Source organism: Thalassophryne amazonica, chromosome 12 (genome assembly GCF_902500255.1).
Source record: "Thalassophryne amazonica chromosome 12, fThaAma1.1, whole genome shotgun sequence".
Taxonomy (NCBI): Eukaryota; Metazoa; Chordata; class Actinopteri; order Batrachoidiformes; family Batrachoididae; genus Thalassophryne; species Thalassophryne amazonica.
In genome coordinates, this window is record NC_047114.1 from 59,712,311 (window position 1) to 59,814,264 (window position 101,954).

The window sequence follows — 101,954 nt, forward strand, 5'->3', positions numbered from 1 at the left end:
CATGACCAATTAGGTGTCAGAATTCATGTGTGACAATGCACAAGGTGCATATTGCAAATGACTGTACTCCTGATCGCCCATTATTAGACAACATAAGGGGACACAGTGAGAAATTATTTTAAAGTAGGTTACATCTGGACTTGAAGAAATTCTCATTTAGAGTGAGTGATGGGTACATGAAACAGCTTTCCAGAGGATGAAATAACAGCACAGAGTGTAATTAGTTTTAAAAACAGATCAGACAAACACTGGAGAAGTGATAGTAAATTAATACAGATTAGATGAATGAATAAATTATAGTTTTTCAAGTATTGAGTTGTCATCCATGTATATTAGATCTGTTTAAAAGGGTGCCTTGCTCCTGTGTCCACTAACTTAATTGGCTAATTTATTTTCATTACACACTTACAACCAGTAACACATAAAATCCTCATTTACACACTACAGTCAATTTAGCACTAGTTATCTCGGACCTTACAAAATCAGGACTTTAACATTCATGGTGCGCTTTTGGTGGGAGGAAGGAAATACAACCACTGCAAAGAAATCACTCAACCAAGTTGAATGGTTTGGCCAACATGTTTAATAGATTTTTTCCCCACCCCCTTCTCATTTAACAGCCCTAACATTCCGGGTTTAACAAAAACATTTACATTTATCCATTTACCACCTGAAGCTCCAAGAATGTAGACTACCTCGCCGAGACATTCACACACTGACTAAAGGAACAGAATGCACAAGGATCAAGGCGATGTGTCGCGAAAGACACTTAGCACCCAAATCTAGTCTCAGCAGTTTGTATGACGTTGTACTTTCTCAATACCAGATTTGACGTTTAAAACAGAGTTATTTCCCACATTTGGAGTTACATCACCTTTTTCCTCCCACAAGAACAGGGTAATCACACTGCAGGATACTTTTTGTGAAACCATGCTGAGAATAGAACAAGCAACTGTCCGTGTTAACATTTGAGTAAAATCAGTGCAGTTTATGCAGCGCTCAGCTGTGACATGTGGAACGTAGCACATGGGGCAGACATCAGGGCCAAAAAGAGTCACATTGTTTCAGAGCTGAACAGTGGCTTGAGATGATAAATGATAAAATAATGCTCCTCTTAGAAGCAATCCGTTTAGGCAAAGAGGAGGCACCTAGAAAAATACAACCCCTGGCAAAAATTATGGAATCACCGGCCTCGGAGGATGTTCATTCAGTTGTTTAATTTTGTAGAAAAAAAGCAGATCACACACATGACACAAAACTAAAGTCATTTCAAATGGCAACTTTCTGGCTTTAAGAAACACTATAAGAAATCAAGAAAAAAAAAATCGTGGCAGTCAGTAACGGTTACTTTTTAGACCAAGCAGAGGGAAAAAAAAAATATGGACTCACTCAATTCTGAGGAATAAATGATGGAATCACCCTGTAAATTTTCATCCCCAAAACTAACACCTGCATCAAAGCAGATCTGCTCGTTAGTCTGCATCTAAAAAGGAGTGATCACACCTTGGAGAGCTGTTGCACCAAGTGGACTGACATGAATCATGACTCCAACACGAGAGATGTTAAATGAAACAAAGGAGAGGATTATCAAACTCTTAAAAGAGGGTAAATCATCATGCAATGTTGCAAAAGATGTTGGTTGTTCACATTCAGCTGTGTCTAAACTCTGGACCAAATACAAACAACATGGGAAGGTTGTTAAAGGCAAACATACTGGTAGACCAAGGAAGACATCAAAGCGTCAAGACAAAAAACCTAAAGCAATATGTCTCAAAAATCGAAAATGTACAACAAAACAAATGAGGAACGAATGGGAGGAAACTGGAGTCAACGTCTGTGACCGAACTGTAAGAAACCGCCTAAAGGAAATGGGATTTACATACAGAAAAGCTAAACGAAAGCCATCATTAACACCTAAACAGTAAAAAACAAGGTTACAATGGGCTAAGGAAAAGCAATCGTGGACTGTGGATGAGTGGATGAAAGTCATATTCAGTGATGAATCTCGAATCTGCATTGGGCAAGGTGATGATGCTGGAATTTTTGTTTGGTGCCGTTCCAATGAGATTTATAAAGATGACTGCCTGAAGAGAACATGTAAATTTCCACAGTCATTGATGATATGGGGCTGCATGTCAGGTAAAGGCACTGGGGAGATGGCTGTCATTACATCATCAATAAATGCACAAGTTTACGTTGATATTTTGGACACTTTTCTTATCCCATCAATTGAAAGGATGTTTGGGGATGATGAAATCTTTTTCAAGATGATAATGCATCTTGCCATAGAGCAAAAACTGTGAAAACATTCCTTGCAAAAAGACACATATGGTCAATGTCATGGCCTGCAAATAGTCCGGATCTTAATCCAATTGAAAATCTTTGGTGGAAGTTGAAGAAAATGGTCCATGACAAGGCTCCAACCTGCAAAGCTGATCTGGCAACAGCAATCAGAGAAAGTTGGAGCCAGATTGATGAAGAGTACTGTTTGTCAATCATTAAGCCCATGCCTCAGAGACTGCAAGAAAAGCCAGAGGTGGTGCAACAAAATACTAGTGATGTGTTGGAGCGTTCTTTTGTTTTTCATGATTCCATAATTTTTTCCTCAGAATTGAGTGATTCCATATTTTTTCCCTCTGCTTGGTCTACATAAGTAACCGTTACTGAGTGCCACAATTTTTTTTTTCCTGATTTCTTATAGTGTTTCTTAAAGCCAGAAAGTTGCCATTTGAAATGACTTTAGTTTTGTGTCATGTCTGTGATCTGCTTTTTTTCTACAAAATTAAACAACTGAATGAACATCCTCCGAGGCCGGTGATTCCATAATTTTTGCCAGGGGTTGTATTATTCACTCAAAAAAAAAAAATCAGTCCATTATTTGTAAAAGGTGCCTCTTTTGTTCTCATAATCTGACAGTTAATGGGGAAAATAAACACTTTATCAGCTTGATGGTTGGACTTTAAGAAGCATGACACAAATTTTAAATGTAGCGTAGGTTCAGATGTGGACCACAAAAACAATGTGCTGACATGGAGTCACTGCAAAAGCTCTTCTGAACATGAAGGATTTACGAAATGACAGATGAAATGTACAGTTTAGAAAAATAAGGACATCAACTATAACATTTAAATGTATGACACCGCAGAAAGATGCCAGGATGAAATTCTTATTAACAGACGAGATTAAAATCGTTTATTATAACGTGGAAGAGATTATGCTAAACCCAAACCAGTCAGCAGGTGGCGGCTGCTGACTTTTCAAACATGCCGATGCAAGAGCTTGTAAACAAATGTTACATGCATTCACACTCCCAATGCAGGGGGAGGCAAAACAGTTCAAACATTTAATACTCAGTAACTCTCAGAGCCACGCTGGAGTTATCCTGTTCGTTAAAAAGGAAATCATTACTGGAATCCATCTGATGATTAAAAAGGTCAGTGTGAGAATAATGCCTCTGTCCCAGCATGCGAGCAGATTTCCACATTTCTGACCTGTTCTGAAAAACTTTGCCATTTCTTTCACGAGGTCCTAGAACAAAGCACATCCAAATCCCTGTGAGCCCTCCCACCAAAGCAAAACAAGAACACAAACTCATACCGTGCAACAGTTGGCAATGAAAGCGTGCACCTGGTGAAACGGGCGTGAATTATTCCACAGAGTGATGAATAAAGACTCAAAAGTGACGCACAGAAATGAGACAAACGTCAAAAAAACCCCAACTCATGCTAAGTGGTATCTTGCACACACATGCAAAAGAACAAACACAAAACAAAAATGACGATTCGGAAAAAGAAAACTGTGACTGATGGGTAACAGCTATAATGACACAAAGGTCAATGTGAAAGAAAGAAAAGCTGGTGGAAGCAGGAGCTTGTTGGAAACCATGCTACTAGTCAATGCTGACACGCTCTAATTGTCATCGTCCTCCTCTTCGTCTTCATCGTCGTCGTCTTCACTGATGAGGTAGCCCCGGGCTGCGCTGTGGTGGGATGGAGGTGATGGAGGCGGGGAGGTCTTGTTGAAGAAGGGGAGGCGGAAGGTGGGAGAAGGGGAGCGCTCCTCGTGGGTGGGGCTGCTGTTGGGGCTTTGCCTGGGGCTGATAGCCTGCAGCATGCGGCCCTTACCTTCCTTCAGCATGTGCTTCTGTGGAAGCAGCACAACAAGATGGAGTTTTAGTAACCGACCACCAAGTGCTTCATATCATTCAAAATATTTAGCTCGTGGCCACCTTTATATAACTTTAACAATTCTTGGACTTCTGTTCTTAACTTATTCCACTTAATTAGGCTTTATGCTTGCATTTATCGAAAGGTTTTGCTTCCACTGGATTGTCAAACTTTGCCTTTACTGAGAATCATCAACGTTGCAATGATGATGCATGTAGATGTTGTTACAAATCAATATCCATATGTAATGTGTCTGTATTTCCACACATCTGCTGAGAGAGACAGAGAGAAAAGGAAGGATTATCCACTTCAACCACACTAAAAAGCTGCCATGGGTCCTGGATGGTAACCACACAGGCAGACAACCAGTCCATCAATACCTCTCCAAACAAACACCCTATGTGGTTAAAATGTTGCACCTGACGTTGCCTCACAATTACGTGATACGTCTCATCAGTCTCCCCAAGAAACAGCTCAGAAATTCTACCCCCGCAGGGCACAGCTCTCAAATCCATTCACCTGCCAAGTCAGGGGTGAAGGTAACAGTTTATCACCGGCCCCCTTAGAAGAAATTTGATTAAAGATACTTTAAGCACTCAGAATCCAGCTTCTGGTGTGGTGCCAGGTTCAGGTGAGCAAAGTGTGACACTCCAGGCCAGGAGCCCACAGAGTGTCCAACCAAACCAGCAGTGACCTCGAGAATTAAGCTGATTGGCAGATACAAATTAATTGATTCACAAATTATCTGAGTTCAAAGCTGTGCAGGTTTTGAGATTTTAACATCACATGGTTTCATACTGACCACTGTCTAGATTACATCTTAATGTAGCACAAACACCGTCTGTGTCAATTTCTATAAAAGACCCTCCTGCATTCCATTTTCTCTTTTAAAGTAGTATTTTTGTCTGCTGTATAAACTCATACGTGCCTTTCACATTGCCACCCTTCTCAGATGCAGTCAGATATGATGCTCAGTGAGTAAATTCTATCTCAAATGAGTTTAAAGCTTCTGTAAGTTATCATAAACTCATCAGTGGTAATGCTCACCCATAAACTTAATCTGCAATCACCAAGATGATTTTTAACAGTTTTTTCTTCTGATTATCTAAGTATATACAGTAAAACACTTTATCCACGTGAAATTTATCTCTGACAAAATGTTATCTTTGTGGCTCAGCTCATTTATCTATTGGGGGGACTACACAAACAATTTTATATATATATATAATATTGGTTATTGTAAAAAAAAAAAAAGTAAAATTAATTAAAACATTATTTTAATGGAGTTTCTTGTAAAACCTTAAAAAACTAATCTACTTATCCAGGTTTCAACATTAATGATTTTAAGCCATTAGTCTATAACACATCTGACTCCACATTAATACATTTAATTAAATTTAAATTAAAATAAGCAAATTATCAGTTAATATTAAAAAACTCAGCACTGCTTATTGTTATACTGCCACAATAACCGTGCTATGTACTATGCATTATTTGACCAGTAGATGTCAGTAGTATTTATTGAGTTATTAAATGAGCTTGCAAGTAATTACATTTTTGGTCAAGCAATTGGATTTATGTCACCATCACCACTCAGTCTTCATCACTGCCTATGATATTGACCGTAGTCAATATGAAAAATTGCTGCCAAAAGATGCAACAGAGAAACTCTCAATGCTCTCACTCCTTTGTCTGCTGCAGTAGCATCCTGAAGACTCCTGAAGAAACACAAAGTTGTGTTGTCCTAAGATGAAGTACAACAGTATTGTCGAGTTGCACATTAATGATGTGGATAAATTATTATTTTTGACTACATTAAAATTAGAAAGTTGCATTTGTCTGAGTCAGAATATGTAATCAAGTAGCCCTGTGTTCATAACAGCTTTGTTCTTATCCAGGACAATATTGTGTAAATACTAAAGTCCTGCTCATGTTGATATGATTTATGGGAGACTGCAGCTTTAGATTTTCATTAATAATTAAGACATTTTTCACAGTAATGTGTTGAAGTATCCCATCAGTAACGAGGCACCACGAACAATGCAAACAATGACACATTTATAGTCGTCCTCTCTGATTAACATCCTCACCAGAGCTCCCTCTGGGCCAAACATTTGCAGGAAGTTGCCAATAAACTCCCTTGATTTCTCCTCCCATTTCTGAATGAGGTCGATGCTCTTCTCCTCCACCTTCTGGACAAACTCTTTGCTCTTCTCCTCCACGTCACGTACTTTCCTCTTCACCTTGTCCACACGCTCCTGCAGATTGTACTTCTTCTCCTGATAGACAGGGCGCACCAGCAGTAAGAACAGGAGTCATTTCACAAAAAGGAGCTGAGAGGTCTGCAGAAACCTTCAGGCTGAAAAAGCTTTGTCTTACAGTGCTGAAACATGGAGCACAAATACAGTCAATGTCAACATAATGGCAGTGCGATGGTTAGATAGTTAACCTTGAACAGACGTGGGTCATTTTTAAGTCTAAGTTACACTGTGAAGGACTGCAAAAACGTTTGAGTAACAGATACAAAATTTGATATTTGTTTGTGTCTGTTTTTGTCCTGTACAAATTCTTTTTTTTAAAAAAAGGATTTATTTATATTTCCTTTTCCCAAAACCAAAAAACATACTTTTTTCCAAAAAGATATAAAATCATAGCCCCTACAAAATAATCACAATTAAAAAAACAACAGCAACAACAACAACAACACAACACAAAACAACTATGACAAGCAGTTTAATCAGGCCCAATGGTATTCAAGGATTTAAGATAAGAAATAAATGGCTGCCACACGTTTAGAAACCCATCAGCCCTCCCTTTAACAATAAACTTGATTTTTTCAAGTTTTAAGGAAAACATAAAACCTTTCAACCACAAAGAAATAGATGGGGGACATGGAAGTTTCCAGGATAAGAATATTCTGCGACATGCTAGCAAAGGCGTAAAGGCAATTACATCCACTTGTGACTTAGTAAGGGACACAGTGGGGACTCCAGAAACTCCAAAAACATCATTCAGTGGACAAGGCTCCTGCCTGACACCAAGAATGTGAGAGGTAACATCAAAATACAAAATTCAATATACGAGTAGCTGACATTTGGGGCAAAGAAAAGCATATGACTTAAATTACAGGGAGAGGAGTTGCATCTATCACACAGATCAGAAATACTGGGATCAATGTACTACTTTAAACTGAATTAGAGAAAGTCTTGCACAAGATGATGACGTACAAATTCTGTCAACTGCATTATCCCAGAAACCATCCCCGAATTCCAGACCCAACTCTTTTTCCCAGTTACACATAGTTTTATGAACTGGATGATTGTCCATTGAAAGAAGAAGATCATATATCTGTGATACGAGAGCTTTCTTATGGGGCACAAGTTCAACAGATCCTCCCAAGGATGTTTAGGGGACTGAGAGGGGAAGACCATAAAAATAGTAGATGCACAATGTCTAATTTGAAAACAACAAACAAAATAAATGAGATGAGGGCAAGCCATATTGGTAAAATTAAGAAAGGTATCATCCTTAAAAAGATCATGGAAACTTTTAATGCCCTTTTTACTCCATAGATGAAATGCAGTGTCTAAGAAGGAGGGAGGAAAGATGTAACTATTACATAATGGGCCAATAGCAGAAGCAAAGATACATTTCAAGTGAAGTCAAAATTGATATCATAGTTTAAGAGAGGCAAGTACAACAGGGTTATCTGTGTATCGAGACAGGGACACAGGGAGGGATGAAAACAATAAAGCAGGGACAGATAGAGGTAGATAAACACGACTGAGCTTCTAATTGCCCCCAAGTTGTATGAGGATCTTTAAGACAGTAAAAGTGATTCTGAATGTTAGCTGCCCAGTAATAAAACATCAAATTATGTAAAGACAAACCTCCAGTGAGCCGACATTTTTGTAATAATGATTCACGTACTCTTGGAGTCTTACTTCCCCATGTAAACGAGGAAATCATTTGATCGATAGATTTAAGAACATTTTTTGGGTAAGAATAAAGGAATACACTGAAATAAGTATAAAAACTTGAGTTAAACATTCATTTTCACTATATTAATCCTACCTAAAAGAGATACATCAAGAGAATTAATGCGTGAACCATGGTCACTCATTGCAGACGGTCCAGCTTGGACGACGAACTTTCAAAAGAAGGCTTAAAGTCCGCGGACAGCGCAGCTCTGTGGTTTTCTGTGTGCTAATCTCCACCATAGTTACAGGTGCAGCAAGTGGTGAAGTTTCTCTGTCTCGTTCAGACTTACTTTTTAGACTTAGACATTTTGCAGGTGATCAGAATGCGGTAAATACGAAAAATTTAAACTGGGATTCCAAACAAAGTGTGAGGTTTGTAAGTCCAAAAATTGAAAAGTGCAGCAGAGCGAGCCGAATACACGTCTACTCACTAAATGCCATACTGAAAGTCACAATCATTTCCTGTATAAATCTTTTTGTCATTTATTAAATGCGTTCCTTGTTAGCTAATGTCACAAGAGCTTCCTCGGTGATTGCACGTTTGTTTACCATTTTGTCTTGTACTTGCTCATTAGCTTGCCAGTGGACATCTGGTAGATGTTAGTTTCATCCAGGCATTATCTGTTCGTAGCTAGAAGTGCTGTGCACCTGCATTTGCTGGTTGTCCACTCATAGTATTAAAGCCCAAATCCACTGAACGACGGATTACACAATTTTTGACACCGGCCAAATTATTTCAATCTGTTACTCATCAAGTTACTCAATCTGTCACAGTGTGGCTACAGTAGTGTTCAGAATAATAGTAGTGCTATGTGACTAAAAAGATTAATCCAGGTTTTGAGTATATTTCTTATTGTTACATGGGAAACAAGGTACCAGTAGATTCAGTAGATTCTCGCAAATCCAACAAGACCAAGCATTCATGATATGCACATTCTTAAGGCTATGAAATTGGGGTATTAGTAAAAAAAAAAAAGTAGAAAAGGGGGTGTTCACAATAATAGTAGTGTGGCATTCAGTCAGTGAGTTCATCAATTTTGTGGAAAAAACAGGTGTGAATCAGGTGTCCCCTATTTAAGGATGAAGCCAGCACCTGTTGAACATGCTTTTCTCTTTGAAAGCCTGAGGAAAATGGGACGTTCAAGACATTGTTCAGAAGAACAGCGTAGTTTGATTAAAAAGTTGATTGGAGATGGGAAAACTTAAACACAGGTGCAAAAAATTATAGGCTGTTCATCTACAATGATGTCCAATGCTTTAAAGTGGACAAAAAAAAAAAAAAAAAAACACAGACGCATGGAAGAAAACAGAAAACTACCATCAAAATAGAAGAATAACCAGAATGGCAAAGGCTCACCCATTGATCAGCTCCAGGATGATCAAAGATAGTTTGGAGTTACCTGTAAGTGCTGTGACAGTTAGAAGATGCCTGTGTGAAGCTAATTTATTTGCAAGAATCCCCCGCAAAGTCCCTCTGTTAAATAAAAGACGTGCAGAAGAGGTTACAATTTGCCAAAGAACACATCAACTGGCCTAAAGAGAAATGGAGGAATATTTTGTGGACTGATGAGAGTAAAACTGTTCTTTTTGGGTCCAAGGACCGCAAACAGTTTGTGAGACGACCCCCAAACTCTGAATTCAAGCCACAGTTCACAGTGAAGACAGTGAAGCATGGTGGTGCAAGCATCATGATATGGACATGTTTCTCCTACTATGGTGTTAGGCCTATATATCGCATACCAGGTATCATGGATCAGTTTGGATATGTCAGAATACTTGAAGACGTCATGTTGCCTTATGTTGAAGAGGACATGCCCTTGAAATGGGTGTTTCAACAATACAATGACCCCAAGCACACTAGTAAACGAGCAAAATCTTGGTTCCAAACCAACAAAATTAATGCCTCACAGATGTGAAGAAATCATGAAAAACTGTGGTTATACAACTAAATACTAATTTAGTGATTCACAGGATTGCTAAAAAAGCAGTTTGAACATAATAGTTTTGAGTTTGTAGCATCAACAGCAGATGCTACTATTATTGTGAACACCCCCTTTTCTACTTTTTTTTTTTTACAAATAGCCCAATTTCATAGCCTTAAGAGTGTGCATATCATGAATGCTTGGTCTTGTTGGATTTGTGAGAATCTACTGAATCTACTGGTACGTTGTTTCCCATGTAACAATAAGAAATATACTCAAAACCTGGATTAATCTTTTTAGTCACATAGCACTACTATTATTCTGAACACTACTGTACATCTTTACACATTTATAATTTTTGGTGCCATGGCCACAACCTCAAAAATAACAGTTCTCGACCATCACGTAAAAGCTGCGAGTTAGACACCCTCACTTTTGTTAAAATTGACAAAAGAAATATGTGTTTCTTACATTAATGAAGCTGACGTTAAGTTCTTTGGCCGTGTATCCTCTCTGCAGGTTGCGTCTGACGTACACGTCATAGTCTCGAACAATGCGTGTGATGATGTCAGAGGTTGAGATGCCCTCTGTCCTCTGTGTGGGAGCAAACATACCTGTAGAACACAGGAGATGATCATTGTGATCAACAGTGATCATTAGATACCGTTTTGTTATGTTCATCACAAATTATTAAACGTTATACCAACCATTTAAACTGCAGCCAAAAAAGGATATCACCAAAAATGTACATCTAAAAATTTACAGCTGGACCTTGACATTCCCATCAATCCCACACAGAACCAAGACAAACATAAAGTAACAATGGCAAAAAAGTAAACTTGAACAACTGTGTCAGTTATTTAGTTCAGTTTTTTTTAACTCTTAAAACCTCCATAGTTGTTTTCCTCATGCCTTTATGGGAATCTCTGAGGACCTTTTGAAGATTTACCCAACTGAAAATTCCTGGATGTGCAGAAAACGTGTAGAAAATTTGACCCACAACTGACTGACATGAGTATCTGAGGAGCAAAGGTTGCCCAGTTTATTGTACTACTGCTTTATGCAATCTACTCTCTCTCTGATTAATAGCATTATTTTCAAGTATTTGCACTTTCAAAAACCAGATTTGGTCTTCAGAAAGTATTTTTCCAAAAAATGTGTCTTGAAAAATGGAGCAGGTTCATCTTATAATCAGGGCTGTCTTATATTCAGGTCAATACAGTATATAGTAATTGCTACAATTTGTTCTTTGATAGTGCACTGTCATCATTAGTGTGCTAGAATGATCCATTTCAAACACATGCAGATAGACAGGCGACGGGGACAAGAAGAAGAGGAGTGTCTCTCCCTTATTTAGCAGGAGTAGGGGAAAAACTACAGAGGATCTTCAGACAGCACAAAATCCCAGTTTACTTTAAACCGGTTAACACCTTGAGACAGAAATTAGTTCACCCTAAGGACATGATCCCTAGTTACAAACAGAGCAATGTAGTGTATTCTATCAGATGTCAGGAAAACTGTAACGAACACTACATAGGTGAAACAAAGCAACCTTTACACAAAAGGCTATACCAGCACCGCAGAGAGGGCGCCAGTGGACCTCAGTCTGCGGTTCATCTCCACCTTAAAGACACTAACCACACGTTTGAGGACAAGGAAGTTCAAATATTAGCCAGAGAGAAGAAATGGTTTGAGAGAGGGGTCAAGGAGGCATTCTTTGTGAAACGTTTGAAACCCAGCCTTAAGCGGGGAGGGGGTCTGAGACACACTTTATCCCCTGTTTACAATGGGGTACTCAGGTCAAAGGAGTTTCAGTCTTTTGTTCATGGTAATGAGTCATTCACGTCATCAAGGGAGCCATCAGAAAGGCATCCATCCCATCATTAGAGGGACAGCTGTCCTGTCATTAGGTGTGCTAACTACAGCACAATAGTTGCTAATTAGAGCTATTGTTTAGTCATTAGCCTATAGCAGTCTGCCTCTCAGTAGGAGGGGTCTGGTTAGGTTTAAAACTCCAGCTTTTGTTGGCTTGTTTTATTCTTCTCTACAAGAGACTTCCAGAGCAAGAATTTTAGCTGAGGAAGCTTCTGCGATTTGAAGCGAAACGTCCTCGCGTCAAGCAACCCAGTCCAGTCGAAGAGTCAAGCTTCTCTACTATGGAAACCACCTGGACAACTGAGAGCCTACACAGAAACACATGCAAAACCTCAAAGTTTGATACAGTTCATAACTGTGCATCAAACAGAGTTGGATATAGCGAAGCTAGAGGGTGGAGTCACATCTGGCCATGTGCCGTCAAGCAGCATGTGCCGCCGTTACTAAGGAGGGCAAAAAGTGATGTTTGAATTGACTGTTTACTGCAGTTCAATGCTACAAGTGACACGGTATGATCGTGCTGTTGTGTTTGACAGATTTTACTTGGATTTGGACTTTACTTAAATGCATATATGCATTCACTCTCTTTAATCCCACGGTCAACTCCAGAGTGTCCAGTGAGCATTATTTTGTGGCAAGCTGAAAATTTTATGTCATTAGGATCTTTAAATTAAAATTATAAAGTAAAAGAACATAAGGGGCTTATTGTATATTATTTACTTATAATAAAATAAAATAAAATATAGGGCAACCGAACATTTACAGATAAAATTTGTCTATATAAGAAACTAGTTTTGAAGCATTATTGGATTCAATCAATGATAAACACTTGTAATAAAATTTTAACTCATTACTCCAATGAGTAATGTTTGGTTTTGTCTTGAAAAATGGCATTTATGTATGTAGTTGGATAAATCTTGTACACACATGCATGCATGCTGTATTGCACATCCAGGTACTTTGTGGCCTTTTTGCCCTCTTTGGTAGTGGCGGCCATTCCCCCCCACACACCCGCAGCATTATGTTAGCGGTATAGGGAGTGCGCACTCTAGCTTCACTATATCCAACTCTATGGCTTCAAAGCATTCAGTTGAGCTCATCAATAATCGCTGCTGCCACCAAAGGGCTGGGTTAAGATATTTTTTAACAAGTGTTTTAAAAGTATTTAATCTGCCAAAAGTTTTGCAACTAGAGTGCTCACCAGCCTCCTTAATGTGCTTATACACATCATCACTGCCCGCCGATGAATATGGGATGTCATCATGGGCCACAAAGTCAATCTGGAGAGATCATTCCAACAAACATAAATATAGTTTACTCATCTTCACATTGTATAAACAAATATCAAGGAAAGCGTTATAAAGAATCATGGATTGTGGCTCAGCACCTCAACTCCTCAACTTTTCAGACCGCTTCATCACTGTCTCAAACATCTGTTGGTCTTTTATTAATTCAGATGTCTCAGTCACTCACGCGATGTTTTGCAAGAAATTCTGGTGTGAGTGTCCAGGGAGCGTTCCGCACAATCTCATCCACGTAGCGGCAATGACTGACGGCATCATAACGTTCGTCCTCATTCATCACCGTGAAGCCTTTGAACTTGTGGGTCAGGTCATCACTGCACACTTTCAATGGTAAGAAATCACATAAAACACCAAGAAAGAAAAATCAAGCGTGAGCAGGTTTTATAGCTGTACGATTTGCCTCAACATAACTGGCAAACCTACAACATACTGCACTTCCTCAGGAAGCCTGTGTTTCTGTTGTTTAGCAATAGAATCACATCAATAATTGCCCAATTACATGTGGCCTCTGAATATAGAGTTGCTGTATATAAAAATGGCTACAATTCCTTAATAGTCAATGTAATGTTTTGTTAAATTCTATGAATTAAAGCTGGAACACAACACAACTTGACTGTATTTCATTTCTCTCCATTATAGTGGTGTACAGAGGCAAAATTACAAAAAATTGTGTGAATGCCAAATTACTTTTTTCAGGGAACTTTATTAGAACAATCATTTACTATTCACATTTCTAGAATGTAAACAGAAAAAGCACAAATGTAGAAAACACATAAAGGTTTTTAGTCTGATCAAAGAACAGCTAGCACCTGAACATTACTGAAAAGTGACTGGTTGTTTTTATAATCTTGCATGTGTAGAAATTCTAGCTAGAGTTCCTTTTCCACACTAAAGTAAAGAGCACTGACATGATTTTTTTTAAATTGGTGATTCACATTATTTTATGGCAGTATGTGTTTTATTCTGTTGAAAACTGAAATTTTATACACACACACAGACACACACAGACACAGACACAGACACACACACACACACTCTAGCGTGTTGCCCGTGGGGATCCATGGGCTCTAGATTGGGTAGTGTTTATAAAATAGGTAGCTGACATTTTTCAAGGTAATAAATTAAGCAAAGCTTGTATAATGAGTTGGAATGGCGTGTGAGTTCAAATTTTTTTTAGAACCTTAGATTTCAATAATTTTTAGAAGAACTCAACCCTTTTATTTCCTGTGTTAATTATGTAATTTTTATGTTAGTTTATTCTCTTAATGTATTTGGAAATTGGTTAGATTCTTGTTATCATATACACACTATATTACTATTATTATCATCAGTATTATTATTATTATTATCATTTTATTATTACTTCTATTTTGTCATTTGATTTTTAAATGGACCACAACAGAAATAAGTGTTTTCACTTTCTTGTGTCAGCCATGTATTTTTAACATATTTACAATTATATTGTGTACTTACATTGAACTTACAAAAGAAAATTACAAAAGGGAGATGGTGGCATAATGGCTTGCACATTGGACTGGGACACCAGAAATTTGGGTTTGCTTCCCAATTGCAGCCACGCTCCCAACTGGCACTCTTAACAACAGTGCTGGGGAAGAGTGAGAGACATGTGCTATCTGCCCTTCTAGAAATAAGTCCTTCGTTGGTTACCCACGTTAAATAAGAGAACCTCAACCTCAAAATCATGCACACTCATGCTTTTAATATAAAAATGATTTAGCGCCCTCTGCTGGAAGTCCAAGAATGTAGTTAGCAATGTCCATTTTTCAGTGTAGTTAGACAATATCCATAGCTTCTCCAAAAATATTAATCCTTTCAATGTTCCATTTTAGTGGCGTTCATCCTTGACCCAAAATACATAATCATACCAAACGGCAAATGTCATCTCTCCCCAGTTTCTCTGTGAATGAAGTTACATACACAGGCACACATGGAGAGATATTTTTATACATGAGGAAACGTTTGATGGAGGAAGACTTCAAACACATTACACTTTTCAGTCATGGTACCGGCACCATGAAACTTAGCTAAACTGGCCAAACCAATTACTACAAAAACACAATAAATCAATAACACTAACAACACTGCTAAACTAACATGAACTACAACAACAACATTTAAACCCCCAAAACCCCGAACTCCCATGGTGCATTGCAACACAATACATAAGCATTCCAAATGGAACCTCTCCCGGGTGCCACTTGCCTATAATAATATATAGCCAAGCCAACCATATGTACCGTGTGTGTGTATATTATACGTATATATATATACACACACACACACACACACACACACACACACACACACACACACACACACACACACACACACACACACACACACACACACACACACACACACACACACACACACACACACACACACACACACACACACGTGTGTATGTACATATTCACACACACGGAATAATTGAACTGTGATTTTGGCAAAAATATTACCCCTGCAGCAGCACTGTTTGGTCTTGCAAGGCCAGAAGCAGCTAAAATGTGGTGATCAGCATGAGGTCAAAGAAGTACACCAGTAGGCTTTCTGCATTGAAAACAAAAGCAATCAGAGATTTTTGACATCTGCCAATCCAGATCCAGATCACCTCCAAAATTCAGTGGAGTCTTCCATGTCCTAATATCTATCTGTGGTGAAAATTTAGTCAAAATCCGTGCAGCAGTTTTGGCATAATCCTGCTACCAGGCAGACAAATAAAAAAATATAGATGGTCAAAAATAGAAGGTCATGGGATCAATATGCACCTGTGGCCTTTCTGTGTGGACTTTGCATGTTCTTTACGTGTTTGCGTGGGTTTCCTCCAGATGCTCCGGTTTCCTCCCACATTTAAAGACATGCAGGTTAGGTGAACTGGAAACTTTATAATTGTCCAGGTCTCCCTTGCAAAAGAAATCTTGATTTTTTTCAACAATGTTAATCCCCACAAGCAGCTCTGAGGGAACGTGTAATATTGTCAGTATCTTAAAGCTCATATGAGACAGACACTTTAAAGGCTAACAGAGAAGATAAAGCAAGTGGTTATATTTTGTGATCAGACCAAACAGGATTGAGCCAAATAATGAATATGAAGCAGACAACAAATAACAGACTGACGAAGATACAGATGACATGAATCTAAGTCCCCATGATTTACAATGGCCTTCTAATATTAAATGGTCATTTATATTTATTAAATATTAATTATATATTATGTATAAAATCCCAGGATTTTGCCAACATAAATGTTACACCAGATTAGTCCACAGGTACACAGGATTTTTATTTCATGTTTTAAACAGGGATTTTTCACATTATTTTTTTTTTTTTATTATAAATCCAGTCTACATAAGTAGCCTTTAAAAAAAAAAAAAAAAAAATCAAATCTAGTCAGATGAAAAACCACAGGTGGCTGAGACGACCGGACAGGGGTGAGCTATCGTGTTCCATGCCAGCCCAACACTTTGGTGCTCTCTGGCTCACCATGTAGAAGGCATGAACCCATTACACTTGTTCAGTGCGGGTGCTCTGAAGGGCAGAGTCTGCATTTTATCCATAACAGCATGGTCCGGGCAGTCTGATCTTTAACAATATGCAATTCTGAAAGAATTATTTCCACTGTTTACTATTTCATTATTTCTTCTGCCTTTGTTGAACGGTCACTGTCCAGCACCTCTGTAAGAGGTGTGTGTTATGTGTGTCCTATCTGACTTTAACCTGTCTCTGTCGGAGATATAAATACAAGTGGGCCAGAAATATAAATCACTTACCACATTTTATGTTTACTATTGATGATTATTAAGAAAGCATGGGTCCTTCCTTGAAGTGATCCTCAAAAAAAATGCACGCTCCAAATATAATCCATTTTATAGTTTTTCCACATTCAGTGTAATGCTCACATTCTGCCTGCCATCTCACTCATTTGAGCACTTCGCCACAATGCACCTATGAGGCATATTTCCACACTGAACAACATATTTTCTATTCAATCTCAAATTGTCCATACATTATGTACAATCTTGTTATGTAAAGCTTAAAAAAACATGTCAGTTGCACTTAAGAAGAAAACAAAATACAGACCCTACATGGACATTCTCATACAGACTCATACATACCTCCGACAATAAGATGTGTATTTGGGAAAAGGCATTTTGCCTGCATGAGGGCTCTGGCATGACCTGAATGGAAAAGGTCAAAGATACCATCTGCATACACTCGTACTGGCCTGTTAGCTGATGAAAGAGAGGGAATGTGAAGATATCAAGTTTGATTCTGCAGTGCATACTTTCATAACATATGACCAAATGTTCATGGGTACAAGAGGAAAACAAAGTAGAATGAGTGGAGTAGAGAAAAGGACTGTAGCCACAAAAGACAAGTAGAAAAAAGGACATCAGTCAGACTTGAGAAGGTGTGAAAGAGGGTGGTTCCTGTTCCTGGACATCATCTGCCCTGTATGTTTTCCAACTCATCCTGCTCCAGTCACTAAGTCAGGCTTTTTCTGCCCATGAAGAGCAAAGAAACACCTGATGAGTAATCAGATGTGGTTGCAGCAGGTACACATGGCAAACATGCAAGGTGGGTGAGCTCCAGGAGCAGGACTGGTGACCGCTGGTCTGAAAGATGTATGAGAGAGGCAGAAACTGTAGGGAGGCAGACTCACAAGGCGTTCCTCGCTTGGCCTCCTCCATGTTGACTCTCACATAGGGCTTGTCGTCAGCTGGTTCCAGTTCATCTGCGAAATGGGCGGGATGCTTCAGTCCCTAATAGACCCACATCAACCCAAAAACAATATATCAGTGATAAATTGAAAAATGTTTCAACAAAATGGCAAAAATTTTGTTTGTGCCACATTTCTACTAAAATATACTTCTATCTCTGTTCAAAACCAAGATGCCAGTTCTCATTCTCCATTAATTCTACAAAACTGTAGCACAACAACACAAGTGGCATTTGAATTGACTATCATTAGCAAAGTTTCCTCATTTCAAGACCTGCTATTTCTGTGAGAAGTTATTTCTATACTTGTTTTATTCATGACATATAACATACTGAATGGTTGTGCACAGTCTTATCTAGTAGAACTTGTTATCCTTATGTACCTTCACATGCTCTGTAGTCTCACTCACTCTGTGTTCCTAAAGTTATGCAGTCAGCAGAATGCAAGCATTTTGCTTATCATACTCATACATATCATACTTTTTGGAATTATCTGTCTGTTGATAGTTGAAAGTCAAAATCTGTTAAATGTAGACTCAAAACATGTTTTGTGTGTTATCTATAATTTGTACGTGTAGTTATAATTATAATAGTGATATTGAAATTACCATCATCATCATCATCACACCAAGGCAAGGAATATGCCATGATTGAATAATAATATTACTATAACAATAAATAAATAAATCACGATTTATTCACTTATCATGGCAGTGATGTTCATGTCTCTAGGTCTTTGGCCTTTGAGATAGAGAGCTACAGATGGTTCTGGTGCTGCCCATCTTACGATATATTTGTGATGTTTCAAAGCTAAATGACTTAAAGCAACAACTGGATATCTTTGGTACTAGGTCTCTTCAAAAGATCCTTGGGTATACAGTGGGGCAAAAAAGTATTTAGTCAGTCCCTGATTGTGCAAGTTCTCCTACTTAGAAAGGTGAGCGATGTTTGTAATTTTCATCATAGGTACACTTCAACTATGAGAAACAAAATGAGAAAAAAAAAATTCCAGGAAATCACATTGTAGGATTTTTAAAGAATTTATTTGTAATTATGATGGAAAATAAGTATTTTGTCAATAACAAAAGTTCAACTCAGTACTTTGTAACATAATCTTTGTTGGCAATGACAGAGGTCAAACGATTACTGTAAGTCTTCACCAGGTTTACACACACTGTAGCTGGTATTTTGGCCCATTCCTCCATGCAGATCTCCTCTACAGCAGTGATGTTTTGGGGCTGTCGCTGGGCAACACGGACTTTCAACTCCCTCAACAAATTTTCTATGGGGTTGAGGTCTGGAGACTGGCTAGGCCACTCCAGGACCTTGAAATGCTTTTTACGGAGCCACTCCTTTGTTGCCTGAGTGGTGTGTTTGGGATCATTGTCATGCTGGAAGACCCAGCCACGTTGCATCTTCAATGCTCTCACTGATGAAAGGAGGTTTTGGCTTCAAATCTCACGATACATGGCCACGTTCATTCTTCCCTTAACACGGATCAGTCGTCCTGTCCCCTTTGCAGAAAAACAGCCCCAAAGCATGATGTTTCCACCCCCATGCTTCACAGTAGATATGGTGTTCTTGGGATGCAACTCAGCATTCTTCTTCCTCCAAACACGAAGAGTTGAGTTTTTACCAAAATGTTCTATTTTGGTTTCATCTGATCACATGATATTCTCCCAATCCTCTTCTGGATCATCCATATGCTCTCTGGTAAACTTCAGACGGGCCTGGACATGTATTGACTTAAGCTTGGGGACACACCTGACACTGCAGGATTCGAGTCCCTCTCTGCGTAGTGTGTAGCCTTTGTTACTTTGGTCCCAGCTCTCTGCAGGTCATTCATCAGGTCCCTCCGTGTAGTTCTGGGATTTTTGTTCACCATTCTCATGATCATTTTGACCCCACGGGACGAGATCTTGCGTGGATCCCCAGATCATGGGAGATTATCAATGGTCTTGTATGTCTTCCATTTTCTTACAATTGCTCCCACAGTTGACTTATTCACACCAACCTGCTTGACTATTGTAGATTCACTCTTCCCAGCCTGGTGCAGGTCTACAATTTTCTTCCTGGTGTCCTTTGACAGCTCTTTGGTCTTCGCCATGGTTGACTTTGGAGTCTGACTGTTTGAGGCTGTGGACAGGTGTCTTTTATACAGATAACGAGTTCCAACAGATGCCATTAATACAGGTAACAGGTGGAGGACAGAAGAGCTTCTTAAAGAAGAGGTTACAGGTCTGTGAGAGCCACAAATCTTGCTTGTTTGTGGGTGACCAAATACTTATTTTCCACCATAATTTACAAATAAATTCTTTAAAAATCCTACAATGTGATTTCCTGGAATTTTTTTTTCATTTTGTCTCTCATAGTTGAAGTGTACCTATGATGAAAATTACAGACCTCTCTCATCTTTCTAAGTAGGAGAACTTGCACAATCAGGGACTGACGAAATACTTTCTTACTCCACTGTAGTAAGAAAGACTTTGTATCAAAATAAGTTAGCTGAGGAGCATCTCTTGCATTGTGAGGAAGCACCAGCTATGACATGTTGGCCATGTGGCACATTTTTCTACACTGATCTAGCATGCATATCTCTCAGTGTTAAAGACCCCAGCAACTGGAAAAGGGTCAAGGGGACACCGTGTTTCACCGGTCTGTGGTAGATGGATAGTAACTTTTGAGAATGGACTGGCTGTTTGACTCTTGTTGTCATCCAGGACCTCAAGGGGTTCTACGGTGTGAGGGATGTGGTAACATGCAGCATTAGCCCTGACCATACTTTGTGCAGGTAACAGTGTAGGGCTTTTACAGCACTTGTACAGTACTAAAGTAATTGAAAAACCGTAAAAGTTGCATTATTAATGAGTTCCTTGATTTCTCTCTTCTGAACCTCCACATTATTCCTTACAGACTCTGACTTATGCCATTAAAAGTGCACATGATGACAATGATCACATTTAGTGGTGGTTAAGATGGATGCACCAAATCAACTGAAAAAGCAACTTTGTTTTGCTCATGTAAAATACTTTATACTTGTGTGCCACCTGCTGAACAGGGTCTATGTGTGCACTTGCATGCATGCTGCTTATAAACTGATCATTATTTTTTTTTTCTTTATTGTAATGTATATTGAATTGCAACTGTGAATTCGTACAGCATTCGAGGCACCTTCCAACCAGACTTCGGTTGGTATTCGGGCAGCAATCGAACTGAACTTGTACGGCATTCGGAGTGCATTCTTAATATTCTTACTGCATTCCAGCAGTGTTCTGGGTATTTCTGTTGTGTTCCAAATACATTTGAACTGCATTAGAAGGCTGATACACACATTCAAAGTGGGTTTTGGGCACATTCTAAAGGCACCTTGACACTTGCACGCATTTAACCCTCGTACTGCTGCGCAATTCGTCATGCCAATGCCACCAGCTGTGTTCTGCTGGATGGTGCGCTTTGTGATGCTGGACATTGCGTTATATAAAATAATTATTTTGTAGCGGAGTAATCATTTTCTTTCAGAGTTTGACTGATGAAAACACCTCTAATCGCTTCCGGAATCACAGAGGAATTTTCTACAGCTGCAGTCTCTCTCTCTCTCACTTTCTCACTCCATGAGGTGGAGAAGGCATTTGGAATTGTCTAAAATGTAATTATTTGTAATATTTTATTTTAATGGCCTGGTAAAACATTTTGATTTTCTTTCCTTCTTATTAGCTGTAAAATTATGTTTATGGTAGATTTAACATATCGTCATAATCGCTCTGATGAGTTGTGCTGTGGTGCGGTGCGCTGACACAATGACTCGCACTGACACTGTGTTTTTGAATTGCTTGTCCAATTTTCATGTGACGTTCACATAATTAATGCATGCCAGAGATTTTGAACATTTCAAAATTTTCTTTGCGCAGTTGCACAAAGCCCTGCACATTTTACAACGGTTTACAACAAGTTTACTCTCCTGCACGGCCGACTGCGTACCAGTGCGTGGATCAAATTCATGCAAGTGTCAGGGTATCATTCAAACGGCATTCTTACAAAGTTGCAAGAATTTCTGTCTGTTTGAAATTCCCACCCAACTGTGGCACGTGTTTGATTTTTTTTTTTTCATTCCGGTCGATTCTGCTCGATTCCTTCTAATTCCGACTAAGTGTGACGGGGGTATAATTGTCAATCATTTTCACTTCTTTGATAGTCCAAAATAATATTATGTCTGTAATTTTCAAAAAAGTGTCATTTTTCAAATAAATAAAAAAATGTTATCTCTAATTCTTTGCCATTATAGAAAATCTCTTGTTCCAGCACTTTGCAGAGTGCACACAATCAAGAAATAAAGCTGACATGGTCTAAAGAAGGATTCTGTTTGGCACCAAGGACCGACAATAATTCTTCTTTATATGCACAATACAGCCCCCAAGGTCAATTTGTGCTGGTGCTTATCTAGGACATCATAACGTGAATCAGATGAGAGCCTATGACTAACCCCTGGATGGGATGCCAATCCATCATAGGTCACTTCCCCAGCCAAGTCTGGTACACAGTTATAGCTTGGTGGAATGGGATGATGCAAATGAAGTGGGTTGTCTAAGGACATAAACAGGTAACATAGCCAAAAATTGAACCCAGGTCTACATGCTACAGTTGAACTCCTATCCCAATGAGCTACCCACTGTGCTCCCAAAATACACACAGTGATTAAAAACAAACAAACAAACAAACAAAAAACTAGACCATAGAGTGCAAACCGCCACCAACACGTTTCCAGTTCCAGAAATTTTTACCTTGTAAAAAATTTCAATGTCAAAGTCCTGTTAGAAATGGGTTTTTATAAGATAAAATATAATACAAAATATAGATCAGAAGGGCTTTTCAATGTTAAAAATAATTAAATAAAATATTATTTCCTCCACGCACAGCTTGGGCTCTGGTACCCAACTCCTGGAGAGGGGCTGGACGCTTCATTTTTCTGGCGTTGCCCACGGGGAGAGGCGGAGAGCTGGGGTCGCATTACTTATTGCTCCCCAGCTCAGTCGCCATGTGCTGGAGTTCACTCCGGTGAACGAGAGGGTCACGTCCCTACGCCTTCGGGTCGGGGACAGGTCTCTCACCGTTGTCTCGGCCTACGGGCCGAGCAGCAGTGCAGAGTACCCGACCTTCCTGGAGTCCCTGGGAGGGGTACTAGATAGCGCTCCGACTGGGGACTCCATTGTTCTCCTGGGGGATTTCAACGCCCACGTGGGCGGCGATAGTGAGACCTGGAGGGGGGTGATTGGGAAGCATGGCCTCCCCGATGTTGTTGGACTTCTGTGCTAGTCACAGTCTGTCCATCACGAACACCATGTTCGAGCACAAGGGTGTCCATAAGTGCACGTGGCACCAGGACACCCTGAGCCGGAGGTTGATGATCGACTTTGTAGTCGTATCATCTGACCTTCGGCCACGTGTCTTGGACACTCGAGTGAAGAGAGGGGCAGAGCTGTCGACGGATCACCACCTGGTGGTGAGTTGGATCTGCTAGGAGGGGAGGAAGCCGGTCAGACCTGGCAGGCCCAAACGTATCGTGAGGGTCTGCTGGGTCTGAGGGTCAGCTTCTCCCAGATCCCGGGAGAGGATGGAGACATGGAGTCCGAGTGGACCATGTTCTCCACCACCATTATCGATGCGGCCGCTCGTAGCTATGGTCGCAAGGTCTCTGGTGCCTGTCGCGGTGGCAATCCCCGAACCCAGTGGTGGACACCGGAAGTAAGGGATGCCGTCAAGCTGAAGAAGAAGTCCTACTTATCTTTGTTGGTAGGTGGGACCCCAGAGGCAACTGACAGGTACTGGCAGGCCAAGCGTGCTGCAGCCCGTGCGGTCGCAGAGGTAAAAACTCGGGTCTGGGAGGAGTTCGGGGAGGCTATGGAGGAGGACTATCGGTCGGCCTCGAAGAGATTCTGGCAAACCGTCCGACGCCTCAGGAGGTGGAAGCAGCTCTCCACCAGCACTGTTTACAGTGTGGGTGGGGAGCTGTTGACCCTGACTGGGGATGTTGTTGGGCGGTGGAAGGAGTACTTCGAGGATCTCCTCAATCCCATCGTCACGTTTTCCGAAGAGGAAGCAGAGACTGGGGACTCAGAGGCGGACTCATCCATTACCCAGGCCGAAGTCACCGAGGTGGTTAGAAAGCTCCTCGGTGGCAAGGCTCCTGGGGTGGATGAAATCCGACCTGAGTACCTTAAGTCTCTGGATGTTGTGGGACTGTCTTGGCTGACACGCCTCTGCAACATCGCGTGGCGATTGGGTGGTCCCTCTGTTTAAGAAGGGGGGCCGGAGGGTGAGTTCCAACTATAGGGGGATCACACTCCTCAGCCTCCCCGGTAAGGTCTATTCCAGAGTACTGGAGAGGAGAATTCGACCGATGGTTGAACCTCGGATTCAGGAGGAGCAGTGTGGTTTTTGTCCTGGTCGTGGCACACTGGACCAGCTCTACACGCTCCATCGGGTGCTCAAGGGTTCATGGGAGTTCGCCCAACCAGTCCACATGTGTTTTGTGGATCTGGAGAAGACGCTCGACCGTGTCCCTCAGGGCACCCTGTGGGGAGTGCTCCGAGTACCGGGTCCGGGGTCCTTTGCTAAGGGCTATCCGGTCCCTGTACGACCGCAACAGGAGCTTGGTTCGCATTACCGGTAGTAAGTCAAACCTGTTTCCATTGCACATTGGCCTCCACCAGGGCTGCCCTTTGTCACCGGTTCTGTTCATTATTTTTATGGACAGAATTTCTAGGCGCAGCCAGGGTGTAGAGGGGGTCTGGTTTGGGAACCACAGAATCTCTTCTCTGCTGTTTGCGGACGATGTGGTTCTGTTGGCTTCATCAAATCAGGACCTTCAGCGTGCACTGGGGTTTGCAGCCGAGTGTGAAGCATCCGGGATGAAAATCAGCACCTCCAAATCCGAGGCCATGGTTCTCGACCAGAAAAAGGTGCTTTGCCCTCTTCAGGTCGGTGGACTGGCCTTGCCTCAAGTGGAGGAGTTTAAGTATCTCGGGGTCTTGTTCACAAGTGAGGAACGGATGGAGCATGAGCTCGATAGACAGATCGGTGCAGCATCTGCAGTGATGCGGTCGCTGTATCGGACCATCGTGGTGAAGAGAGAGCTGAGTAGGGGGGCAAAGCTCTCGATTTACCGATCGATCTACGTTCCGATCCTCACCTATGGTCATGAGATTTGGCTCATGACCGAAAGAACGAGATCGTGAGTACAAGCGGCCGAGATGAGTTTCCTCCGCAGGGTGGCTGGGTGCTCCCTTAGAGATAGGGTGAGGAGCTCGGTCACTCGGGAGGAGCTCGGAGTCAAGCCGCTGCTCCTCCACGTCGAAAGGAGTCAGTTGAGGTGGCTCGGGCATCTTTTCCGGATGCCCCCTGGACACCTCGCTGGAGAGGTGTTCCGGGCACGTCCCATTGGGAGGAGGCCCCGGGGAAGACCCAGGACATGCCGGAGGGACTACATCTCTCGGCTGGCTTGGGAACGCCTTGGGGTTCCCCCGGAGGAGCTGGGGGAGGTGTGTGTGGATCGGGAGGTCTGGACGGCTTTGCTTGAGCTGCTGCCCCCGCAACCCAACTCCGGATAAAGTGGAAGAAAATGGATGGATGGATGGATGGATTAAAAAATATGGATCAGATGTGGATCAACCTTATTCATTCAGAGTGACCGTTTGCACCTCATTGTCACAAATGAAAGTGACTAGGCACTTCTAGTTGAGATATAATGCGACATGTACATCAAATGGCCATTTCAGTATCAAATTTGAATGTCCACAAAATCCACAATCCAGATCAGATCCGGATCAAACATTGTCGGGCGATAGTGAGTGCCAGTCTGCACCTCATTTTCAAATATGAGAGTGATTGGAGCACATTTGATTAAGATATAATGTAAAATATACATTAAATGGGGTTTTCAATGTAAATTTAAATGGCCACAAAATCTGTAATCTGGATCAGATCAGATCTGGATCAAACTCTGTACACAAAACTCTCAAATATTAAATAAATTTGATCTTTTTTGACAGTTATGAATTTTTGAAAACTTGTTCAGTATTAACAACAGGGATTTGGATAAAACCCCAACCCTTGACCGTTGGGGTTTTACATAATTATTGTATGGCCTTGCCTTACAATATAAAGCGCCTTGGGGCAACTGTTTGTTGTGATTTGGCGCTATATAAAAAAAATTGATTGATTGATTGATTTTTCCTGACTTTGACATGTGACCTTGAAATCTGAAAAAGTTCTTGCCCATCAGGATATGACTCTTCAGTAAAAAATTCATAACAATATGTATGAAAAATTGTGGGCTTCAGGCTATTCACAAACAGACAAACAAACAAACAGGGGTAAAAAACAACCTCCACCAACTTCATAGGCAGAGGTAAAAATCCAACTCCTTGTCACGAACACAAGTGTTTCTATAGCCGATTAATGTTCTTTGGATATAGCCAGGCATGTAGGAAATTGGTTTGACAGTTTTGCATGCATATCTTTGCTAAAAAATAAAATAAAAAGATACTGGAATACACAGGCACACATGCATACGTACAGAAACTCTTCATCAAACTCACCACAGTACATCTGTGGATCTTCCCAATCCTGTCTACCCCCTCAGCTTCTCCATTGGAGTCTTCTCTCCTCCTCTTTCTGGACAAAAGACGTTTGCTTGATGTTTGCGCCTCCATCTGAGTAAAAGGCCACAACAAACACAAAAAAAAGATACAAAACTGCTCTCTATCACATTTTATTGTGACTTAAAAAAAGGCCACAACTCCTCGAAGTTGAAGTATTTTTACTCTGAACCACATGCCCATGTTCAGGGCAACAACTGTGTCAAATGATTGTAGTGTGTCATGATTTTAGAACATAATGTAACAGCAACAGAAAAGTACACAGGATGTGCCTCATATCACTTAGGCACTATCATGTCTTCGATAAACAGAGATGCCCTCACATATACAGATAGAAAGTTCAGCTCTCTGTCTGTCTTTGGAGGGACAGAGCGAGAGAGAGCACTGTCGTTTCTCTTTTGAGTCTATAAATTACAGTACTTAATTATTTCACCAAAACATCAAATCTAGGCTTGCATCTTAGATGTACCTTCTGGCAAATTGTAACTTTCACACATTGTGGAAACCAGCAGCCAGCTACCAGCAGGCCAGAGCTACCTGTGCTGGGTGCGACTAACTGCTACTAATGCAGCAGTAGCCATCCAGCTACAATCAGGGATGCAATGCCACCGAAGAAGACTCTTTCGGTCGAGGAGTTAGATGAGATCAAAAAGTCCCTAGACTTTCTGGCAGAGGAAGTTTCTGCGGTTCGGCTACAGCAAAAAAAATATCCTGGAGTTGGTGGAGGAGGTCAAACCCTGAGACTGCAGAATACGGAAAAGGAGAAAAGGATCACTTTCCTGGAAAACAGAGTCACTGATCTAGAACAGTACACTGGTATAAACAACATTATGGTAACTGGTCTGGAGTCCAAACCTCAGTCATATGCTCAAGCAGTGGTAAGGAGAAATGGAGAGGAGCAAAGTGTGGAGGACAATGAATCGGTGGAGCAACAGGTGACGAATTTCCTTCAGTCCAAAGGGATTGAGGTAGACAAGAACAGCACCGAAGGCTGTCACCCTCCACCCCGAAGAAGCAACTGACAAACCTGCCATTATCATCCGATTTGCAAACAGAAAGTATAAAAATGAACTATTAAAACAAGAAAGAAAGCTCAGGTGTATATTTGAATGAGCATCTGACAAAAAAATGCTGATATTGCAAGAAAGGCTCGATTGCTTAAGAAACAAGGGAAGATTCAAAACACTTGGACACAAAATTGCAAAGTCTTCATTCAACTCAACGGGACACCAGAAGAGGCCAGGGTGAACTGGACAAATACAACTGAAGAAAAAGTAAAGCAATGTAATAAACAAAACCTGTGAACAGAACACACAAATATGACAAAAACTAATAGGATTCAAACATCTCCGTTTGGAGATAAAGAACAACAACAAACATCATGGATAGTTGACTTTGGGCTGGATACTTTGTGTACACAGAGTATAAAGAACAGGACATAGAAAATAATTTTGATCCAGAAAACAATTTACTTAGTAATGTGATCAACAGCAATCAGTTTAATAGCATGGTTAAATCGGAGCATAAAATATTAATAATACACTTCAATAGCAGACGTTTGTATGCCAATTTTCATAACATAAAAGAATACCTGTGACATTTCAATAATCCATTTGATATCATAGCTGTGTCAGAAACCTGGATCAGTGAGGAGAAGGGAGCAAATTTTGACACGGAGGGATATGAATTCAATTATGTGAACAGAAAGAACAAAAATAGAGGAGGGGTGGCAATATATGTAGATACAAGTCTAAGGTACAAAATCGTTGAATGTATGACAGTAACTGTTGATGAACTATTGGAGTGTATTAAAGTAGAAATTTATTTTTACAATACAAAAAAATGTTATTGTAAGTTGTGTATACAGAGTACCAGGATCAGATATGGAAAGCTTTAAAAATTGGATGGAAAGTATGTTCACCAAATATACACAAAAGGTTATGTTCATATGTGGTGATTTTAATATTAATCTCCTAAACACCAAAAAAACATAACATGACAGAGGAATTCATCAATTCAGTGTATAGTATGGGTTTATATCCAACCATTACTCAGCCAAACAGAATAACTTCACATTGTGCCACCTTGACAATATATTCACAAATATTATGGAAAACAACATAAAGTGTGGGATTTTCGTAACTGATATTGGTGACCATTTACCTATCTTTGTGGTATATTATTGTTCCAGGCAGAGGAAAGATGTAAGAAATTATAAATATAAAAGAGTGAAAAATGAGTAGCAATGCAATCCCTAAACAAAGATTTAATTGCACAGAACTGGAAGATGGTACATGAGGCAAAAGATATCAATATAGCCTATGATGAATTTCTCAATGTATTTAATCTTTTATGTGATAAAATCTACCCTGTAAAACAATACAATAACGACCACAAATACAAAAACAGTCCGTGGGTCACTAAAGGGTTACAAAAGGCCTGCAAAAAGAAAAATATGTTATATAGGAAGTTCATAAAGCTCCAAACGGCAGAAGCAGAGGTAAAGTATAAAAACTATAAAAATAAGTTAACTAATATTATTAGGATATGTAAAAAGGAACATTATAATAAAATACTGGAGAAAAATAAAAATAATTAAAGGTATATGGGGCGTATTAAATGGTATCATAAGAAATGGATATAAAAATGCAAATTTCCTGGAATACTTCATTGAGAATGACAAGACCATAGACAACATGGAGAATGTGGTTGGTGGTTTTAACAAATTCTTTGTAAATGTAGGTCCAGAATTGGCAGCTAAAATCAAGGAGCCAGCGATAGCAGAGGGTGGGGCTAATAGTAGTATGGGGAATAGAAATCCAAGTACAATCTTCCTAAAAGCAGCTGATGAAAAAGAAATCACAGACTAATTTTAAAGATAAAACATCTACTGATTGGAATGGCATAGACATGAATACAGTAAAAACAGTTACTGAAGGAATTGTAAAGCCACTAACCCATATTTGCAACCTGTCTTTTCAGTCTGGTGAATTCCCCAACAAAATGAAAATAACAAAAGTAATACCATTGTTTAAATCTGGAAATAGACACCATTTCACAGGCCTGTTTCTTTGCTCTCCCAATTCTCCAAGATACTCAAAAACGTTTTAATGACAAACTGGATACATTTATTGAAAAACATCATTTGCTGACTGAGAATCAATATGGATTGCAAGCAGGCAGATCAACATCACTGGCAGTCATACAACTAATAGAGGAAATCACAAATAATGTTGATGACAGGAAACTTGCTCTGGGTGTATTCCTTGATTTAAGCAAAGCTTTTGACACTAATGATCACAAAATATTATTAGACAAAATGGAAAGGTATGGTATTAGAGGGCTGGCTGAACACCCATCTAGGAAACAGGAAACAATATGTACAAATGAGTGAGCACAAATCACACTACATGGATATCACTTCTGAGGTACCACAAGGGTCAGTATTAGGACCTAAGCTGTTTATTTTATACATTAATGATATATGTAGTGTTTCAAAGTTATTGAGATTTGTATTGTTTGCAGATGATACAAATATTTTTTGTTCTGTGGAGAGCTTGCAGCAGATTTTGGAGCTGATCACGACAGAAATGAATAAAGTAAAATTATGGTTCAACAAAAATAAATTATCAATGACTTTAGAGAAAACAAAGATGATGCTGTTTGGAAGAAATTCCATGAATATTCAAGTACACCTGATTATAAACAATACATACATAGAAAGAGTATACCAAAATAAATTTCTTGGAGTGATCATAGACAGCAAAATCAGCTGGAAACCTCATGTAAGCCATGTTAGATCAAAACTTGCAAAACGCACTGCAATTCTGGGGAGGACAAAATACATACTGGACTATAAAGCCTTACACATACTCTACTGTTCATTATTTTTTACCATATCTGTCTTACTGTGTGGAAGTATGGGAAAACAACTACAAAAGCACCCTGCAGCCACTATGCATACTACAGAAAAGAGCAATAAGGATAATAAGTAAAGTGGGATACAGAGAACATACCAGCCCACTATTTGTAAAATCAAACGCCTTGAAGTTTATGGAATTGGTCAAATGTTAAACATCACAAATCATGTACAAAGCCAGAAACAATTTACTGACGAAAAATATACAAAATCTATTTATGGAAGGAGAAAGTGGCTATAATTTGAGAGGAGAATTGAACTTCAGAAAGAACAGAAGTCGAACTAGTAAGAGAAGGATGTGCATATCAATCTGTGGGGTGGATTTGTGGAACAGTTTGGAGCTGGAGCTCAAACAGAGCACCAATATAAACCATTTTAAAAGAATGTACAAAAAACCTATCTTAAGTGGTTACAGTGTTCACTAAAGTATTCAAAATGGTAAAAGAAACTGACGTGTACCAGTACCAGTGATTAATTGGTATTGTTTCGTATTACTGTTCGTAGTCTGACAGAAATTTTAAATTTTTATTATTGACAGTATAAATAGGTTAAGGAATCTAAAAGCTAGATAGCTTCAGCCTTGACTTTTTTCACTCAGCTACATGTTTTGTTTTTTCAGTGTATTCATTATGTATTTTCCTTTTTTTGTTTGATTTTATCTATTCATTCTTTTATTTTCTGTTATTGCATGAGTTTGCTGATTAAAATAAATAAATCAAATCAAATAGAGCACCGTGCTTGTAGTGCGCAAACCTCTGCCAATAGTAGTTGCCTGTATGCATTATACATTTATCAGTGACAGTACATCATTTGTGATTAAACACCTGAATTAAACTAGTCAATTCCTGTATATGGAATTGACAAATACAATGTATTTTACCTGAGGCCAAAATATGGCCATCGGGTATTGTGAAGGCCTTGCGTCCGCCCGTGCTCAGCACAAGTCCAGTCCTATTACTGCCAGGGTCTTCAAATTCACAGGGAGGATTCTTAGGACACAGACCTTGGACAAGTTCAAATATAGCTAACCTTAAACTATTTTAAGAGGTCAAAGGGTCACATTCTGTTTCCTATTGTTATGCTCATACGGCCAATAGCATAAGTCCAACTCATATTACTGCCAGGGCCTTCAAATTCACAGGGAACATTCCTGGGATACATACCTTGGACAAGTTCAAAGATGGCTCACCTTGACCTATTTTAAGAAGTCCAAAGGTCAAATTCTGTTTCCTATTTTAATGTTCATGTGGCCGAGGGTATTTTAGCATTGCATAATATTTTAATTTTTGTAAGAAGATGTGACCAGAGTTATTTTTCTTCATGAACATCTTCACTTGGTGAGTTACTACTGTCTGAAATCTCACTTAAAATCAACAAAGCAGCTTTGGAGGAGTTGTGCTTCGGCAGTCAATATCACACAGTATGATACATTAATTAAATACAATCATTCACAGTGGCAAATGATTTAATTCACAGTTAAAGGGGTTTTAGTCACAGACAGGATAATTTGGATAAAACCACGCCAAATTTTTGTTTCTGAGGTACAGTATAATAAAAAAAAAACTATTAAAACATCAAAATATTAACACACAGTAACAAAAAAACAACAACAGGATGCACATATAAACAATTAAAAATACTACTCCCCATCAAGGACTATATGTCAAAACCCGATAGCCTTGATAGAACTAGTGCTGCCAAGTTAAGGGCTGAGGCTCTGCCCCATGCCAGACATTCCAACACACCAAAGGCTGAGTCACAGCTCAGTAAGGGAAGGCTGCCTTATGAAAAGCACAGTCTTTGCAAGTCAAACTTTTACACTTGTTTGACTTGTCAATGAGCCTCAGTAACACTTGGCTGGACTTTGCTGCGAAGTTAGTTATGAAAAGGTGATTGTGTACAGTGCGCGACAGACGTGGCAATGTGTGGCCCGGTGGTGACTGTGACCTGAGCCAACACAGAGCAATTGCACAGGCCTGCCTTTTTCTCTGCCAGCAGCTTCACAGTGAGCGTGAGAATTTCCGCAGGCCTCCCACACTGACAAACAAGACTTGAACATCTTGAAATTAGCACCACGCTCAGAGAAGAGCCTCGTTAACTGAAGATAATGCCTCTAAGAGCCACTCTGAGCCACTATACTGCCACGATAGCTCACGAAACAAAACAAAAAAACAAAAAAAAAAAACAGGGTGCGTGGCTCCTTCTTCATCCTTCATTATTCGGTGGGGCCGTGGCTTTACTCAAACAGCAGGTCATCATTGCTGAAAACATTCCTACATAAAGAAAACAATAAAAGTACAACTACGCCTATTCTTGTTGAACCAGCTGCTTCAACATAAACCTCAAGTTAGAGGTTTATGTAAATCTCCCAAAATTTCCTGTATAATTTCCTGTGTTGTCTATTGTGTCAGTAGCATGGCCCAAGCAGAGGGTCACCCCTTTGAGTCTGGTCTGCATGAGGTTTCTTCCTCAAATCATCAGAGAGAGTTTTTCCTTACGACTGTCGCCTGTGTGGTTGCTCTTGGGGTTGGTAACCCCAGACCTTACTTGTGTGAAGCGCCTTGAGGCAACTTTGTTGTGATTTGGGGCTATATAAATGAAAATAAATTGAAACTGAAATAGAGGAATGTTGTGTTATTGTATTAGCGCTGAAAAAATCCTTGTGTGATCTACTAACAGCAAATTCACTCTCACCATCTGATATTTATATTGGAAAAGCTATACTGTTTCCACATCCTCTAGAGGTTTTGCTTCTTTTCTTTATTTTTTTTAATATATAAAACCTGTGTGGACCAGCACCTCCCTATCTAATTGATCTAATTAAGCTTTCTGTTCTGGCCCGTGCTCTATCTTCTCAGAATGCAAGATTACTGGGTGTTCTAAGGGTTAAAAAGAAGTCAGCAGCTCATCAGTTCTAGCTGACAGCAAGAGACAACAGCAACAACTGACAGAAAGAAGCGCCGGTGACAGACGCCGGTGACAGCCTACAGACACAAACGCCGGCGACAACCGACAGAAGCGAACACCAGTGTCACATAACCCTAAAAACTGGTCCGCCCTGCCTCCACTGCGCATGCGTCATTTGGGACCACAGCAGCTCGTCTGAGCTGAGTCTCTTCACCCAAAGCAATCAAAGGGAATAATGTGATTATTAATCATCAGATGATAAGGTAAATCATTAAATCATTTTAAAGTAAGTTTTCAGCAGAAACGAGGCAGTTTTCAGCAGATACGAGGTGATAATTGGTGAGTCACTAGACTCGCTACTGAAGCTATGAAATGACGGAGGCGCAGTGAACGCAGCAGCAAGCAGCTCGTCTGGCTGCTGCGTTCTGATCGCTCCCCCGTCTTTTATGATGAAATAATGCTGAATTTATGTGGAAATGATTGTTGTACAAAAGCTTCAGATATCTGTCGCTGAGATACAGTAGATGATGACTGGAGTGCAGTTTTAAGCAGAAACGAGGTGATAATCGGTGAACCGCGGCCGACGCACAGAAATGACGCATGCGCAGTGAAGGCAGGGCGGGCCGATTTTTAGAGGGAACTGTTTGGTCTGCGACGCTGGCGACAACCAACGGAAACAAATGTCGGCGACAGCCGGCAGAAACAAATACAAAAAAAAACAACAACAAAAAAAACAGCATTAGCATGAAGACAATACCCATTTGCGCTGACTAATTCACTTGCCAAGGTTCACACACTTTCTTCACTGAGTGAAGGGAGTGGTGGCAGCTCCAGCACGTCTATCCTTTTAAAGGTTAATGAACTTAATATATGTTTTCGACTAGTTGACTAATAATAAATAGCTGACTAGTTGGATGTTAGCTAGTTGTAGTCGACTATTAGGACTAATCGTCCCATCACTAACAGAAACAAACACTGGTAGTAGCTCACAGAAATAAACACTAGTAACAGATCACAGAAATAAACACCGGTAAGAGATCACAGAAATAAACACTAGTAACAGATCACAGAAATAAACACTAGTAACAGCTCACAGAAATAAACACTGGTAACAGCTCACAGAAATAATCAGAATCAGAAGAAGTTTATTGCCATTGCCAGTGAACAGGATTCACAGACTAGGAATTTGCTTCGGTACAATGGTGCAACATTAAGAAGAGATAAAATGCTAGGATAAAATATAACATATGTGTCAAAATAAGATAAAATATAAGATAAAAAAAAGAAATATGAAATATGAAAGGCTGTGTGCAACAGAAAAACAGAGAAACGGAAAAAAACAGTGCAGTGTGAGGAGTGCAATTAAAAAGCAAAGTACATTGTCTAAAGTGACCCGTGATAAAATGATAAAGTGACAGAGTTAAGCTTAAGGTGACTGAGTTATGAGGTTTTCATGAGTCTAACGGCAGAGGGGAAGAAACTGTTCTTATGGCGGGAGGTTCTGGTCCAGATGGACCGTAGCCTCCTGCCCGAGGGGAGTGGTTTGAATAGACCGTGTGCAGGGTGAGAAGGGTCAGCAAACTACAGCAAACAGTAGTAACAGCTCACAGAAATAAACACTAGTAACAACTCACAGAAATAAACACTGGTAACAGCTCACAGAAATAAACAGTAGTAACAACTCACAGAAATAAACACTGGTAACAGCTCACAGAAATAAACACTAGTAACAGATCACAGAAATAAACACTGGTAACAGCTCACAGAAATAAACACTGGTAACAGCTCACAGAAAAAACACTAGTAACAGATCACAGAAACAAACACTAGTAACAGATCACAGAAACAAACACTAGTTAACAGATCACAGAAACAAACAGTAGTAACAGCTCACAGAAATAAACACTGGTAACAGCTCACAGAAATAAACAGTAGTAACAGCTCACAGAAATAAACACTGGTAACAGCTCACAGAAATAAACACTAGTAACAACTCACAGAAATAAACACTGGTAACAGCTCACAGAAATAAACAGTAGTAACAACTCAGAAATAAACACTGGTAACAGATCACAGAAACAAACACTGGTAACAGCTCACAGAAATAAACAGTAATAACAGCTCACAGAAATAAACAGTAATAACAGATCACAGAAACAAACGGTAGTTAACAGATCACAGAAACAAACGGGAGTAACAGCTCACAGAAATAAACACTGGTAACAGCTCACAGAAATAAACACTGGTAACAGCTCACAGAAATAAACACTGGTAACAGCTCACAGAAATAAACAGTAGTAACAGCTCACAGAAATAAACACTGGTAACAGCTCACAGAAATAAACAGTAGTAACAACTCAGAAATAAACACTGGTAACAGATCACAGAAACAAACACTGGTAACAGCTCACAGAAATAAACACTGGTAACAGCTCAGAAATAAACACTAGTAACAGCTCACAGAAACAAACACTAGTAACAGCTCACAGAAATAAACACTAGTAACAGCTCACAGAAATAAACACTGGTAACACATCACAGAAACAAACAGTAGTAACAGCTCACAGAAATAAACACTAGTAACAGCTCACAGAAATAAACACTGGTAACAGCTCACAGAAATAAACACTGGTAACAGCTCACAGAAATAAACAGTAGTAACAGCTCACAGAAATAAACACTAGTAACTGCTCACAGAAATAAACACTGGTAACAGCTCAGAAATAAACACTAGTAACAGCTCACAGAAACAAACACTGGTAACAGCTCACAGAAAAAACACTAGTAACAGATCACAGAAACAAACACTAGTAACAGATCACAGAAACAAACACTAGTTAACAGATCACAGAAACAAACGGTAGTAACAGCTCACAGAAATAAACAGTAGTAACAGCTCACAGAAATAAACACTGGTAACAGCTCACAGAAATAAACACTGGTAACAGCTCACAGAAATAAACAGTAGTAACAGCTCACAGAAATAAACACTGGTAACAGCTCACAGAAATAAACACTGGTAACAACTCACAGAAATAAACACTGGTAACAGCTCACAGAAATAAACAGTAGTAACAACTCAGAAATAAACACTGGTAACAGATCACAGAAACAAACACTGGTAACAGCTCACAGAAATAAACACTGGTAACAGCTCAGAAATAAACACTAGTAACAGCTCACAGAAACAAACACTAGTAACAGCTCACAGAAATAAACACTAGTAACAGCTCACAGAAATAAACACTGGTAACACATCACAGAAACAAACAGTAGTAACAGCTCACAGAAATAAACACTAGTAACAGCTCACAGAAATAAACACTGGTAACAGCTCACAGAAACAAACACTGGTAACAGCTCACAGAAATAAACAGTAATAACAGCTCACAGAAATAAACAGTAATAACAGATCACAGAAACAAACGGTAGTTAACAGATCACAGAAACAAACACTGGTAACAGCTCACAGAAATAAACACTGGTAACAGCTCACAGAAATAAACAGTAGTAACAGCTCACAGAAATAAACACTGGTAACAGCTCACAGAAATAAACAGTAGTAACAACTCAGAAATAAACACTGGTAACAGATCACAGAAACAAACACTGGTAACAGCTCACAGAAATAAACACTGGTAACAGCTCAGAAATAAACACTAGTAACAGCTCACAGAAACAAACACTAGTAACAGCTCACAGAAATAAACACTAGTAACAGCTCACAGAAATAAACACTGGTAACACATCACAGAAACAAACAGTAGTAACAGCTCACAGAAATAAACACTAGTAACAGCTCACAGAAATAAACACTGGTAACAGCTCACAGAAAAAACACTAGTAACAGATCACAGAAACAAACACTAGTAACAGATCACAGAAACAAACACTAGTTAACAGATCACAGAAACAAACGGTAGTAACAGCTCACAGAAATAAACAGTAGTAACAGCTCACAGAAATAAACACTGGTAACAGCTCACAGAAATAAACACTGGTAACAGCTCACAGAAATAAACAGTAGTAACAGCTCACAGAAATAAACACTGGTAACAGCTCACAGAAATAAACACTGGTAACAACTCACAGAAATAAACACTGGTAACAGCTCACAGAAATAAACAGTAGTAACAACTCAGAAATAAACACTGGTAACAGATCACAGAAACAAACACTGGTAACAGCTCACAGAAATAAACACTGGTAACAGCTCAGAAATAAACACTAGTAACAGCTCACAGAAACAAACACTAGTAACAGCTCACAGAAATAAACACTAGTAACAGCTCACAGAAATAAACACTGGTAACACATCACAGAAACAAACAGTAGTAACAGCTCACAGAAATAAACACTAGTAACAGCTCACAGAAATAAACACTGGTAACAGCTCACAGAAACAAACACTGGTAACAGCTCACAGAAATAAACAGTAATAACAGCTCACAGAAATAAACAGTAATAACAGATCACAGAAACAAATGGTAGTTAACAGATCACAGAAACAAACACTGGTAACAGCTCACAGAAATAAACACTGGTAACAGCTCACAGAAATAAACAGTAGTAACAGCTCACAGAAATAAACACTGGTAACAGCTCACAGAAATAAACAGTAGTAACAACTCAGAAATAAACACTGGTAACAGATCACAGAAACAAACACTGGTAACAGCTCACAGAAATAAACACTGGTAACAGCTCAGAAATAAACACTAGTAACAGCTCACAGAAACAAACACTAGTAACAGCTCACAGAAATAAACACTAGTAACAGCTCACAGAAATAAACACTGGTAACACATCACAGAAACAAACAGTAGTAACAGCTCACAGAAATAAACACTAGTAACAGCTCACAGAAATAAACACTGGTAACAGCTCACAGAAATAAACAGTAGTAACAGCTCACAGAAATAAACACTAGTAACAGATCACAGAAATAAACACTGGTAACAGCTCAGAAATAAACACTAGTAACAGCTCACAGAAACAAACACTAGTAACAGCTCACAGAAACAAACACTAATAACAGCTCACAGAAATAAACACTGGTAACAGCTCACAGAAATAAACACTGGTAACACATCACAGAAATAAACACTAGCAACAGATCACAGAAACAAACACTAGTAACAGCTCACAGAAATAAACACTGGTAACAGCTCACAGAAATAAACAGTAGTAACAGATCACAGAAATAAACACTAGTAACAGATCACAGAAACAAACACTAGTTAACAGATCACAGAAACAAACGGTAGTAACAGCTCACAGAAATAAACACTGGTAACAGCTCACAGAAATAAACAGTAGTAACAACTCACAGAAATAAACACTAGTAACAGATCACAGAAATAAACACTAGTAACAGATCACAGAAATAAACACTAGTAACAGCTCACAGAAATAAACAGTAACAGCTCACAGAAATAAACACTGGTAACAGCTCACAGAAATAAACACTGGTAACAGCTCACAGAAATAAACAGTAGTAACAGCTCACAGAAATAAACACTGGTAACAACTCACAGAAATAAACACTGGTAACAGCTCACAGAAATAAACAGTAGTAACAACTCAGAAATAAACACTGGTAACAGATCACAGAAACAAACACTGGTAACAGCTCACAGAAATAAACACTGGTAACAGCTCAGAAATAAACACTAGTAACAGCTCACAGAAACAAACACTAGTAACAGCTCACAGAAATAAACACTAGTAACAGCTCACAGAAATAAACACTGGTAACACATCACAGAAACAAACAGTAGTAACAGCTCACAAAAATAAACACTAGTAACAGCTCACAGAAATAAACACTGGTAACAACTCACAGAAACAAATACTGGTAACAGCTCACAGAAATAAACAGTAATAACAGCTCACAGAAATAAACAGTAATAACAGATCACAGAAACAAACGGTAGTTAACAGATCACAGAAACAAACACTGGTAACAGCTCACAGAAATAAACACTGGTAACAGCTCACAGAAATAAACAGTAGTAACAGCTCACAGAAATAAACACTGGTAACAGCTCACAGAAATAAACAGTAGTAACAACTCAGAAATAAACACTGGTAACAGATCACAGAAACAAACACTGGTAACAGCTCACAGAAATAAACACTGGTAACAGCTCAGAAATAAACACTAGTAACAGCTCACAGAAACAAACACTAGTAACAGCTCACAGAAATAAACACTAGTAACAGCTCACAGAAATAAACACTGGTAACACATCACAGAAACAAACAGTAGTAACAGCTCACAGAAATAAACACTAGTAACAGGTCACAGAAATAAACACTGGTAACAGCTCACAGAAATAAACAGTAGTAACAGCTCACAGAAATAAACACTAGTAACAGATCACAGAAATAAACACTGGTAACAGCTCAGAAATAAACACTAGTAACAGCTCACAGAAACAAACACTAGTAACAGCTCACAGAAACAAACACTAGTAACAGCTCACAGAAATAAACACTGGTAACAGCTCACAGAAATAAACACTGGTAACACATCACAGAAATAAACACTAGTAACAGATCACAGAAACAAACACTAGTAACAGCTCACAGAAATAAACAGTAGTAACAGATCACAGAAATAAACACTAGTAACAGATCACAGAAACAAACACTAGTTAACAGATCACAGAAACAAACGGTAGTAACAGCTCACAGAAATAAACACTGGTAACAGCTCACAGAAATAAACAGTAGTAACAGCTCACAGAAATAAACAGTAGTAACAGCTCACAGAAATAAACAGTAGTAACAGCTCACAGAAATAAACACTAGTAACAACTCACAGAAATAAACACTGGTAACAGCTCACAGAAATAAACAGTAGTAAAAACTCAGAAATAAACACGTAACAGATCACAGAAACAAACTGGTAACAGCTCACAGAAACAAACACTGGTAACAGCTCACAGAAATAAACACTAGTAACAGCTCACAGAAATAAACACTGGTAACAGCTCAGAAATAAACACTAGTAACAGCTCACAGAAACAAACACTAGTAACAGCTCACAGAAATAAACACTAGTAACAGCTCACAGAAATAAACACTGGTAACACATCACAGAAACAAACAGTAGTAACAGCTCACAGAAATAAACACTAGTAACAGCTCACAGAAATAAACACTGGTAACAGCTCACAGAAATAAACAGTAGTAACAGCTCACAGAAATAAACACTAGTAACAGATCACAGAAATAAACACTGGTAACAGCTCAGAAATAAACACTAGTAACAGCTCACAGAAACAAACACTAGTAACAGCTCACAGAAACAAACAATAGTAACAGCTCACAGAAATAAACACTGGTAACAGCTCACAGAAATAAACACTGGTAACACATCACAGAAATAAACACTAGTAACAGATCACAGAAACAAACACTAGTAACAGCTCACAGAAATAAACAGTAGTAACAGATCACAGAAATAAACACTAGTAACAGATCACAGAAACAAACACTAGTTAACAGATCACAGAAACAAACGGTAGTAACAGCTCACAGAAATAAACACTGGTAACAGCTCACAGAAATAAACAGTAGTAACAGCTCACAGAAATAAACACTGGTAACAGCTCACAGAAATAAACAGTAGTAACAGCTCACAGAAATAAACACTAGTAACAACTCACAGAAATAAACACTGGTAACAGCTCACAGAAATAAACAGTAGTAACAACTCAGAAATAAACACGTAACAGATCACAGAAACAAACTGGTAACAGCTCACAGAAACAAACACTGGTAACAGCTCACAGAAATAAACACTAGTAACAGCTCACAGAAATAAACAGTAGTAACAGCTCACAGAAATAAACACTGGTAACAGCTCACAGAAATAAACACTAGTAACAGCTCACAGAAACAAACACTAGTAACAGCTCACAGAAATAAACACTGGCAGCAGTAGACTGGCACTGGTTGGTACAGCTCAGTTGTCAAGTCTAATGGATGCTTTAGCTTCTTGTAAAATTGCTAAAATCCTGTAGGCTAACGAAATCATACTTTAAAGGTAAGTAATGTGCACTTACCGTTCAGTCTGCTATCTGGAATACTGAGTGGGCGGCTTCCCTGCCTCCTCTTGTCAGCAGACGAGGTAGCCGGCTAATGCTAGTAGCTCCCAAGCTGATAGGCTAACCTTTAGCCGCTAGCTGACCAGTAACAGCAGTGCAACCAGAGAAATCCGTCAGACGCCGCGGCTAGACCGCGACACCGGCAATGATGTGCAACAGCTACAACACATAAATGATCGGCAATGACAGACTGTACGAGAAGACTGACAGGTCAACAATACGCGAACTACAAAAACTTCCACATCCTTAACGGAACTGCAGAAACAATCAATTCCGGTGTAAAGTGTGTGTATATATATATATATATATATATATATATATATATATATATATATATATATATATATATATATATACATACACACACACACACACACACACACACACACACACACACACACACACACACACACACACACACACACACACACTCACTATATGATTTATATATAACTTTCTCTGATATATTATAACTTTTTCTCTGATATATTGATTATATTGATACACCATATGTGATTTATATATATTGTAATTTTCTCTGATATATAACTACTATTGTTATGTTTGATGTAGAAATATAATGTATTCATTTAGCAGTATTTTGTTTATATATGTAAATATTTAGATATAGCCTAATCATGTATTGACTCTTCAAATTACTAAAATATTTGACTTTATCTGCCACTATCTGCTTCTCTATCATATATTAGTGTGTGTGTGTGTGTGTGTGTGTGTGTGTGTGTGTGTGTGTGTGTGTGTGTGTGTGTGTGTGTGTGTGTGTGTGTGTGTGTGTGTGTGTGTGTGTGTGTATAAGCATAGTGTTTAAAATACCTGTCTACAGTGTAGGCTATATTAACTGTTAATCCCACTATGAATATTAAAATACGAGAACCATTTGTCCTGTATCATAGCTACATGTATGTGTTCTCTCTGATGTATGACGTTTGCAGAACAAAAACCGCGTGAAAATCATTTTAGTATTCAGAGAGTTACGATGGATTAAATGCGCTGCGCCGGCCAAACAGCACTGAGTGGAACGGGTCGGACGACCGGTCCAAGATGGCGGCTGAGAGAGAGGCGACCGAGGCGACAACCAGCGTCAACTCAGAACATGGCGCCATTTTGGTTCCAACTGGGCCGAACTATTGAATGAACCTTTTATGTTTTCAAGATTTTTTAAAATCATTTAACCACATACAGGAACACATCTAGGTACAGGTGCTATCAAATTAAATATAAAAATAGTTAAGCTATCAAATTTACAAAAAAAAATACAATTTATGATGATTTATTTCATTAATTTAAAGCCTGATTTATTCTTCTGCAGCTCTGTAACTCCATGTCATGCAATGACGTGCGTAACAGTTTTAAAGTTCTCTGTAGATGGATTATGCTTTATTATGAACTAATTTGACCCTCAATAAGCTTTTCTTTCTACAGTCATTACCTCAAATTCGAAGGTAAGCTGTACAAATTCCTCTTTTACCGACTTCGTGCTGTAAATGTGCGGACTTTTCTGATCATTTGTAATCAGCGTGCGCACTGCAGAAATTATAATACGACGGCAGACGAAGCAGTGAAAGCAGAAATTGTCAAATCACACTGAACAAACACAAAGAAAACATATTTAACAATATATCACAGTGTGGTGTGTGTAATCTCGGGAATATGCGCAGTATCATGATACTCTATGTGACTCCTCCTCACTCGGTGACTCCTCCCCTTTGACTGAGATAAATAACATCATATCATTAGTGGTTCTGTTGCTGTAGAGGCTTGAATTTTGATTTGATTCAAAATGACATTTAAAATGAACTGAAGATTGATGTCCATAAGCCTTAAGGGAAACTTTTGTATTGCATTGTCATGTAGCGATTACTGGTGGTATTGCTACATGAGGTGACCAGACAGTGGCAAGTTAACTAGATGACTAATTTGCACAATACAATGTAACAAATTGGCTCGTTAGTTCGACTATCTCCAAGAGGGGATAGGCAGGCAGATGGTCCACAAACAGAGCAAGAGGTCAAAAACACATCGATCAATCAGAAAACAGGCAACGGTGTCCAATTACATCAGGCAAAGTCAAAGTTAAAAACTCACAAGAAGGAAATAAGGTTCAAAAACAAGAAGGCAATGCGGGGGAACTAGTGATGTTATGCTCGAAGCAGACGGCTCAACAAAGTATTGGTCTTTCAAGGCAGAAGTGTCGTTGCAAGGTGTTTGGATGCCTCTTTTCATCCTGTGAAAAATCATGTGACTCCCCAAACAAAGCTTCCTTACATCACATGCGTATCAGCGATGTGTCACACTGACTTGAATGCAGGGCAGGAGTTATCAAACTCTCATAGTGCTTATAAATGAGCACAATCTCTCTGTACTTAATGGGGTTTTTTGAGAGGAGGAGAGTTTTGGCATGCGTTATTACTATAGTTCCATCAACTGTCAACCAGAGAGAGATTTAGGTAAAGTTAGCATTACATTAAAAAACCATCATACATGTATACACTCACCGTGGCATGTGACATAGATATTCAGACACTATATATACTGATTTTCACACTTACATACACATATTACATACATATGCAGAGAAAGGTTAATAGGTTAGTTACCGGATACGTGTAAAGTGAGTGTGAGAACATTAGAAAGTGTTTGTGTGATAGTTTGTGTAGAGAGTGTTTGAGAGTGTGAGGAAAGAAGAGATAGGGAGGATGGAGACAGCTGTTTATCCAACTCTTTACAAGCTGGCCAGAATCTATTGTCATATGCCAGCAACATCTGTACTGTGTGAAAGGGTCTAATCCAAAACTAGAGAGGTAGTAACAAGGAAGAGGAACAGACTCAAGCCTAACATGGCTGAAATGAACTTGCTTTTAAATAAAACCCTTTGAACCCCCCCCCATCCCCATTATTTTGTACAACTATTGTCATAACAGTCCCTAGTTGTACAAGTGTTTCTCAATTTATATCTCGGTTACATACAGCATTTTTTGATGCCACAATCACATTATAACAGAAGTATGTTATTATAAATGTCTTTAAAAGAAAAATAGTCAAAAATTTCAAGATGCACATAGAACCTTTATTATTAAGCATACATAACAATATCTTACTCTTTCATGACACCTTGCCCTTTATTGTTCGTTCCATACAAATGCTATGTTGAAGATTGGCCAGCTTCGAAACACTGAATCATTTCAACACAACTGCTTCATATTGATTCAGTGTTTCAAAAAGCTTGAGTTTCTCCAACATCAGAGGGAACATTAGAAAATACCAGCAAGAAAGGATCAAAATGCACAACATTCAGGGAAAGCCTTACAGGTACACAAGGGTTTAAATGCACTCCAAAGGCAATCACACAAATGGGAGACAGGGAGAGAGGTACAGGAAGAAAATTAACAAAATGCACAAAGAACAGCCACTGCTAAAATGAAATAGGAAGAACTCATCTTCAACTGCTTACTCCAATTAAGGGTCACGGGGGAGCTGGTGCCTATCCCAGCAGTCACGGGGCATGGGACGGGGTACATCCTGGACAGGACGCCAGTCTGTCGCAGGGCCACATATAGACAAACAACACACACACACACACACACACACACACACACACACACACACACACACACACACACACACACACACACCACACACACACACACACCACACACACACACACACACACACACACACACAACCCTACCTATGGACAATTTAATGTTTCCAGTGTACCTAACGTGCATGCCTTTGGATGTGGGAGGAAGCCGGAGCACCCGGAAAAAAAGCCACGCAAATATGAAGAGAACATGCAGACTCAACACAGAAAGACCATAAGTGGGGATTGATCCCATGACTTTCTTGCTGTGAGGCAACAGTGCTAACCACTAAGCCACCTTGTTGTCCACAGGAAGAATAACTACAATAAATACAGAAATAAAACCAGGAAAAAAATAAACACAGGAAGGAAACACAGAATAAAACCAAACTACAGTAATTCCAGAACTAAACTGCAGAAAGTTTAAATAAACATCAAAGACATACAAGCGCCTTGAGGTAACCTTGCTGTGATAAATAAATGAAAATGAAAATGAAATGAAATACAAAATACGAAGGAGCCATGTACCTCTGTTCTGACGGATGCTACAACCTGTCAGCAGTTTCTTCAGTTTTTCATCGACAAAGTCTCATCAGTCACACAGAATGCTAATCATAAATGTCATGTTGAGCTGTCTGTTACTCGGGCACTTTCTGCTGTGCTCAAGCAGTTTGAGCCCATTTCTCGTTCGTCCCTTACTGAGATAGTGAAACAGAAAAAAAAAACCCTGCAAGTTGTCCTTTAGATGCTGTTCCAGCTAAGGTGCTAAAAGAGGTTTTTAATGCTGTTGGGGCAGGTCTCCTAACTTTTATTGACTCTGGTGGTCTTAGTTCAGGGTTTGTGCCAGCTGCTTTTAAACCCCTTCTTAAAAAACCTAACCTCGACTCATCAGTTTTATCCAATTTTAGACCTGTGTTGCATCTGCCATTTCGCTCTAAGATTTTAGAAAAGGTTGTTTTTATACATTTTCTGTCATTTTTAGAAGACAATCACATCCTTGAAAAATTCCAATCTGGATTTAAATCACGACACAGCACCGCGTCAGCACTTTTAAAAGTACATAATGACATCACTCTGTCGGTGGATGTAGGGAATCCTGCTGTGCTGGTTCTGTTGGATCTCACAGCAGCCTTAGAGACTGTGGATAACACAGTACTTGTTTCCCCGTTAGAACATCTTGTTGGCTTTCAAGGTATTGCACTTAAGTGGTTTAAATCCTATTTGGCTGAGAGGAGTTTTTCCATTGTGATTGGTGATCTCTCCTCATTAATTGCTCCTCTTTGTTGTGGAGTTGCACAGGGTTCTGTTCTTGGCCCCATTCTCTTTTCATTGAACATGTTGCTGTTGGGGTCAGTTATAGCTCAGCACAACCTGTCCTTTCATTGTTATGCAAATGATCTTCAAATCTGTTTCCCTATGAGGACTAATGCTTTATCGTCATTATTTAATTGTATTCATGATATAAAGAAGTACAGTAGCTGTCCCAAAATTTTCTTGACCTGACTGATGGTAATGAGGGGTGTGGATGGGGATGGGCCACCAACCCCCATGATGTAGCTGGAGAAAGTGCATGTGTTTCTGGGAACACTGTTGCATGTTGCATCTGTGTTTCTGGATGTCATGACCTTGTTTTTTTCTTTCTTTTTCCTTGTATGTGTCTTGGTTTCATTTATTCATTGAGCCTGTTCTTTTCCATACAGTAGAGGTTGTAGATTATTAGTTAATTCAGTTTGTTTCTTCTTTTTTTTCTTCTCAAAAAAAAGAAAAAAAAAAAAGAAAGAAGATTGGATTGGATGGGTCATCCAAGGGCCATTCAATCTCTGTACTCACAAAGTGAGAGCTGTGTTCAGGTGCTCGGCAGTAAGTCGGACTTGTTTCTGGTGGGGGTTGGCATCCTCCAGGGCTGCGTCTTGTCACCAGTCCTGTTTGTGATATTCATGGACAGGATATCGAGGCGTAGTCAGGGGGATGAGGGTTTCTGGGCTCAGGGTCTCATCACTGCTTTTTGCAGATGATGTAGTCCTCTTGTTTTCATTGGCCATGACTTTCAACACTCACTGGATCGGTTTGCAGCCGAGTATGAAGCAGCTGAGATGAAGATCAGGACCTCTAAATCTGAGGCCATGGTTCTCAGCAGGAAACCAATGGATTGCCTACTACAGGTAGGGAATATGGTCTTGCCCCAAGTGAAAGAGTTCAAGTACCTTGGGGTCTTGTTCACGAGTGAGGGGACAATGGAGTGTGAGGCTGGCCGGAGAATCGGCGCAAATGCCTCAGCATCCCACAGACAGAGGTGGTCAATGTGGCATGGGAAAGGGGAGTCTGGGGTCCCCTGCTAGAGCTGTTGCCCCTGCGACCCGATACCAGATAAGCGGTTGAAGATGACTGAGTGATGAGTGGTTTGTTTCTTCTTGTTAGTGTAGCAGGGTGAAGTCCGGATTGAAAGATGTTCCTGCTAGCTTGGCTAATGGGGAATTCCCCTTTGGCTGACCTGGTAGAGTTTTGGTCTTCAGTTCGAGCAATCCGGTGTTTGAATCCCACCGCCGTCCTGGCCACAAAGATAGGTCCTCCCGTCACATTAGTTTCTACATTTCATTATTCAGTTATTTCAGCTTCACAGTTTGGTTTAATTATTCTGGTTACTTTTTTAGTGTTGATAATAATTATTTTTATGTAGTGTGCACCTTTTTGGTTTGTTTCTTTGGTATTTCACGCGTCTGGGTTTTTGGTTTGGTTTAGGTTCTTTTAAGACTTTTTTCATCCATATTTACTTTTGACTGAATGACAAGGTACTTTTGGTGTGTTCACCTTTCATTGCACCATTATTATTACTATTATTATTTTGCCAAATTACAGCGATTTTTTACAAAAAGTAATTTTTTTTCCCTCATATGATATAAAACATCAAACCTTTCGCTGCGCTGATCCACGTATCTAGGGAAATAAAGCAGCCATATTACTACACCCGTCTTAAGCAGCTCCGTCATAGTGCCCTCTCGTGGTCCTGGATGGGCTGTGCACCTTTTATATAGATCCGTGCTTCCATTTATATAGATCCGTGCTTCCAGCATCATCAGCTTTTCTCCATCACTTGACCACAGAGTTAACCGGCCATACATTGGATTTAATTGTCTCTTACCTGCGTAAAAATCACAGTTGACATCAGGTATTGTACTTTATGCCATAACTTCGGAGTTTAAGATGAGTTTGGGAAATCTCTTTGCTCAGGGTTTATTCGGATGCTACCATTCGGCTCGCCGGCTTCCATGATGATTAGCATGCTAATGCTAGCTGTCCAGTTAGCCGGTAATTAGATTGTTATAAACGCGTGTGACAAATTCTGCGCGCAGGATAATGGAAGGAAGAAGGGTGCACAAAATTAGCTCATAATATTTTGTTTCTTTACTTCGGTTTCTGGGTGAAGTAATGAGCATTTTAGGAAAATATTAAAACCACTGTATCTGTTGTCTGCAGTGACCTCATGTAAGCTAATGTTTGAATTCAATTACTGCAATAATATGATGTTAAAAATGCGGACAGCCGCTTTAGTGCTGACCTACAGCCCAAAAGCCATTTTAGTGATGGCATCCTGATGCTGGAAATTGACAAAGAAGTCTTGGTTTTCCAAAAGTCTCTTGTGTTCACATGCTTGCTAGCAGTGTGACAGGCCCTGGACCATCAGGACTCACTGCTGATTCACACATCAAAACCAGTTAGACCATGGGCCGTGTAATCAAGATCCCTTTGGAATTTTGAGACTATGATTTGGGGTGGGTGCAAAAATGTTGGGAAATGAAAGCCTATGATACCCCAAATAACATACCTTTTTCACAAACATTAATTTTGACACCAGAAGGGAGAGCCCACTCTGGGCTCACCTCCCCACCTCACCAGTTGTAGTGACCCCCCCCCCCCCCCAAAAAAAAACAAAAACATTTTTTATTTTTTTTTGCAGTGATAGGGTTTTCAATCAAGATTTCCGGACATAATTGATCCGTAAACTGAAATCCGAATCTGAAAAAAATATATCATGAATGATATTTTTTTGTGAGGCCCCGGGGAAGACCCAGGACACGCTGGAGGGATTACATCTCTCAGCTGGCTTGGGAACGCCTTAGGGTTCCCCCGGAGGAGCTGGGGGAGGTGTGTGTGGATCGGGAGGTCTGGGCGGCTTTGCTTGAGCTGCTGCCCCCGCGACCCGACTCCGGATAAAGCGGAAGAAAATGGATGGATGGATGGGTGGATATTCACGTGGAGTTTGCATGTTCTCCCCGTGTTTGCGTGGGTTTCCTCCGGGTGCTCCGGTTTCCTCCCACATCCAAAGACATGCGGGTTAGGTGGATTGGAATCTTTGAAATTGTCCGTAGGTGTGTGTGTCTGTGTTTGTTTGTCTGTTTGTGGCCCTGCGACAGACTGGCGTCCTGTCCTGGGTGTACCCCGCCTTGCGCCCTATGACTGCTGGGATAGGCTCCAGCCCCCCATGACCCTTAATTTGACTAATCGGTAGAAGATGAATGAATGAATGAATGATATTCACGTTTTGTGAGACCTGCGTTCACGTTTTGTGAGACCTGCCTTCATGTTTCAGGAGATATTTTTTCAGTATTCACGTTTTGCAATTAACGGTTTGTGGATAATTCACAATTTGCAGCTGATTCATGTTTTGGAGGTTAACAGGACATACTCCAAACAGTGTTCTGGAACATTTCAAAACCTTTGCAACACCTGTGTTTCTGAGCATTGTTCCATAGTCTGTCAAAAGGAAGGTATCCGCCCTTTTCAGGTTTCAAATCCCACAAAACCTCAGAGAGGTCGCTGCGCTGCAAGATCTCAGTAACATTGAGAACTGCATTGAGACGCTCTGATCATGCTGCACTTTAACCGCTGCACATGGACAACAGCATTAACATCGCAACATAAAACTATTTTTATGTTTTGCCTAAAACTCTTATGAATATATTCTCTGGGTTTATAGACGTTGTTATTGTGTTTGTTTTATGTAAACATGAGAGAATCACAGGCTGTCTCTCCGTTATTTTCAGTGGGATCTGCTGTGAGCGATGCTCGCTTCCTGATCATGTCGTTCTGGGGGAAAGTGAAGTTTGCTCTTTAACGTCTTGATTATTGTTCTTTACAACACTGTTTGTCCTCTTTGTTCCAGACTAATATATATAATATGTCTGAAATTCGGTTTGTGTTTATTAAATTCCACACAGATTAAACGTAGCAGACATGGATTATTCGTTATAATTGTTTTAGCAAGTTTTCAGGGTATCATGCATGCAGTTTCTTATTAATGTGATGAAAAGCATAAAAAATACATTTTTGTAGTATAATATTCATTTACAATTGTCATCATGTGGATTCTCTATGTTGTTTTGACTGCAGCGACTCTCTGGCGCACAAGGGATTATGGGATACACGAAAACCCTGGATAGCATGCTAAATGGGGCAACATTACTTGGTTTATAGAGCGATCCGCAATGCGTCTAACACCCTCAATGCTTGCAGTATGAAAGGCCCTCTTTCCGAGCAAATGTTTTCTAACATTCCACTTGATTTACTCCCCGGGTGATTAAACATACAATAAAGCGCAAGTGAATGATGATTCTCAGACAGTAGTGTCGGGTCTGAACATGCACTATTGCTTGTGTACAGATGTGTCAACAAAAGGACATACTATGTTGTTACAGACGACAGGGCCTGTAACTTTAAACATTTTGAAATACTAAAGATTTGTATTTGTAATAACAGACACAAACACAAAAGATCCTGCAAAAAAAAAATGTGCATGCTGATTTACTAACTGCAAACTGAGGAGCGTGTCTTTCAAATGTGCAAACTAGTGTGTATTCTCACTTTAACTTGTTTGCCTTCATGACTATGCAGTTTGGGGTTTGTCCACTCGAGGGTACAAAGTTGTAGTTGTTCCACAGGGACATAGTTGAGCTATGTTCATGTAACGCTATTTACACATATTTACACTGGAGTCAGTCGATGTTCTGTGAAAAAACACCCCTGTCACAGGAAAGTGGATTTGAAGATCTTTGCCTAATTGTTTAGTAACAACAACAATAATAATAATAATAATAATTAATATATTTATTCAAGATATCTTTGTTTACCATAGTACAGACAAATAATTTTGAAGGCACATTCATTTTTGAATTGGTAATAAATTACATGTTCATTTCATAGGTAAGTGTTTGTCTTTTTATGGACATATCTGCTAGTGGCTGATGAGTTTTATTTTGCGCTTAACGGTCAATTAACATTTGCAAAATCCTTGTTTACATGCTGCTGTCAACTTCAACTTACCACCCACTGTAATATGTGCGATTATTGTTTGTAAATCATTCGCAAACATTCACCAGCCCAGCACACAAAGATTTGGAGCGCCCATGCTATTAAGCACTCATGATATGGGATCTTAGTCAATTAAACTCTGTTTGTGTAACTGAAGTGGTTGAAGACGTATGTATGTGTAACTGATTTTAAAAAAGAGAGGGTAAAATAACAATTATAATGCAAAAAGAAGGGAGGTGCATGTTTCAGTTTGTACCTCATTATCTTTAACTGTCATAACGTTGCCTTCCTTCCTACAGCTATGTCTGACAAGAGCGAGCTGAAGGCTGAGCTAGAGAGAAAGAAGCAACGTATTGCACAGATTCGAGAGGAAAAGAAGAGAAAAGAGGAGGAGAAGAAAAAGAAGGATGTAGTGAGTAGAATCATGTACATTCTTTTTAGTTCCCATCTGAGCTTCCCGGTTTGACTGTAGCTGCAGGCTTTTCAGTGTGATGGAGATATGGATCCATGCTGAGGTGCCGTGCTCCTTGTTCTGCAGGGGGACTCGAAGCGCGGCATGGAGGCGGACAGTCATGACGATTCTGACCTGGAGAGGAAGAGGAGGGAGGCTGAGGCTCTACTGCAGAGCGTTGGGATCACCCCGGAGACAGCGCACGGTAAACACACCGTACTTCTCTTCTACTTTTCACCTTCACTCGTCCCCTCTTCATTCATGAGTAGTTTCTCAATTGATTTGCAGTCTTCACAAAATCCTCCACTAACTCTGCTCTCTCGCTTGTTTTCTACCTTCACACCAACATGAGCTTTTTATGCACAACACACAGAACCTGCTTGCCATTTATTTTCATTCTCTTTCTCTTCCCTTTGTCTGTCCCTTTTTGTTTTGTCCTCATCACTTCATGCAAACCTGTTCAACTGACACTCTCACATGTGCACCTCCCTCACACCTTCACTCGCTCCCTCGCTCACTCTCTCTAACACACAAACAACAGTTCAGCCCCTGAGGGTAGTAACAGAAGATACATGTCTGTTTCACTACCTAGTCCCCGCCCCCATGTCTCCCTCCAACAAATCAGTGGGCAGCGATGCAGGAAGCCAAGACTCTGTGGATGGAAACATAGGACCCAGGTCTGTGTGGGAGAATGAAGCGATGTTCAGTTCATGTTAAATGCTGTGAAGTCGTACCTGCATGCCAAATGTTTGTCTTAAAGCAGTAATTACACTACTTATGAAATCTGACCTGTCTCCTATTTGTCTTGTCACTTTTCTGGCACCCTTCTCAAATAACACTCGCTCTTCTCCCTGTCTCTGTCCCTTTCTTTTTGTACATCTAAATTTTTTCATCTTTGTCTACGTTTGGTTACATTTTTCCATTCCTTTTTTTTATATCCCTCTTGCCTGTCTTTCTCCATCCTGTCTAACTAACATGTGGTGGTTTGGCTGTTTAAGGACATTGCATTGGGATTCTGACCCCTCAACTCTGCAACTTCACTCCGACTCTGAGCTGATGGGGTACTGCTCCTCTTCTCTCCTCTTCCTAATTTTGTCACTGGAAAATTATTTGTGTTGTAGTTGTTGTGGCTTCATTCTGTACGTGTGTGAATGTGTTGGTAATATGGGTGTACGACATTTATATCTCAAGATGATGTGGCTGTACTGCAAAACTACATGTATGTCCTTTGTGTGCATGTGTGTGTGTGTAGGCGAGGAGCAGTGAGGCTTTGCATGTCCAAACTGACACAGGTGGACTTTGTCCCAAAGGAGATGGTGTCTTACTCCAAGGAAACGCAGACGCCCTCTGTGGCACTGACAAACACCGATCAAAAAGCAGGTAAACCAACATCGATACAGCCTCTCTGCTCACCTGAGATTTCACTTTGAATTAGATTTGAATCCAACTCAAATCTGTGTTTCAGAAGAGGATGAGGATGAGGAGATAACTGTCCCACCACCAGCAGAGGACACCCAGGAGGAAAAAGATGAACAGGATGGACTGGAGGAAGAGGGTAAAGATTTAACTTTTTGATATATTATATTATTTTGTGACTTTATTTTCACAGTTAGAGTAATTTGAATTAATGAAAATACTGTTTTTTTATTTATTTATTTATTTTTTACTTTTTGGCCACTTTGTACTCCCTTGTTTTTGTTTTTTTTTACCCAAGAAGGTTTTGTTGTTTCCCCAGTCTTTATTTATTTTGGTTTCTTATCAACACAACTCAGCTCAAAATACTAATTAGTTGTTTACTGTGGAGAATTACTGGAAAGTTTTAAAACTTTGATAACCTGTGCGAAGGTGAAAACCATGAAATGCTGTTATGAAGCTGAAATGAAACTAATTACACCCCCTGCAGCATTAACGCATGTGGGGTATTGTTTTTGGCCCTGAGTTTTGATCTGTATAGGACTAAACATTGTTGAATTATTGAGGATCAATCAGGGACCCAATGGCTTCATTCTGAGAAAAATCTGTAAAAGTCAAGGTCACAGTAAGAGCCCAATGATATTTTGAAAGGCTATTTTGAGGAGTTGGTTAAAGATAGAATTATGGTTGCTGCTAAACACCAGTATGAACTAAATTAACATTTTCATTGGTCATGTGGCCTTTGAATGTGTGTCAAGGTCAGATGCAAGGTCGTAACTGTTTAACTCAAACATTTTGGAGCCAGTGTGGTTTAAAATTGGTGGAAGGGTGTGTGTTAGTCAAGGATAAAATGGTTCAGTTTTGGACAGAACTGATGTCAAGGCCACTAAGAAACATATTATGTCACTGATTCACAACAAAAGAATTTGCATGAATCTGTGTCATGTAAGGCACAAATGTTCAGGTGTTGCACTCCGAGTGCCCATTCTTGTTGATTAATGGTATGAGAGAAAAGTAATAACCAATTTATTCATGTTTATCAAGTAAAAATGTAACACTGACAGGGTCTGGTGTTTCTTGGTCTGTCAGACAAGTTATTATAATAATAATCAATTTTTCCCCACTGCATTTTTTTTGGGGGGGGGGGGGGGGGGGTTTATTCCACATACTAATCAATTAATTGCCAGAATAATCAACAGTTTATCATTAGGTAGAGTTATGTTTGTTACCGGTGACAAGTGACACTTCAATTTCCCCAAGATTTGGACGATTCAATTGGATATCCAAATTTGTCAGTTACAGTGCAAACTGTCATTAAAAGGTTTATCATGGTATTAAAACCGGTTCAGATGAAGCAAGTGCAGGTAAGGAAAACTTTTTTTTTTTTTTACACGACTTCTTCCACTGTCCTTGTGTAGACACACCAAAGGAGCTGACTGAAGAGGAGAAGCTCCAGGTCCTCCACTCAGAGGAGTTCTTGTCCTTTTTTGAGCGTGGAAGCAGGATTGTGGAGAGAGCACTTGCCGAGCAGGTTGACATCTGCTTTGACTATAGCGGGAGAGATCTTGAGGACAGGAGGGGTGAGGCAATAAAAAAGACATTTGGCATAAATGATGAGATAGAAATGAAGATAGACAGAACCGTGTGCATGTGTGTATTCCTCTCAGTGACATGCAAGCAGGCACAAAGCTGGTTCTGAACCGGCGGTTTTTAGAGGAGCGCTGGACTAAAAACAGAGTGGTCACCTGTCTCGATTGGTCCCCTCAGGTACGATGTGCTTGTTATTGATTAACAGGAAATTCATCACCCTGATTTTGTGAGATACTCGAGTAGCATTGCCTGTTAAGTTAAGATTTGGATTAATACATGAGATGACTTTTGAATAGATTGTGGACCTATCGTTGCTTTTGAACCCTTGTTTTTTCATCTGTATTCATGAACGCTATGTTCCCCTCAGTATCCAGAGCTGCTGTGGCTTCATATAACAACAACGAGGATGCTCCCCATGAGCCTGATGGTGTGGCGCTGGTTTGGAACATGAAGTACAAGAAGGAACACCTGAAGTACATCTTCCACTGTCAGGTAGGAGAAAGGTTATTTTAATGACTTTGCTGTATAAAACAGAGAGAAGTAAGTTCTATATAAGCCCTGAGGTCCATTGGTGCCAGTACGTAGGGGAAGCCGGGGCACAGTGGATCAAAAATGTTGTTTTGTGGCAGCATAAACACATAATGCATAGGTTTAGGTCATTCTGTTGTGGATTTATACAGCAAGTTATCGTTTATAAGGCTGTGTTTTTTAGTTCTCCCCAAGTGTAATTTACTGGTCTTTAAAATCGATTTAAAATTTTTGATTCACTGTGCCCCGGACACTAATTCATGGGGCACAGTGAATCAACTTAGAATATAATGAAAAAACACATGATTATAAAGATTTCTTCAAAATTATTAAATATATGCTGATGCATATACAAACTAGAATCCAGCAACCAGCTATGTAAGGTGTGAGTGTCTTATCTAGTGATATAAGACCTTTAGAAACTATTATAATACAACTGTCATAATTTCTGTTCAAACGTGAAAACAGTTGTTTATATACACAATTATAGAAATAATTCATGGAAAATAAATGTTAACTTCAACAAGTAATATTTGTCACCACACTCGATACTGGGCTTAGTAAATCACTTTCTAGAAAACGGATTCACTGTGCCCGATTCACTGTGCCCCGGGTGCATGTGACACACATGAGTCATGTTATCAAATAGCTGATAGTCTGGAGAAGACATAACACATGCTTATCAGTTGGACAGCGTAGTCTTTCTAACTAATAATTTTTTTGTGCCACCTTCCTCTTTGTGAGAATAATACAAAGACCTGACATCCACAAAATTACTTTTGACAGAAAAAAAACTGACTTCATTTGCCACTTAGTTTTACCCTTAATGTATCCAAAAACAAAACACTAATTTATAAGGGGGATGTCTTTATGCATAAAAATATGGCATGACTGCTGCAAATATATATGTAGTTTTGCAGATATAGCTACTAATTCACTGTCCCCGTGATTCACTGTGCCCCGGTTTCCCCTATCCCAGGATTCTGTAGCATGAAGTGGATGAGCATTTACGACTCACCTTGAATATCATGACTGCCCACCACAGGTTACTCTCCAGCTGGACTGGGACTAATGGTATTAGTGGACTGGGACAATGCATTTTAAGTGTCTTGTCCAAGGACACAAAACAGGTTACCTGATGCACACACTTGGAATCAAAACCTGGTCTACAGTATATATTGGTAGTCCAGCTACTGTCCCACAGAGCCATCAGCTCTGCTTATGATGAAAAGAACTGCTTTTAAAGTTTCTTTCTCTTCTTCCAGTCGGAGGTGATGTCAGCTGGTTTTGCCAAGTTTCATCCCAACCTGGTGGTCGGTGGGACGTACTCTGGACAATCGTCCTGTGGGACAAAGGAGCAATAAGCGCACCCCTGTGCAGAGGACGCCTCTGTCTGCAGCTGCACACACAGTAATGCCCCAGAGCTCACACTCACTTTGCTTTTTTAACAAAATGTTGACTGTACGGTATGTCCTCGCAGACTTTTCCAGGTTTGTGTGGATTCTCTGAGAAATCAGTTCATTGCACTGTCTTGTGTCCAGCACCCAGTCTACTGTGTGAACGTGGTAGGAACCCAGAATGCTAACAACCTGATTAGCATTTCCACTGATGGAAAGATGTGCTCATGGAGCCTGGACATGGCTGTCTCAGCCACAGGTACAGTGCACTGTCATGGCATGCTGTCATTAGTGCCAATGTATCTTGTCTTGGTGGAATTCTTCCCTCTAGATTAAAGGTTACTTTGGATGTTCTTTGCCCTCAGAATATTAATCCATTTTTTTCTCAAACATTTTCCTTTAGCTCTGCTTCACAGAAATGTAATGATTGATTCACCGTTCGTGGTGCGTGTGTGAAAGCAGTCATCCATCATCATGTTGCTGCTTGTGTTTAAATGCAGGACAGTCTGGAGCTGGTGTTCAACAAGCAAAGCCGTGGCTGTCACTTCCATGGCTTTTCCTTTGGGTGATGTAAACAACTTTGTGGTGGGAAGGAGGATGGCTCCATCTACACTGCCTGTCGTCATGGAGGTGCACCATTTTATTTTATTGGACCTTTTAACTCAAGAGCTATGTATTTTGCAGGACAGATGTATTTGGGTTCTAAGAAGAGACTAGATGTGTAAAAAGTCTTTCTGCTCACAGAGCAAAAGCAGAAAATACACGACCAAACATTTCAGACAAGAAAGTATCTACCATTTAGTACACAGTAAAATACTTAATACATCATGAAGGTTAGACTTTCTGCAGCTTCTCAGAAATGGTGCAGAAGTCATCGAAGTTCTACAAGCAAATATGTTCATGTACAGTAAAGCTGGCATCACTGAGGTGTTGAGGGCCACCACGGCCCGGTGACCGGCCTAAGCTGTCACAGCGCTGTAGGACCTGTTGATTTCTCTCACCTCTTCATCTCATCCTCTTTTGACTGGACCGTCAAACTGTGGAGCACTAAGGTCAGACACAGCCTCACACAAGCACTCCCGTCAGAAATGCTCCTGTCCCTCAGCATGAACATTCTGCTGTCTGTCTTTGTGCAGAGTACCCGTCCGTTGTACTCCTTTGAAGATAGTTGTGATTACGTTTGCGACACCATGTGGTCTCCAACACACCCTGCTCTGTTTGCTTGTGTGGACCTAGCTGGACGCCTGGACCTGTGGAACCTCAACAGTGACACTGAAGTACACAAACACACACATTCACCAAAAGCAAAGAAACTTGATTTCACAGTAAATCCAAACAGTAGAGCTCATGAGCAAAAATTCCCTAATCTAACTTTCCAAGGCAAGCCTGTGGAGCGGCATGATTTTTTTTAAGTGATTTTTGGATATGCTTTTAACATGACAGTTTCACTTTCACAGATGGAGCTGGATTATGGCACAGTTCTTTCCTGAGATAGAAACCAAATGATCCGCACATCCACAGCGCTCCAATACAAAAAGGACTTTAACAAAACATAAAAGTAACATTTCGGGCGACCATCTGACGAAGGGCTGGTCGCCCGAAACGTTACTTTCATGTATTGTTAAATAACGTCCTTTTTGTATTGGAGCGCTGTGGCTGTGCAGATCATTTGGTTTCTATCTTTAGTATATTTTTTTGGTCCTGCACGCCTTTTTATGTGTTTTGGATGTGCGTGTCTCCATTGCAATAGCTCTTTCCAGAAACACCATCAGTCTTTGTACAAGTGTTTGCCATCTACTAAGGCCGGGTTCACACGGCAGGATAATTAGCCCGATATCGGACCCGATCTTCCCCTTCCGACAATCTTAAGGATGTCCCGACAATCGTGATGACGCTAAAGATAATCTTATCAGATATTTCTGTTGTGTGTGGTGTGTTAAGAGCGCTCTGATCTGCTCGGAAGGACGTCAGGAGCTCTCCGATCGCAAATCGGGGATATTCAACATATTGGATTTTTTTGGCCCGATACTGCAGCGTGTGTTGTGTCCTCGACCAAAACGAGCACGCAGCCTGCTGAATGTGACATGCAGCCAATCAGAAAGCGAGGTGACGGACGTACGGAGCGGAAAATAAAATCAAAACAGCTGTTCTGACTTACCAGAAAGACTGGTGGTTGCACCGTTTCCACTCTTTTTGTATTGTTTTTTTCCCTCTGTTTTAAATAGTCCACAAAGTATCTCCATTTGTTTACTCTGAAGTCACGTTTAATCTCGAGAGATTTTGAGAGATTTCCTGTCTGACCTGAGAATGTTGGTGTGAAATCTGTTCCTGTGTGGTGGTGTTGTCCTTACCATGTGGCTGAACACCACACACTGTACGACCAAACCTGTTAGAGCTATGATTTTGATCATTTTAAAATCCTGTCGTGTGAACCAGGCATAAGAGGTGCAGTGTTAGGATTCTTTTAAAATCAGGACATTGCAAAGAAACGAACCTCGGCAGCAGTCATTGCCAAACCTAAGGATTCTGGGGTCCACTTTGAAGTCTAAAAATCTTCAGGGGCCCTCCCAAATGTTAAATCACAATTTTGATTGACACATGCAACTAAGATGAAGCATTTCCAGATATGTGTTAACTGGGTTAGCTAAATGAAAAAATAATACATACAGTAATTTAAATTCCATGGCTTTGTTTTACTTATTACATAAAAAAAATCATGTTTATGGAATTTTAAGCTTTGATACAAAATTGTAAATCAAGTTATTTCTTTTTAATTACCTCTCATCACCTGTCTGCAGTACCTGTATAGCTCACCAGGGGGATCATGGCCACTTTGGTCTGAGGCACGCAGCCAAGACTACTTCCTTTTAACACAGATTACAAATAACTAGGCTGACAACTACACACACACACACACGCATGCACGCACACACAAATAAAAAGCTAAAGTAAAGAAACTGAGGCCCTTGAATCACCTACTGTCTCATTACAGTGTATCTGGAAGATATTCACAGTGCTTCACTTTTTCCACATTTGTTATGTTCCAGTCTTATTCCAAAATGGATGAAATTCTTTTTTTTGTTTTCTCCTCAGACATCTACACACAATACCCCATAATGACAATTTGAAAAAAAAGCTTCTTTTTTTCTTGAGATTTTTGCAAATTTATTAAAAATAAAATTAAGAAATCACGTGTACGTAAGTATTCACGGCCTTTGCTATGTAGCTCAAAACTGAGCTCAGGTGCATCCTGTTTCCACTGATCATCCTTGAGATGTTTCTACAGCTTAATTGAAGTCCACCTGGGGTAAATTCAGTTGATTGGATATGATTTGCAAAGACACACACCTGTCTCCATATAAGGTCGCACAGTTGAAAGCACATGTCAGAGCACAAACCAAGCATGAAGTCAAATGAATTGTCTGTAGACTTTAGAGACAGGATTGTGTTGATGCACAAATACTGTTTTGAAGGTCCCAGTGAGCATAGTGGCGCCAACATTCCTCTGTGGAGAGAGGAAAACCTTCCAGAAGGACAACCATCTCTGCAGCAATCCACCAATCAGCCCTGTATGGTACAGTGGTCAGACAGAAGCCACTCTTTAGTACAACCCCTGGCAAAAATTATGGAATCACCGGCCTCGGAGGATGTTCATTCAGTTGTTTAATTTTATAGAAAAAAAGCAGATCACAGACATGACACAAAATTAAAGTCATTTCAAATGGCAATTTCTGGCTTTAAGAAACACTATAAGAAATCAAGAAAAAAAATTGTGGCAGTCAGTAACGGTTACTTTTTAGACCAGCAGAGGGAAAAAAATATGGACTCACTCAATTCTGAGGAATAAATTATGGAATCACCCTGTAAATTTTCATCCCCAAAACTAACACCTGCATCAAATCAGATCTGCTCGTTAGTCTGCAATCTAAAAAAGGAGTGATCACACCTTGGAGAGCTGTTGCACCAAGTGGACTGACATGAATCATGGCTCCAACACGAGAAATGTCAATTGAAACAAATGAGAGGATTATCAAACTCTTAAAAGAGGGTAAATCATCACGCAATGTTGCAAAAGATGTTGGTTGTTCACAGTCAGCTGTGTCTAAACTCTGGACCAAATACAAACAACATGGGAAGGTTGTTAAAGGCAAACATACTGGTAGACCAAGGAAGACATCAAAGCGTCAAGACAGAAAACTTAAAGCAATATGTCCCCAAAATCGAAAATGCACAACAAAACAAATGAGGAACGAATGGGAGGAAACTGGAGTCAACGTCTGTGACCGAACTGTGAAAAGCTAAACGAAAGCCATCATTAACACCTAAACAGAAAAAAAACAAGGTTACAATGGGCTAAGGAAAAGCAATCGTGGGCTGTGGATGACTGGATGAAAGTCATATTCAGTGATGAATCTCGAATCTGCATTGAGCAAAGTGATGATGCTGGAACTTTTGTTTGGTGCCGTTCCAATGAGATTTATAAAGATGACTGCCTGAAGAGAACATGTAAATTTCCACAGTCATTGATGATATGGGGCTGCATGTCAGGTAAAGGCACTGGGGAGATGGCTGTCATTAAATCATCAATAAATGCACAAGTTTACGTTGATATTTTGGACACTTTTCTTATCCCATCAATTGAAAGGATGTTTGGGGATGATGAAATCATTTTTCAAGATGATAATGCATCTTGCCATAGAGCAAAAACTGTGAAAACGTTCCTTGCAAAAAGACACATAGGGTCAATGTCATGGCCTGCAAATAGTCCGGATCTTAATCCAATTGAAGATCTTTGGTGGAAGTTGAAGAAAATGGTCCATAACAAGGCTCCAACCTGCAAAGCTGATCTGGCAACAGCAATCAGAGAAAGGTGGAGCCAGATTGATGAAGAGTACTGTTTGTCACTCATTAAGTCCATGCCTGAGAGACTGCAAGCTGTTATAAAAGCCAGAGGGTGGTGCAACAAAATACTAGTGATGTGTTTGGAGCGTTCTTTTGTTTTCATGATTCCATAATTTTTTTCCTCAGAATTGAGTGATTCCATATTTTTTTCCCTCTGCTTGGTCTAAAAAAGTAACCGTTACTGACTGCCACAATTTTTTTTCTTGATTTCTTATAGTGTTTCTTAAAGCCAGAAAATTGCCATTTGAAATGACTTTAGTTTTGTGTCATGTCTGTGATCTGCTTTTTTTCTACAAAATTAAACAACTGTTAATGAACATCCTCCGAGGCCGGTGATTCCATAATTTTTTGCCAGGGGTTGTAAAAGGCACATGGCAGCCCAGCTTGAGTTTTCCAAAAGGCACCTGAAGGACTCTCAGACCATGAGAAACAAAATTCTCTGGTCTGATGAGACAAGATTGAACTCTTTGGCGTGAATGCCAGGCGTCGTGTTTGGACATAACCAGGCACCATCCCTACAGTGAAGCATGGTCGGTGGCAGCATCATGCTGTGGGGATGTTTTTCAGCAGCAGGAACTGGGAGACTAGTTAGGATTGAGGGAAAGATGAATGCAGCGATGTACAGAGACCTGCTGGATGAAAACTTGCTCAAGAGCGCTCTTGACCTCAGACTACAGTGACGGTTCAACTTTCAGCAATACAGTGACCCTAAGCACACAGCCAAGATGTCAAAGTAGTGGCTTCAGGACAACTTCTGCGAATGGTCCTGGAGTGACCCAGCCAGAGCCCAGACCTGAATCTGTTTTGAACATCTCTGGAGAGATCTGAAAATGGCTGTGCACTGATGCTACCCATCCATCCTGATGGAACTTGAGAGGGTGCCACAAACAGGAATGTGCAAAACTGCACGATTGGTGCACCAAGCTTGTGGTATCATATTCAACAAATCTTGAGGCTGTAATTGCGGCTAAGGTGCATCAACAAAGTATTGAACAAAGGGTACAAATACTTATGTACATGCAATTTCTTATGTTTATTTTAATAAATTTGCAAAAGTTTCCAAATAACTTTTCATGTTATCATTATGGGTGTTGTGAGTAGAATGTAAGGGGAAAAATTTATTCAATTTTGGAATAACACTAACATAAAATGTGGAAAAAGTGAAGCGGTGTGAATACTTTCCAGATGCATTGCAAGTCTGTACTTTGTAAATACCATGTCATTGTGTTCACAAGAGAATTGCATCAATATGCAAATGTTTGCACAGAAATTCTCCACATCAAATTACACTTCAGACCTCATCATGGGATTTCACAGGTGGCTTCTTACCTCAAAGTTGTAAACAAAAACCCTAAGTACATTTGGTTTTTGTGACATATACTTCCACATTCCTGATCCAGACTCCTTTGTGCCTCTTCTAAATGGATTTCTTACAGTATCATAGAACTAAAAGTATGTCATCCACAGGATCTCTCCTGCAGATGACTTTGTTATTAATGAATTTATGAAATGGTGAAGGAATTTTTACAGAAATACTGATATGCTTATGTTGGAAAATTGCCAGTGCTTTTATTTGAAAGTGACTTGTCCCTTCTTCATACACAACACTGTAGTGACAGTGACATTGAGGCACAAAGCAGCTTTATAGCAGAATCCCAACACCCCTGAGCAAACAGGAGTCTGCTTGATTGTAAAATATTTGGTGTGTTTTAGGTCCCCACTGCCAGTGTGTGTGTGGAGGGGATGCCAGCACTGAACCGTGTGAGGTGGGCTCACTCTGGAAGAGAGATTGCCATTGGGGACTCTGAAGGGCAGGTGCAGGTCTATGATGTTGGGGAGGTAGACATCCTGTTGGTTCTCCTTCAGTAATGACCTTTAAGAAAATTTTCAGTTCCATTTTGTGAATCAGATTGAGATATCCAGGTGACTCTAATTGCCTCTTTTCATACTGCAGCAAATCTGTGTGCCCCGCGCTGATGAGTGGACACGCTTTGTCAGAACACTAGCAGAGATCAACGAGAACAGAGATGAAGCAGAAGAACTGGCCAACGGTGTGATGTTTAAACATACGGAGACTTTCTCCACCCCCTGTATTTAAGTGTGTGGGGTTTGACCTCTCCAGCTCAGGTGTCACGACGACACGTTACTCAGCATTCTAAACTGCTGTGTCCCTTTGAACGTCTGGAGTCTGTCGCTCTGCAAAGTTTACCTTAAAAAAAAAAAAAAAAAAACACAGCCTTCTTGCTTCTTGGCAGTAAGTTCTGTGAGAGCAGCGGAACTCCAAAATCTTCTGTTCATAAAACTGTGCACAGTCCATGTACAGAAATTCATCGGTTTGTCATTTCAAGACTGTTACTGTAAGCATTCACAATCTTTTAAGTCAGAACAAGTGGATCATCTGTCTATAACAAATTTATTGCAAACATTTAGCCACACTGGTGCTTGGACATCAACATAATGATTGCCTCAGATTACAGTAATTTCAGGAACCTGTTTCTCATACAGTCTCTTCATGAATAACAATTACATCATAACTAAAATGCTCTTTATCATGTTGGGATGTCTCAAGAGAACAGCAGCACTGATCCCTTGATCAGTGTCTGGCACTGTATAATGTATGGGCATTGCCAGCACATCAGCAGTCAACGAATCTCATCAACACCTGCCTGGAGAGTCGATATCCGTCTATATGTGAAATATAAGGGGGACAGCAAGTTCTTCTTCACTAAGACAACAGTTACATCATAACCCAATATGCATCACTCTAACACCTGTTCATCAGAATAATCCAGAAATACATTGCATCCAGAAAATATTCACAGTGCTCCACATTTTGTGTTACAGCCTTATTCAAAAATGGAGTAAATACATTTTTCCCCTCAAAATTCTACTCACAAACCCCGTAATGACAACATTAAAGTTTTTTTTTAATTACTGTTTTTGCAAATTTCTTAAAAATAAGAACTATCCAGACTTCTTCTTCCATGTCCAGATGAAGGAGGTCACTGTGCTCATTGGGAGCTTCAAAGCAGTAGAAATGTTTCGGTACCCTTCCCAGATTTGTGCCTAAACACATCCTGTCTTGGAAGTCTACAGACAATTCCTTTGACTTCATGCTTGTTTTGCTCTGACATGCACTGTAACTGTGGGTCGTTATATCTGAAAAATATATACACAATTTTTTTTTCCACAGTTGCCATTATGGGGTATTGTGTGCAGAATTTTGAGGGGAAAAATACATTTCATACATTTTGAATAAGGCTGCAACATAACGTGGAAAAAGTGAAGTGCTTGAATACTTTCGAGGTGCACTATACGTATACCCAATTAAAGCACAGTGCATGACACTGCCAGAGGAGCAGTTCTCCATCTGGCTTCTGCTTCCCTTTTCCACCAAGACCTTACAACATTTACAGTAGTGTTCAGAATAATAGTCGTGCTATGTGACTAAAAAGATAATCCAGGTGTTGAGTATATTTCTTATTGTTACATGGGAAACAAGGTACCAGTAGATCAGTAGATTCTCACAAATCCAACAAGACCAAGCATTCATGATATGCACACTCTTAAGGCTATGAAATTGGGCTATTAGTAAAAAAAAAAGTAGAAAAGGGGGTGTTCACAATAATAGTAGCATCTGCTGTTGATGCTCAAAACTATTATGTTCAAACTGCTTTTTTAGCAATCCTGTGAATCACTAAACTAGTATTTAGTTGTATAACCACAGTTTTTCATGATTTCTTCACATCTGTGAGGCATTAATTTTGTTTGTTTGGAACCAAGATTTTGCTCGTTTACTAGTGTGCTTGGGGTCATTGTCTTGTTGAAACACCCATTTCAACGGCATGTCCTCTTCATCATAAGGCAACATGACCTCTTCAAGTATTTTGACATATCCAAACTGATCCATGATACTGGTATGCGATATATAGGCCCCACCATAGTAGGAGAAACATGCCCATATCATGATGCTTGCGCCACCATGCTTCACTGTGAACTGTGGCTTGAATTCAGAGTTTGGGGGTCATCTCACAAACTGTTTGCGGCCCTTAGACCCAAAAAGAACAATTTTACTCATCAGTCCACAAAATATTCCTCCATTTCTCTTTAGGCCACCAGTTGATGTGTTCTTTGGTAAATTGTAACCTCTTCTGCAAGTCTTTTATTTAACAGATGGACTTTGCGGGAGATTCTTGCAAATAAATTAGCTTCACACGGCGTCTTCTGTCACAGCACTTACAGGTAACTCCAGACTGTCTTTGATCATCCTGGAGCTGATCAGTGGGTGAGCCTTTGCCATTCTGGTTATTCTTCTATCCATTTTGATGGTTGTTTTCCGTTTTCTTCTATGCGTCTTTTTTTCCCCCTTTTAAAGCATTGGAGATCATTGTAGATGAACAGCCTATAATTTTTTGCACCTGCGTATACGTTTTCCCCTCTCCAATCAACTTTTTAATCAAACTACGCTGTTCTTCTGAACAATGTCTTGAACGTCCCATTTTCCTCAGGCTTTCAAAGAGAAAAGCATGTTGGCTTCATCCTTAAATAGGGACACCTGATTCACACCTGTTTGTTCCACAAAATCAAACTCACTGACTGAATGCCACACTACTATTATTGTGAAGACCCCCTTTTCTACTTTTTTTTTTTTTTTTTTTTACCAATAGTCCAATTTCATAGCCTTAAGAGTGTGCATATCATGAATGCTTGGTCTTGTTGGATCTACTGAATCTATTGGTACCTTGTTTCCCATGTAACAATAAGAAATATACTCAAAACCTGGATTAATCTTTTTAGTCACATAGCACTACTATTATTCTGAACACGACTGTACAAGTTGAAAGCTGATGAAGCAAAACAAACTGTCGTCTCACACGATGTTGATCTTTCTGGGTCTTTGGAAATCGCTCTTCCCTTGAGGCCATAACCAATGCAATTTTTTTTTTTTTTTTTTTAACTGTAAACCTTTGTACTTGTACCTTTTTTGACCAGGAGTGTTTTTAGTATTTTCCTGACACTTTTGCACATGGTGAGTAGTGATTCAGCAGTACATCACAATCTGGCAATTATCCTCAGCGACTGTTGGATCTGAAAACAATGTGCTTGCACATCCTGACTCTGGTCTGTGCAAACATGTGTGTTAACTACACTAATTAATATTATTCTGATTGTGGCACTTTAGTTTCTGTATTGTAAAAAAATGTTTTTGAAACAAGCACTATGATCCACCAAGCAAATTAATTCTTCCCTCAGCTTAAACACTAGTACAGTTCCACACTTTTTGTTTGTATGTTTTGAGGACCACAGATTGTTTTATACTCTGTACGTGTGCGGAAAATATTTTTTCTGCACAAAAATTTTTTCTGCCTTGTCTTCTTGAAGAGGCTCTAAATGAAGACTGAGGATGAATCCATCAGAGCAGAGCTTAGAAACTTTATACATTTAGGAAACAGCATTCCATTCACCACTGAAAACAGTCACACTCCTCTGTGTAATTTGTTAAAAAGTAACTAAAATGTACTGTTACAACCACATTCAGTATATATGTTAACTGCACTGTATTATTTCCCATTTCAATTCCTAATGCAGTCAATGGCTGCAAATTCCCACTAGAATGAAACCCAACTCGTAGTGGTAAAATTAAACCATATGGATTATTTATTTCAATAAAATACAATGACTGAATTGAGATACATTTAATTTATTAATAACTAATTCTCTGCTTGATTCTTGATAACCAATAAAACAGTTTGAAAGGTTCTGTACATCAGTAAGTGCTTTACACTGTTGCGAGAGTGACCATGACTGTAGAACTGACTTCAGACATTTTGAATGTTGTGGTGTCTGTGACGTTTCAGTACACTTATACAATATATACACAATGTAGCCTTTGGGTCAGGAACAAACATGAGAAAAGCCCCATGCACCACGTTGACCCACCTAAACATCCCCTGCACTCCAGTCAAACAGCAAACTGGACAAAATTCAAAGGTGCATTTTCTACATACACTTAAGAAAAACAATGAACAGAGAAACCAGGGACTCAGACAACGCAACGCTCTGGTGTGGCCAACGCCTGGTGCTTTACATTGACAGTTGCAACCAGCGCGCCACCTCCACAGATGGCTGGGAGCCAGTGCAGCACATCTCCACCCTGCTGGTGTGCTTTTCTGATGTTAATGGTCCCTATTTGTGGAGTGTATCATATTTTCTACCTGTGCGTGTTTCATATTTGTATTGGCATGTCTGGCCCCGAGTAGAGGAGGATGGGAATAGCAGTATGATATGACAATTCAGACTTCTATGGTGCCTGAGGTGGTGGGTGTGTTCCACATTTGCTCAGGGTGATGTTAGGATGGTGTGGGTCCGAGTCGTGTATTGAAACTACCCCAGTTGACTTGAATTTTGGAAGATGGAGCCCAAACTTGTTCTCCACCCCAGCAAAGGTAGCTGCTGCCAGACGGTAGCCTCCTATGTGCTCAACATTGATCGGAGGAAGCTCTGAGATGCGGGTCTTGGGTGTTGGCTCGGAACCAGCTGGACGACTAAAATTGATGACAAAGAGGAAAAAAAAAAGACGTGGTACAAGTAAAAACAAAATGTTAGCATTTGTTCTGTGACTGTGAAACCTTAATGTCAGTGAGATAGTTCAATAAAGTGTAATGCCGCGTTCACACTGGATGCCACGCGACACCAACGCCACAAATTCATGATTTTCTGCAGGAACTGCGTATGGATGACGGCCGCTTTCAGCAGTACGTCCGCGTCTCCAGGACCCAGTTTGAGGACCTCCTGTCCCGTTTGCGCACACATGTGAACAAAGAAAAAAACAACAAAAAAAACCAAAACACAAAAACAACTGGCTGCTGCTGCAGTTCTTCACTCTCCTCTCCAACTCTGTCGTAATTGTGTTATAAACCATCACCATTTGTTTTATTATACATCTGTGTAGTTAATAAAATTATCTTCACGGACGATTCGTTCCCGCGTGCACATGTGGGAAAAAAAGAACTGGCTGCTGCAGTTCATCGCTCTCCTCTCCAACTCTGTCATAATTGTGTTAAATAAATAAAGGACAAAAGGGACATAAGTCCTGCTCCCAGGCTGATTGCCAGAGACAGGACATGTCCACCATCAAGTATAAACTCCAGACAGCTCCACGTCGCTACATATCCAGTCTGTGATTGGTCATCATGGCGTAACAAGACAAAAAAGTTCAGATTTTTCAACTTGGGGAAGAGGGTGACGTGACGCGACGCAATATCGCACCAATCGCTCAAAGTCGCTTTATTCGCGTCGCATTGTGTGGCTTGAACTTTTATGGCGCCACAACGCATCCTTCCACAGGGATTACATGGCAACCTGTCACTGCGGCGTCTGGTGTGAACGCGTCATAAAACAAATCCCAGACTACATAACCCCAGTACAACATAGAAATGTGTTCTGGTTCATTCGCTTACAAACAGAATGGGACTAGTAAGCTATCAAATTAGGAGAGTTATGCTACAGCTGCTGAAAGCTCTACACAAGGAGCCACACTGTGACACACGGGCAGGTTAGACTGGTGCCGGATGATTCATGCAGCAAGATATTTGAAAATCTTCACTCATACGCCATGAAATACATGAAGTGGGCATAGGATGCCCTGGGACACTGAACATGAGCTTGATCATGTCTTTAATGGAGGACCACCTGAAGAACATTGTGATCTGCTTTGACCCAAATCAGACCATAATGTAGGTCTAACGATTTGTTGAAACTCATGAAGTGGTCACAGAAAATGACATTTGACCTTGAGCTCACCTTTGATGGAGAACCACCTGAAGAGTATTGTTTATTAGTTTGATCCTAATCAAACCATAATGTATGAATTAGTGATTAGTGATTGAGTGAGTGAGTGAGAGAGAGAGAGAATGAATGAAGTGGCCATAGAATCTACCCTTTAACCTTGAATATGACCTTGACCACATCCTTGCTTGCCTCTACTGGTGGTTGGCTCTCACTGCGGTATTGTATCACTTCCTGTTCCGGAGCACAGCAGTGTTTTTCTGTATCTGTTAGCTGTTTAATCTGCACAGTTAGATTGATCTAGTTATCTAGATTACGATTTGTTTCCCAGTGTAATCTTTATGTGCTTAACTAAAGCACTCCTTCTGCTGAATCACCTCTAAATTATTTACACATTATTCACTTTGCGTGTTTTTAGGAATCCACTAGCTTAGCGTAGCTACTAGCTCTTAGCCGATTTAGCATGGCGGCTTCTCCTCTCTCTCCCGCACTTTTCTGCTCTGGGTGTGAAATGTTTAGTTATTCCTCGGCCTCCTTTAGCAGTAACGGTACTTGTAATAAGTGTAGCTTATTCGTAGCTTTGGAGGCCAGGCTGGGCAAATTGGAGACTCGGCTCCGCACCGTGGAAAATTCTACAGCTAGCCAGGCCCCTGTAGTCGGTGCGGACCAAGGTAGCTTAGCCGCCGTTAGTTACCCCCTGGCAGATCCCGAGCAGCCGGAAAGCAGGCTGACTGGGTGACTGTGAGGAGGAAGCGTAGTTCTAAACAGAAGCCCTGTGTACACCGCCAACCCGTTCACATCTCTAACCGTTTTTCCCCACTCGACGACACACCCGCGCGAGGATCAAACTCTGGTTATTGGCGACTCTGTTTTGAGAAATGTGAAGTTAGCGACACCAGCAACCATAGTCAATTGTCTTCCGGGGCCAGAGCAGGCGACATTGAAGGAAATTTGAAACTGCTGGCTAAGGCTAAGCGTAAATTGGTAAGATTGTAATTCACGTCGGCAGTAATGACACCCGGTTACGCCAATCGGAGGTCACTAAAATTAACATTAAATCGGTGTGTAACTTTGCAAAAACAATGTCGGACTCTGTAGTTTTCTCTGGGCCCCTCCCCAATCAGACCGGGAGTGACATGTTTAGCCGCATGTTCTCCTTGAATTGCTGGCTGTCTGAGTGGTGTCCAAAAAATGAGGTGGGCTTCATAGATAATTGGCAAAGCTTCTGGGGAAAACCTGGTCTTGTTAGGAGAGACGGCATCCATCCCACTTTCGATGGAGCAGCTCTCATTTCTAGAAATCTGGCCAATTTTCTTAAATCCTCCAAACCGTGACTATCCAGGGTTGGGACCAGGAAGCAGAGTTGTAGTCTTACACACCTCTCTGCAGCTTCTCTCCCCCTGCCATCCCCTCATTACCCCATCCCCGTAGAGACGGTGCCTGCTCCCAGATTACCAATAACCAGCAAAAATCTATTTAAGCATAAAATTCAAAAAGAAAATAATATAGCACCTTCAACTGCACCACAGACCAAAACAGTTAAATGTGGTCTATTAAACATTAGGTCTCTCTCTTCTAAGTCCCGTTGGTAAATGATATAATAATTGATCAACATATTGATTTATTCTGCCTTACAGAAACCTGGTTACAGCAGGATGAATATGTTAGTTTAAATGAGTCAACACCCCCAGTCACACTAACTGTCAGAATGCTCGTAGCACGGGCCGGGGCGGAGGATTAGCAGCAATCTTCCATTCCAGCTTATTAATTAATCAAAAACCCAGACAGAGCTTTAATTCATTTGAAAGCTTGACTCTTAGTCTTGTCCATCCAAATTGGAAGTCCCAAAAACCAGTTTTATTTGTTATTATCTATCGTCCACCTGGTCGTTACTGTGAGTTTCTCTGAATTTTCAGACCTTTTCTGACTTAATGCTTAGCTCAGATAAGATAATTATAGTGGGCGATTTTAACATCCACACAGATGCTGAGAATGACAGCCTCAACACTGCATTTAATCTATTATTAGACTCTATTGGCTTTGCTCAAAAAGTAAATGAGTCCACCCACCACTTTAATCATATCTTAGATCTTGTTCTGACTTATGGTATGGAAATAGAAGACTTAACAGTATTCCCTGAAAACTCCCTTCTGTCTGATCATTTCTTAATAACATTTACATTTACTCTGATGGACTACCCAACAGTAGGGAATAAGTTTCATTACACTAGAAGTCTTTCAGAAAGCGCTGTAACTAGGTTTAAGGATATGATTCCTTCTTTATGTTCTCTAATGCCATATACCAACACAGTGCAGAGTAGCTACCTAACTCTGTAAGTGAGATAGAGTATCTCGTCAATAGTTTTACATCCTCATTGAAGACAACTTTGGATGCTGTAGCTCCTCTAAAAAAGAGAGCTTTAAATCAGAAGTGCCTGACTCCGTGGTATAACTCACAAACTCATAGCTTAAAGCAGATAACCCGTAAGTTGGAGAGGAAATGGCGTATCACTAACTTAGAAGATCTTCACTTAGCCTGGAAAAAGAGTCTGTTGCTCTATAAAAAAGCCCTCCGTAAAGCTAGGACATCTTTCTACTCATCACTAATTGAAGAAAATAAAACCCCAGTTTCTTTTCAGCACTGTAGCCAGGCTGACAAAGAGTCAGAGCTCTATTGAGCTGAGTATTCCATTAACTTTAACTAGTAATGACTTCATGACTTTCTTTGCTAACAAAATTTAACTATTAGAGAAAAAATTACTCATACCATCCCAAAGACGTATCGTTATCTTTGGCTGCTTTCAGTGATGCCGGTATTTGGTTAGACACTTTCTCTCCGATTGTTCTGTCTGAGTTATTTTCATTAGTTACTTCATCCAAACCATCAACATGTTTATTAGACCCCATTCCTACCAGGCTGCTCAAGGAAGCCCTACCATTATTTAATGCTTCGATCTTAAATATGATCAATCTATCTTTGTTAGTTGGCTATGTACCACAGGCTTTTAAGGTGGCAGTAATTAAACCATTACTTAAAAGCCATCACTTGACCCAGCTATCTTAGCTAATTATAGGCCAATCTCCAACCTTCCTTTTCTCTCAAAAATTCTTGAAAGGGTAGTTGTAAAACAGCTAACTGATCATCTGCAGAGGAATGGTCTATTTGAAGAGTTTCAGTCAGGTTTTAGAATTCACATAGTACAGAAACAGCATTAGTGAAGGTTACAAATGATCTTCTTATGGCCTCGGACAGTGGACTCATCTCTGTGCTTGTTCTGTTAGACCTCAGTGCTGCTTTTGATACTGTTGACCATAAAATTTTATTACAGAGATTAGAGCATGCCATAGGTATTAAAGGCACTGTGCTGCGGTGGTTTGAATCATATTTGTCTAATAGATTACAATTTGTTCATGTAAATGGGGAATCTTCTTCACAGACTAAAGTTAATTATGGAGTTCCACAAGGTTCTGTGCTAGGACCAATTTTATTCACTTTATACATGCTTCCCTTAGGCAGTATTATTAGACGGTATTGCTTAAATTTTCATTGTTACGCAGATGATACCCAGCTTTATCTATCCATGAAGCCAGAGGACACACACCAATTAGCTAAACTGCATGATTGTCTTACAGACATAAAGACATGGATGACCTCTAATTTCCTGCTTTTAAACTCAGATAAAACTGAAGTTATTGTACTTGGCCCCACAAATCTTAGAAACATGGTGTCTAACCAGATCCTTACTGTGGATGGCATTACCCTGACCTCTAGTAATACTGTGAGAAATCTTGGTCATTTTGATCAGGATATGTCATTCAAAGCGCATATTAAACAAATATGTAGGACTGCTTTTTTGCATTTATGCAATATCTCTAAAATCAGAAAGGTCTTGTCTCAGAGTGATGCTGAAAAACTAATTCATGCATTTATTTCCTCTAGGCTGGACTATTGTAATTCATTATTATCAGGTTGTCCTAAAAGTTCCCTAAAAAGCCTTCAGTTAATTCAAAATGCTGCAGCTAGAGTACTGACGGGGACTAGAAGGAGAGAGCATATCTCACCCATATTGGCCTCTCTTCATTGGCTTCCTGTTAATTCTAGAATAGAATTTAAAATTCTTCTTCTTACTTATAAGGTTTTGAATAATCAGGTCCCATCTTATCTTAGGGACCTCGTAGTACCATATCACCCCAATAGAGCGCTTCGCTCTCAGACTGCAGGCTTACTTGTAGTTCCTAGGTTTGTAAGAGTAGAATGGGAGGCAGAGCCTTCAGCTTTCAGGCTCCTCTCCTGTGGAACCAGCTCCCAATTCAGATCAGGGAGACAGACACCCTCTCTACTTTTAAGATTAGGCTTAAAACTTTCCTTTTTGCTAAGCTTATAGTTAGGGCTGGATCAGGTGACCCTGAACCATCCCTTAGTTATGCTGCTATAGACGTAGACTGCTGGGGGGTTCCCATGATGCACTGTTTTCTTTCTCTTTTGCTCTGTATGCCACCACTGCATTTAATCATTAGTGATCGATCTCTGCTCCCCTCCACAGCATGTCTTTTTCCTGGTTCTCTCCCTCAGCCCCAACCAGTCCCAGCAGAAGACTGCTCCTCCCTGAGCCTGGTTCTGCTGGAGGTTTCTTCCTGTTAAAAGGGAGTTTTTCCTTCCCACTGTAGCCAAGTGCTTGCTCACAGGGGGTCGTTTTGACCGTTGAGGTTTTACATAATTATTGTATGGCCTTGCCTTACAATATAAAGCGCCTTGGGGCAACTGTTTGTTGTGATTTGGCGCTATATAAAAAAATTGATTGATTGATTGATTGATTGACAGAGGTCCATGTGTTTGGTAGTCATGGTCTTGACAAGATGGGAACAGAGGGCTAACACATGAAAAAGCAGTTCAAAGACTTTTTTAACCACTTGCCATGAAACCCATGTGCACAAACAGAACTTGAAATTTCTGAAGAAAAGATGAACTTACTGTCCTCCAAAATCGATGTAGAACCATCTCTGTAAGAGCTCATAAGTCACCAGTCACACCAAACTGAGGAGATGACCGACACATACGAGCTGGAGAGGAGACACAAACCAACATGGTTAAAACAGTAAAATAATGTGACACACAACTGCTGACATGGTAGAGGTCTCCACACACCTCCTGCTCCCTTCCACAAAGCGCGGAAACCCTCCTCTTTCAATATCTTCCTGAAACAATTGATGACTCCTGAGTAGGTGGACTGGCCTGCCCTGGCTGCTACTTGCAGACGTGTCTTGACAACATCCGCAGGCGTCACAAGGGAGGCCGCAGGGATACCTGGTTAATTGAGTATGCAGACAAAATGAGATGTGTTCATATGATCACTGACTGACTGCTACCGCTTATGACTGTAATATAAATAAACCTGCAATGGCGCCGGCAGTGAGGAGTTGCAAAGGTCCCAGTCTGCCTTGATCGTCAGCTAGCTGAGCCTTGGTGTGGCATACACTGGAAAATAAATGGCTGAGAAAGGGATGTCTCTCAGGAAACATGCTTTAGCACCCTAGAACATAACACACAAAAGAACAAGCAGGTATCAACTGTTTGGTGTAAATTAGTAGTAGATTGTCGTTTAATGTCTTTCCAGCATCTGGCTATTTCACAACAAAATGGGGGTGAAAACATTCAAAGAAATGACCTAAAATAAATGCAACTGCATTGATAAGATTCTTCAGATCCTCAAGCAATAAAAAGTGAAAGTTTTTGGATGGACCTTCTTAAAAACGTTGTTCAATGTACAGGTAGAATAAAGCAGTTTGCTAGTAGCACTAAGAGCAAGACAAGAAAGTAAAATATGCTTCATCAAAACATTCTACAGAGACGGCATGGTGGTGGTTCTTAACCCTTTAATTTTTTAAAAAGTCATCAGTGAGCCTTGAATGACCATACAGCACCTGGTGTACTGACTTGATCATGTCAGATTTGAAAGTTAAGTAATAGTCTCTTATTGATAGCATTTTTCAAAATGGCCATCATATTTAATTTGCCATTTCCATGAAATTTACGTGAACAGTAGAGGTCTGAGGCTGGGATTTGACATTCAATGATGTCTTCAGTAAGGGCTCAAGAATCTGTCTGCTCTTAACCAGAGAGGCCAATATGGCCCAGGACCCACCAGAAACCTAACAAGTTCTAATGTTTCTAAATTAAGAGATTTTACTTAGATGATCAGCACTTAAAAACCCTAGTGCCTGTAGACACGACTGTGAGTCTGTAAAATTTAAAGAGAGCTGTTGTTGGGTACTCTATATATTCCAGGGCCAAAACTGTAAGAACATGTGGGAAAGACTGCAGAATGGTGTAAATAATAGGAAACAGTTTTCACCATTAAAATATCTTTGTGCTAACTTCATAATCATCCTGTAGGGAAGCCTTGAACAGAACTGAAGACACAGTACCTTATAAAGGCCAAGGAAGCCCAGATCACGGATCACGGTTAGTGCGCTGACTCGAGGTCCTGTAGTGATCTCCCCTGCCACCTGCAGGCGAATCTTCACAATCTCCAAAGGATTAGTGAAGATCACTTGGGAAGCTCCGGCCTGGAGAAAATGGCAAATGTTTGTTTATGCTCTTACTCCAAACATCATTATTGCAACATCACAAGATCATCACTTATTAATCCTCTGACCCCACAAGTCACTGGCAGGACAGAGAGGAATGTTAAAATAAATACTATATATTTATATAACAGCTGAGTGGATCCTTGTCATTTGATTGGCGCTTTGTATGTCGCATGACATGGATTAATTCATCCCATTTGTGTGTGTTGCTTGCATTTTAGAGTGCGGCTTGGTTCCATTTAGAGTGCAAATTTGGTTCCATAAATTTGGTACCATTGCACTCTACGCACGTACGCACATGTAATCCGCACGCATGTGATCGCACACACAAAACAAATCCATTGTGCTGTCTGAGGCTGTTAGCAGGGAGAAAGAAAGGTGGACTCATTTCTGACGTGATTTTTTTCCCACTGCACTGAGGCTATACAGTCTTTTTTTTTGGTAGTACATGACCAGGTGTGCTTTGTGTTCCTTGTGTGCGCGTATGGGGACAACGACTCTCCTGAGACAATTTGATAAGTCAAAGTCAGCTTATTGTCAATGCTATACATGCTCGACATACAGCACAGATGAATTTCAGTCCTCTCAGACCCACGTGCAGAGTATAGAATAAAACTACTAAGCTAAGTAAAAAATTACTTAAATTTACTGATTTACAAATAAAAATAATACAAAATAGTGTAAACAGTGTAGGTCGTGTAAGTATACAACCCCTGGCAATAATTATGGAATCACTGGCCTCGGAGGATGTTCATTCAGTTGTCTAATTTTGTAGAAAAAAAGCAGATCACAGACATGACACATATATATATATATATACATACACACACACACACACACACACACACACACACACACACACACACACACACACACACACACACACACTCTATATATGATTTATATATAACTTTCTCTGATATATATAACTTTTTCTCTGATATTGATTATTGATACACCATATGTGATTTAATATATTGTAATTTTCTCTGATATATAACTACTATTGTTATGTTTGATGTAGAAATATAATGTATTCATTAGCAGTATTTTGTTTATATATGTAAATATTTAGATATAGCCTAATCATGTATTGACTCTTCAAATTACTAAAATATTTGACTTTATCTGCCACTATATGCTTCTCTATCTATATTAGTGTGTGTGTGTGTGTGTGTGTGGTGTGTGTGTGTGTGTGTGTGTGTGTGTGTGTGTGTGTGTGTGTGTGTGTGTGTGTGTGTGTGTGTATAAGCATAGTGTTTAAAATACCTGTCTACAGTGTAGGCTATATTAACTGTTAATCCCACTATGAATAAAAATACGAGAACCATTTGTCCTGTATCATAGCTACATGTATGTGTTCTCTCTGATGTATGACGTTTGCAGAAAAAAACCGCGTGAAAATCATTTTAGTATTCAGAGAGTTACGATGGATTAAATGCGCTGCGCCGGCCAAACAGCACTGAGTGGAACGGGTCGGACGACCGGTCCAAGATGGCGGCTGAGAGAGAGGCGACCGAGGCGACAACCAGCGTCAACTCAGAACATGGCGCCATTTTGGTTCCAACTGGGCCGAACTATTGAATGAACCTTTTATGTTTTCAAGATTTTTTAAAATCATTTAACCACATACAGGAACACATCTAGGTACAGGTGCTATCAAATTAAATATAAAAATAGTTAAGCTATCAAATTTACAAAAAAAAATACAATTTATGATGATTTATTTCATTAATTTAAAGCCTGATTTATTCTTCTGCAGCTCTGTAACTCCATGTCATGCAATGACGTGCGTAACAGTTTTAAAGTTCTCTGTAGATGGATTATGCTTTATTATGAACTAATTTGACCCTCAATAAGCTTTCTTTCTACAGTCTTACCTCAAATTCGAAGGTAAGCTGTACAAATTCCTCTTTTACCGACTTCGTGCTGTAAATGTGCGGACTTTTCTGATCATTTGTAATCAGCGTGCGCACTGCAGAAATTATAATACGCCGGCAGACGAAGCAGTGAAAGCCAGAAATTGTCAAATCACAATGAACAAACACAAGAAAACATATTTAACAATATATCACCGTGTGGTGTGTGTAATCTCGGGAATATGCGCAGTATCATGATACTCTATGTGACTCCTCCTCAATCGGTGACTCCTCCCCTTTGACTGAGATAAATAACATCATATCATTAGTGGTTCTGTTGCTGTAGAGGCTTGAATTTTGATTTGATTCAAAATGACATTTAAAATGAACTGAAGATTGATGTCCATAAGCCTTAAGGGAAACTTTGTATTGCATTGTCATGTAGCGATTACTGGTGGTATTGCTACATGAGGTGACCAGACAGTGGCAAGTTAACTAGATGACTAATTTGCACAATACAATGTAACAAATTGGCTCGTTAGTTCGACTATCTCCAAGAGGGGATAGGCAGGCAGATGGTCCACAAACAGAGCAAGAGGTCAAAAACACATCGATCAATCAGAAAACAGGCAACGGTGTCCAATTACATCAGGCAAAGTCAAAGTTAAAACTCACAAGAAGGAAATAAGGTTTCAAAAACAAGAAGGCAATGCGGGGGGAACTAGTGATGTTATGCTCGAAGCAGACGGCTCAACAAAGTATTGGTCTTTCAAGGCAGAAGTGTCGTTGCAAGGTGTTTGGATGCCTCTTTTCATCCTGTGAAAAATCATGTGACTCCCCAAACAAAGCTTCCTTACATCACATGCGTATCAGCGATGTGTCACACTGACTTGAATGCAGGGCAGGAGTTATCAAACTCTCATAGTGCTTATAAATGAGCACAATCTCTCTGTACTAATGGGGTTTTTTTGAGAGGAGGAGAGTTTTGGCATGCGTTATTACTAAGTTCCATCAACTGTCAACCAGAGAGAGATTTAGGTAAAGTTAGCATTACATTAAAAAACCATCATACATGTATACACTCACCGTGCATGTGACATAGATATTCAGACACCTATATATACTGATTTTCACACTTACATACACATATTACATACATATGCAGAGAAAGGTTAATAGGTTAGTTACGGATACGTGTAAAGTGAGTGTGAGGAACATTAGAAAGTGTTGTGTGATAGTTTGTGTAGAGAGTGTTTGAGAGTGTGAGGAAAGAAGAGATAGGGAGGATGGAGACAGCTGTTATCCAACTCTTTACAGCTGGCCAGAATCTATTGTCATATGCCAGCAACATCTGTACTGTGTGAAAGGGTCTAATCCAAAACTAGAGAGGTAGTAACAAGGAAGAGGAACAGACTCAAGCCTAACATGGCTGAAATGAACTTGCTTTTAAATAAAACCCTTTGAACCCCCCCCCCATCCCCATTATTTTGTACAACTATTGTCATAACAGTCCCTAGTTGTACAAGTGTTTCTCAATTTATATCTCGGTTACATACAGCATTTTTGATGCCACAATCACATTATAACAGAAGTATGTTATTATAAATGTCTTTAAAAGAAAAATAGTCAAAAATTTCAAGATGCACATAGAACCTTTATTATTAAGCATACATAACAATATCTTACTCTTTCATGACACCTTGCCCTTTATTGTTCGTTCCATACAAATGCTATGTTGAAGATTGGCCAGCTTCGAAACACGAATCATTTCAACACAACTGCTCATATTGATTCATGTGTTTCAAAAAGCTTGAGTTTCTCCAACATCAGAGGGAACATTAGAAAATACCAGCAAGAAAGGATCAAAATGCACAACATTCAGGGAAAGCCTTACAGGTACACAAGGGTTTAAATGCACTCCAAAGGCAATCACACAAATGGGAGACAGGGAGAGAGGTACAGGAAGAAAATTAACAAAATGCACAAAGAACAGCCACTGCCTAAAATGAAATAGGAAGAACTCATCTTCAACTGCTTACTCCAATTAAGGGTCACGGGGGAGCTGGTGCCTATCCCAGCAGTCACGGGGCATGGGACGGGGTACATCCTGGACAGGACGCCAGTCTGTCGCAGGGCCACATATAGACAAACAACACACACACACACACACCACACCACACACACACACACACACACACAACACACACACACAACACACACACACACACACACACACACACACACACACACACACACACACACACACAACCACTACCTATGGACAATTAATGTTTCCAGTGTACCTAACGTGCATGCCTTTGGATGTGGGAGGAAGCCGGAGCACCCGGAAAAAAAGCCACGCAAATATGAAGAGAACATGCAGACTCAACACAGAAAGACCATAAGTGGGGATTGATCCCATGACTTTCTTGCTGTGAGGCACAGTGCTAACCACTAAGCCACCTTGTTGTCCACAGGAAGAATAACTACAATAAATACAGAAATAAAACCAGGAAAAAAATAAACACAGGAAGGAAACACAGAATAAAACCAAACTACAGTAATTCCAGAACTAAACTGCAGAAAGTTTAAATAAACATCAAAGACATACAAGCGCCTTGAGGTAACCTTGCTGTGATAAATAAATGAAAATGAAAATGAAATGAAATACAAATACGAAGGAGCCATGTACCTCTGTTCTGACGGATGCTACAACCTGTCAGCAGTTTCTTCAGTTTTTCATCGACAAAGTCTCATCAGTCACACAGACTGCTAATCATAAATGTCATGTTTGAGCTGTCTGTTACTCGGGCACTTTCTGCTGTGCTCAAGCAGTTTGAGCCCATTCTCGTTCGTCCCTTACTGAGATAGTGAAACAGAAAAAAAAACCCTGCAGTTGTCCTTAGATGCTGTTCCAGCTAAGGTGCTAAAAGAGGTTTTTAATGCTGTTGGGGCAGGTCTCCTAACTTTTATTGACCTGGTGGTCTTAGTTCAGGGTTTGTGCCAGCTGCTTTTAAACCCCTTCTTAAAAACCTAACCTCGACTCATCAGTTTTATCCAATTTTAGACCTGTGTTGCATCTGCCATTTCGCTCTAAGATTTAGAAAAGGTTGTTTTATACATTTTCTGTCATTTTTAGAAGACAATCACATCCTTGAAAATTCCAATCTGGATTAAATCACGACACAGCACCGCGTCAGCACTTTTAAAGTACAATAATGACATCACTCTGTCGGTGGATGTAGGGAATCCTGCTGTGCTGGTTCTGTTGGATCTCACAGCAGCCTTAGGACTGTGGGATAACACAGTACTTGTTTCCCCGTTAGAACATCTTGTTGGCTTTCACGGTATTGCACTTAAGTGGTTTAAATCCTATTTGGCTGAGAGAGTTTTCCATTGTGATTGGTGATCTCTCCTCATTAATTGCTCCTCTTTGTTGTGGAGTTGCACAGGGTTCTGTTCTTGCCCCATTCTCTTTTCATTGAACATGTTGCTGTTGGGTCAGTTATAGCTCAGCACAACCTGTCCTTTCATTGTTATGCAAATGATCTTCAAATCTGTTTCCCTATGAGGACTAATGCTTTATCGTCATTATTTAATTGTATTCATGATATAAAGAAGTACAGTAGCTGTCCCAAAATTTTCTTGACCTGACTGATGGTAATGAGGGGTGTGGATGGGGATGGGCCACCAACCCCCATGATGTAGCTGGAGAAAGTGCATGTGTTTCTGGGAACACTGTTGCATGTTGCATCTGTGTTTCTGGATGTCATGACCTTGTTTTTTTCTTTCTTTTTCCTGTATGTGTCTTGGTTCATTTATTCATTGAGCCTGTTCTTTTCCATACAGTAGAGGTTGTAGATTATTAGTTAATTCAGTTTGTTTCTTCTTTTTTTTCTTCTCAAAAAAAAGAAAAAAAAAAAGAAAGAAGATTGGATTGGATGGGTCATCCAAGGGCCATTCAATCTCTGTACTCACAAAGTGAGAGCTGTGTTCAGGTGCTCGGCAGTAAGTCGGACTTGTTTCTGGTGGGGGTTGGCATCCTCCAGGGCTGCGTCTTGTCACCAGTTCCTGTTTGTGATATTCATGGACAGGATATCGAGGCGTAGTCAGGGGGATGAGGGTTTCTGGGCTCAGGGTCTCATCACTGCTTTTTGCAGATGATGTAGTCTCTCTTGTTTTCATTGGCCATGACTTTCAACACTCACTGGATCGGTTTGCAGCCGAGTATGAGCGCTGAGATGAAGATCAGGACCTCTAAATCTGAGGCCATGGTTCTCAGCAGGAAACCAATGGATTGCCTACTACAGGTAGGGAATATGGTCTTGCCCCAAGTGAAAGAGTTCAAGTACCTTGGGGTCTTGTTCACGAGTGAGGGGACAATGGAGTGTGAGGCTGGCCGGAGAATCGGCGCAAATGCCTCAGCATCCCACAGACAGAGGTGGTCAATGTGGCATGGGAAAGGGGAGTCTGGGGTCCCCTGCTAGAGCTGTTGCACCCTGCGACCCGATACCAGATAAGCGGTTGAAGATGACTGAGTGATGAGTGGTTTGTTTCTTCTTGTTAGTGTAGCAGGGTGAAGTCCGGATTGAAGATGTTCCTGCTAGCTTGGCTAATGGGAATTCCCCTTTGGCTGACCTGGTAGAGTTTTGGTCTTCAGTTCGAGCAATCCGGTGTTTGAATCCCACCGCCGTCCTGGCCACAAAGATAGGTCCTCCCGTCACATTAGTTTCTACATTTCATTATTCAGTTATTTCAGCTTCACAGTTTGGTTTAATTATTCTGGTTACTTTTTTAGTGTTGATAATAATTATTTTTATGTAGTGTGCACCTTTTGGTTTGTTTCTTTGGTATTTCACGCGTCTGGGTTTTTGGTTTGGTTTAGGTTCTTTTAAGACTTTTTTCATCCATATTTACTTTTGACTGAATGACAAGGTACTTTTGGTGTGTTCACCTTTCATGCACCATTATTATTACTATTATTATTTTGCCAAATTACAGCGATTTTTTACAAAAAGTAATTTTTTTTCCCTCATATGATATAAAACATCAAACCTTTCGCTGCGCTGATCCACGTATCTAGGGAAATAAAGCAGCCATATTACTACACCCGTCTTAAGCAGCTCCGTCATAGTGCCCTCTCGTGGTCCTGGATGGGCTGTGCACCTTTTATATAGATCCGTGCTTCCATTTATATAGATCCGTGCTTCCAGCATCATCAGCTTTTCTCCATCACTTGACCACAGAGTTAACCGGCCATACATTGGATTTAATTGTCTCTTACCTGCGTAAAAATCACAGTTGACATCAGGTATTGTACTTTATGCCATAACTTCGGAGTTTAAGATGAGTTTGGGAAATCTCTTGCTCAGGGTTTTATTCGGATGCTACCATTCGGCTCGCCGGCTTCCATGATGATTAGCATGCTAATGCTAGCTGTCCAGTTAGCCGGTAATTAGATTGTTATAAACGCGTGTGACAAATTCTGCGCGCAGGATAATGGAAGGAAGAAGGGTGCACAAAATTAGCTCATAATATTTTGTTTCTTTACTTCGGTTTCTGGGTGAAGTAATGAGCATTTTAGGAAAATATTAAAACCACTGTATCTGTTGTCTGCAGTGACCTCATGTAAGCTAATGTTTGAATTCAATTACTGCAATAATATGATGTTAAAATGCGGACAGCCGCTTTAGTGCTGACCTACAGCCCAAAAGCCATTTTAGTGATGGCATCCTGATGCTGGAAATTGACAAAGAAGTCTTGGTTTTCCAAAAGTCTCTTGTGTTCACATGCTTGCTAGCAGTGTGACAGGCCCTGGACCATCAGGACTCACTGCTGATTCACACATCAAACCAGTTAGACCATGGGCGTGTAATCAAGATCCCTTTGGAATTTTGAGACTATGATTTGGGGTGGGGTGCAAAATGTTGGAAATGAAAGCCTATGATACCCCAAATAACATACCTTTTTCACAAACATTAATTTTGACACCAGAAGGGAGAGCCCACTCTGGGCTCACCTCCCCACCTCACCAGTTGTAGTGACCCCCCCCCCCCCCCCCCCCCCAAAAAAAAAAAACATTTTTTATTTTTTTTTGCCAGTGATAGGGTTTTCAATCAAGATTTCGGAACATAATTGATCCGTAAACTGAATCCGAATCTGAAAAACTATATCATGAATGATATTTTTTTGTGAGGCCCCGGGAAGACCAGGACACGCTGGAGGGCTTACATCTCTCAGCTGGCTTGGGAACGCCTTAGGGTTCCCCCGGAGGAGCTGGGGGAGGTGTGTGTGGATCGGGAGGTCTGGGCGGCTTTGCTTGAGCTGCTGCCCCCGCGACCCGACTCCGGATAAAGCGGAAGAAAATGGCATGGATGGATGGGTGGATATTCACGTGGAGTTTGCATGTTCTCCCGTGTTTGCGTGGGTTTCCTCCGGGTGCTCCGGTTTCCTCCCACATCCAAAGACATGCGGGTTAGGTGGATTGGAATCTTTGAAATTGTCCGTAGGTGTGTGTGTCTGTGTTTGTTTGTCTGTTTGTGGCCCTGCGACAGACTGGCGTCCTGTCCTGGGTGTACCCCGCCTTGCGCCCTATGACTGCTGGATAGGCTCCCAGCCCCCCATGACCCTTAATTTGACTAATCGGTAGAAGATGAATGAATGAATGAATGATATTCACGTTTTGTGAGACCTGCGTTCACGTTTTGTGAGACCTGCCTTCATGTTTCAGGAGATATTTTTTCAGTATTCACGTTTTGCAATTAACGGTTTGTGGATAATTCACAATTTGCAGCTGATTCATGTTTTGGAGGTTAACAGGACATACTCCAAACAGTGTTCTGGAACATTTCAAAACCTTTGCAACACCTGTGTTTCTGAGCATTGTTCCATAGTCTGTCAAAAGGAAGGTATCCGCCCTTTTCAGGTTTCAAATCCCACAAAACCTCAGAGAGGTCGCTGCGCTGCAAGATCTCAGTAACATTGAGAACTGCATTGAGACGCTCTGATCATGCTGCACTTTAACCGCTGCACATGGACAACAGCATTAACATCGCAACATAAAACTATTTTTATGTTTTGCCTAAAACTCTTATGAATATATTCTCTGGGTTTATAGACGTTGTTATTGTGTTTGTTTTATGTAAACATGAGAGAATCACAGGCTGTCTCTCCGTTATTTTCAGTGGGATCTGCTGTGAGCGATGCTCGCTTCCTGATCATGTCGTTCTGGGGGAAAGTTGAAGTTTGCTCTTTAACGTCTGATTATTGTTCTTTACAACACTGTTTGTCCTCTTTGTTCCAGACTAATATATATAATATGTCTGAAATTCGGTTTGTGTTTATTAAATTCCACACAGATTAACGTAGCAGACATGGATTATTCGTTATAATTGTTTTAGCAAGTTTTCAGGGTATCATGCATGCAGTTTCTTATTAATGTGATGAAAAGCATAAAAAATACATTTTTGTAGTATAATATTCATTTACAATTGTCATCATGTGGATTCTCTATGTTGTTTTGACTGCAGCGACTCTCTGGCGCACAAGGGATTATGGGATACACGAAAACCCTGGATAGCATGCTAAATGGGGCAACATTACTTGGTTTATAGAGCGATCCGCAATGCGTCTAACACCCTCAATGCTTGCAGTATGAAAGGCCCTCTTTCCGAGCAAATGTTTTCTAACATTCCACTTGATTTACTCCCCGGGTGATTAAACATACAATAAAGCGCAAGTGAATGATGATTCTCAGACAGTAGTGTCGGGTCTGAACATGCACTATTGCTTGTGTACAGATGTGTCAACAAAAGGACATACTATGTTGTTACAGACGACAGGGCCTGTAACTTTAAACATTTTGAAATACTAAAGATTTGTATTTGTAATAACAGACACAAACACAAAAGATCCTGCAAAAAAAAAATGTGCATGCTGATTTACTAACTGCAAACTGAGGAGCGTGTCTTTCAAATGTGCAAACTAGTGTGTATTCTCACTTTAACTTGTTTGCCTTCATAACTATGCAGTTTGGGGTTTGTCCACTCGAGGGTACAAAGTTGTAGTTGTTCCACAGGGACATAGTTGAGCTATGTTCATGTAACGCTATTTACACATATTTACACTGGAGTCAGTCGATGTTCTGTGAAAAACACCCCTGTCACAGGAAAGTGGATTTGAAGATCTTTGCCTAATTGTTTAGTAACAACAACAATAATAATAATAATAATAATTAATATATTTATTCAAGATATCTTTGTTTACCATAGTACAGACAAATAATTTTGAAGGCACATTCATTTTTGAATTGGTAATAAATTACATGTTCATTTCATAGGTAAGTGTTTGTCTTTTTATGGACATATCTGCTAGTGGCTGATGAGTTTTATTTTGCGCTTAACGGTCATTAACATTTGCAAAATCCTTGTTTACATGCTGCTGTCAACTTCAACTTACCACCCACTGTAATATGTGCGATTATTGTTTGTAAATCATTCGCAAAACATTCACCAGCCCAGCACACAAAGATTTGGAGCGCCCATGCTATTAAGCACTCATGATATGGGATCTTAGTCAATTAAACTCTGTTTGTGTAACTGAAGTGGTTGAAGACGTATGTATGTGTAACTGATTTTAAAAAAGAGAGGGTAAAATAACAATTATAATGCAAAAAGAAGGGAGGTGGCATGTTTCAGTTTGTACCTCATTATCTTTAACTGTCATAACGTTGCCTTCCTTCCTACAGCTATGTCTGACAAGAGCGAGCTGAAGGCTGAGCTAGAGAGAAAGAAGCAACGTATTGCACAGATTCGAGAGGAAAAGAAGAGAAAAGAGGAGGAGAAGAAAAAGAAGGATGTAGTGAGTAGAATCATGTACATTCTTTTTAGTTCCCATCTGAGCTTCCCGGTTTGACTGTAGCTGCAGGCTTTTCAGTGTGATGGAGATATGGATCCATGCTGAGGTGCCGTGCTCCTTGTTCTGCAGGGGGACTCGAAGCGCGGCATGGAGGCGGACAGTCATGACGATTCTGACCCTGGAGAGGAAGAGGAGGGAGGCTGAGGCTCTACTGCAGAGCGTTGGGATCACCCCGGAGACAGCGCACGGTAAACACACCGTACTTCTCTTCTACTTTTCACCTTCACTCGTCCCCTCTTCATTCATGAGTAGTTTCTCAATTGATTTGCAGTCTTCACAAAATCCTCCACTAACTCTGCTCTCTCGCTTGTTTTCTACCTTCACACCAACATGAGCTTTTTATGCACAACACACAGAACCTGCTTGCCATTTATTTTCATTCTCTTTTCTCTTCCCTTTGTCTGTCCTTTTTGTTTTGTCCTCATCACTTCATGCAAACCTGTTCAACTGACACTCTCACATGTGCACCTCCCTCACACCTTCACTCGCTCCCTCGCTCACTCTCTCTAACACACAAACAACAGTTCAGCCCCTGAGGGTAGTAACAGAAGATACATGTCTGTTTCACTACCTAGTCCCCGCCCCCATGTCTCCCTCCAACAAATCAGTGGGCAGCGATGCAGGAAGCCAAGACTCTGTGGATGGAAACATAGGACCCAGGTCTGTGTGGGAGAATGAAGCGATGTTCAGTTCATGTTAAATGCTGTGAAGTCGTACCTGCATGCCAAATGTTTGTCTTAAAGCAGTAATTACACTACTTATGAAATCTGACCTGTCTCCTATTTGTCTTGTCACTTTTCTGGCACCCTTCTCAAATAACACTCGCTCTTCTCCCTGTCTCTGTCCCTTTCTTTTTGTACATCTAAATTTTTTCATCTTTGTCTACGTTTGGTTACATTTTTCCATTCCTTTTTTTTATATCCCTCTTGCCTGTCTTTCTCCATCCTGTCTAACTAACATGTGGTGGTTTGGCTGTTTAAGGACATTGCATTGGGATTCTGACCCCTCAACTCTGCAACTTCACTCCGACTCTGAGCTGATGGGGTACTGCTCCTCTTCTCTCCTCTTCCTAATTTTGTCACTGGAAAATTATTTGTGTTGTAGTTGTTGTGGCTTCATTCTGTACGTGTGTGAATGTGTTGGTAATATGGGTGTACGACATTTATATCTCAAGATGATGTGGCTGTACTGCAAAACTACATGTATGTCCTTTGTGTGCATGTGTGTGTGTGTAGGCGAGGAGCAGTGAGGCTTTGCATGTCCAAACTGACACAGGTGGACTTTGTCCCAAAGGAGATGGTGTCTTACTCCAAGGAAACGCAGACGCCCTCTGTGGCACTGACAAACACCGATCAAAAAGCAGGTAAACCAACATCGATACAGCCTCTCTGCTCACCTGAGATTTCACTTTGAATTAGATTTGAATCCAACTCAAATCTGTGTTTCAGAAGAGGATGAGGATGAGGAGATAACTGTCCCACCACCAGCAGAGGACACCCAGGAGGAAAAAGATGAACAGGATGGACTGGAGGAAGAGGGTAAAGATTTAACTTTTGATATATTATATTATTTTGTGACTTTATTTTCACAGTTAGAGTAATTTGAATTAATGAAAATACTGTTTTTTTTATTTATTTATTTATTTTTTACTTTTTGGCCACTTTGTACTCCCTTGTTTTTGTTTTTTTTTACCCAAGAAGGTTTTGTTGTTTCCCCAGTCTTTATTTATTTTGGTTTCTTATCAACACAACTCAGCTCAAAATACTAATTAGTTGTTTACTGTGGAGAATTACTGGAAAGTTTTAAAACTTTGATAACCTGTGCGAAGGTGAAAACCATGAAATGCTGTTATGAAGCTGAAATGAAACTAATTACACCCCCTGCAGCATTAACGCATGTGGGGTATTGTTTTTGGCCCTGAGTTTTGATCTGTATAGGACTAAACATTGTTGAATTATTGAGGATCAATCAGGGACCCAATGGCTTCATTCTGAGAAAAATCTGTAAAAGTCAAGGTCACAGTAAGAGCCCAATGATATTTTGAAAGGCTATTTTGAGGAGTTGGTTAAAGATAGAATTATGGTTGCTGCTAAACACCAGTATGAACTAAATTAACATTTTCATTGGTCATGTGGCCTTTGAATGTGTGTCAAGGTCAGATGCAAGGTCGTAACTGTTTAACTCAAACATTTTGGAGCCAGTGTGGTTTAAAATTGGTGGAAGGGTGTGTGTTAGTCAAGGATAAAATGGTTCAGTTTTGGACAGAACTGATGTCAAGGCCACTAAGAAACATATTATGTCACTGATTCACAACAAAAGAATTTGCATGAATCTGTGTCATGTAAGGCACAAATGTTCAGGTGTTGCACTCCGAGTGCCCATTCTTGTTGATTAATGGTATGAGAGAAAAGTAATAAACCAATTTATTCATGTTTATCAAGTAAAAATGTAACACTGACAGGGTCTGGTGTTTCTTGGTCTGTCAGACAAGTTATTATAATAATAATCAATTTTTCCCCACTGCATTTTTTTTTGGGGGGGGGGGGGGGGGGGGTTTATTCCACATACTAATCAATTAATTGCCAGAATAATCAACAGTTTAATCATTAGGTAGAGTTATGTTTTGTTACCGGTGACAAGTGACACTTCAATTTCCCCAAGATTTGGACGATTCAATTGGATATCCAAATTTGTCAGTTACAGTGCAAACTGTCATTAAAAGGTTTATCATGGTATTAAAACCGGTTCAGATGAAGCAAGTGCAGGTAAGGAAAACTTTTTTTTTTTTTACACGACTTCTTCCACTGTCCTTGTGTAGACACACCAAAGGAGCTGACTGAAGAGGAGAAGCTCCAGGTCCTCCACTCAGAGGAGTTCTTGTCCTTTTTTGAGCGTGGAAGCAGGATTGTGGAGAGAGCACTTGCCGAGCAGGTTGACATCTGCTTTGACTATAGCGGGAGAGATCTTGAGGACAAGGAGGGGTGAGGCAAATAAAAAAGACATTTGGCATAAATGATGAGATAGAAATGAATGATAGACAGAACCGTGTGCATGTGTGTATTCCTCTCAGTGACATGCAAGCAGGCACAAAGCTGGTTCTGAACCGGCGGTTTTTAGAGGAGCGCTGGACTAAAAACAGAGTGGTCACCTGTCTCGATTGGTCCCCTCAGGTACGATGTGCTTGTTATTGATTAACAGGAAATTCATCACCCTGATTTTGTGAGATACTCGAGTAGCATTGCCTGTTAAGTTAAGATTTGGATTAATACATGAGATGACTTTTGAATAGATTGTGGACCTATCGTTGCTTTTGAACCCTTGTTTTTCATCTGTATTCATGAACGCTATGTTCCCCTCAGTATCCAGAGCTGCTGGTGGCTTCATATAACAACAACGAGGATGCTCCCCATGAGCCTGATGGTGTGGCGCTGGTTTGGAACATGAAGTACAAGAAGGAAACACCTGAGTACATCTTCCACTGTCAGGTAGGAGAAAGGTTATTTTAATGACTTTGCTGTATAAAACAGAGAGAAGTAAGTTCTATATAAGCCCTGAGGTCCATTGGTGCCAGTACGTAGGGGAAGCCGGGGCACAGTGGATCAAAAATGTTGTTTTGTGGCAGCATAAACACATAATGCATAGGTTTAGGTCATTCTGTTGTGGATTTAATACAGCAAGTTATCGTTTATAAGGCTGTGTTTTTTAGTTCTCCCCAAGTGTAATTTACTGGTCTTTAAAATCGATTTTAAAATTTTTGATTCACTGTGCCCCGGACACTAATTCATGGGGCACAGTGAATCAACTTAGAATATAATGAAAAAACACATGATTATAAAGATTTCTTCAAAATTATTAAATATATGCTGATGCATATACAAACTAGAATCCAGCAAACCAGCTATGTAATGTGTGAGTGTCTTATCTAGTGATATAAGACCTTTAGAAACTATTATAAATACAACTGTCATAATTTCTGTTCAAACGTGAAAACAGTTGTTTATATACACAAATTATAGAAATAATTCATGGAAAAATAAATGTGTAAGCTTCAACAAGTAATATTTGTCACCCACTCGATACTGGGGCTTAGTAAATCACTTTCTAGACTGATTCACTGTGCCCGATTCACTGTGCCCCGGGTGCATGTGACACACATGAGTCATGTTATCAAATAGCTGATAGTCTGGAGAAGACATAACACATGCTTATCAGTTGGACAGCGTAGTCTTCTAACTAATAATTTTTTTGTGCCACCTTTCCTCTGTTGTGAGAAATAAATACAAAGACACTGACATCCACAAAATTTACTTTTGACAGAAAAAAACTGACTTCATTTGCCACTTAGTTTTACCCTTAATGTATCCAAAAACAAAACACTAATTTATAAGGGGGATGTCTTTATGCATAAAAATATGGCATGACTGCTGCAAATATATATGTAGTTTTGCAGATATAGCTACTAATTCACTGTCCCCGTGATTCACTGTGCCCCGGTTTCCCCTATCCCAGGATTCTGTAGCATGAAGTGGATGAGCATTTACGACTCACCTTGAATATCATGACTGCCCACCACAGGTTACTCTCCAGCTGGACTGGGACTAATGGTATTAGTGGACTGGGACAATGCATTTTAAGTGTCTTGTCCAAGGACACAAAACAGGTTACCTGATGCACACACTTGGAATCAAAACCTGGTCTACAGTATATATTGGTAGTCCAGCTACTGTCCCACAGAGCCATCAGCTCTGCTTATGATGAAAAGAACTGCTTTTAAAGTTTCTTTCTCTTCTTCCAGTCGGAGGTGATGTCAGCTGGTTTTGCCAAGTTTCATCCCAACCTGGTGGTCGGTGGGACGTACTCTGGACAAATCGTCCTGTGGGACAACAGGAGCAATAAGCGCACCCCTGTGCAGAGGACGCCTCTGTCTGCAGCTGCACACACAGTAATGCCCCAGAGCTCACACTCACTTTGCTTTTTTAACAAAATGTTGACTGTACGGTATGTCTCGCAGACTTTTCCAGGTTTGTGTGGATTCTCTGAGAAATCAGTTCATTGCACTGTCTTGTGTCCAGCACCCAGTCTACTGTGTGAACGTGGTAGGAACCCAGAATGCTAACAACCTGATTAGCATTTCCACTGATGGAAAGATGTGCTCATGGAGCCTGGACATGCTGTCTCAGCCACAGGTACAGTGCACTGTCATGGCATGCTGTCATTAGTGCCAATTATCTTGTCTTGTGGAATTCTTCCCTCTAGATTAAAGGTTACTTTGGATGTTCTTTGCCCTCAGAATATTAATCCATTTTTTTCTCAAACATTTTCCTTTAGCTCTGCTTCACAGAAATGTAAATGATTGATTCACCGTTCGTGGTGCGTGTGTGAAAGCAGTCATCATCATCATGTTGCTGCTTGTGTTTTAAATGCAGGACAGTCTGGAGCTGGTGTTCAAACAAAGCAAAGCCGTGGCTGTCACTTCCATGGCTTTTCCTTTGGGTGATGTAAACAACTTTGTGGTGGGAAGTGAGGATGGCTCCATCTACACTGCCTGTCGTCATGGGAGGTGCACATTTTATTTTATTTGGACTTTTAACTCAAGAGCTATGTATTTGCAGGACAGATGTATTTGGGTTCTAAGAAGAGACTAGATGTGTAAAAAGTCTTTCTGCTCACAGAGCAAAAGCAGAAATACACGACCAAACATTTCAGACAAGAAGTATCTACCATTTAGTACACAGTAAAATACTTAATACATCATGAAGGTTAGACTTTCTGCAGCTTCTCAGAAATGGTGCAGAAGTCATCGAAGTTCTACAAAGCAAATATGTTCATGTTACAGTAAAGCTGGCATCACTGAGGTGTTTGAGGGCCACCACGGCCCGGTGACCGGCCTAAGCTGTCACAGCGCTGTAGGACCTGTTGATTTCTCTCACCTCTTCATCTCATCCTCTTTTGACTGGACCGTCAAACTGTGGAGCACTAAGGTCAGACACAGCCTCACACAAGCACTCCCGTCAGAAATGCTCCTGTCCCTCAGCATGAACATTCTGCTGTCTGTCTTTGTGCAGAGTACCCGTCCGTTGTACTCCTTTGAAGATAGTTGTGATTACGTTTGCGACACCATGTGGTCTCCAACACACCCTGCTCTGTTTGCTTGTGTGGACCTAGCTGGACGCCTGGACCTGTGGAACCTCAACAGTGACACTGAAGTACACAAACACACACATTCACCAAAAGCAAAGAAACTTGATTTCACAGTAAATCCAAACAGTAGAGCTCATGAGCAAAAATTCCCTAATCTAACTTTCCAAGGCAAGCCTGTGGAGCGGCATGATTTTTTTTAAGTGATTTTTGGATATGCTTTTAACATGACAGTTTCACTTTCACAGATGGAGCTGGATTATGGCACAGTTCTTTCCTGAGATAGAAACCAAATGATCCGCACATCCACAGCGCTCCAATACAAAAAGGACTTTAACAAAACATAAAAGTAACATTTCGGGCGACCATCTGATGAAGGGCTGGTCGCCCGAAACGTTACTTTCATGTATTGTTAAATAACGTCCTTTTTGTATTGGAGCGCTGTGGCTGTGCAGATCATTTGGTTTCTATCTTTAGTATATTTTTTTGGTCCTGCACGCCTTTTTATGTGTTTTGGATGTGCGTGTCTCCATTGCAATAGCTCTTTCCAGAAACACCATCAGTCTTTGTACAAGTGTTTGCCATCTACTAAGGCCGGGTTCACACGGCAGGATAATTAGCCCGATATCGGACCCGATCTTCCCCTTCCGACAATCTTAAGGATGTCCCGACAATCGTGATGACGCTAAAGATAATCTTATCAGATATTTCTGTTGTGTGTGGTGTGTTAAGAGCGCTCTGATCTGCTCGGAAGGACGTCAGGAGCTCTCCGATCGCAAATCGGGGATATTCAACATATTGGATTTTTTTGGCCCGATACTGCAGCGTGTGTTGTGTCCTCGACCAAAACGAGCACGCAGCCTGCTGAATGTGACATGCAGCCAATCAGAAAGCGAGGTGACGGACGTACGGAGCGGAAAATAAAATCAAAACAGCTGTTCTGACTTACCAGAAAGACTGGTGGTTGCACCGTTTCCACTCTTTTTGTATTGTTTTTTCCCTCTGTTTTAAATAGTCCACAAAGTATCTCCATTTGTTTACTCTGAAGTCACGTTTAATCTCGAGAGATTTTGAGAGATTTCCTGTCTGACCTGAGAATGTTGGTGTGAAATCTGTTCCTGTGTGGTGGTGTTGTCCTTACCATGTGGCTGAACACCACACACTGTACGACCAAACCTGTTAGAGCTATGATTTTGATCATTTTAAAATCCTGTCGTGTGAACCAGGCATAAGAGGTGCAGTGTTAGGATTCTTTTAAAATCAGGACATTGCAAAGAAACGAACCTCGGCAGCAGTCATTGCCAAACCTAAGGATTCTGGGGTCCACTTTGAAGTCTAAAAATCTTCAGGGGCCCTCCCAAATGTTAAATCACAATTTTGATTGACACATGCAACTAAGATGAAGCATTTCCAGATATGTGTTAACTGGGTTAGCTAAATGAAAAAATAATACATACAGTAATTTAAATTCCATGGCTTTGTTTTACTTATTACATAAAAAAAATCATGTTTATGGAATTTTAAGCTTTGATACAAAATTGTAAATCAAGTTATTTCTTTTTAATTACCTCTCATCACCTGTCTGCAGTACCTGTATAGCTCACCAGGGGGATCATGGCCACTTTGGTCTGAGGCACGCAGCCAAGACTACTTCCTTTTAACACAGATTACAAATAACTAGGCTGACAACTACACACACACACACACGCATGCACGCACACACAAATAAAAAAGCTAAAGTAAAGAAACTGAGGCCCTTGAATCACCTACTGTCTCATTACAGTGTATCTGGAAGATATTCACAGTGCTTCACTTTTTCCACATTTTGTTATGTTCCAGTCTTATTCCAAATGGATGAAATTCTTTTTTTTGTTTTCTCCTCAGACATCTACACACAATACCCCATAATGACAATTTGAAAAAAAAGCTTCTTTTTTTCTTGAGATTTTTGCAAATTTATTAAAAATAAAATTAAGAAATCACGTGTACGTAAGTATTCACGGCCTTTGCTATGTAGCTCAAAACTGAGCTCAGGTGCATCCTGTTTCCACTGATCATCCTTGAGATGTTTCTACAGCTTAATTGAAGTCCACCTGGGGTAAATTCAGTTGATTGGATATGATTTGCAAAGACACACACCTGTCTCCATATAAGGTCGCACAGTTGAAAGCACATGTCAGAGCACAAACCAAGCATGAAGTCAAATGAATTGTCTGTAGACTTTAGAGACAGGATTGTGTTGATGCACAAATACTGTTTTGAAGGTCCCAGTGAGCATAGTGGCGCCAACATTCCTCTGTGGAGAGAGGAAAACCTTCCAGAAGGACAACCATCTCTGCAGCAATCCACCAATCAGCCCTGTATGGTACAGTGGTCAGACAGAAGCCACTCTTTAGTACAACCCCTGGCAAAAATTATGGAATCACCGGCCTCGGAGGATGTTCATTCAGTTGTTTAATTTTATAGAAAAAAAGCAGATCACAGACATGACACAAAATTAAAGTCATTTCAAATGGCAATTTTCTGGCTTTAAGAAACACTATAAGAAATCAAGAAAAAAAATTGTGGCAGTCAGTAACGGTTACTTTTTTAGACCAAGCAGAGGGAAAAAAATATGGACTCACTCAATTCTGAGGAATAAATTATGGAATCACCCTGTAAATTTTCATCCCCAAAACTAACACCTGCATCAAATCAGATCTGCTCGTTAGTCTGCATCTAAAAAGGAGTGATCACACCTTGGAGAGCTGTTGCACCAAGTGGACTGACATGAATCATGGCTCCAACACGAGAAATGTCAATTGAAACAAATGAGAGGATTATCAAACTCTTAAAAGAGGGTAAATCATCACGCAATGTTGCAAAAGATGTTGGTTGTTCACAGTCAGCTGTGTCTAAACTCTGGACCAAATACAAACAACATGGGAAGGTTGTTAAAGGCAAACATACTGGTAGACCAAGGAAGACATCAAAGCGTCAAGACAGAAAACTTAAAGCAATATGTCCCCAAAATCGAAAATGCACAACAAAACAAATGAGGAACGAATGGGAGGAAACTGGAGTCAACGTCTGTGACCGAACTGTGAAAAGCTAAACGAAAGCCATCATTAACACCTAAACAGAAAAAAAACAAGGTTACAATGGGCTAAGGAAAAGCAATCGTGGGCTGTGGATGACTGGATGAAAGTCATATTCAGTGATGAATCTCGAATCTGCATTGGGCAAAGTGATGATGCTGGAACTTTTGTTTGGTGCCGTTCCAATGAGATTTATAAAGATGACTGCCTGAAGAGAACATGTAAATTTCCACAGTCATTGATGATATGGGGCTGCATGTCAGGTAAAGGCACTGGGGAGATGGCTGTCATTAAATCATCAATAAATGCACAAGTTTACGTTGATATTTTGGACACTTTTCTTATCCCATCAATTGAAAGGATGTTTGGGGATGATGAAATCATTTTTCAAGATGATAATGCATCTTGCCATAGAGCAAAAACTGTGAAAACGTTCCTTGCAAAAAGACACATAGGGTCAATGTCATGGCCTGCAAATAGTCCGGATCTTAATCCAATTGAAGATCTTTGGTGGAAGTTGAAGAAAATGGTCCATAACAAGGCTCCAACCTGCAAAGCTGATCTGGCAACAGCAATCAGAGAAAGGTGGAGCCAGATTGATGAAGAGTACTGTTTGTCACTCATTAAGTCCATGCCTGAGAGACTGCAAGCTGTTATAAAAGCCAGAGGTGGTGCAACAAAATACTAGTGATGTGTTGGAGCGTTCTTTTGTTTTTCATGATTCCATAATTTTTTTCCTCAGAATTGAGTGATTCCATATTTTTTTCCCTCTGCTTGGTCTAAAAAAGTAACCGTTACTGACTGCCACAATTTTTTTTCTTGATTTCTTATAGTGTTTCTTAAAGCCAGAAAATTGCCATTTGAAATGACTTTAGTTTTGTGTCATGTCTGTGATCTGCTTTTTTTCTACAAAATTAAACAACTGTGAATGAACATCCTCCGAGGCCGGTGATTCCATAATTTTTGCCAGGGGTTGTAAAAGGCACATGGCAGCCCAGCTTGAGTTTTCCAAAAGGCACCTGAAGGACTCTCAGACCATGAGAAACAAAATTCTCTGGTCTGATGAGACAAAGATTGAACTCTTTGGCGTGAATGCCAGGCGTCGTGTTTGGACATAACCAGGCACCATCCCTACAGTGAAGCATGGTGGTGGCAGCATCATGCTGTGGGGATGTTTTTCAGCAGCAGGAACTGGGAGACTAGTTAGGATTGAGGGAAAGATGAATGCAGCGATGTACAGAGACCTGCTGGATGAAAACTTGCTCCAGAGCGCTCTTGACCTCAGACTACAGTGACGGTTCAACTTTCAGCAATACAGTGACCCTAAGCACACAGCCAAGATGTCAAAGTAGTGGCTTCAGGACAACTCTGCGAATGTCCTGGAGTGACCCAGCCAGAGCCCAGACCTGAATCTGTTTGAACATCTCTGGAGAGATCTGAAAATGGCTGTGCACTGATGCTACCCATCCATCCTGATGGAACTTGAGAGGTGCCACAAACAGGAATGTGCAAAACTGCACGATTGGTGCACCAAGCTTGTGGTATCATATTCAACAAATCTTGAGGCTGTAATTGCGGCTAAAGGTGCATCAACAAAGTATTGAACAAAGGGTACAAATACTTATGTACATGCAATTTCTTATGTTTATTTTTAATAAATTTGCAAAAGTTTCCAAATAACTTTTCATGTTATCATTATGGGGTGTTGTGAGTAGAATTGTAAGGGGAAAAATGAATTTATTCAATTTTGGAATAACACTAACATAAAATGTGGAAAAAGTGAAGCGGTGTGAATACTTTCCAGATGCATTGCAAGTCTGTACTTTGTAAATACCATGTCATTGTGTTCACAAGAGAATTGCATCAATATGCAAATGTTTGCACAGAAATTCTCCACATCAAATTACACTTCAGACCTCATCATGGGATTTCACAGGTGGCTTCTTACCTCAAAGTTGTGTAAACAAAAACCCTAAGTACATTTGGTTTTTGTGACATATACTTCCACATTCCTGATCCAGACTCCTTTGTGCCTCTTCTAAATGGATTTCTTACAGTATCATAGAACTAAAAGTATGTCATCCACAGGATCTCTCCTGCAGATGACTTTGTTATTAATGAATTTATGAAATGGTGAAGGAATTTTTACAGAAATACTGATATGCTTATGTTGGAAAATTGCCAGTGCTTTTATTTGAAAGTGACTTGTCCCTTCTTTCATACACAACACTGTAGTGACAGTGACATTGAGGCACAAAGCAGCTTTATAGCAGAATCCCAACACCCCTGAGCAAACAGGAGTCTGCTTGATTGTAAAATATTTGGTGTGTTTTAGGTCCCCACTGCCAGTGTGTGTGTGGAGGGGATGCCAGCACTGAACCGTGTGAGGTGGGCTCACTCTGGAAGAGAGATTGCCATTGGGGACTCTGAAGGGCAGGTGCAGGTCTATGATGTTGGGGAGGTAGACATCCTGTTGGTTCTCCTTCAGTAATGACCTTTTAAGAAAATTTTCAGTTCCATTTTGTGAATCAGATTGAGATATCCAGGTGACTCTAATTGCCTCTTTTCATACTGCAGCAAATCTGTGTGCCCCGCGCTGATGAGTGGACACGCTTTGTCAGAACACTAGCAGAGATCAACGAGAACAGAGATGAAGCAGAAGAACTGGCCAACGTGTGATGTTTAACATACGGAGACTTTCTCCACCCTGTATTTAAGGTGTGTGGGGTTTGACCTCTCCAGCTCAGGTGTCACGACGACACGTTACTCAGCATTCTAAACTGCTGTGTCCCTTTGAACGTCTGGAGTCTGTCGCTCTGCAAAGTTACCTTAAAAAAAAAAAAAAAAAAAAACAGCCTTCTTGCTTCTTGGCAGTAAGTTCTGTGAGAGCAGCGGAACTCCAAAATCTGTCTGTTCATAAAACTGTTGCACAGTCCATGTACAGAAATTCATCGGTTTGTCATTTTCAAGACTGTTACTGTAAGCATTCACATCTTTTAAGTCAGAACAAGTGGATCATCTGTCTATAACAAATTTTATTGCAAACATTTAGCCACACTGGTGCTTGACATCAACATAATGATTGCCTCAGATTACAGTAATTTCAGGAACCTGTTTCTCATACAGTCTCTTCATGAATAACATTTACATCATAACTAAATGCTCTTTATCATGTTGGGATTGTCTCAAGAGAACAGCAGCACTGATCCCTTGATCAGTGTCTGGCACTTTATAATGTATGGGCATGGCCAGCACATCAGCAGTCAACGAATCTCCTCAACACCTGACCTGGAGAGGTCGATATCCGTCTATATGTGAAATATAAGGTGGACAGCAAGTTTCTTCACTAAGACAACAGTTACATCATAACCAATATTGCATCACTCTAACACCTGTTCATCAGAATGAATCCAGAAATACAGTGCATCCAGAAAATATTCACAGTGCTCCACATTTTGTGTTACAGCCTTATTCCAAAATGGAGTAAATACATTTTTCCCCTCAAAATTCTACTCACAACACCCCGTAATGACAACATTAAAGTTTTTTTTTAATTACTGTTTTTGCAAATTTCTTAAAAATAAGAAACTATCCAGACTTCTTCTTCCATGTCCAGATGAAGGAGGTCACTGTGCTCATTGGGAGCTTCAAAGCAGTAGAAATGTTTCTGTACCCTTCCCCAGATTTGTGCCTAAACACAATCCTGTCTTGGAAGTCTACAGACAATTCCTTTGACTTCATGCTTGGTTTGTGCTCTGACATGCACTGTCAACTGTGGGTCGTTATATCTGAAAAATATATACACATTTTTTTTTCCACATTGCCATTATGGGGTATTGTGTGCAGAATTTTGAGGGGAAAAATACATTTCATACATTTTGGAATAAGGCTGCAACATAACGTGGAAAAAGTGAAGTGCTGTGAATACTTTCGAGGTGCACTATACGTATACCCAATTAAAGCACAGTGCATGACACTGCCAGAGGAGCAGTTCTCCATCTGGCTTCTGCTTCCCTTTTCCACCAAGACCTTACAACATTTACAGTAGTGTTCAGAATAATAGTAGTGCTATGTGACTAAAAAGATTAATCCAGGTTTTGAGTATATTTCTTATTGTTACATGGGAAACAAGGTACCAGTAGAGTCAGTAGATTCTCACAAATCCAACAAGACCAAGCATTCATGATATGCACACTCTTAAGGCTATGAAATTGGGCTATTAGTAAAAAAAAAAGTAGAAAAGGGGGTGTTCACAATAATAGTAGCATCTGCTGTTGATGCTCAAAACTATTATGTTCAAACTGCTTTTTTAGCAATCCTGTGAATCACTAAACTAGTATTTAGTTGTATAACCACAGTTTTTCATGATTTCTTCACATCTGTGAGGCATTAATTTTGTTTGTTTGGAACCAAGATTTTGCTCGTTTACTAGTGTGCTTGGGGTCATTGTCTTGTTGAAACACCCATTTCAACGGCATGTCCTCTTCATCATAAGGCAACATGACCTCTTCAAGTATTTTGACATATCCAAACTGATCCATGATACTGGTATGCGATATATAGGCCCAACACCATAGTAGGAGAAACATGCCCATATCATGATGCTTGCGCCACCATGCTTCACTGTGAACTGTGGCTTGAATTCAGAGTTTGGGGGTCATCTCACAAACTGTTTGCGGCCCTTAGACCCAAAAAGAACAATTTTACTCATCAGTCCACAAAATATTCCTCCATTTCTCTTTAGGCCACCAGTTGATGTGTTCTTTGGTAAATTGTAACCTCTTCTGCAAGTCTTTTATTTAACAGATGGACTTTGCGGGAGATTCTTGCAAATAAATTAGCTTCACACGGCGTCTTCTGTCACAGCACTTACAGGTAACTCCAGACTGTCTTTGATCATCCTGGAGCTGATCAGTGGGTGAGCCTTTGCCATTCTGGTTATTCTTCTATCCATTTTGATGGTTGTTTTCCGTTTTCTTCTATGCGTCTTTTTTTCCCCCCATTTTAAAGCATTGGAGATCATTGTAGATGAACAGCCTATAATTTTTTGCACCTGCGTATACGTTTTCCCCTCTCCAATCAACTTTTTAATCAAACTACGCTGTTCTTCTGAACAATGTCTTGAACGTCCCATTTTCCTCAGGCTTTCAAAGAGAAAAGCATGTTGGCTTCATCCTTAAATAGGGACACCTGATTCACACCTGTTTGTTCCACAAAATCAAACTCACTGACTGAATGCCACACTACTATTATTGTGAACACCCCCTTTTCTACTTTTTTTTTTTTTTTTTTTTACTAATAGTCCAATTTCATAGCCTTAAGAGTGTGCATATCATGAATGCTTGGTCTTGTTGGATCTACTGAATCTATTGGTACCTTGTTTCCCATGTAACAATAAGAAATATACTCAAAACCTGGATTAATCTTTTTAGTCACATAGCACTACTATTATTCTGAACACGACTGTACAAGTTGAAAGCTGATGAAGCAAAACAAACTGTCGTCTCACACGATGTTGATCTTTCTGGGTCTTTGGAAATCGCTCTTCCCTTGAGGCCATAACCAATGCAATTTTTTTTTTTTTTTTTTTTAACTGTAAACCTTTGTACTTGTACCTTTTTATGACCAGGAGTGTTTTTAGTATTTTCCTGACACTTTTGCACATGGTGAGTAGTGATTCAGCAGTACATCACAATCTGGCAATTATCCTCAGCGACTGTTGGATCTGAAAACAATGTGCTTGCACATCCTGACTCTGGTCTGTGCAAACATGTGTGTTAACTACACTAATTAATATTATTCTGATTGTGGCACTTTAGT

At 40.2% G+C, this 101,954-nt stretch overlaps 2 protein-coding genes, 1 long non-coding RNA gene and 1 pseudogene across 3 annotated transcripts; 2 read left to right on the forward strand and 2 right to left on the reverse strand.

The window, feature by feature from the left end:
- Window positions 1-563: 563 nt before the first annotated feature.
- Window positions 564-41,854, reverse strand: pcyt1aa (phosphate cytidylyltransferase 1, choline, alpha a). The gene is made up of 10 exons (XM_034183167.1): window positions 41,543-41,854; window positions 26,582-26,695; window positions 17,932-18,031; window positions 17,384-17,500; window positions 13,417-13,568; window positions 13,145-13,223; window positions 10,540-10,682; window positions 6,257-6,445; window positions 2,853-4,143; window positions 564-1,165 (listed from the first exon to the last, which is right to left on the reverse strand). The coding sequence occupies exons 2-9, from the start codon at window positions 26,693-26,695 to the stop codon at window positions 3,910-3,912; spliced, it is 1,128 nt and encodes a 375-aa protein (XP_034039058.1). The 5' UTR covers window positions 41,543-41,854; the 3' UTR covers window positions 564-1,165; window positions 2,853-3,909.
- Window positions 41,855-48,231: 6,377 nt separating this feature from the next.
- On the forward strand, window positions 48,232-63,896 carry LOC117522260 (annotated as a pseudogene).
- A 3,508-nt stretch (window positions 63,897-67,404) lies between these two features.
- LOC117522145 lies at window positions 67,405-76,157 on the reverse strand. The gene is made up of 5 exons (XR_004564151.1): window positions 75,983-76,157; window positions 74,950-75,087; window positions 74,703-74,861; window positions 74,529-74,617; window positions 67,405-68,314 (listed from the first exon to the last, which is right to left on the reverse strand). It is a non-coding gene; the product is annotated as an uncharacterized LOC117522145 (long non-coding RNA).
- A 7,040-nt stretch (window positions 76,158-83,197) lies between these two features.
- On the forward strand, window positions 83,198-98,916 carry LOC117522035 (cytoplasmic dynein 1 intermediate chain 2-like). Its single transcript, XM_034183403.1, is given in 18 exon segments — window positions 83,198-83,314; window positions 86,750-86,862; window positions 86,989-87,036; window positions 87,038-87,107; window positions 87,495-87,579; window positions 87,901-87,963; window positions 88,155-88,282; window positions 88,368-88,457; window positions 89,738-89,900; window positions 89,990-90,089; window positions 90,279-90,404; window positions 91,715-91,861; window positions 91,992-92,105; window positions 92,346-92,479; window positions 92,756-92,900; window positions 92,985-93,125; window positions 98,470-98,595; window positions 98,712-98,916. Coding segments are annotated over 17 exon segments (1,893 nt in total). The 5' UTR covers window positions 83,198-83,314; window positions 86,750-86,751; the 3' UTR covers window positions 98,814-98,916.
- Window positions 98,917-101,954: the final 3,038 nt, after the last annotated feature.

Excerpts from the sequence above, each read along its gene's own strand:
- pcyt1aa (XM_034183167.1), bottom strand. The coding sequence starts at position 26,695 with ATGGAGGCGCAAACATCAAGCAAACGTCTTTTGTCCAGAAAGAGGAGG. Across the intron at positions 18,032-26,581 it reads AGATCCACAGATGTACTGTG|GGACTGAAGCATCCCGCCCA; the intron begins GTGAGTTTGATG and ends TGGGTCTATTAG. Across the intron at positions 6,446-10,539 it reads TTAACGTCAGCTTCATTAAT|GAGAAGAAGTACAATCTGCA; the intron begins GTAAGAAACACA and ends CCTGTCTATCAG.